At 34.9% G+C, this 113,769-nt stretch overlaps 1 protein-coding gene across 1 annotated transcript; it reads left to right on the forward strand.

Annotated features, from left to right (window-relative positions):
* Positions 1–33,863: 33,863 nt before the first annotated feature.
* LOC108674957 (disintegrin and metalloproteinase domain-containing protein 22-like) lies at positions 33,864–104,798 on the forward strand. The gene is made up of 22 exons (XM_047879781.1): positions 33,864–33,941; positions 39,512–39,588; positions 40,368–40,437; positions 59,515–59,658; positions 64,508–64,735; positions 70,688–70,759; positions 74,778–74,950; positions 76,247–76,413; positions 77,086–77,264; positions 77,889–77,969; positions 78,567–78,734; positions 79,528–79,723; positions 80,501–80,609; positions 81,003–81,122; positions 82,139–82,310; positions 83,178–83,361; positions 85,661–85,760; positions 92,064–92,228; positions 93,076–93,203; positions 94,103–94,700; positions 98,694–98,930; positions 104,515–104,798. The coding sequence occupies exons 1-22, from the start codon at positions 33,864–33,866 to the stop codon at positions 104,786–104,788; spliced, it is 3,720 nt and encodes a 1,239-aa protein (XP_047735737.1). The 3' UTR covers positions 104,789–104,798.
* The last annotated feature ends 8,971 nt before the right edge of the window (positions 104,799–113,769 follow it).

Here is a 113,769-nt window from a genome sequence, read left to right on the forward strand (position 1 = left end):
TATTGACGCGTTTTTGCATCATATTTATTAGAAAAATTTTATTATAAATATTTAATGATATTAATTCAATATTATTATAAATATTCTAGTTATTACTGTAACTATTGACATTACAATTCATGAGAGATAAAGAAGTATATGTGCTTCATGCAATTACCACAGGTATATCATCAGTTGGAAGGTTCAACAGGGCACGATGAAATTGATTTCCCCTACAGAGTTCCACATAAATAACAATCAATTAATTACAATTCAAATTATAATAACAGAATAAAACAAAATTTCAATGCTCACAAAGTCAAATCACAGATTTTTACCTCCGATTTAACTCATTTTATATTCACTTATTATATATATTCACGCGCTGCATTGTGTCGCTGAATCTCAAGAGTCATTCCTGCCAAACCGTTCCATGGTATTGGGGTTCAATTCGTCTTTAGGTCTTATAGAATCCTGCATGCTATATCCAATAGCAGCTTTATTTGACTAAATTCCATGCGATGAAATTATTTCTCTGTGTTTAGTATTCAATTTAGAAGATAAATTGAATTAACTAGTATTTTTGTTTTACAGAGCAAATGATTAAATTAGTTATCATTAGTACGGTTCAGTTCGCATGGCTTTTCCAGCGAATGTTTTCTCCGAATACTCATTTTTCCGAAAGTTGAAAAAAATTTTCAAGCTCGGATAACGAAAATTTTATAGTTTCATTAACGTATATTTTTTCTGAAATGAAAAGAATTTGAAAAGTATTTAGGATCTTAAACAGGAACTTCTAAATTACTAGGCTATGATTTCCTTCGAATTAAAAAAAAATCTTGCCGGCCGCCTCCTGTAATTGAAACCGTCTCGCCGTTTTTTCGAATGTTGTACGGGTTTCTAGTGTTAAATTTGAAAAATATTTCAACAGTTTTTTTCACGTATCGGCCGGCCACTGAAATACTAGAATTTCATACTGAAATTTTTCGAACGATGTATGCCCCCAAAAGCGTCGTCAATAATGTGTCCCAGATATTTAACTGGGCGCTGTAGAGTGAATACGTCGCTGAATGAAGGCGGTTTCTTTTCACCCAGCGCGCCTGAAAACAAGTCGTTGGAATTGAGGCGGTAGAGAAAGCCTCGAGTTTCTGAGGCTCGGCGATGCGGTTTCTTTCCAAACAAACAGTGAACTAATTACGCTTAAGTTTGTTCTCATCTGAGATCTCAAAACAGCCCCGTAGTTGTGGGGATAAACTTGTTTTGCACAAGTCTGGCTCAGTGAGACGTGTACGGTAGAACAAAAATACACTACGAGGTGCAAATCTCAATTGCGTAGTTTTAGCTCCCCATTGTCTTGATACTGGATATCAAAAAACATTCAAGATTGCTATAATTTAGAAGTATATTTATAAGATCATCGAGGCCATAAGATTAGTAATATGCTAAAGTGTAGTAATTAGCTGCTTTTTTTAGTTTAACCTTCAGTGCAATAAGTATTAAGTTTCGAATAAAATCTGAATTGCACTTCACTTGAAGAAAATTTTACGAGTTCGGGGGCCATAAATATTTTAGTAATTTACTTAGTTGCCCAATAATGCGCTCAACAAACGCTTTGCTGATGCTGTGTCATAGAGGTGTTTACTGCATTTATATCGGCAATTTCATTATTGAAAATTAGGAAATATTCTCCTCATAGCAGTCACAGACTCACTTTTTCACTTGTGTTTCATTAATTATTTTCTATGATGATGAGTTGATTATCGTTATGGGACTTGTAACTTCGTTCATAGCTTGCACGTGATTTTAAATTCATGACTCATGCTTCACCAAATGAATGACTCTTAATTAATTAAGAACGTATTTAGTTGACCAAAAAATCTTCGCAAGAGGGCTAGAATAAAAAAGTTACCTCGCAATGAAAATACGAGTACCATGTTATTTTCTTTGTGGTCCGCAGCGCATCTAATTTTTCACTTTAATTCCATCGGTTTCCAGACAATCAAGTAGCATGGAATTCTGAGGCAATACGATTATTAAATTTATATTTACCCCAGCGGCATGGCAATCAAACCCACCAACAAATGAAAACTGGGCAGCCAGCGGCCTTAACGAGCCTCCTCTCTACCCACCGTTGATTTTAATAAATGTCCTCTTGCGTTTCTTTCACACGTGCAGCGCCATGTGTAAAGATTTCAAACATTTTTGAAATTTTAAATTTTAAGGTTCTAGACGATTTTTGCCCAAATTTTTCATAAGCAAGAATTCAAAAGGTATTTTCACACATGTTAAATCAATAAATAATAATTAAAATTAAAAGCACAAATGAATTTCTACTGTTATTTTCGACAAATTTTATTCTAAAGTGGCCGTATTCCAACAAGGGGGTCGGCAGCCCAAGCGGCGTATCTCGTATACGACGCAGTTAGGGGAGGTGGAGGTGGGGAGAAAAAGTGTAGGCTATACCCCACAAAATATTCCAGGAGCATTTTGAATAAGTCTGGTGGGTGACCTGGCTGTGTTTTCACAGAAACTTGAGCAAACTCCATCAGCCTGGGAAAACAATGCCTTGTCCCATGCCGTCAACGCGTTCAAGAAATGTCAGGACGCTAGGCACAAGCGGTGCTTCAGCTTCAATATGCAAGGTGTTTTTAGCGCATTTTCTCGTTTATGGAAAAAATGCACTATTGTGCTCGCCATGTCCGTCTGTCTGTCTGTCCGTCCGTCCGTGACCTCAAGTTTTCGTTGACGAGAAAATGCGCTCTCTGTCACTCACTGCAGTGAGTACTGAGTTATATTTTTTTTGTTTGTGGAATTGAAGATACAGTACCTATATAAAATAAAAGTATTCATGAAAATTATTAAAATTTTAGGAAGATTTATGGCATGATTTATGCATGGATATCATACACAATTATTAGAGTTATTTAGTAAGTTATAATCATGAGAAATGCAAAACTTTATGAGGAAACTAAATCTGTGATATAAAGTTTTATAAGCACACCAAATTTCAGAGGAAGGAAAATTCTTTTATATATATTTAAACATTACATAATAAAAAATATTAAATTAATAAATTAAATTTCGAAATTTTGGTTAATGAATTGTGATTGAATTTTCGATCACCATCGTTCTTTATTGATGAGATTAGTGATGATTTTCAACGAATAAGTGGTTATTTTTGATGCTCATTTTACGATGAACATTGCAAATTCAGATTCAAATCGCCAGTGTAGCGCATATTCCAGACTTGTGCCGATACATTAAGATATATGAACAGAAATATTTTAAAATCTGCAGAATTTTATGATATAAGTGACAAATTTTTTTCTACTGCAGCGAATAATCAACCATCAGCAAAGAAGTTAGCCTTTTTGAGTCGTTATTTCATCACAATTAAATGCAGTTCCCATCTCAAATTTTACTTCTTGGCTTTTCGCACACTCCTTCTGCAATGCTACTGAAATCATTATTTTCGAGTAGTACTAACCTTTCGGATTATTCAACTTTAGATCTCATTAGCATTCCTTTTCGATCTTGTCTTCTACGGAAACTAGTAGTCATAAATAAAAATTCAATTTCAGCCCTTAAGAAATAAACTTTCATCAACAAAAATACAGGCCATGTATCATCCAGCTAATAAACTATTACAGAAGCTTATCTATAACTGCTTATCTATTTCATTTCATTCCCAAATCGATGGCCACCGACTGGCCGCCAATGGACCGCCAGTAATTTTGCCACAGTATCAAGAGGCTGCATGAGTTGTCACAAGCACCCGTTGCATCAGCAGCTGCACTGATTACACCGTATCAAAGTTACGACTGAACTGCGCTGCGTATAAATGGCCCACACGTTTCAGGGAAGGAGGGTAGCCTGCGCACGCACTATTGCGCCGCGCTCACCCATGATAGCCTTACTACAGGGTTGGTAGTTAGCCTTACTGCAGGGTTTGGTAGTTAGCCTTACTGCTGGGTTTGGTAGTTAGCCTTACTAAAGGTTTGGTAGTTAGCCTTACTGCAGGGTTTTGTATTTAGCCTTACTGCTGGGCTTGGTGGTTAGCCTTACTGCAGGGTTTGGTAGTTAGCCTTACTGCAGGGTTTGGTAGTTAGCCTTACTGCAGGGTTTTGTATTTAGCCTTACTGCAGGGTTTGGTGGTTAGCCTTACTGCAGGGTTTGGTAGTTAGCCTTACTGCAGGGTTTGGTGGTTAGCCTTGCTACTGGGTTAGGTAGTTGGCCTTATTGCTGCGGTTTGACGGTTATCCTTGCTGCTGGGTTTGGTGTTTGGTGCTACTACTGAAAATAGAACCTTTTCCAACTACTGGGGTTGAGAATGTAAATAAAGAACCTCCAAATGCTGCAATAATCATCCGAATAGCTGAAGCAGACCATGGTTCCTACTGGATTATTCCCTTGCTTTAGATAACGAATACGTAAATGATAGTCATAATATGCAACTGCTTGACCCATCAGTTATTTGTGACCACGGAGTAGACGGAAGTTGTCAAATGCAATGGCCGCGGGCGTCAGTGTTAGGAAACTATTTGGAATTTGTGGCAGTTTTCGAATGCAACTGCTGCAGCCGTCACTGTTAGGTGGCTACGGAGTAGGTAGAAGTCACCGTATTCTATTGCTGCAGGCTACAGTCACTGTTAGGTGGCTACGGAGTAGGTAGAAGTCACCGTATTCTACTGCTGCAGGCTACAGTCACTGTTAGGTGGCTATGGAGTAGGTAGAAGTCACCGTATTCTACTGCTGCAGGCTTGCAGGCTACAGTTTTAGACAGCAGCTGCTGCTGCAGCTGACCGACATCAGGGCCAGCTGAGTCTTCTTATCTGCTGTGTATTGCCACAAGGGCTCCGTTATGGGCCAATTAAGACGCCAGTTAGCGTCTAACAAACAATAAGATTAACCCGTGACCCGTTTATTCAACACATTGCACCTATTTACCGAAGAAGACCGTCGTGTGATGGTCGTGTAGCGTACAAGGAAGGAATCCCTGTCTCGGTTGCTCGGCTATAAGCACTTTATTGCTGCGCAACGCTCTCTGATGGAACATTTTCGGTTTCTCTTTTGTATTTTACTTCCTTTTTGGATAACGGAATGGAAATGATTGGTTTTTGCTGTTGATTTCATTGTTCTTCCGGCTATCAGTAAGGATAATGATCGATTTCTGTTGTGGATTACGTTTTGTTCTGGCTTCTGTTACGGAGAATTAACCAGTTTTTCATATACATTGGAGCTTCTATACGGACTTCGGTGCTTACATATATAATGCTGTTGGTTGCAATTTGAATTACTTCAGGTCACTAATCTTTTGCAGAAGTAGAAACTCACAAATTTTCGGATAAATTTTTCTCATGAGCTGCTATTTTTCATTCTTGTGGGGTTTAAAGAAAAAATTTTTGTTAACAATTCGACATTAAAGATTTCCCTTTTTAATACGTGGTGAGAAAAGTTTCGTTTTTGGGATCTAATTTAAAATGTTTTGATGTTTGGAAAAATAAAATGTTGAATGTTGTTGAATGTTTTCATTTCCAATTTTTTCAATTTTTCCTAATAAGTTTGAAGTTGCGATAATGTGGTTGGGGAAAGTATTTTAATATAAATACAATTATTTATTAATAACAAAAGATATTGGAACATGTGTTAAAATTAACACTAGAAATGGAGGGAAAATATTTTCAACGTTAATCAGTTAAATGTGAAGGAAAAATATTTTTAGTGAAGCAGTGTTCCGTTAATCGAATAAGCTACATATAATATCTGCATACGGATAAAGGATCATGCGTCAAGGCTTCGTGATGGAAAATGAAATATAATGAATAAGAATAACTCTTAGTTTCCTGGAAAATGTTTTGTGATTTGCCACGTTACACCAGATAAATAACATATGTAGAAAATCTGTGAACAGAAGATTTATAGTAAAATGTATTTCTGCTTGGTGAAGATTTTACGCAAGTTAGCCACAATTTTTCGTTACTCGGTTAATACTACATACCCGAAAGCATGGCAAAACTTAGTATAAATAAACAAACAATGGTTTTTGTGCAATTAAAAAAAAATACCGGTCGCAATTGGCTTGCTCAGGAAGCCAAAATATAAGTCTAGGTTCCTAGAATTTACCGTATCGCTGCAGGCTGCGTGGCTTAATGTAAAATCTGCAGTGCGCCAACGCAAGTCATTTTGGTGAGAAAATGAAGCTTCGTCTAGGGAAGGCGACCAGTAGCATTCCTGTCCCAGAGGAGTGTCCTGTGATGACGAAGGCGCCCGGGATTATGACTAGAATTTCGAAGGAGATTTTAGCTGGAAATTGCATTGAAGATTATGACTAAAATATTTAGGGGAGATTTTAGCTGAAAATTCCTTTGAAGATTATGACTAATATATTTAGGGGAGATTTTAGCTGGAAATTGCATTGAAGATTATGACTAATATATTTAGGAGATTTGAGCTGGAAATTGCATTGAAGATTATGACTAAAATATTTAGTGGAGATTTTAGGTGGAAATTGCATTGAAGATTATGACTGAATATTTAGGGGATATTTTAGCTGGAAATTGCATTGAAGATTATGACTAAAATATTTAGGGGAGATTTTAGCTGGAAATTGCATTGAAGATTATGACTAAAATATTTAAGGGAGATTTTAGCTGGAAATTAATTGAAGATTATGACTAGAATTTGGGAGGAGATTTCAACTGGAAATTGCATTGAAGATTATGACTAAAATATTTATGGGAGATTTTAGCAGGAAATTGCATTGAAGATTATGACTAAAATATTTAAGGGAGATTTTAGCTGGAAATTGCATTAAAAATTATAACTAAAATATTTAGGGGGATTTTAGCTGGAAATTGCATTGAAGATTATGACTAAATATTTAGAGGAGACTTTAGCTTGAAATTGCATTGAAGATTATGACTAAAATATTTAGGGGAGATTTTAGCAGCAAATTGCACTGAAGATTATGACTAAATATTTAGGGGAGATTTTTAGCTGGAAATTGCATTGAAGAGTACACCTAAAATATTTAGGGGAGATTCCAGATGGAAATTGCCTTGAAGATTATGACTAAAATATTTAGGGGAGATTTTAGCTGGAAATTGCATTGAAGATTACGACAAAAATATTTAGGGGAGATTTTAGCTGAAAACTGTATTGAAGATTATGACGAAAATATTCAGGGGATATTTTAGCTGTAAAGTGCATTGAAGATTATGACTAGAATTTTGGAGGAGATTTTAGCTGGAAATTGCATTGAAGATTATAACTAATATATTTAGAAGATTTCAGCTGGAAATTGCATTGAAGATTATGACAAAAATATTTAGGGGAAATTTTATATGGAAATTGCATTGAAGATTATGACTAAAATATTTAATGGAGATTTTTAGCTGGAAATTGCATTGAAGATTATGACTAAAATACTTAGGGGAGATTTGAGCTGGAAATTTCACTGAAGAATATGACTAAAATATTAAGGTGAGATTTTAGCTGGAAATTGCATTCAAGATAATGACTAAAATATTTAGGGGAGATTTTAGCTGGAAATTGCATTGAAGTTTCTTAATACAATATTTAGGGGATATTTTAGCAGGAAATTACATTGGAGTTTATGACCAAAATATTTAGGCAAAATTTTAGCAGGAAATTGCATTGAAAATTGTGCTTAGTTTTAACTGTGAAAATTAAAATAATATCATCTTCATAGATAATCTTCTAATATAAAATTGCTTTGCTAATCTTCTATGTGTTGAGAACTTTACTGCAAAATATTTGAAAATTATGATAAGGATTTCGGTTAAAGTAGGAAATCTTGTAGGAAACATCAGGGAAGATCAGAGAAGAATTTGCAAATAAATATTCAACTATGACAAGATTAGCGACATATATGATTACAAATCAGCGGAAGATTATGCCTGAATATTCGTGTAGAGATTTCGACTGTAGTTGACAAGAGCTTAGGATTATAAATTTGTAAAATAAAGGGCGATTTTAAATTTTATCGAAGATTATGACAGAAAATGGGTTTAGAGATTATGAAATTGATTTAAGATGAGAAATTGCTTGAATTGGTACGGTGAAAATGACAGAAGTTGCGGATAAATTAACAAAAACTATCACTGCAGATTATGACAGAAAAAAGATGTAATATCTTAATCTTTTATAATGTATCATAAAAATCTAATTTCTGGTTTCTTCTCAATACTGAATCCATATTTTGAATGAAAAACAAACAGTACAATATATTTGAAAGCATTTCTATTTATTATAGGTACCTTTGATAAAAGAATATATACGCTCGACTGTTAATCTTACATAAATATGAATTTCAAGTTGGATATTTAATTATTACTCTAATTATGGTAAACGAATATCACCAAGTTCCTTACACTGTAAAAATGAGTGGTATTTTGCAATTCATTATGGTAATGAAGCTACAAATACAATTTTGAAGCCCCCATTAGGCCCTTGCTTTAGCAAAATATTTGATGGCCTATAGAAGCTTCTTTCTTATAAATATTTGGACACCATTACGTGGTCTGGTTTGTTCTGGTCAATATTTAAAATAAGCTTAGAAGACTTAGGAACTCACAAACATTAAAATGAGAAAATTCGAGCATCTGAGAAATATAAATGAGAAAATTCGAGCATCTGAGAAATATAAATGAGAAAATTCGAGCATCTGAGAAATATAAATGAGAAAATTCGAGCATTTGAGAAATATAACTATAAAGAACTGTTCATGACGACTTTTGAAGACTTTTAGCACGAAATTCCTTATGTAAATGAAAAAGGGTTGACATTGAGCGTCAGGTAAAATTTACGAGTGGCTGAAATTCATCTCCTATGTATATAATTTTAGAAATTGAAATCGGAAAATTGATTCAATACATCGAAGACAAATTAAAAAAAAATTAATGTGAAATTGTTTTTATTTTTTGTAATGACTTGGCTTTCATGAAAATGTAAGCAAATTCCTTCATTTATTCTGAAATAAACTGATAAATTTTGCGCATTCTAAGTAACCAACAAAAAATTCGCAACATGACAATCATTCATGATGATCTCAGCAAGGTATGGCTCTCGCCTCACGCTGCGACGATACATTATATCTCCATTACTTGGCCTTAATAAGTCGCTAAACAAGAAGAATTCTCGCTACGGTGAGCAACCGTGTCGCAAACTTGTGATACCTACCAGCGCTTCTTTGTATAGCTTTTCTTCTACCTACAATAACTATTTTCTAACTACAATATGTAGTTAAAATATTGGATACACGTTCACGTTTGGCTGCACCAGACTGAAACCGGGTTGACTCACCAAAAAGGGTAAAATGTGCATCGATATGCGGACAAAGTATTGCTCTTTTTTATGAGAATACGTTTCGCAAAGTTTGTTATGTTGTTAATTAAACAATGGCTCGTTTTTTTAGATTAACTTGAAGACTTGTTTAAAGGCCAAGTTTAGGCAATGAAAAACTTTCAGTTATTAGCGTTTCTTTGCTCATGGCATAATACATATAGCTTAAAGTTACGAAACCTAATATATTGGTTTCATATTCAGACATAACGAATGGCATATAAAATATTCATTTTGAAAATTAAAATTATTATTTCTTTGTAAACAATGAATGTTCGAATACAAAATTTAATTGCCAGAAAGACATCAGTATTGAATTTATATTTAGTATTATCTGCCTAAAATATCAAAAGCTTACGAGTAATCATTCTCACAAATAAAATATAATTTCCAACTGAACACCTAAATTATTGGTGTTCAATTTATCATAAAAATCTCTCGAAATGTTAGAGGATATTTGGAAGTGATGAAAGTGTAGTTACACAGAACATGAATAACAAATTTTTTAAAATAGTAATAAAATATTATGACCATCATAAACCTTTTCAAATGATCGCAGAGATTTTGTGCTCACTAATGAAGTGCAATTGTCATGCGGAACTCTCATTGATATTGAATAGCGATCAATATTTGCCTCAATAACGAGTACGGCTTTAATGAGTATCGCATCTATGAGTACGGCTTTAATGAGTACTGCATTACCGAGTAAGGCTTTAATGAGTTCCACAGTTACGAGTACGGCTTTAATGAGTACAGCATTAATGAGTTCCGCATTAACGAGTACGGCTTTAATGAGTACTGCATTAACGAGTAAGGCTCTAATCAGAACCGCATTAACGTGTACGGCTTTAATGAGTACTGCATTAATGAGTACGGCTTTAATGAGTCCCGCATTAACGAGTACAGCTTTAATGAGTTCCACATTAATTAGTACGGCTTTAATGAGTACAACATTAAGGAGCGAGGCTTTAATGACCACCGCATTAACGAGTACGGCTTCAATGAGTACCGCATTAATGAGTACGGCTTTAATGAGTCCCGCATTAACGAGTACAGCTTTAACGAGTTCCACATTAATTAGTACGGCTTTAATGAGTACAACATTAAGGAGCGAGGCTTTAATGAGTACCGCATTAACGAGTACGGCTTCAATTAGTACCGCATTAATGAGTACGGCTTTGATAAGAACTTTTGCTTAAACTGAATTCAAATCAAATTATTTTACGTACTGTAAACTATAAACCGTAATTCATCACTGTAATGAACACCAGGATTTAACCAAACTATTTTTACGTACAATTTATCAAAGAAATTTTCGCTAAATAGCCGATGTTTATTTTTGATTTAAATGAAACCGAAATATTTCCGAGCGCAGCCTAAATCGAATGCATTGAGAACGGACCATCGGCGCCCGCGGCCTGATTCAAATTTTCAGGCAGGGTCGTTATCAGGAACGAATAGAGATTGCCAAGCATTGGTCGAAGAGTTACCGTTAAAGTCGTAACGTTAATGAATTTTCGATAGACCATGGCCAATGGAAACTGTTTATGGCCGAACCGTCGGCGCAAGAACGCAGTCAACGAAACTGCGCCCTGGCGATGTATGCATATATGAATATAACTCAGTAACAACTTTACGTGAACGATCATTTAAATTTCAAGTCGTGTCCTGCTACTGGATACGAAAAAAATTTCATAATTAAATCAACAAGAAATTTAGTACATGTGACATATGTACGTATGACATGTAGTTTTATATGATCGAATCAAATTCTTGTACTAGCTATTCCATTACATTCCGAACATTCGTTTAAAAATCAAGGAATCTCTCTCGTTTAAGTTTGGTAATAGTCAGAGCTATTTTGAAACAAAATTTTTGGTCAATAGGTTTTTCGTTCATCATTTCAAATAAATTTTCACGCCCTAATAATAAATAATAATAAATAATTGTATTGGCAAATTTCTGCTTAATTGAAGCTTATTCGGCATAAACAGAGTGAGAGTAATTTTATCCCATTAATTCCTAGTCAACTCAGCACAGACAAACATTAATTGTCAGTAATAGATGGCCGCACCGATAATTGCTGTAAATAATATATCACTTTTGATAATAAATTAACTACCAGTTAATTCAAGGTTATTGAGATGCTTTATGGGAGAATAGAGTATTGAATACAACATGCTAATCAGAATCCTGTCCTCATGGTCATTAATACCTATTAAAAGCACTCTTATTAACCAAGGCTCACAAACTTTTACACAGGGCACTAAAATACGAAAATGATTCTAACAAAATTGAAATGTGTTGAGTTACAAAGGGTATATAATAAAAATTCACCTACCGACTGATATTTATAATTTATAAATAATCGCTTGAATGCGGAATTAACATAATTTTAGCCCCCAAATTGATTAGACAACAAGGCTCTTAGCCCAAAACTTATAAGATATTTATTACCCAAGAAGAAATTTGATTCTACGATATAATATTCAGTAAAGTTTTACGTTCCCGGTCTTGAACTGCCAAACACAAGAAATTCTTCAGAGCGTAGAGTCCAGAATAAGAATCCTCTTCCGCGCGGCCGCCATAAATCTACGGAAAAGATCTTCATATGTCGCGGCTGTCTCAAAGGTCAGGAAAGAAATGACGAGTCGTATACATCATAAATATTTCGAGGCTTAAGAAAAACAGATGGACTTTCAGCTAACAATAATTTAGCTTCAAATCATATATGAACCGTTACATTTCCCAGATTATAATTAATACACTACACTCAAATAAATAGATCGATTATGAAGCGAAAATAAACAGATCAATTCAACCATTAATATCCAAACGCCATTTTAATGCCGGGTGTAGATATGCTTTAGACGCAGATAGTCTAGCATCCCGTAACGTGATCATGAAATTATTGAAAAATTATAAAAAAATGTGAAGGCACATTGACATCCTGTCAGTATTTTCGTTGTTATGAATTTTCGCCTTGAGAAGGTCATTTGGTCCGTTCGTAACTCAGTCACGGAATTTATTTCAACGAATGAGAATATATATTTATGATGACTTCAGTTGGATAAACCCAATAAACTAAGGCGTGAAAGTGACTGTCACGACAGAATAACCGTATTGAGCTTTAATTTATATAGCATTCAATAATGTAAAAATAAATTTGCATATTATAGTGAATTAGACAATTAAGAAATATGCAGACAAAGAAAAATATTTGGTAGGAAAAAGAACAATAAAGGTGAGAAGAACTTGAGGATCTTCAAAAAGTTGGCGTTGCTCAGGCGACAAAAAGCGCTGTATAAGGAAGTGCCCAGAGTTCTAGGGAGGTTGGGATCCTGCCAACTTTGGATGAGTCTGGCAGAAGGATAGGAGTAAAAATGAATACGGAAGGAAAAGTTGAGGGTCGTTCAGCCGATTTGGAGACGGCCGGCCACTGATTGAGAGGTCTCCATCATGACGCCAGGACCTCGGGATTCCAACAAATGCTGAATTTAAGGAGCTTTGCAGGCGTAGCCTCTTCCTGATTGACCTGCATCGACCCCTTAAATCTCCAGCCTGCACTTGCCGCAGAATATACTAAATTTTCAGTCGTCGGTTTAGGCCCCTTGCGGCTATGCCAAAGTTTTTCCTATGAATTTTAAACCGGAAAAATCACTACAGCACGAGAAATAAATGGCTAAAACGCAACCAACAAAGTTTATACGACACATGTGTAAATCAGAAATAATATTATTTGAAAAACATTTGCTTTAAATTTAATTTAAGTTATACTTTTAGTTTATCGAAGCTATTGTTTGTTGGTTAAATGAACTTGAAATATTTCGTGCATACCGAAATATGTGTGATGATATTTTTAAGAAAAAAAACTAATATTGAAATTTCATAACGTTATGGAAAAATTTCGGATATGGTTCATTAGCTGTGATATATGTAAATATGAACATAATTCGCTATTCGCCGAGAGTAAGTTGTCAAAATTATCGTCATAAACCCTGTACATAATTAAGGATAACAGAAGAAAACGTGTCGACTTAAAGTCCACTGTATATTTAAGCTCGTCATTATACTTTGCAACATTTAGACTGAGTATTCCACTAGATTTGGGAGACAATTTCTAATATTCAGTAATATTTCCAGCACATGCCCCCCAAAAGTCTCGGCAGAGACACTCGCCTGCCATATCCCAAAGACAGCCATCACGAATATTGTGCTCGCAGCGAGGGCAAAAATGCTGGCATGGCCACCACAAATTTTTTCTACTCATTGTAACGTCTGTTTGTTATCGCTCAAGAGCTGCATTGCTGAGTGGCTGTAGGAAATGCAGTGAGCCAATGAGCGAAATATTCAGAATGTGAATACATAGATTTATTCTTATTTATTCTAGGTTATTTTTTGTACCGTTTCTCAATTTTGAACCTTATACGAGCTCTGTTTTTATATCTTAAACAGTAATGCAAAATTTACACGGTGAACTCTGTGAATATACAGCAACAAAAACAGGAGTGCAAAATATTTAAGATGAGATGCTTCAAAGTTCTTAATTAAAATACCAAACAACATCACTCGTTATTGTCTGACAACGTGTGTGCTTCAAAAATTATATAATCAGCGTAGTAATTGCATAAGAAAAGTTCGATAAATTACACCACAATAGGTAGAAATGGATTGGTCAACGAAGGCCTTCGCATTCATAAGAGGCCTGTCGGCTGGCAAGGCAGAGGGAACATCGCACTGAGAAGAACAGAAGCTCGCGTCAAAATCTGTCAAAGTGAAGTTAGTTAATTAAGACCAGTTGTAGAGCAAGGTCCAGTTTGCTCAGTTCAAATACGACGACTGCAAGTGATGCCACCGCACTCCGGCTTATGCTAACATCGAGCTGTGCTTCATGTGCCAGTCTCAATGCAGAATATGGAGTATAACAATAGAGTCTCAATGGATTATAACAGCAGAAAGTGACTTCGTAAGTGGCTGCAGCAATGAAAACGTTATGAAACATGTGCAGGTTGTGCCTTGGATCAAGACTTTAAAGTAGTATGAAATTAGGACTTGTAGCATTATTGAGCTGGAAAGAAAATGCACGTTTATTGAAACAGCCATGGAATGCATTTGCGATGGGAAAAAAAACCGTCAAACATTTTGCATTAATATTTAAAAGAACTGAACCAAGATTTCATTCATCAATTTAATTTTTATCGAGAGATATTTTATGATTCTAAGACCATGCTCGATATTTTGAGAATACCTGCTGGCTGTGATGACTTCAAACTATTCACAGGTCATTCACAATTCATGATCATTCATACAAAGCAAATAAAACGCTCTATTCCTCCAGGCAAATTACGTTTGAACCATGTTAAGTATAAATTGATCTCGTTGAAGGAAAGTTTATTTAACGTCCACTCACTAAATTCAAAAGCAATTTAGAAAGAACGAAATCTTGAGTTATATTTAATAGAAATCGTTTCTTTAGTATCTCATAAAAGGGTGTCTTCTTTGGAAACAGAAATATTAATTTTCATATCCAACACAAATTTTATTTCGAGTTTGATGTTATATTAATGAGAATAATAACGTATTCGCTTTATATCACATGAAAATACATGAAAGCAGACGCATGTTTAACATGTCTCGAGGAGCCAAGGATATATTTTAGTGAGGCATTAAGCGCTACTCACATTAGACTCTATGAGCAAAGAGACTCGTTCAGACGATAATGGAGTGTGTCTTATGCATGCTCTTTTGATGTGAACCTTCACATTTTATACGAACCCGCGACGCTGCCCTGCAAGTTCTTCGAATATTACGAGTATTTACGATCGTAAACATTTTTTCGAAAGGCAGTGGAATATTTACACGAACGGTATTGGAATATTTCTACGATCGGCTTTAGAATATTTGTACGAATTGTATCGGAATATTTATACCAACGGTATTGGATTATTTCTATGAACGGTTTGGAATATTTATACGAACGATCTTGGAATATTTTTATGAACGGTTGGAATATTTGTACGAATGACATAGTAATATTTATACAAGCGGAACTGGAATATTTTTACAAACGGAATTGGAAAATTTCTCGAAGGACATTGGAATATCTGTACGTACGGCTTTGGAATACTCATACGAATGGTATTGAAATATTTCTACGAACGGAATTGAAATATTCATAAGAACAACATTTAGAATATTTCTAGGAACGGCATTGGAATGTCGCGAAAAGGCATACGGTATTTTAGACTGCGACATGCAAGGCTCTATGAAGCAGAGGTATTTCGGGGACCTGATTTTCCGTTCATCTCTAAGCAAGATTGGATCCGTGGTGCCGAGAGCCTCTTCCGTTCGCCTCACGAATCTTCTGAACAGCGCTCAAGATGTTGCCGATCCAATAAAATGATAATGGGCTTCGATACGCACACTGCATAGCACTCTATGACGACTCCACGCAACGCTGCGAACCACGGCGGATAGCAGAATATGCTGTGCCGCTCATGTATTGCATTGATTCCTTGTATTTGAATGATTCGTTGCATTGGATTGATACGCCGCATTGGATTGATTCGTTGCATTGGATTGATTCTTTGTATTGTAGTGATTCGCTGCAAGCCTGCGACATGAGCAGATGCTCACGAGTTATTGGCATTGTCCTTGGAATAGAAACTGAGAGCGAAATTCCTTAACCATATCCATCGATTGGCATGATGTACGTCTATGATTTTGCCAATTTAGAGGATTGGAAACCACAAAATCGACGTCCTGACGTGCAATGACCAAACACTTTGTATTTGAAGAACTTTAGTGCTATTTGTATAGGAGGGGGTTTGTTGAACACTTTATGTTGGAGGGGTTTGTTGAAAACTACTTTGTGCTATCGGGGTTTCTTCAACACCACTTTGTGATGGAAGGGTTTGTTCAACACCACTTTGTGCTGGAGGGGTATGTTCAACCCCACTTTGAGCTGGAGGGGTTTGTTAAGCACCACTTTGTGCTGGAGGGTTTTTTCAACAAAACTTTGTGTTGAAGGGGTTTGTTCAACACCATTTTGTGTTGGAGGGGTTTGTTCAACAACACTTTGTACTGGAGGGGTTTGTTCAGCACCACTTTGTGTTGAAGGGGTTTGTTCAACACCACTTAGTTTCATGGTAAGACCATACATATTTATTCAAAATATCAAATATTGAATAAATAAAAAGGTTGAGTCTTATAGAAGAGGAGTGGCTATAGGTTAATTTATTTAAAAAGGGTAAGTAATTTGGTGAGGAATTGTTCAATGCCGCTGCTAAATGACGACTCAAATGAACAAATAAATTATAATTCAGCATAAAATCTTTTGAATGAATGAGCAAGTGATTCAAATTTTTAGATTTGACTCGATTTTTTCATATAAATAGCATGGATCGTTTATATGGTTGATCGTTTATATATTAACCACGCTGAATGGGGGACGAAGTCATATTTTAATTATCAAATTGCAAAATGTGCAAAAAATCTTGCCTTATTTCCATGAATTAAGAGTCACGACCGCTATGGAATTAATCTTTCAATTAGCACCACACAAACCGCATCATTAAGTAGACACATTCGATATTTTGTTTTCTAAAAGAGAATTACTGTCGGACAATAGCTCGTGCCAAGTATAGTGTGCATAAAAAGTGTCATTAAAGAACCGATCATTAGTGAAGACGACATTTAATTCCCGCACTGCCGTGTCAGCAACTTGGTTTTCGAGTTCAGGCCTTCCTGCATGGTGAAGGAGCTGGTCCAAGATCTCCTTTTCTTCGAGGTGCTGAAGCTCAACCCCGTTTAATTTTTTCTTATTTTTAGTTCCATTTGAACTAGGTACTTTTTTGCAGAGATCCTCGGAACTTCACACGCACGAAAGTGTTTTTTCCCGCTTCCACGTTGTTCTCTAGGCCGACCAGTTGCAATGGGTAACTTTAATCATTTATTAGAAGAAGTGCGCAAGTTTTTTCATTGTTGCAACTGGCTATGCATTGCGATTAGCCTCAGACGCAACAACAGAACCTTCATAATAGCTCAACGCGCGTAACTCGTGAAACTTTGCTTACATCTCATCTCAGCGAGCCGGCCAAATGCATGCGAATAAGTCCAGACATTCTCGCGCTTTCTAACACATCCTAACGGGATTAAAAACTTCCCAAATATCTCGGAAAATTTCGAGCGAGGCTTTTGCTTGAGCTTCCGCAGTAGCACTTATAATTATTTCCAGTGGTGATGAATGATTATTGTTGTAAAGAACTTTAACATTCATTGCTGTACACATCTTATATTTCTTTGCAATCGTCAGAGTGCAAAATTTCAGAAATAGAAATAATTATTAAGTATATTTCAGTAATTGAATGTATAGGGAGAAGATGACGTGTTAAACTTGACGATTACAGCAAAACTGTGCAAAGTAATAGGGAAATTTTTCTAGGAAACTTCATTGTGGATAAAAGTTGAAAAAATTTCCCAATCCAAATTTGTGATGCGAAAATATTAGGACCAGAACCAAAATGATATTCGGCAATTCAACAAGTGAAAAGAAGCTACAAAAGGCCCTTATTACGAGTGTAAATATTCACATAAATTCGGAAAAACTGGTGTCACCTTCATGTTAAACGTACACTTACGAAATTCGCTTGCCACTGAAGAATGAATTGCTGACTAATGATAACAAGTATAAAATAAACTACAAGATTAAATGAACAATTAGTCGCAATTAAATATATGTCCAGAAAATAGAACAATTAATGAGTCACTGAATTGATGCCCTAAAATTAATAGTAAAGGCTCGAAAGTTAGTTTATAAAACTGCAAAGTTGGACTATACCGGCATAAATTTAGGTAGCACGGGAGAACTCTCAACATAAGGATGATTCGACGCCAGTCGCCCTAACCTCATTAGAAGAACAGGCGATCTGAGCAGCGCAGTCGTTACCGAGCATGTCCAGTGCAAAACTTTGCTCTATAAAGTTACGACAGCGTTTCCTTTACGGTTCATTTGCAAGCGGGGGATAGGAGATAAAATCTTAAACTATTATAGGAACGGGTTACAGTACCTTTTTCTTTTCCTTTAGCTATTGACATGGAACAAACGGAGCGAGTGATGTGCAAACGGGTGTGGCAACGACATTTAATCGATATAACTTATTCTTTTATGTCAACTGATTTACCGCCAACCTAACTGATCCACTGCGAGGCCTGTTAATCCACTAGCGCAGGAGTCCCCAAACTTTTTTCACCTTGGGCATAGTCTTTCTGAAGCATAGTCAAAGTCTTTCATAGTCTTTCTGAAGCATATTCATAGTCTTTCATAGTCTTTCTGAAGCCTTCGATGGCCGCTCATGCCTATTTACTGTTTTTAGTTCATGAGCAACCAGAAATAAATGCCACGCTTGATTTTTGTGCACATTATGTTGAACTCCGAGACATTGTCGGCGGGCCGAATGGTACATAGCCGCGGGCCGTACTTTGGACTCTGGTTTGCCACTATGCTTTGGAGACCACTGCACTAGCGGACCAACTGATCCACTGATCCATTCTTCCACTGATCCATTCTTGTTCCACCACAAGATCATCTGATTACTGCCCGATCACTTGATCCAGCACAATATCACCTATGATCCACTACCAATTCACGTGATCAACCACAATAACACTTGATCCACCAAAAAAATACTTGATACACCAAAGTAACACTTGATCCACCACAATAACACTTGATCAACCAAAATAACACTCGATCCACTAAAGTAACACTTGATCCACCACCATAACACTTGATCCACCACAATAACACTTGATCCACCACAATAACACTTGATCCACTACCGGATCAACTGCTGTATATATCCATCCGCCTCGAGAGCTGAGGAGCTACTTTGCCATCGGTTGAGTTCCATCGGCTATAAGGAGCCCAGCCATAGACTCAACTTTTTCAATAACACTTCAATTAGTTCAAAGGCCATCCAAGTTAGGAACTTGGAAAATTCCCCAAGTTCATTTTACAAGATAAACTCCGGGCGATGTTGGGAACCTCGCAGAATCGCCTTTCACTTACAAACTGACGCCTAAAAAGTGAGGGTTAATGATAACAGCTTCATGAGAGACTGTAATCCAAGGCAGGCCTTTTAAGTAATAGGCGACTTAATTATAACTGCCCTTACGAAACTGTGTTCCGTGCGTGGTATTTAAAGTAATAGGCGGGTTAATTATAACAGCTTTTTGAGAGACAGTGTTTCAAGCGAAGTCTTTTAAGTAATAGGCGGGTTATTTATAACAGCTTTTTGAGAGACAGTGTTCCGTGCGAAGTCTGTTAAGTAATGGGCCAGTTAATGATAACAGCTTTGTTAGAGACCTTGTTTCTTGCGAAGCTTTTCAATTCAAGGGATAGACCGGTAATAATAACAGCTTTTGAGAGATGTGCTCCGTGCGAAGCCCTTTAAATAATAAACGGAAAATATCAACTGACTTCCAAGGGACTGTATTACGTACGGTTATGGGCTGGTGCAAGCTCCAAGCTTGTTTTGATTCCATATGAAGCAATGGATTGTGTACTGCAAAAGAAGAGTAACATTTTTCACGATAATATAATGTTTAAGATTCTGTACGAGACTTTGTTTGTCAAAAAACCTTGTTTGTCCTCAAGGGAAGAATCTCTTTTGTCTCGGGCATGAGGCGTGAGCGCCTTTACTGTGCCAAAAAATTGTTTGTCGAAGAAAAGAACGAAAACTTGTTTAACGAAGAAAAGTACATTTTAAAAACCACGATAGTTTTCAGTAAGAATTTCATCTATTTTTACATTTTACAGGTATTGCACCGTGAGTTCAGAAATTCATGGCTATTCCATAGACAGCCCCCGCCAGAACAACAAGAAAGATGTTGTTCTCACAAAAGCCCCCATCGGTGAAGCCCGCAAATATTTTGGGTATTTGCGGTGTACCGCTAAAGCCCAGAAATACCCAGCGCCATACATCAGCTGCAGCCGTTGGCTCCCACGCTCAGCCTGTTTTTCTTCATCATCTTCTCATTGTTTGCCTTGGTAATTTAAAGACTCTTGTGAGTGATTGATTACCGGCAGCCTTGATTGTCCTATTGTGGCAGCGCTGGACTGATAGCCTAAGCTTAAAATTTCGCCCCCGGAGCATGGGTTATTGGCTGCATTCAACGAGCAGGCGCCACGGGTTGGCTGAAATTTAAACTCCCTTCTGTAATTAATTTATATTTAAAATGTTCAAATTCTCTAAAAAATATAGAATTTTAGCGTACAAGGGATTTATCAAAGTTATGGAGTTCGAGTTACGCTAAATTTCAGACTTTACTGATGCTGACGTTAAGCTGACGACACAATTTTAAATTACATAGGATATATGAATAATTTGGAATACCTTCAAGGATTATGTCACGTATCCAATTATAAAAAACAGAAAAATCTTATTGCCTTCACATTTTAGGAATTTATGCGACCTAATTTGTGCATGGTGCCAAGTTTAGAATTACTGAAACGTACATGGTTGGAGCAAGTTTAGAGATAAACAATTTCCAGCCAGGGTTACGAAAATTAAATTAAATAGTAAAATTCAAAAACAGTTGAAACTAGTTTTTCTTGCAATATTTGGATATATATAAAACTGTAAAATGCAGACGCAATTTAACTAAAAGGAGCTGAAGGTAAGAGAGCCGTGGCTGTAGAATCCCTTCAGGGAGTGAAGATTTAGATTGGCCAATTCTCGGCTTAAGAGCTGAGATAAAGTTTAAGGTTTGGCGCCCCAAGCATTATACGTAAGATCGGACGGCACCATGCACTGCTTTCTCTTGCAGTGACATGGCACAATGCACTGCTTTCTCTTGCAGTGACATGGCACCACGCACTGCTTTCCCTTGCAGTGACATGGCATCATGCACTGCTTTCTCTTGCAGTGACACGGTACCACGCACTGCTTTCTCTTGCAGTGACACGGCATCACGCACGGCTTTCTCTTGCAGTGACATGGCATCACGCACGGCTTTCTCTTGCAGTGACATGGCATCACGCACGGCTTTCTCTTGAAGTGACATGGCATCACGCACTGCTTTCTCTTGCAGTGACATGGCATCACGCACGGCTTTCTCTTGAAGTGACATGGCATCACGCACGGCTTTCTCTTGCAGTGACATGGCATCACGCATTGCTTTCTCTTGCAGTGACACGGCATCACGCACGGCTTTCTCTTGCAGTGACATGGCATCACGCACTGCTTTCTCTTGCAGTGACATGGCATCACGCACGGCTTTCTCTTGCAGTGACATGGCATCACGCATTGCTTTCTCTTGCAGTGACACGGCATCACGCACGGCTTTCTCTTGCAGTGACATGGCATCACGCACTGCTTTCTCTTGCAGTGACATGGCATCACGCACGGCTTTCTCTTGCAGTGACATGGCATTACGCACTGCTTTCTCTTGCAGTGACATGGCACCACGCACTGCTTTCTCTTGCAGTGACATGGCATTACGCACTGCTTTCTCTTGCAGTGACATGGCATTACGCACTGCTTTCTCTTGCAGTGACTTATACCAATGCCGTGAACGATCAAATTTCCTTGAACACCAGAAATATATTAAATATAATTCATAAATTAAATATTTATTCATATATAAAGTAACCGCTTACAGAAGAAACTTAATGAGAAAGTCGAAATTGTTTTCAAAACACCTAACAGCCAAAGCCAAATAATTATATAATTCCTGACAAAGAAGAACAATTATAATGGATATATATAATGATATTTATAATGCAAAGGCACAAAAAAATATCGTGAAAATTTTATCTAGCTTTTTAATCGCGCAAACCTTGTGGTATGGAAAAAACATTAAAAAAGTCCATATTTATCAGTGATCCAATAGAAAAACTCATAAAATCTTAATACGGGCATTTTTCCAGTAATACGCCTTCGAGACTTGTTCGCTGGAATGAATTTCCTAATTATCAAATTAACTGAATATTAATCAATATATTATAATTTAAATAATATAATTCAGTGAAGTTAGAGTCAATCGTGGAAATTAACATATGGGTGAAATCTCCCAAAAAGTAATAGTACGAGGAACATACGTCAATACCATGAAGAAATATTGCGGGTATATAGGAAAAATAAGATATTATAAGTGAATAACATAGATAACATGTATGGCCATAACGAACGAGTGAATAGTTTAAGTGAAAAGGACAATGGCATGGACAACTAGACTGCATGGTTATAATGGGAAATATTATCATGGTTTGCGTGGGTAAGTATCAAGTGTGAATAACATACGTTAATACAGCATGAATTGCGAGCGCGTTGAAAATGCATTGTGGTAAAAGAGGGAAATTATTTCATACGATTTGCATGATGAAAGTTTGAAGTAAGAAAATGAATTAAAACAAGAAAAATTAATAAATTCCAACGCGTGAATAAACTCGAGCTAGTAAGCAGGGATGATCAAATATAAAATTCGGTGCCCACGTATTGCAGGCCTCCATTATCGCACATACTTTGATTATAGTGAAATCAAGCCAGCAAAAAATACATTACTTTTCCGATTTTATGAAGACACCGTCAACGTACTGCTTATTAAAAAAATTCAAAGTAATTAGGGGAATTATGTAGTTCAATCATATCAATTTATTAAGAATTTATGATTGTTTTAACTTGGATTTCTTTAATAAAATACAGTTAATTATACTATTCATTTAAATAATATTCAGTCTTGAACGACATTATTTTTCGTGATGTGGAAAAATGAAAAACTGTACTCACCATCCCCTTAGTAGCCGACGTCCGAAGTTTATAGCATGAAGAACACCGACGAACTGGAACAGCTTCTGAAAGTTCACTTCAATCATTTCAAATCAAATATTTTAAATAAAATATTTCAAATCCAAAGACAAACACAATAGAAAATTTCTATGCCTTCGATGGAAACTTTTTCGGAATAAAACAGAAAAATTGTTTTCGAGAAATATTTCGTTCGCCTGCACATGCTTTCATTGAATATTCATTGTTTTCACCAACACACATTTGTGATTTCCAATAAAACTTTTTTCCTGTCAAATTCATTTTTTCACCACCTCAACTTTTGCATTAATTTTTGCTTTTTCAAATCTCCTCCACTTGTATTATTTCATTCATTTATTTCAAGCTAATAGCTGGAGTAAAATCACAAAAAAATCGACCAATGGCAACCGCATACGTACTTTACTCAATTTATTTTCAGCCAATAGGAGGGAGAGAAAACTGTCGACCAATGGCTGAGCTCGTTGCATCCAGCCTAGCTATTGCGTTGGTAATTGGGATCACTTGAATGAAGCTCCACGAATAAAACATCTCTTCCGTTGATTGGCAATGAATGGGAGCGTATTGACACATATATAAAAGAATTGTGAATATTTTAAGCAATTTTCAACAGATGACGGCAGATCTTCAATGGCTAAATATACATATTCGTTACATATAGGACGAATGAGACCTGAGCGGTGCTCAAAATATTGCTGATTAGTATAAAAATATTAGAGGAATAAATTCAATGCTGGGATAATGAAGAACTAATTAAGAAGGTAATATTGAGTACAGTGATACAGACAAATAAAGTTGAAAAGGAATTATTATTGCATCGATTATAATTTTTAATGCTGGTAAAGCAAACGTTTTCTGTTACCGCTTATTTCTACGTCGAGACTTCCTGAACGTTTTCCGTCGTACCAATCCCGCTACTAAAAAATCTTCTTATTCAAACCATAAATAATTTTCTAAATAACCCTCGACACATAAGAAATATATTTCATTTTCACACAAAATTTTTATTTTCACTCAAAACTTTTTCACGTACTGTAACATGAAGAATATTTAACGTTTCCTATACTATAGGAAGACATTTTCGTGTAACACATCACCACTTCATCGTAACCCGCGAATGACTGACGTTTGAGTATTCGAATTACTGAAAAGCCGAAAGCAAGTTCAATAGTTGAATATTTCCAACATTTATATATTGCTAAGATTTGTATACCGCATGAATACTAATTTATAACTATCGATATTCACAGGAAGAATGAGCTAATACAAGAATAGAAATGGCAAAATCCTGTTATTGAGTTAAATTTCAAGATGTCGGAAGTTAAGAAGATATTTCCTAAATAACACTATTATGGTGGATGTATGTCATTTGATAGTATTTATCATTAAATACACATATTATAGTACGTTTCTTCTTAAAAAATTGTCCAGTTTCTGGCATCAACTTCAATCGAAAATGAATATAAAACTCATAAGGCAATGAAATTGTTACTGTAGTCCACTGGTGAACTTTGGCAAGGGGAAATTTATAGTAAATATTATTACATTTTATCGCAAATATTATAAATAGGTGTTATAATATTTCATTTCATACAACTCATTGCTTTAGAACTCGTAACAACTTCAAATTATATAATAATCTATAGTAATAGAAACGTATTTAAATGTTCACGTTATTATGCATTTATGACTTCATAAAATTTAAATATTAAAAAAATTCATAAAAGTCAAATAGACAACAAATTATCGATATAAAAACGCATTAACTAAAATGCGTCCATCTTTTACTATAAATAAAAACTCCAAAATTTTATGTTCATTGGAGAAGTATTAAAAGGAAATACATTGTTTGATAATTATTGAATTTCTTTCACACTTAACTCGAACAACATAAAAAATTCTCTATTTGCCAGTCACGTTTATAGAAGACGGAATTATTTAACCCCATTATTATTATACATTATTATTATTCAATCACACAGAGACATCTTCAAAATGTCCTGAAATTAAAAGAATTTAGTTGAAGAGACTTGCGGTCTGACTTGCAGATCCGTAATCTCAGATCAACATTAATTTTCATAAAAAGGATAAAACATTTACGAATTCCTGAAATTTTGTCTTACATCATTTAATGACATGTAAACTTGCATAAAGTTTAAATAAATGAAGCAATTATTAAATTATTGATCTTCATTAATGAGATGCACGTTTGAAAATTTTGTTAATATTGAACTTAAGTTCAACTCCCGCTCCTAAAGTTGAAGGGAATCGAACTTTTCTAGACTTTAAATTAATTTTGAATCTACAATAGTGCTGAAATTCATACGTCGATTACCTTGCAATACATCATTATTACTGAATTGTTAGCAAAATTTCAAGTCGAGGTCGTAATGTCCCGGTATTATATGATTGTCAACAATGCGAAGATTACAATTCAAATATTACCGCACATTCGAAGCCCTTGACATAAAATAAAAGAAAAAACATACCCCCTAAAATATTTAATAAATGTATCATGCAAATCTGCTGTAGAATTACCAAGTACGAGACTCGCGGTGAGGCAAAACTGCATTCATATAATAAACATTCTATTGGAAATACACGCGATGCCAGACCATTAGCAGATTAACTTCTTGAGCCTTGGAAAAAATCGCGGCTGTTGGCTCAACAACGTAGACTTTTACCCAAATCCTGCGTCATCATCAACATGTGCAGGAATAGATATGGTATATGGTATATGGTATATGGTATATGGTATATGGTATATGGTAAATGGTATATGGTATATGGTATATGGTATATGGTATATGGTATATGGTATATGGTATATGGTATATGTTATATGGTATATGGTATATGGTATATGGTATATGGTATATGGTATATGATATATGGTATATGGTATGCGGTATATGGAGTAAACAAACAAGAACCAGAAACTCCGATTCCCGATCACCGTACGTGTGCCATTTCCCAACTAGGAAGCTTTACCTTCTAAGTCTGGCATTGACAGCAAATGCCATAAAAATCTTCACAGGAAAATCACGGTAAAATGACGTGGAAAATCACCGTAAAACGGTGGCGCTGAGCGCTTGCCGCCGTTAATGACGCGTGCTTTCTGAGAGACGTGTTTGGTTGAACGTTATTACTTATAAGTTTTGGTGTCCGGATGAAGTGTAAAAATATTATGGTTTGTCATTTGAGAGATTAAAAGACGTCATTATCGTTCGATGTTTTTGTTGCTGTCGTGTGAATTAGGTTTGATCGAACTAGGCTATAACGATAAGTAATTGTTCCTTGAGATAATTAAGAAGATTAGAATACAGAGTTAATTACGAATTAGTTAAATAAGATACAGAAATTTTCGATACCATTCATAATTCAAAAAATAAATCATTCATGTAACCTGGGTCGATTTAAAAATGTTAGTAGCTGGCCTGTATAATCATTCTCGAAAATTATCTCATTATTGTGAAAATTGGTATATTTTTACTATCATTCCACGACTCCAGATATTTAAATTTCGAAACGAACCGAATTCTATGTAAATTATGCTGATGAATAAATAATGATACATTATTTGTTTAGCTGAACTACGCGGCATGAACATTGGACAGTTTGATAATTTATTCCATCTCGATAGACTGCAGATTATTCCTAGTAATGAACCTAATTATACCAAAACTATACATATTACCATCAACATAATAAATATTATTATGATAAGTAATAATAATTGAGTAATAATAATTCAATCTTCAATAATTATTAAGTAATTATTGAAGACTGCATGCAGATTCTAACAATATAATAATTCAATCTTCAATAATTATTAAGTAATTATTGAAGACCGCATGCAGATTCTCTCCTCCTCCTTGCGACGGAAGAACCTCGTAATTTCTTCACCTCGAAACACTTTATTTTTATATTTACGAGGTGATGCCATGGAAGATCAGCGCGCATAATTGATGATGAATATGGAACAGCTTCTTGAACGCCCAAAAAATTGAGAAAGCTTCAACCCGAATAAAAAATGGCCATCGATTAAGATTAAGGAATAATATTTTTTTGCATTAATTTGGCGAGCTTGAATTTTCCTCCAGGCTGTCTCAAGGAACTTGAGCGGAGATTTTGTTTTCGAATTTTTTGCAGACGGAAATATTTCGTAAATTATGTTCCTCTTGAACGGTCGTAAGATATTACGACCGAGATATTACGATATCTAAACAAATTCCTGGTTTCTTTTGTAAAGCAACCTTCAATGTTGAATTTTTACAGTTGCATTATTAAAATAACCAAAGATGCATGAGTGGTAATTGCAATAATGTATGATGACCCAAAAAATTGATTCGCTAAACATGTTTCGTACTTTTTCTAAGCGCTTAAAAAGAATTTCTTGGTGTTGTTTTTGGTTTATTTTTATGAACTAAAAATGTTTCCGAAGGGCAAGGAAAATATTTACATGCCTAATTCATCAAACGATAAGGAAATGACCAGTAAAATACTTTAATTTCTATTGTTATTTAATGATAGCATCAATTAACGATAAACCCGGTATAAAGGGCCAGGTTTTCGTTCGGCAATGTGACAGTGCTAAGCGACACATTTTTCCACGACACCCAGCTATTAATCGTGGCCATTTAAATGGTCTTGAATGTACGTTCCTTAGCACTTTAAAGAGAATAATAGCGCCCACGAAATGCCACCATGTGAATAAATGTTGGAATTAATTTCAGAATTACCATAGTAAGGAATACTCATTATAGAATAACTCAACTGCCCCAGGCATTTAAAGAAGTATGTTAAATTTAAATTTTGAAAAATATATTTACTTAACATTAATTGAATACGATCGTTATGCAACTTCAGTTCTAACACATGTTACGTGCAAATAAATTTCGTAATCGGACATTCAAAGAGAAAAACTGGAACACGTTTGCGCCTCTGCAGAACGGTTTATGTCAAGGAAACAATAAAATATTACAATTAAGAAAGCAACACATATGCAATTATACAATAAAATTGTGGGAAAAATTAGCTAGATTTGTAACTACATTGAATTTATCTGTTTTTTAAGAAAGAATTGACTGCATGAAAAGTAGGGGATGGTTTTGTGACTGGCTAAGTAAGCTACTTATACGGATAAACAACTTAAGATGGAAGAAAGGATATGTCTAAAAAGTGCCTTATAGTAAAGTCACTTGAATGCTTTGATTTCCAATTCACTTAGAAGTAAAACAAAAAAAATAGCCAGCAAATTCACCATTTCTTTATATGTCACAAAAATTTTATGTCTAAGGATGTCCTGCAACCTCTTCCGGAAGGCAGCAAAGACATCCTTCCCTATCAAAACTTGGATGCCTGTCAGCCGCTGGCTCAGGGTCGCCCCAAATTCTTTTTGCGGTGTAAATTAGAAGCTCTATGTCCGCTTTAGGTTCCGGTTGCCGGAGCGAAATAAGCGCCGAAAGAGAATCTTGCGAAATACCCGTCGAGCTTGGGGCTGTCTCTTATACACATCTAGATGTGTATAAGAGACAGACTCTCGTGTGAGCAACACGCACTCGATGCAAGCGGGTTGTAGATAACGCAACGCAAGCATGTCTACGTACACGCAATGCAAGAGTGTTGAAACGCTAGCGTGTTGATAAGTTCGTACCCATGCACAATGCGCACGCAGCGCCACAACTAAAAGGCAGGGGCTAGTCGCGCTCGCGCTATAAGAACTCAGGCCAGCTACTGAGCAGGGTAAGCCAATGGTGACCTGGCCAGCCGCTGATTTCGTCTGTCATTTGACCCTTATATTTTTTCGCATGAAACTACCCTAAATAGCTCCTACTGAGCGGCTAATTATGAGATGCGGCCATTTCACATCTGAATCATCTCTAATCCGAGACTGACAACCGAAACCAGACCGTCTGCCGCGGCTAAATTTTGACAGGGTTAGGCATAAACTTTTTAGTGACATAAAAAATAATGAATTTGCTGGCTATTTTCGTTGCTTTCAAGTTCTAAGTGAAAAGTGCCTGCCATGAGCACATAAAAAACTTCATTTTTTCACTAATAAAAATACCTTGATAATATGACAGACAGTTTGAATTCATAATCAAATGAGCTCTAAGCAATTTTCATAGACGGTTCATGCATGAACGAAGTAACAGAATTTCTAAAATGATAATTTGGACCAAAATGAGTTGGGTCATACGGCATTTTTTGGGTCCATATTTGATGTATGAAGGCTTGATGATCTGTAAGTAATTGAAGGCCTGCCACTATTTGTAAATTGCTCGATTCTATTGAAACTCGACTATTTGAATATAAAAGTAAATACAGAAAATAAAGTTACGACAAAATAAGACTCTCCAAAACAAAGCGCTTTAAGGATATGCAGAAATATATCTTTTAGAGAATTCATTTGAACGCGAAATTAAATTTATTCATTGTAAACTAGCAACTAAAACTTTACAGACAATCACAGATACAGAGAGAGATTATATAAAATAATATTAATTAAAAAAAAATACAGTAAGCAGCCTAAGATTTCAGAATTCACTGAATTCTCTGCATTTCAAGCCTGGCAAAAATATCTTAGGCAACATTGCTGAAGAAAACTCACTGTAAATGTAACACAGCCTCGGCAAGTTCAGCAGAAAAACGCAAATCTCTTCCGTAAAAAGCGCGAAGTAATCAAGGAACTCAATCGTCGAGAGAGCGCACTTATGCAGACCGCGGCTGTTGTTTGGAATGGTTCGCGGACACTTAGGATGGAAAAAAGTATACAGTTGGTTAATTAGCTTCGCTTAGGATACAGTTTGTTAATTAGCTCCGCTTATACGAATGTGTTGATACCAACTCACGGGAAAGTTTACCGCGCTGAGTTATGTGCTACGCTTTCAACTGTTTTGAAAATTTAACTAATTTTCTAGCTAACTTTTGAAGTAACTTTTTTTCAAAAGGTTGAGTGCACAATAAAGACAAGAGAAACTTCAATCTAAATTAGAGAATGTGATTACGCTAATTTAGGAAAAATGAGACAAATTAGACATTTTAAATAGTAAATAAAAAAGTTAACTTGATGCAATGTCTTAAAACATAAAAAGACTGTCGATATCCGAGGTTCTCTCCATCAAAGATGAGCGTCTCCATCAGGATTTCAAAATTATTTTCAGATAAATTTTAAGTAATAATTTACGATTGAACTCAAATTTTCGCGATGAAACTCTCAAAATCAGTTCGTGCAAACGGTCGACCCATCCGGTGTCATCCAGCAATTTCAAATCAAATAGTTTGGTTAACAAATGTTTTTGAACCTTCCATGAATCTCTCTTCACTGATTTTGATGTGAGGATAGATAAATCGCCCAAACTTAGGTGCAGTTTAAATAAAACGATTGTTAAGTCTGTTATTTTATTTATTACCTCAAAAATTGTAATTTGATCAGTAGTTAGCATCAAAATGATGTACATGAATTGAACCTTAGGACCTCTAAGATTCAATCGTGAATCTAAATCGTAATTTTCGTGAATCTCGCAACAAAATAATTTTACAGACCTGAAACTGTTAGCTAACCTCAATAGACATGGCGAATATCTTGATCAAAACCGTCAATATTGCTGCGAATGGCCGGACATCCAAACTGACTGAGATCACCGAAGCCATGGATGTCCACGCATCTTGCAAGCCACCGTTAAACTTAGCTCGGCAAACCGACAACTTGAGAACTTTGAGGTATCAAGTTGACGACTGTCGCCATCATATCCGAAGACGATAGTTGCCAGTCAATGGTGTGAACTGCGAGCGATACGAGCAACAGCTGCCGTCGAATATCTTCGCAAGTCTGAAGCATCCAAGTAAGTTGCATCGCACAGAAACTAAGTCGCGGCCCAGTGCTTCTGTCGTAGCTTGTTTGTAAAAATATTTATAGTATTTCTGTGTGATTGGGACACTTCGAAACTATAAAAAGGATTACCCGGTGTAAGTGGCAAAAATATTCATATTATTTCTGGGTAATTGGAACAAATTGAATTTAACTAAAAGGATTGTCCGGTTTAAGTGGCAAAAATATTCATAGTATTTCTGGTGATTAGGACACATTGAATTTAACTAAAAGGATTACCTGGTGTAAGTGGAAAAAATATTTATAGTATTTCTGGGTGATTAGGACACAGTGAATTTATCTATAAGGATTACCCGGTGTAAGTGGCAAAAATATTCATAGTATTTCTGGTGATTGGAAGACATTGAATTTAAAATGATTACCCGGTATAAGTGGCAAAAATATTTATAGTATTTCTGGGTGATTAGGACACAGTGAATTTAAAAGGATTATCCGGTGTAAGTGGCAAAAATATTTATAGTATTTCTGGGTGATTAGAGCAAATTGAATTTACCTAAAAGGTTACCTGGTGTAGGTGGCAAAAATATTTACACTATTTCTGGGTGATTGGGATACATTAAATTCGGGTGATTGGGTTACATTGATTTAAGGATTTCAAATGCCTAAATCTTATTCGAAATTTAATGTGATATAAATATTTTATTATATTTAGGAACTCAATAGATTGCACATAATGCAGTTCAAGGTTCCACAGTCCGATTACATGAAAAATTGGCACAAGGGACAAGATTGGAACAAATTATTACTTGTAAACAGTGCCTAATTCAGTTTAATTATTTGGATTTTCTGGATACTAAGACTTAATGCTTTCAACTGCAGTCCCGGAAATTAAAAATCAAACATTAAATAGGCTGGAGTTCATCTTTAAACACATCGTAAAATATGGTGCTAAGCATACCATCAAATCATGTACAAAAATTTGACGTACTAGCGAATCACTATTGATTGTTTTTGCAGTATTCGAGATCGCTCACTTAAGTCTCTCCGCAGAGCAACAATATCTTTAAAGTTCACCATCCGCGTTTATACTTCCGTAAATGTTAAACAAAAATATACAATGCAAAATTCGAATAATGGACGAATTCCGAACAAATTATATTCAGTGGGACCCGTTACGATTTATAGCATATACAACACGTAAAATAAATAATGACTGAGATGTTTCCATGTGCGATTTAACCTTCGTAAGCTTGCAGCTCTTATATCATGTCAATTTCCAGAAGAAAAATTACAGGAACAATTCGAAGTATTTGGAAAAATCTTATAGTTTCGTCATCGAAACTCATTTTGAGGTTGTAACGTAGAGAAAAATTACGAGTTTTAATAATGTAACTATACTTTGAATAAATTATTTTGTGACTAATGTTGGTGAACATCTTCGGCTGCCATTAAAAAATTTAAATTTAGTTTGGAATTGAGCAATGAGATCGTTTTCAGTAATGAATATTACATTAATATTATCTATTACCTGAATCAATTGATAGTCATTGAATTAATGCTAGCGAAACTGCGAAGTGCTTGTTGATAACGAAAAAATATTCGAAATATTCCAATTAAATAAATTACCATTAAACCAGTATATTATGTAGTTATTTCCTAGGCGAAAGTTTCATTCGGTAATTTAGAATATATTTAGATAAGATGTACAGGAGTTATCCGGCCTAAACAATCCAATAACGTAAATCTTTATAGATAATTCAATGAGTTAAATCTGTGATGATATTCTAAGCTTACCTTCCCCAAGCAAAACTATTTCGGAAATTTTAAATATATATTTTTTTCAAATTGGTCAGAAATTTCTTAACATTGCATGAATTATTCTTCCAGCAGCCCCGAATTCAATATCTGTTCGCAATTCCAGCATTCAAATTTCCTTTTTATTTTAATTCATCTGCCTCGTGCACAATTCTAAGTTGTGCTTGCTTAGAGCTCCAAAACAATATTCACAAAGCCAACCAAAATATGCTTATTGTTTCTCTCATATATATGAAAAACCATTTTTAAAATGCATAAAAGCTTGCTTCGAGACTCAAAATTTCACATAGAAGCATTCAACTGAACGTACCTTACTGCAAAACGCGGCGGTAGGTTTGCCGTAAGACTTCAGTCCTCCAGATAACGGAATGACTGGTAATGTTCTAGAGCTCTTAGCTCGCTCGTTCAACCATGCGACCTAAGACGCAATTCAATTGCCAAGACTTTCTGCCAGCTACCGAAGTTAAAGCACCGGCACACGAAACCGGATCGCAGCGCGCTTGCCTCCATGCAGTCCGGAACTCAGGTTGCGTTCGCGGTGAAACGGTGCGTGCGAAACGTGCGCAAATTAATGGCGACAAGAAATCTGGGACAGTCAAATATAGGAAAAAATGTGAAAAAAATCTCGGGAAAAAAAGAAAGGATTACCTGGCGTTGTGTCAGAGTCAGAAAATGGTCAGAGTTGTGCAAAGTAGTGTGTCATGCAAACCAGAAAAGTTTGGAGCATCGTGCTATTTGTTTTTGTTGTTATAACAAAGAAATTAACAGTTAATCATAAATTGTGGAATGAGGAGATCAGGCAAAAAAAAAGTCTCCCAAGAATATTAATAAATTAAAATGTAGATTTATACAAGATAGAACCGAATCAGGGCATGAATAGAGAGAAAGAACTGCGATGTTACTTTTCCATTATCGATTCAAGTTTTTCCTTTTATTGGTAATGAAAATTAAAGAGAAATTTAAATTTAAGTGAAATTAAAATGTATTGAAGTGAGTTGGACTGAAGTGAGTGAACTGAAGCAAATGAGGCTTCATATACTGAACTAATGGTGGCTCACGAAGATGAAATAGCAGAGCTCTTAACTTGTCAAGACGCACAGGTCGACATCTTGACAATCCCCAAAGTGGGCACGACGGAGTAGAAGAGTTTCTGGAGGCTTCTTTTGGTGTACAGTTTCAGATTGCCATCTGTGCACACTTTACTCGCAGACCTCAGTCTGTAAACAAAATATAAAGTTATTCGGCACTAGATAGAGGCTCTGGTAATAAGTTAGCTTCGGCAGCTTGAATTTAAAACATATGTGACAATATTTAATGTTACTCTAAATCACTCTAACTCAAAATGTACTTTTAAAGTTTTCTTCACCAGTTTGAAGAAAAAATTAATCGGAGTGATAATTTGGTTAAATATTAACTTTATTTGTAATGTAAGTCCTTTGAGAAACTTCTTTGTGCTTTCCGGTTATTATATATGTTACTCACAGGACTACGGACAGTTTTTGTATTCGGAGCTTTACGTTTCTGCAGCAGCGGATGCCCCAACCTGAGAACTTCTTGCATTCAAACCTGACTTCGAGAATTCAAGGATTACTAGCGTTGATTCGAGGAATATTCAGGAGATTATTTTTCTATTCGGGGAAAACTGAGGCTGTTTTCAGGCAAAGTCCCTGATTATAACAAATGCCGGTCGTTATCGCGTTCGTATCTAAATTGCAGGAGGCTCTGCAGCGAACACTGCATTCAGCTTCCCTGTTAGTCTTCACTTCAATTCTTTAGCTTGTTTTGTTTCCACTGTCATACTGTCTCTCCAGAATTTTTAAAAGTTAAATTTCAACTCTTGTGATTTATGTTATTGATCCGTTGTATGGTTTTCGTACATCTGTAGGGTTTTTGGTAATCTATGAAAATTTTGAGAAACTATGATTTGGAAGCAGAAGTTTAAATATATGTAATATTGTTACATTTCTGTAATATTGTAATCACTTTAATGTTGCTAGGCGTTAATGACAGAAATGGAGAATTATTCTATAAGATACGAAGACATATAACGCTTAGATAAATCTCCGAATGCAACATAAAATTTTTCATTCAGATGTTTATAAAATAGTTTTTTGGAATTAACACAAATTTTTAAGCGTTTATTGCTACTATTTTACAATTTTTACTTGTGTGCTGATGATGAATCTTGAATAGAAGTCTACAAAGCGAGAAAATTCACATTACATTGCAGTAGCCGCAAGATTAGATTGACCAGTCCCATCAAAGATCAAAATTTAAAACACTTTCACATCACAAAAACCTTAATTACGGCACTGGAATATTGACGCACGCGACGTCTCTCATCGTTACATGTGGACACGATTACGGATGCAGTTTTAGAGAATGAGATTGAAGTGATGAATTAGACGGTGAATTCGAACCACGATTGTGACAGTATTAGATCTTTCCAAAGCTTGTTGTCTATTCGTGTTAAAAAAATTTAAAACTGAATTAATTTTTTTTCGACATGTGATTACGAAAACATCTAATTACATAAAGATCGTCGATGAATCGTTTGATTTTTTATGAGAAATTTTTAACACAGTAATAAAATAATACCTATAATACAAGTTTTAATTATATTTATTATTAATTATATTTTATATATTGATAAAAATCCATGTGAGCCTAATATTCTTTCGTCTCTCGAGGAGGCCCTGAAACTCTAATGAATCCGGGAAATTATTATTTATTCATAAAAAGACTATTGAACATCATAGGGATATGTTTGTCATCGTTCAAATTTTTATTTCTCTTGAACTTTCCGCAAGAAATTTCACAATTGCGTTTTTCAAATGCCTTGATTATTTTACACCAACTTTCATGCAATGACCTAACAGGCATCAAATAATTCTTTGGAACAGCATTCCATAACTTTATGATCTAAGACATTAATTTCTTTTTAACACTGAAGCGGACGGTACCTCGAAGCAAAAAAAAACATTAAATTCATCATCACTTTCCATGTAAACACTTTTCCCGACATTAAAAATTCATTAATAAATAATCTTTCGCACTTTTCTTACTTCGGATTCAACAGTTGTTAATTTAGCGGTTGAGCTGGGGCCATACTTTCAAAAAAAAGTTGAGTGATCGTAATTTCATCAGCCAATAATCGACGGTATTTGAAGCAAAATCCACCAATCATAGACAAGAAAATAGAGCGTAATTACTTACGTTAACTTAGCGAGTTTTGAAAGTATGGCCCCTGGTCAGCTGCAATGACATTGTCGGCACTTCTTCCCGCGATGTAGTCGGCACTTGCGGTGATGTCGCGCATCGTAAAGGTCTTTGCATAACGCACCCCGAACTGCCAACGGCTTCAAGCGATAGGCGTCGTGAATATAAGTGACGTCGTGTGGTTATGCGCCTTTTCTCTATCGATAGGCGTCGTGAATATATGTGACGTCGTGTGGATATGCGCCTTTTCTCTATCGATAGGCGTCGTGAATATATGTGACCTGTCTCTTATACACATCTAGATGTGTATAAGAGACAGAGCCACGACACTTTGGCTCACCGGAAGTATATCCAGCCACGACACTTTGGCTCACCGGAAGTATATCCAGCAACGACACTTTAGCTCACCGGAAGTATATCCAGCAACAACTTTTTAACTCGCCGAAAGTATCCCTCGCGAAACCTCTTGTGTTTGCCAAACTTAGTTGACATTATTCTGCCCTGCCCATAAGAGTTGTTGTCTCTCGCAGTGACGAGTGCCGTTGAGGGACGCCTGAGGGCCTGTAATGAGAGGGTCTGAGGGAACTCATAAGTTGTCACGAGTGCCCTCTGAGTGTCACACTATTCCATGCTGCTACATACCCTCAGTGCAGGTCTACCCTCATCCTTGTATTGGTTAGCAAACCGAAAACTCGAAAAATCTAAATTACTGATGATGAAATATTCATAAGTAAGTTTAGTCTCCGCGTTTCTCTAAAATAACAGTATAAATCGATTTTGAAAACAATAATCTTTTAGTGCAGCAAAAAATATTTGATAAGAAGCAACCTAATAAAAACATGATGATTTTGAGACGACTCATTTAGATTCGAGTTCGGAATCTATTTTCTCACTCTTGGCTTGAGTTCTAGCTCACATTTTCAACTTTCGACTCGAGTTCTTGCTCAATTTTCTCATTTCCGGCTCGAATTCCGACAAATTTTTCTCATTTCAGGCTAAAGATCAGACTCATTATTTTACTTGCGGTTCGATTGCTAACTCATTTACCCCACTTTCGTATAAGCACATCTACGGCTCAAAAATATGTAATTTATTTCTTACGTGATATTATTATCATAGCGGATAAATTTTAAGCTTATTAGCCCCAAAACTCAGTTTTGAATAATTGCTCAAAAATTTTGCAAACATTTTAATGAATAAATTTCGGTTTGATATGATTACATAATTTCTAATTTGAATAGTTTATTAGCCATGACACTCATGTTGAAATAATCGTACCGAATATTTTGCAAACAGTGTAATGAATAATTTTAAGTGTGATATGATAACATAATTTCTAATTTGAATATTTTGACCTCTTCAAAACGTATTAATGCAAATAAAATGTTTACTTCATCGGCATTCCAGCATCCCTGCTTTGATGCCATAAAAAACATATTTTCCTTTCATATAAAACGCCGTCTGAAAATTCTTGTGAAGGAAAAAAGACTTTCTGGCCATCAAAGCTTGACTTAATGAGAATTCAACTCCTTATTATATATCAAACGTGTAAATAAAATCGATTGAAAGGTCAAGGTCACACGTTTGCAAGATGAGAATATGGTTGAACTAGAATTATATATCGTTCAATTAATATCAAAATACTATGGTTACATTATAATTATATACGGCTGAATTATTATTTTAGTGGATAAATCAAAATTATAATATGGTTGAATTGTAATTAAAATATTTTAAAATTATAATTATAATATGGTTGATATAAAATTTTAATGTTCTTGAATGATTATAATAAAAATGTATTTAAATTTTAATTATAATTCCTGTTTCATGCACGAATCATCTAGCCGTATTCTCGTGATAGCAAGCATAATATTTACCACTTAATTTAATTTACTATGCAATTACTGTAGAATTGGTCGATCAATTAACATCTGTGCAGTACTACAATCATAGGCTTACAGAAGACGCCGCTCCGTACCTTAATTTTAAACTCCATATGAAATTTAGAGCCGCGACGGAAATAAGCTTTTCCGTTGGGAAATATATTAAGAAAAATCAGCAAAAAATGTTTCGTTACATTCAAATAACTTTTATACATGATATTTTGCGGAAATTGTAAATATTTTTAATTGCAAAGAAATTACCAGAGTTTGACTATGCTCGGGGACAAACAATAGCGAAGTTTAACTACACAAAAATAAGAATTTCTAACCTGTACTGAAATCGCTGTTGTTCGCTCATTAGAGTTGAGTGTCTAACGATCATCATTACTGACTGCCGTGATTAGGGCAATTATTGGGTGTTATTGCAATGTTCGGTATAATAATGATTACAGCTGTGGCGACAATCATGATTACTGACTTTTATCATTACGACGATTATTTATTGTGACGAAGATGATTAAAAAATGCAATCTTACTTCTTACTTACTGCAATAATTATTAACACCTGTTGCTGCGATGATCATATTCGTCTGTTACATCGACTATGATGATAGCATTAAAATAATGATACTCATTGACTGCGTCAAAATGTTCACTAAGGACCGGAAGCCTGACTCCATATTGTCTTTGCTGTGTAATGAATCTCAGTGATTATAGTAATGTTCTTTCAAACTATTAATGAAATCTATAAGCTGTTAATGTGACTTCCGTTAATATTCTTTGCTCGAATGTTGCCGTAGCAATATGGGCACGAATAGCATTAAGATAAATAAGAATATATTTTGATATTTTCTTAGGAAGCCACGTATATAAGGTCAAAAAATACCGCTCAGAACAGCGTTCTATAACCAGGAACACGTCGAAAATCTGGTGGCAATGTCACTAGGAAAAAAAAATTTGTATTAAGGATTAGGATTTATCCATCTACGGGTACTACTCGATCCCACCGTTGCTATTACACTTCAAAAACAGGAAAAAATATTTTAGGACGGCTGGACGAAACTGATTGTAATACGAGTGCAGTGTTATGTCACGAGCCATGCAGCTGCATGGACATCGGGCAGGACAAGAGGCAAAGAATAATTTTCTATTCGTGATGACTTGAATATTCAACAAGGAGATATCAGTTGAACTGAGTAGCATTCTGGCGTCCGCGTTACGTGATATTAAATTAATGTGCAGGATTTAAGGTTGAAATTTTTGTCCTACACCAAAAATCTAGTAAATGGCAGAATCAATCAAAAATAAAACTGAATTTACAACTGAAACTTTCAGTTGCTAAGAAGAAAAAATTAGTTTGCTAATCAAACTACAATAAAAAGAACTTTAAAAGGCTTAATGAATAGCCAAAAGCACTATATGATTTAACATAAAAATATTTGATCTTGTTTTATTGTGAAATGGTAGTTTTGGCTTACTCACTCACCGAAAATATAAATAAATTCTAGAATTCTAAATTTTTAACGATTCAATCATCCATATATGTTTTGTATGCAGAAATTAATGGACATTCTAATTACTTTGTGCAGTCAAACCACATGCACCGGACGAGCTACCGCATCAAGGCATTCAACTACGTCTTCAACGTTGAACTCGAGTTGAATCAGTAAGTAGAACAAATAATTTTAACGAATATTAGGTCATAATAATTTCTTAATTGAATTATCAATTCATGTCGTCTTCAACGTTGAACTCGAGTTGAATCAGTAAGTAGACCTGGGACCATACTTTCAAAATTCGCTAAGTGACCGTAAGTACTTACGCTCTATTTTCTTATCTATGATTGGTGAACTTTGCTTGAAAGGCCGTCAATGATTGGCTGATGAACTTACGATCTCTTAACTTTTTTGAAAGTATAGGTCCTGATAAAATGAACGGATATTACTGCATCGTATTTTCTTAATTGAATAATTAATTCATGAAAACTAATGAAATCATAAATAATGAATTCAAGACATCCAATTCGAGCTGAGTCCATAATTATAAGCCTTGTATTTTTGAACATATATTCGTGCACTGGGATTTTTTCGTTGAATACGAAATATATTTTTGATATACTTTTTTTAATTTATGTCTTCATCGACATCGAACTCGATCTAAATCAGTGGATAAGTTTAGAAATTCTGAACGGTTGTTTCTCTGGAGATGTCGAATTGATAATAGAATTTTCCTTTGAAGAATTTTCAAATAAAAAAGGGAATGTGCACTTTGGTAATAACTCATAATAAGGTTAGGTATTAATAACTTGTACCAAGAAAATACCTTAATTTTCACAATCATTACAAGCAAATATATTATTTAAATGAAAATAATTAAACATATTTATGGCTTTAATGATGTACGTGCTTGTAACTCACGATTCAAACCGCCTCGTGTCCACGTCAGGTTTCTTTTGGCGGACCGCATGCGGGCGGTGCATCGTGGACGCGACGGCAGCACTCACATCGACGATCAGGTATGAAAAAAATTGTTTACTATACAAAAATACTATACAATAAAAAATATACTGCACAACTTAATATGCTATAAAAAATACAATACCATACAAAAATATTATACCATACAAAAATACTTATTCTATATAAAATACTATACAAAAATAATGAGATAATACACAATTTTTCTAAGCAAGCAAACAACATACAAGCTTTTTTAAAGGGAAATTGCTTCGAGCGATATATGTGTCTTCCCATAACAGTGACTTTCTCATTAATAGAATGATTTCTTCGACGCCATTTTTTTTCTTTAACAAATGAGGAAACATTACAAGAAGATTTCATACATAACAAATTTTCAATAAAACTGAAAGTTCCATTTCAATTATCATAACATTTTCTAACGCGTATTTCTATACTTACTCTAATTCGCTGAACAGCAACAGCAATATTTAACGCAATAATCAGACTCAATAAAAGTGGTACTATAATCGACTGTAGATTATTTTAACACCTAATTTACGACATGGCTGTGTGAGATATGATTATTAATGCGTCTCACTTCATAATACAAGGAACGGATTATTTTTTAGTAGCCCGCTATTTGTTCTCAAGAAAATACTTAAGATAATTTCTCATCGTGATTTCAAATACATGAACTTGATAATAAATACAAGAATTGTTCCTGTGATCTGATTATCCAAATCATTATTTATATTAAATGTTTATCATAAATCGTTGTTTATGATGAATAATAAAATAATAATAATTAGAATTAGGGTTTTACATATATTTTATCCAAGTCCAAGGAACATCGTTGTAACAAAACTCATACAGTCACATTGAAAAGTACATCGCCAAGTGGACTGAAACACCGCAACTTCATTATTGTGTACATCACCATATGTGGACTGATACACCGCAACTTCATTATTGTGTACATCGCCAAGTGGACTGAAACACCGCAACTTCATTATTGTGTACATCACCAAGTGGACTGATACACCGCAACTTCATTATTGTTTACATCGCCAAGTGGACTGATACACCGCAACTTCATTATTGTGTACATCACCAAGTGGACTGATACACCGCAGCTTCATTATTGTTTAATTTTCATGTATACAGTCACAAGCACGCGAGGAATTTTCATAGCCAGCACAAAAATAAATTAAATACTATCTAATATTTGTATTTCCTGTTGTCCTTGTATTTATGTGTAAGTGCCATTCAGCACGGACAGTTTTTATTGCTATATGTGCTTGATTATATAACGGTTACAGTTCATATATGTAGTCCTATCTAAATCTAGTTAATATAGAAAAGTCCTATGTGAATAAAGAAGATAGGATTATTATTATTTAATTATTATTAATTTAAAATTATTAATAATTTTATTAATCGCATTAAATTATTATTAATTTTTTAAAATCGCATATTTTTGAGGGCAAAGTTCAAGGTGCTTGTCCATGTTTGCTTCCAATGATAGAATTGAAATATATTGTCTTGTCTAAAAATTTATAAACTCATTCGCTTTGTTAAACATTAAAGAGGGTACATATTTTTTTATTTTGCTCGAATTTTGATCTTGTTCGCTCATTCAGTTGAGCATTGACTTCATTTTTATACCAGTATTCGGTAGTCAATAATAAAATGTGTCCATTTGTGGAAAAAAATGTTTCAAAAAGTCGTCTCTGGGTTAGAATTGATGACGGTTTTGATAGAAACTGCGCTTTTAGAAGTTTAAACAACACATACGGTGATGCACGAAGTAAATGATCAATATGTCCATGGGAAATGTTCAATACAATGAAACAAAATGGTTGCGTCAACAAGCACCAAATACATTTTCGGACAACCAAAAAAACTAAAATGCTCTTCAAATTTCCTTCCGAATGATACTAATTATTATTTCTTTGCATTATCTATCACTTGCACGGACGACTCTTATCTAATACTTCGACATTTTCATGAAAGATCAAAGAATTATTTTCGATTGATTCAAATGTCCGCCAGCGCATCCGCTTGCTAACTGACAATGCTCGGCAATGTATCGAGTCCCTTCATACATCCGATGGTTCGTATTGAGAAGTTCTACGATCCGCTTTCATTTCGAATATCACGAGAGATTGCAATCTACCGTCAAAAATTCTGGACGTCACGGTCGGAATTTTGTTTGGTCCGGCGCAGTCACTTTGGCGTATTGAATATCACGGCGAGCTCGCGAAAAAACCATCGCCTTTTGGGATATGTTCTCAAATTACAAGATTTTTATATTCATGTACAAGTTCACGGAAGGTTGCGCCACGCGAGAATCCTGGATCGCTGAATTTTTACTCAATTTTGAATGACAAATATAAAATATTTTGATACAAATTTTTTAGATTCATAATTCTGGTGCAGTAAAAATTTCCAATTAAATGTTTACTCTATTATTTCGAGCACATATTATTGACTGCATCAGTCTTTTGTGACTGTTTATCAATAGAGGAGTATATTTCTAGGGAGAAATTCTCTGCATTCTATTGAAAAATTTTACTCCTGGATATATTTCTGTTCTCTCAACGTTTCAATATTATTCGAATTTAATCGTCAACAATTCGTGATTGAACAACTGAATATAATCGACCATTTTTCCCATCGACATAAACTTTCTTGAGCCATAAAAGCTTCATAATTGCGGTGAACGATGGCAATAATTCTAGACTAGCATCTCAATTTAGGCAATTCTGTATCGCTTGCTCGGAGAGTCTTTTATAAGGCTGCGTTGAAGCCTCGCGGACCGAGAAATATGATTGGCCTGTTAAAGAATTCCCCGCAGACCTTGGGCTTGACAGTCCGTGAAATTCCGGCCTCTTGGGCCCAGTCGAACGCTTAAGTTGCGGCCGCTACCGGAGCATGGCGACGACCGGTCCAGTTGAACGCATTTACGCAATGGTCGGAAATTATTGGGAAAGGATCTATACATTCGGTGAAATGAATGAGACATTGTCAAAATAACAAAATGAGTGACTCATTGTCAAAATAGCAAAATGACTGTAATAGACTTTTTCCAAATTAGCCTTCGTCATTCTGACCCATGTCTGGCCCGGTAGGAGGGAGTGTATATAACAGAGCTGTGTTATAAAGTGAAATAAAGTATGTTTCGGGATAAAAAATATAAGAATTTGAAATTTGAATTTGGGTAGAAAGTAAACTGAAACAAACAATTTTGATTGGGGGATTAAAATTTTATTCAAAACAGGAATGTTTCTTCCTGGTAAATTCATGAAAATAAAAAATAATTGTTAAAAAAGAAACTTATTTATAATTTAATCAGCGTAATCATTATCCTTAACAAGTAAATTGCTTTTGAATCAGATTAAAGATAGTATTAAAATGTTAGGACTGCTATATTTATCATTTAGAAGTCTCTCTGATTGAGGTCACTTATTTTAGAAATTAAAAGAAATGTCGACTTTATTTACAACGGGTATCTCCTATTTATCTCTCTTCACTACTTATGTTGATCTATCTTCATACTTTGTTGTAATCCCTCATTATATACAGTAATTCACTTTAATCTCCCATTATCACTTAATATAAGCACTTATAATCATTTACATTTTATCACTATTTTCACTTGCAACACCAAATCATTTTCACTTACATTAATCACTAATTGTCATTTACAATAAGCTTTAATTATAACTTACCTTAATCAGAGATCACTACTTACTTTAAGCTCTTAATTTCCCGTCCTTAATATCATATTATCATATTACTTATATTTCCGAGAAATTTTTCATTCTCAATGCGTCAATTAAAGTCTCAATGTGAACACCTCAATGAACTGAATGAATTCTGTACAAGAATTTAATGAAATTTCAAACTTTTGATTTGGTGGGCACATATACTTGCTAAATATGTACAATATATAATATTTACGACGTATATACTTGATACAAACCGCTTGCCGGGAGCAGGTTGGAACTTCAACTTTGGTGCATTACGTAATGAAGCCACAACAAACTACTAACATCAACTTTTCGTAGTCCGGGATGCGTTCTATACTAATGAAATGTGCGCTATCAAGCGACATTTTTGCATGTCTTCGCTCCAACTAAAACTTGCCGCAACTGAAAGCCTTGATGTAATGAGAATACCTTGTACATAAATTACAACTTATGCATTCTGAGATTTTTGTCCCGTTCACTACGTATAATACGATATCTTTTTTTAATTTAAAATTAATTAATTAATTTTTAATTTATATTTAAATTAATTACCTAATTACTATTGAAGTGTATCATCTTGAAAAACATTCGTATCCTAAGTCATTGTCGCTTTCTAATGAAAAAATTTTTCGAAATTATAAATATATAAAAGATTCAAGGTTATTTTAACTATTCGATGCTAACGAAAAAGTTAAACGAACAATATTTATTTAAAATCAGCCAAAATAATAGTAATTATAGACATTGAATTGTTCACTGCGTAGGTACATCTCGGCAAAAAAGCCTGAGACGCCAAGACCAAGAATTTTCTACCAGAAATTATATTACTAAAAACGGGCAACTGCAGGGTTATTCATAAATATCTTCCATGCATCTTCCATACATCGGTGAATGATTTCAGAAAGGTTTATTGTCAATTCGCAACTATTGTTTCACAATCATTTGTGAATAAAGGATAAAGAATAATTGAAGAACAATGTTTTACTTCTGAGGTAATTTATTTTAAATCACGTTAAAATTATTATAACTTCTGGTGAAAATAATTACAGGCCAAAATATACTACACAGCTCAGTCATTTAGTTATATTGCTCCTCGAAAAGCTCAGCAAAAGACTTTAATATTTTCAATAAATAATATTTCAATGTTTAATAAAATTTCAATAAATTTTAATAGACGTTTCTAAAGATTTAAAGATACGTACTTCGCAAAATGGAGTTCTATTTTAAAAAATTCCCAAATTTGTTTGGAATATTATTGTCATCATCAAGCGCTCTAATTAACAGAACACTGTAATCAGCAATGATTTGCATTTGGAAAAAATCATTTCGTCTCGTTCAATTTATTTACAAAGCTCGAGTGCCTTCAGCGCAAGAGAATAGAAAATGAATAACCATGTGCTTTAGACGCTTACTGACTTACTAATACTATTAAATAACTAGTAAAAATCTATTTTCTTAGAAATATTTATAGGAACTAGATTTTCCAGACAATTAGACAATTACTTACATTCCAATACTAGAAAGTTTCTAGTAAAATCTATTTACATACGAACTAGACGAAAACTTTCTGAAAATGTTTATTACCTAGTAAAATCGATGTACTTAGAAATTATAGGTGTTCCAGACGCTTACGTACTTACGAACTATATTTTGACTAGTACAATCTATTTACTTTTGAACTCGGCGTTCCAGACGTTTTCTTTCTTACTAAAACTATTAAGTAATATTAGTATTAGTGAAACTGGAACTAGATGTTCCAGACGCTTAATTACTTACTAAAACTAGTAATTGATTAGTAAAATCTGTTACTAATAAATTCTATTGAACTAGACGTTCCAGACGCGTGCAATTCATCGAAAACACCGAAACATCTAAATGACAAATTATTCCGGATGCGTGCTAGAAACTTGTGCCGAATTAGACACATGTTTGCGAGGAGCATTGAAGTGTTCTTGAAATGCGATTAGAACTTCGGCAGCTTCACTAATTGATGCTACTCAACACAGCTTAGAATTACTCGCTCTAAAAGGTGGCTACCGCATCGAGAGAACTGCGAGGTCTTGCACAGTTGCCATTAGATGGCGCTAAAAAATTTAGAATTACTCGCTCTAAAAGGTGGCTACCGCATCGAGAGAACTGCGAGGTCTTGCACAGTTGCCATTAGATGGCGCTAAAAAATTGCACTGGCCTGAGGGGAAGGACTAGGTCTTATGGGTAAAGTTTTGAATTTATCGGCCTAATCTAAGCTTAGCAGTGTCCTCCACTTTTAAAACAGGCTTTGTTTTTTTAAAACTGTCCCTAAGTTTGAATTTATCACTGCACTTGGCCTGTCAAATTTCGATTAACTCTTCGTACAGTGAATAATGAAATGATTTAATTTAATAGTGAGTATCATTAATTATTCAATTTTAATCACTTTTTCACTCGATTTTACTCATGCTTTGTTGATAATTTGCACAATCCCGCGACTGACTCCAAAAACAATCATTTTTATAGTAAATGTAATTATTCTTACTCAATTACTCATAAATCTCTCCATGTATTCAACTCCATCCTCATAGATCTCCCTTATCGGTAATTCCCGAATTTTGCGCATTAGAAAAGAATCAAACAATATGTAAACCAAATAAATATAAAGTAAATTTGTGCATTTTTAACTTTTACAATAAACAAAATTCGATAATCACTATATTAATATAAATCAATAAGTAATTATCAAAATAATTAAAGCCTCATTATAAATAAACCTTTTTTATTCAGTCAAACGAAATATTCCGAAAATTATTGCATTAAACTATGTCACAGAATTTGCAGCGTCGGTAGAAGCTGCCCTGCAAACCGGCAGCTCTGATCGGAATTCCGTCGGTTGCGTGCACGCTGAAGTTCGGGCGATATCACGCCGTGTGAAATTATTTCCTGATCGAGAATTATTGCGAGCAATTTATAGGAGCCTTCAGGCTATGCCAGAGGTAAACAAATTCCGGATGGAACCCCGCGTGATGAAACTGCAGGTGCTTGAGCGGCGGCAACGGAGTTGCAGGGTAGTGGCTAGTGGAAGTTTGGATATTGGAGGGGATAAATAGTGATAAATAAGATATAAATCGGAGAGAAATAAGCATTACAGACTAAGGAACTATGATCATGAAGATTAGAGCTGTCAGAGATGAATTTTTGTAGATATTTATTTACCTTCTTGGATGATTTTTCCCTACGGTCGGAATATTTTTAGTAAAGATAATTATATTCAAGTTCCAATCAAGGAACCACATCCTTAAGAATTGAGGCTTGTACTTATAGGGTTCATATTGTGGAGTTTGTGAATTTTTCGATTGATTTTACAAAGTCCGTCAATTTGAAGAGTTGCGCACAGAAAAGCAAATTTCTTCAATCGCTCGAAATTCAGAATGCAAAACCAGAAGATTTATTTATAATATTCCGGGAAGTTGTGTGTTCTATTTCGAAGTATTATTAATTTGATTAAAATTAGAATAAGCTGAATCTATTAATATAGCTAGAATTTAATCAAAATAAGCTGACTAAGTTAGTATTATTTTATTCGCCCATGGATCGCACGCTTATATTAAGCCCTCTTATGCAGCCAGATGTTGCACTCTTTTAGTGCAGAACAGGCGATCAATCTTATCTGATCTCTTATCTATCTGAAAAAAAAAATAAGTAAGATCTATAAATCATAACTGATGAAATAAGTACTCAAAATTGAAATAAATGTGATGAACAGTGTCAATTAATCAGTTAGGAAACATTTATTCAATTTTTTGCAGTATGGATCTAGGGGCGCCATTCGAATCTCGAAAGGATGAGAAATTGGCCACTTAAACTGTAAATAAATTATAAGATAGTACGTAAAATACATTACTATGTATTTTGCGACGATCTCCTTTTAAAAATTTATGATATATATTAGAAAAGTCTACTGCATGCACTAAACACGGGACATAAGAAGCTAGGATTGCAACAATTTATTTTGTGCAACCTTTTTCACGAGTCAAACTCCTGAAAAGGGCTGATTCAAATTGTTGTCATCCGCAAAATCCACACAAAATATTACGAGTCTGAACTTAGAAGTTTCATAAAAACGAATGGTTGACGCAAAAAATCAACGGACACACGTTTGAGTAAATTTTGTATGTTGTAAATTTTGTTTTTAAATTTTTGTTGTAACTTGTAACCGAAAAAGTTGATTTTATTAAAATTTGTTAAATGTAAATTTCAAACTATTCCGCTCACCTCTTGGCTGCTGCGATGGGCTAGAAAATAACGTTACCTTCCCCCCTCTCCATGAAACTTATAGAAAACTTATTTAGTGGAAACAAAAAGTGGTCGCCGGAGTGAAGTGCCCGACAGTCGAATACTCTTCATCTTTTATTCAAGAAGGACTGCAAACACACTCAAAATTGCTTCTAGATCAAAGCTTGATCGATCGAGATTGACGTCTTCATCATCGTCTACATAAAAAACAAGTTACGTATTCATATGGAAATTTCCTCAAAGTTTTGAACACGGCAAGAGGAAAGTCGTATCGGTCCGTGTTTTTCATCACAAACTTGCTGGTTTTCTGCAAATGTACACTTATAACTTCGGCTATACGACACGGCGGGCAGTTGTCGTATTTGACGTGTATCTTGATGACTCGTCGTTATCCAGATGACGATGAATAAGTTTTTTGATGAATTCCAGCTTCCCGATTCCCGACTCGTCTCGTTTGGTTTGAAAATATGAGTCTGGGAATGATTGTGAAGAACCATATTATTCGTGGTCAAAGCATTGAATTTGAAATTGTGTCGAGAAATTTTGTTGAATTTACTCCACTGAATTTCAGAACTTTACGGCTTTAATAACCATAATCAAACATTCGGAAAGAAAATTGTAAAATCAAAGTCTTGTATTAGAATATAAAGAAAATAAAATATAATTATTGTGAGGTCTAAATCTTAAAGATGTTAGGACTTCATAATCCTTTTGCCTCTCTTTGTGAAAAAAGCTCTACGGTGATTTTGTGAAAAAATAAACCGACATATTTCCTATTAAATGTTTACTCTAAATGCACAATACTAAATTCGAATTCGAATAAGGTATGAAAAGAATGTTTAAAGTGCATCGTTAATTCTAATTGAAAACGATTTTTTTCTGTATTTGATAAATATGATTGCCAAGCATCTCGTACATTATAAGTTTTTGTGACTTTTTGATATTTCATTATAGTTTAATTCTTCTATATGTAATTGAGCTCATTTTGTCGTGTAATTTTTTATCAAATTGAATATATTAGAACAACCCGAATTCAGATGCCAGTTTCGAATATTTATTTTATATGCAACTCATCGCGTCTCAATCACACCGAAATTGCCATCTCTATATAGTGAAAAAAATGTGTACGTAAAATCGGTGAAGCGCAATATGAGGGGGCAGCGCGGTTTTTAAATAAGTTATCCCTCCTAATTAGTCCCCAAAGGACTCATTATTTTGAAAGAGCCAAAATTTATCCCGGTTTGGAATGCATAATTTAATTATAGGGAGAGATTATGCCTCATTTTTGTGGGTGATGCGTAGCTGGCTGTTTGGTCCATAATAATAATTATCCCTCTGCAAATATTTTATTCGTTTATCAATTTGTCTATTTTGATGAGCATGTAATGTAAGGAATGTTTGTAACTTCTAATTTTCTGTACGTTAGAGAAAATTGCAGACTATGTTTTCATACATCACACTTGAGTAACATATTCAGTTTTGTAAGCAACTAGCACATTTACTTTTTCATTTTGCGGGACTTTAAGAACGCATGTTTCAACTTGGCGTCGGTATATTTCATGTCATGTTTCAACATTCCATGTAGTTGCTCTGTATATTTACCAGAATATTCATATGAATGTAACGAAAATCTATACAAATCGATTCAAAAAGAATTCCAAGGAAAGCCCTGTGAAAAACAATAACAGAGAATTTCAATTTTACATTATATTAAATTGGCAGATGTTAAGTATAGTCTTCAGTGTTCATCTCATAAAAGCTAGATGCTATGATTATACATTTCCATTCCCTGCTTACGGAAATGAGTTTTCCTCATTGCGATATGAACTCTCGTTGGTGGGATTGGATTGCAGAGATAATTTCACCTTCCCATAGCCGCGTCGTCTTATGCTCCAATTTCTTTCTATTTTGAAATAAGGATTAGGTCAGAGTAATAAAGTTCGCCTTGCCAGCACGGGAATCATTGGAAGGAGCCCATCTTCTTTAATTAAAGATTGGATCAGGCGTGGGAGATTCGTGGAAAAGTTTTTGCTTAAAAAGCCTTGATTTTTTCTAAAGTCTTTGCAAGGCCTCTACCAATTAACATGTCTTCTTTTTATTCGTTGGCAGGGCGGTAAATTCTTCCAAATTCCTCGAGAAATTTCTTAGTTTATTCGTCATTCACTTGTTTGATGAGGAAAAGAAATCTTGGTAGTAAAAGAAATCTTGGTAGTCCGGAGAATGTAAAATGATGAGACTTGTCATATTCTGGTATTTACAGACACTATATGTATTTTTCAGCCGAATTTAAGAACGGAGGGAAATTACAATTTTTCAATTATTTCTTAGAAAATTTAAACCATATCTTTTAAAACAATTAATGTGTAATACTGTTTGCTCTTGCCATGACATGAATTTTAAGGGATTTTTCCATGAAAAATTACCAATTAAATCGTCTGAACACCATTATAAACCATTTATAAAAAATCCACGGATTTTAACAGTAAAATTTAATTTACTATCCTGTCCCTCAACATTATTTACATAGTGACTAATGTGAACAATCTCGGCTGGACTTTTTTGTTACGCATTGAATTGCTTAAAATTTTTATGTGTGCCTATTAATTTTATGTACAGAAATAATTGCCGAACTTTCAAAACCTACATCAAGTGTTTCCTATTAGTGTCAAACACCATTAAATTAGGATACTATCTAAGACTGTCCTTAAATTCCTTTCGAAATTTTTGTGAAAGCCTAGCAAAGCGCAAACAAGGCCACACGAGATATTTTAGACAGCGAATTTCAGTAGAGCAATACCATTTTTCTGTCAATTGGACGTCCGATAGCGCTAATTACAAACTGCTAATAAGACGAAGAGCGCGATCGTTCTGAGCGATCCTTTATTGAAGGCTTCAATCTGCCCAGTTCATTCGCTGACGTCGGCAGCAAAAAGAACCTCTCAGTCAACAACGAAATTGGCACTGACCATCCATTTATGTTTTAGGAAATACGTACTTAGGAAACTTATTAAGAAATACGTACTTAGGAAACTAATTTGTAAATACGTACTTAGGAAACTAATTTGGAAATATGTACTTAGGAAACTAATTTGGAAATACGTACTAAGGAAACTTAATAAGAAATACGTACTTAGGAAACTAATTTGGAAATACGTACTTACGAAACTGATCCAGAAATAATTAGGAAACTAATTAGGAAATACTTATTTAGGAAACTAATTAGGACCTACGTAGCTAGGAAATTAATTAGGAAACTAATTAGAAAATACGTAGTTAGGAAACTTAATCTGATGCAAAAACTGGAAGAACGTATGCATATTGCATACGTTTGTGGTGACTCGAAATATAATGGGTTACATAAATTTTGATGTAATATAGAAACCTTTATTTAGATTATGTTCAATCAATTTTTTCTCTTTAAAGCATAAATAAATTCTATTAGAATATTTTTGGGAATTATTATTATCAATTATTTGTAACTAATTATTTTCTCGCGTTTTTGTTTGTTACCAATTTTACCTGCGGTAATTCAATAAGAACTAGTATACCAATGCAATCAATACTACGGCTATTCCTTTATGTTCAAATGCTCCTATTTTGCGCTGCTGATGGTATCCTGCTGATAGTATCCTGCTGATAGTATCCTGCTGATGGTATCCTGCTGATAGTATCCTGCTGATAGTATCCTGCTGATAGTATCCTGCTGACCTGCTGATGGTATCCTACTGATAGTATCCTACTGATAGTATCCTGCTGGTAGTATCCTGCTGATGGTATCCTGCTGATGGTATCCTGCTGATGGCATCCTGCTGATAGTATCCTGCTGATAGTATCCTGCTGGTAGTATCCTGCTGGATAAAATTTTTATCTTCCATACTGCTGATAGTATCATTTGGTTTAAATTTTTATCATCGAGAGTGCTGATAGAATCCTGCTTGATCAAGATTTTACCTTCTTTCGTGCTAAAAATATAATGTGGGTTCAAATTTTCACCTTCCATACTCCTGATAACATCCTGTGGGATCAAATTCTTTTTCTACTGTGCTGATAGAATCCAGTAGAGATAGAGCAGAGTAGAAATAGATAGAATCCAGTAGAACTGATAGAATCCAGTACAGAATCTTCTACTCTGCTGATAATATCTTCAATGGAAGAATTTCATCGTTTACGCTGATGATAACTTTCTCTATACTAAAACTATCTTCTACACTAATGAATTGTATTGTATTGTGATGTTAACCTCTGTATTCATATTATCATCTTCATTGTTACTGATAGCGTTCCCTGTGATAAAATTTGCGTCACGTTTTCGGACATCATTCTTTGTACTCTGATATTAGCAAATAAAATGTTAGAGAATTTATCAGTTAAAATCGATCCTTGATAGTGTTTTGTAATGAATATTATTCCCCTAGAATTTCAGATTTCAGGACAGTACAGACAGATTATTTCAGATTTCATGATAGTAGTAAAGTACTAAATAAACGTGATAGTACTAAATAGATTTTAAATGCGAGTGTCACAGACATACAAAGTCCTTCACTAATATGGTTTTATTAATTTATTAAAAAGAAGAATAAAGGTAAGAAATTAGATTTCTTGCCTTCATTCTTCTAAGGGCAAACTTCTCTTTTCTTCAAACCATTGCCCAAGCCACATCTTGAGGCTTTAAAACAAATGGGGTTCCTTGCATGCAAGCTTCGAATTTTCGCGTGAAATCTCAGCCAGTAAAGTACGGGACCAATGTAGGTGAAGAGAAGCAAAATACCCTCGTCTGTGTTATTTGGCCAACTGCCGCCTATTCCAATGCACATCGCCTTGTTCGCGGTAGCCATCACGAGCCTGGCAGAGCACTAAGCGTTTAGCAACAGGCCTTTTGTGCGATGAATTTCAATTACCTTGTTTTCAGCTGAGAAAAATTGAATGTTGTAGTAAATGATTTTTTGGTGAATGATATATTCATGAATATTCACATAGATATGTATTGAATTCACAGTTTTTGAAGTATTAGATGCTATGAGTTCTTCTAAAGAATTCTGCAGTGAAGGCGAAAGTTTTCACACGTTCAAAATTATAGAATAATTACACGTATAAATGAAATTAAGGCATAGTATTTCGGGTAAAAAACTTCGACTCGTAAAATTTCTGCATTGTATCGAAAATTAAATAAATAATTAAGCTGTAAATTGAAGTATCGTGTACAGATTATAAATTTCAATTCAAATCGGTTCTTGAAAATGATCATTAAGAACCTCCTTCGACGAAAAATTAATGATTGCTGTATAATGAGTTAGTTAAATATTAAATATTATTAGCTGTATTAAAGTTAGTGTTCGGTGACAATATGCACCACCTACGTGAATTAAAATATTAAAATTCACAGAAAGTCACAACTGAAAGTAATGATCAACTGCGTTTTAAATTAATAAGGTTCGTTGTTAGACGCATGCTTCACTAACGCAGATACGAGCGCGTATTTGCGTTATCAATTGCGTACTCTTTACTTACAATACGTACGTAAATATCATAAACAAGATTGCAGATACGAGAGCAGTCGTAAGTAACTAGTATAAAGTAGATAGCAGATACGAGAGCAGTCGTAAGTAACTAGTATAAAGTAGATTGGCAGAGTGTGAAGGGCCTGAGGGACATGAAGCATCGCATGAACCATGCACGGAAATTAACTATGCAGAGAGGGAGGACCAGGCTACGTTGACACAGCCATAGCGCCTCTCATAGAGCTTCGTAATATTGCCTGTGTAACCGCGAGGTATCCTACAATGGCAGAATTATGGCTCGGGAACTGGTCTTAAACCTGATCTTAACGTTTATTACTTGCGCTTGGCCGGCAATCCTGCTCACACATCCTGTCTTCTGTTTTTCCTTTGAAAACCAAGGTTTTCTTTTTACATAATACAGGATTTTGTTTGTTATATGCAGCGAGTTATAGCTGTCTGGATTAAGCACCGCTACATGCCAGGTCAAGCGCGGGGGGATTTAGACTGAAATTAATAAAGTAAGACGCCTGTTAGGAAAGTGTATTTGAGTACTTGTGGAAATTGCATACGTAAGTTGCACTTGTACACTGAATGAAGTACTATAATACTAATTGTACAATACCAATAGAAATATTGTCGATATTAGGTACAATATAGAAAGAAATATTACACATTAGAGGAAAGGTTCATGAGCTATTTAATGTCTTACCCCAAACATTGGCAGTCAAGGCTGAAGTAAAGTTACAGTTCACTGAAGTAAAGAAGAAAGAAAAAAGTATGTTTAAAAGTATTTCGGATGGTTTAAAAAAGGTTCGATATTTTAGACAAATTGAAGAAAATTTTGTTTGTTTTGCTACGGATAACAACGTTGAAGTTTAAAAGTCCCTACAGAGCCTTTTCTTAATGTGCTTTATAAAATATTTTGGGATTTTTATACTAATTTGCATTGTGATATTTTACGTTTGATGATTGGTCATATTTCCATTCTTCTGATCTTCCTTTCAAAATCAAGGTTTACTTTATTAGATGATACTGGATTTAATTTACTGCATCGATGCAGCGAGTTCATTGTTAATATACTTTCTGTAATAATTTTGATGAATGGTTATATTTTTCGGTGAACTAAAATAATGAAATAAAATTCCTTTCACGTCCTCCACCATTAATATTATTCATTAACGAAGTACCATCTAATTCTATAACAAAAATTACAACAATTTTTCACACAGAACATTATGACACTAGCGCGATACCTATTTGTGAACTATGTATGAAATAAATTGTATTTTAAAATTTATTGTGAGAGGATGTAGTCATAAACGGAAAATTGCATGCTATAGTAAAAAGTTCCTAAACTTTAAATAAAAATTTAGTCGCTCTGCTCAATTCTGAAAACTCAATCTAAGATTCCAAACAAACTTGGACTTGAAACGCTCGTTCTTTTATGTAATTATTCTCATTTCAAAGTGAAAAAAAAACTTTTAAAACGCGCGTAGTTTGCTCACAAACAAATAAGCTTGCAAGTCAGTATATTTTTTAAGTTCGTATTAATTTATTGAGATGATACCCATAAGTGTTGGATTAATGTAAATGCACTAAAATGTATAAAATAATTCAAAATTACTTTTATGTTGACATAAAAAATAAGTCTGGATCGCAAGCTTGAGTATTTTTTGGGTTCAGTAGCAAAAATCTCATTTCAGCTTTTCCAAAAATAATTCAAAAATTACTTTTATGTTCACATAAAAAAAAGGCTGGATCGTAAGCTTGCGTATTTCCAAGTTCGGCGCTCGAGAAGGATTTTCCAAGTCTCATTTCATGTGTCATTGTAACCTGGTAGCAATGGCATGCCATTACAAGCTATGATCAAGATTCGAGATGCAACCTCTGAGTTTACAGCTAATGCGAACAATGGAAAAGCAATCTCTGGAACCACAGGCTATGACAGAACGGTTCACCAGGCCGCATAATGTACTGCTCGCTTGGGTTGAGCTTCAAATTAGAGTACATATTGAACGTTACATTCGTTCATGTTCTCTACAGACATTACCACATAACATGCACAGTTTTGCACACGCGATGGTTGACGTCGAATTAGGTTTTATATTGAGCATCACAATCATCCTGAAGGAAGCTTGCATCACATCGAACCCGATGGAAGTCTAGTAGCTATTTCAAACTATCGTCAGTTCGGAAATGATCCGGTCGAAGGACTGTTTTTAGATCTCCTGTGGATAAGTCACGAAAAGTACAAGAATCTGCGACAGGTTACATCAGGCCTATTCTTCAGCGCAACATCACTATGCTATGATATCTCTACATAAGACGGAAAACAAAGCTTTTTTCATGTATGAGATGTAAATAATCTTACCGCAGACTGGAGTACGTAACCGCTAATATCTAATAATTTATAATAATTAACCGCTAATAATTAAAAATAATAATAATTGCGCATAACATCCAACTTATGACATGGCAGTGGTTGGTTCCAGTTCGAGTTAATAGTCGCGATTCAAATGATTTTTTTATATAATAATACGTTGGTTTTTAACAGCCTTGATTGTGAAGGTTCACTATATGTGTGCCATGCCAGAGGTTGTTGAATATTGTGATCGTAAGATTACTTTGACTCACAAGGACCAGAACGAGCTTCGTATAATATGTCTATTCACTGTGTTTCCAATTTTTTTCTGTTAATTTTCATAAAAATCCTCGTGTTATACAGTTGAATCCGTTTGTTCCCACTTATTCGACGGTAATATCATACTAAAATATTTAACTCAATTCAAGTTCGTCCACTAACAGGAAACTTGAGTACAGGAGTCTAATTTTCATCATCAAATTCCACGTTATCTTCATTGTTAGCACCGAAAATTCCTCGCCAGCCAAAATTTTTGCAAAAGAACATTACCGGGCGAGCGTGGGTCGAGCGTCTGAGGCCAGAGACCTCGTGGATCTGTCCTCTTTAACACGGCCATCACACGGCAGCCACGGCCATCACACGGCAGCCACGGCCATCACACGGCAGCCACGGCCATCACACGACAGCCACGGCCATCACACGGCAGCCACGGCCATCACACGGCAGCCACGGCCATCACACGGCAGCCAGGGCCATCACACGGCAGCCACGGCCATCACACGGCAGCCACGGCCATCACACGGCAGCCACGGCCATCACACGGCAGCCAAAACCATCACACGGCAGCCACGGCCATCACACGGCAGCAACCGCCACCTCTTAGAACACCGCCACCTCTTAGAACACCACCACCTCTTAGAACACCGCCACCTCTTAGAACATGTAAGCTACACGAAATCTCATCGCTGCCGCTACATAAAATATATATTAGTTATAATATGTTAAAGTTAATCTCAAACTTTGAAGAGACCTTTAGGCAAATTGAACCTACTGTACAAAATTAACTTGTAAGCTGCAGGAGGCACTTGTGTCGCAAAGCAAGAATTAATTAAAATTAATGTTTCAGATTATTCTGCTTAACGTAATTTTAATATTCGAGACTGCTGTTTCATTTAAGCACTAGTTGCTATTTTTGAACTGATTATTTTTACCCTATGTGAAATTAGTTTGAGGTGACACAATGTTATTTGCACTAGTGTAATATGCTTTTTGATTTCAGAAAGAACATTTTTAATTATTAAAAAAGTTATAAAATTTATATCTATCTGTTCAATCAAAATTATATGGGTTGTGGGACTGCAGCATGATTACCACCTTTTCAGTCCTCTACTCCTAAAAAAATTATTATTTTTACCATTATATTATTTTACTTTCCATTATGATTCAATACAGTTTATTTGAATATATGAGTGTAATATTAATAAACCCGAGCCATGATCGCTTTCGCCTCTCGTGGGACACTTAATAATAATAATAATAATAATAATCACTAATATTATAATAATTATAAATATTATAATAATATTATTATTAATAATAATAATAACCCTCGTGAGGCTGATTTTTAATCACCATAATCACCAGCACGGCTAAAAATTTATGCACAGCAAACAATTATTCGCACAACTATATTATTATTTAATCAATCATTATTACTTATTGTAATGATAATCAAGTCATGATATGAACAAGGAAAATATTATTTCATCTTTTTATCTTTTTGTTGTGGACTAGATTTCCTGTCATCAGATATTTCTCGGTTTTATTCAAATTAAATACTTTTTCATAAAACGAATTAAATTTACAATATTATTCTGATAATATGATTATTTTTCTCATATCTTCATCTAACCTTCATCAATAAATTTTTTATTTCTCTTCATCACCAGATTTTTCCCTCCCGGCATTTTACAACAAAGAAAAAACTGCTAATTACTTTTACCAACCACTCTTTTCATGTCATTACGAGGTCACTGTAATTAATACAGTTGTCCGCAGTTACAAGCACACTCGAGTTATATATTTTATAAATAAATAAACAATAATATACATAAGTTTAATAAGTTTAATATACATAAGTTTGCAGGCTTCTAGGAAGTTGTTAGCAGAACTGGTATTATTTGTCGCTACAGGTGCTCGTGTCAGTTACGTAGACTAATTACTTCTGAGAGGAACAACCAATTTGCTGAATTGTGCTTCCTTTGAATCCTTTATGCAATACTCGCGCGACTAAAATGCGAATATTGCTTACTTGCTATATTGATGTTACTTATTTAATGTTACACGTACTTTCGAGAGGGATGGACAATTTCTTAGACTCACGATGACATTTATAACCACATTAATAGAAAAAAATTTCCATGTAATACAAAATTGTTAAAGTAAAAATAGACTACACAGGTACCATGTTATAAAAATGCTTAAAAATTAAAATTTAATACAAATTTCTTTGAATGAGTCATTACCACTACCGTTTTAGCTGCATAAACTATCGAATAAATTTTTATTGAAGAACTCATGTTGAATTTGTAGGACTGTAGGATTATCTATATATTAGCCCTGTTTTTCACCAATAACTCATTTGAAACACCGGTTGCAGATTAAATGAAAGGAATGACTAAAAACCACGGGTTATTTTACAATGATAAATTTTTGATCAGTAAACTGTGAACTTATTAATAAATCTTGTTTTTAGATTTATTAATATTAGATCTTTATTACTGCCGCTTTCTAAAACTTTAACCTCTTTTCTGAAGCCATAAATTACAAAATCATTCATTTTACGGCTGCATAAGGATGAGCCTTTAATTTGATTTAATTTATAATATTTACAGGTCGAGAACGAATAACATAATCCGATTTCAAAAATTATTTCCTTACATCAAATTATTCTTGGACATTCAAAAGAATAATGATTAAGATCAACTACAACACTTGTTTCCAAATTATCCTTGGTCATTAAAGAGAAGAGAGGAATGATAAAGATCAACTGATATTCACGAAGATTATTTAAATCTATACTATTTGCCAACTACTACTACTACTACTAACTACTACTATACTACTTTAACTCTATACTATTTGCCTACTACTACTATTAGACTTTCAACTCTATACTATTTGCTTACTCCTACTACTTACTACTACTACTACTACTACTACTTTTAACTCTAAACCATTTGTCTATCGCAGATCGAGCACTGCTACTACCACGGCACAGTGAAGGATTACTCAGGGGCCATCGCAGCGTTCAGGACGTGCAACGGCCTGGCTGGCATCATACAGCTCGGCAACGAGACGCTCATCGTGGCACCTATAGCGGGCGGGGAGAACCTGGTGAGTGGTGTACAGTAGGTACAGTAAATAGTGATGTACAGCAGGTACAGTAGTTATGTACAGCAGGTACAGTAAATAGTGATGTACAGCAGGTACAGTAAATAGTGATGTACAGCAGGTACAGTAAATAGTGATGTACAGCAGGTACAGTAGATAGTGATGTACAGCAGGTATAGTAGTTATGTACAGCAGATACAGTAGTGATGTACAGCAGGTACATTAGTGATGTACAGCAGGTACAGTAGTTATGTACAGCAGATACAATAGTGATGTACAGCAGGTACAGTAAATAGTGATGTACAGCGGGTGTAGTAACCTTCAGCAGGTCCAATAAATAGTTACGTACTGCAGCAGGTATACAGTAAATAGTCAAGTCAAGTTGAATATATAGTGAATAGTCACGCTTCAACGTTTGAGGCTGAGTTAATAAACCATGTTTTATTATGTTCAATGTCATAGGTGACAGACATTATCAATAGCCCCAACGCTTCGTCAGATGATTCACTATCTTCCAAATAATTGCATGAAAATTAAGTGCACCGGAGAATTCCGAAATTATTACAAGCTGAAGATATTCTTGAGTCACTTGACAACGTTCTTGTACAATAAATATTTCAAAAATACATAAGCTTAACATGCGAAATACATTTGAAGGCTTGTAAAAATAACTGCCAATACACATCAACCCTGTTTTTATGGCTGACTAAAAGAAGTTGCGCTAGCCTGACATGAAGTTAGTTTTCTGGAGCGACTCTATTGAACAGCACCGCGTTGCAACGGCTCCCAGGACGACACTTGTAGCGTTTCAGCTGGTCCTTCGGAAGTGAGAGTTTCGTGGTTGCTGTGTCATGAAACTATCACTGTTGTGTCATGAAACTATCACAGTTGTGTCATGAAACTATCACTGTTGTGTCGTGAAACTGTCACTGTTGTGTCATGAAACTATCCCTGTTGTGTCATGAAACTATCGTTGTGTCATGAAACTATTACTGTTGTGTCAAGAAACTATCACAGTTGTGTCATGAAACTATCACTGCCGTGTCATGAAACTATCACTGCCGTGTCATGAAACTATCGTTGTGTCAAAACTGTCACTGTTGTGTCATGAAACTATCCCTGTTGTGTCATGAAACTATCGTTGTGTCATGAAACTATTACTGTTGTGTCATGAAACTATCACAGTTGTGTCATGAAACTATCGTTGTATCATGANGGCTTGTGGAACGACCGTGTGTAAAAATACGTGGTCCAAAAAAACATTATCCAATCGAAAATGAGATAAATAAGTGCGACGAATCCAATAATTGCATCCCTACTCATAAATACAATCGCGAGAAATCAATGGAAAAATTGGAATTATTGACCCAAAAACACTGCATAAATCGAAAATTTGCTATATTAATAACATTTTTATAACCTGAAATCCCCCCCAAAAATGAGTATTATTAGCAAAATTTTACGAACACAAAATTTAAACAAGTTTATTTCATTGTAACAAATTTCTTGGCATGGTTTTAAATATAGAAATACTAATTATATCCATTTCTATACGCCACCATCTAAGTTCCTTGAGTCAATTCACTTAATTGGTTTTCGTCGATATCGAGCGAAGGCATTGTGAGACCTGACAGTTTTTTTCACCAGTAACAGGGTTCTTTTTCCTGGGTTTGCATACACATCAGCCTGAGTCATCTTCAAATTCAAACTTTCATTTCTAGCAGTTGGCAATGATGGCATCTCAATGCCAAAGTTGGGACCAGACTTTCATTTCAAAATGGGCTTAGCTCATCGCTCGTTCTACAGGATGGTCGCATATTCAGGTCTTTCATTTGTGATTGTCTATTGGGGATAAAATAATGCTACATTTATTGCTCAATGTGTCCAAAAGCACAACAATTGTTTAGCGTCGAAAGCGTTTACTTACTTGATGCTTATCAATTACTGTTGTGAAATAATTAACGGCCTTAAATGTGGAATGTGTTTTGGATGAAATAAAACATCTTGACGACAAATCGAGCTTCATACAGCCCAATTTCATGATTTACTTTACTGCTAGTTACTGTGTTGACACACTATATTACAATAACAGCTAACATTGAACCGAAGAAGAGCCATTGGACCTGCTAACAATTAAATAAAGTGTGACACAAGGTCTGATAAATGACAAGTGGCAATTAACACAACTTTCATAAATAACTCATAACCAAGCAATATTTGATGTACATACAGGCAAAAATTACAGTAGCTACAAATGAAAATTTAATTACCACTCAGCCAAAATTGAACTTCCGTATTTACTTTCCCCCGTTACAAGTAAATAGATCTCAAATTAAACAATATTAAACCTAAACAAAAATTAAATTCATGACCCACTGGGAACTTTTCTCGAAGTGCATTCACGTGTCGCAGCTATTCAATGCCGAAGTTCACATTCAACGTCGACTCCGCTTCCTACATTCAACCAACAACGTATTCACGACAACGATCCGCGGTCGAAGCCTAATTCAAGTGAAGCCTTTGAAAGAGCGACCGTTGCCTGTAGATGATTATAGAACATCACCTGTTGTATCGAAATAGATGCTATATAGCACCACCTGATGTCTCGCTTTAAATGCTATATAACATCACCTGATGTCCCGCTATATAGATGCTATATAACATCACCTGTTGTATCGCTATAGATGCTATAGAAAATCACTCGCTGTCTCGCTATAGATGGTACATAACATTACTCGTTGTTTCTCTATAGATCCTACATAACATCACCTGTTGTCCCGCCATATAAATGCTAAAGAACATCACTCGTCCTGCTATAGATGCTATATAACATCACCTGATGTCCCGCTATATAGATGCTATAGAACATCACTCGTTGTCTCGCTATAGATGGTACATAACATCATCAGTTATCTCGCTATAGATACTATAAAACATCGCCTGTTGTTCGTAATAAATGCTACAGAACATCCTCAGTTGTCTCGCTATAGATGCTATATAGCATCCCCTGTTGTCCCGCTATAGATGTTAGATAAAACTTCTCCTGTTCTTCTGCTATAGATTCGTCAAACGATGTTCCATTACCATCGAGAAAGTCTATCAAATTTTACCCCGAAAACATGCACCCAACGAGACGCCATAATATCAAAATGAATATCAATGAATTTTCTTATCTAAAGCTTCAATCTCTGCATGTTGTGAGACTATTTAAAGCGGTCTATAGTATGAAGAGATGAACGTTATATTGCATTCTTTACAATTTGAAGGTTTTACCATGAATTGGGATGCTAATAGTTACATTTTGGCTTTCCAAGCTTTTTATGAGTTTGCCATTAAGACGATTGGTCTGTATGAACTTGTAGTTGTTTCAATCATGATGATGATCTGGTGATTAGGTGTAATTTCATTAATGATGTGCGTAAGCCTACGAGAAAAAAATTTTTGCATAGAAATTACGCTATAGTTTCACAATAACAACAACAATATCCGTCCACCGTGACTTCAATAATACCGTCCACCGTCACTACAACAATACCGTCCACCGTCACTACAACAATACCGTCCACCGTCACTACAACAATACTGTCCACCGTCACTACAACAATACTGTCCACCGTCACTACAACAATACTGTCCACCGTCACTACAACAATACCGTCCACTGTCACTCCAAGAATACCCATCCACCGTCACTACAACAATACCGTCCACCGTCACTACAACAATACCGTCCACCGTCACTACAACAATACCGTCCACCATCACAACAATACCGTCCACCATCACTACAATACCGTCCACCATCACTACAATACCGTCCACCATCACTACAATACCGTCCACCATCACTACAATACCGTCCACCATCACTACAATACCGTCCACCGTCACTACAATACCGTCCACCGTCACTACTACAATAGGTTCTGTTGTAGATCCTCATCACTTGAGCGGATCTCGCCTCTTTGTATGCTCTGATCTCAGAAGATTTGCAAAGATCTCGAATCGATAACGGAAGAACGGCGTTGCAATATCAGGATCTTTAGAGGATCTTCCTGCGAGTACAATTAGATTGATGACTCTTTTATACAATACAGTACCAGTATCAGTATTGTTGTATTAGTAATTGCAGTATTTGTATTTAAAGTTGTACCAGCACCAGCGATACTCGTATTGTTGTACATGTGCATCCCAGTAAAAGTGTGGGGAAATAAAATTATAGAACAATTGTTCTCTGGCATGTAATATAGTCGACAATAGATAATTACTTTTAATCCGTACATTATTATTTATAGGGTATTTAGGTAAATAGACCTAACAATTTAACAGTTCGGATGTTGTATTAGTTTCTTCTGCAGTCACGTCCATTTGCGCATATGTCACCGGCTTACTGGATTTGGTAGCGTCGTCTCAGAATTCCTATCAAACAATATACGTTTTGAATCTGTTCAACAGTCAAATTATCATATCTTGTGGGAATAGGATATCATCAGACGGTTACAAAGAAATATTTCGACGAGACAGAGAAATGTTTCGAGCATCTACACCACAGGATGGATTCATAAACAATAACTTTTCCATGTATTTTAACCCTTCTTCAATTCAATTTACTCGAAAAAATCCGTCCTAGAGATGTAACCCTCATGTTTTTTTTAACTGTACAACAAACACAAGAAAACTTTTAAGTGAAAATCTATGTGCAAAGAAAATGCCATATATTGTGAATTTTTATGGTGCTTTCTTTTAAATTCTTGGTGAACTAGAAATTTAAGCAGACCTACGGTATGACTTTAACAGTTATGTACAATTTTTTCAACGAGTATCATGACTACATTTATTATCGTTTCCGCAGTCACGGCACCCGCACTACGTCACGGAGACATCGAAGTCGACAACCCACCAACCTCAGAAGTGTGGGGTGACTGACGACGACTGGCCCAACGGACCGGGCTTCGACCATTCAAGCTACGGCCGAATCTCCCACGGCCGTAAGCGCAAGCAGGCGCGCCATCGGTACGCCAGGGACATCCAAACCGCGACGAAATACGTCGAAACTGCGCTCTTCCTCGACGATAGATTCGTGAGTATCGCTGAACTATATCGAGATTCTTGGTGTTTTGAATTCCAGTTAGCCGTAAAATTAGGTTCAATAATTGATTTGGAGGTATCACTGAACTATATCGAAATTCCACCGTCACTACAACAATGTTTTGAATTCCAGTTAGCCGTATAAGTGGGGTCAATAATTGATTTGGGGGTATCGCTGAACAATATCGAGGTTCTTGATGTTTTAAATTCCAGTTAGCCGTAGAAATGGATTCAATAATTAATTTGGAGGGTATCACTGGACTATATCGAGGTTCTTGATGTTTTGAATGCCAGTTGGCCGTAAAATTGGATTCAATAATTGATTTGGAGGGTATCACTGAAGAATATCAAGCTTCTTGATGTTCTTAATTCCATTTAGCTGTAAAAGGGGTATTAATAATTGATTTGGAGGGTATCACTGGACTATATCGATGTTCTTGATGTTTTGAATTCCAGTTAGCCGTAAAATTGGATTCAACAATTGATTTGGAGGTATCGCTGAACTATATCGAGGTTCTTGATGTTTTGAATTCCAGTTAGCCGTAAAATTGGGTTCAATAATTAATTTGGAGGGTATCGCTGAACTATATCGAAGTTCTTGATGTTTTGAATTCCAGTTAACCCGGAAAGTGGGTTCAATAACTGATTCGTGAGTATCGCTGGAAAATATCGAGGTTCTTGATGTTTTGAATTCCAGTTAGACGTAAAATTGGGTTCAATAATTGATTTGGAGGGTATCGCTGAACTATATCAAGGTTATTTATCTTTTAATTTCCAATTGGCCGTGAAAATAACTTCAATAACAGATTCTTGAGTATCGCTGATTAATATCTTGATTTCTCCTAAACTATCGAAGTTATTTTATCCCAAAAAAAGATTTGGTAATAGATTGAAGAATATATGGACGCTAAATAATATGGACGTTTTTGCATAAAGTGTTAATTCTAGGCAACGCTAAAAAATATTTATAAGGACGGACTCGTGAGTAACAAAGAAGACCATTAAATATTCACCGAACACAACTAAACTGAGACAATCATAATAATTTTTTTATAATGATAGATTGATTGTCATGTTAGTTTTCAGCGAAGATTATCGAAAAATACTATAATAAAAATAACTTTTATATTTTTTAGCTTCATAATTCTTGGAGTATTTAGTCATACATGTATTTTTCGAAGGATGGTATCCGCATTCAACAACATTGGGCATTAATGAATAATTTCATTTTCTATTTTTTGTTGGTTCCAAATATGTTCATTGCTTCCTTGGCAGAACTTATAGATACCCGACAAGTTTTGAAGATGTTGATCTAAACTTTCGACTGCCGAGGCAGTGCAGAAAACTCTTTTTCAAAACGAGTCGATACTAATGCTGATAATTTATTTGTTTATCTATTTTTGCGGGTATTATGCAGGTAATTAGTAACAAATCAACTGTCATAGAAGCGAACTTATTCTCAAAGAAAACATGATTATGAAACAGTTGCTATAATATCACTAAGTTATCACATCACTGCATTATGGCAGCAATAAGTTACAGCATCAATGAATTATAACTTCAATAATTTATAACATCAATGAATTATACAATCATTAAGTTATAACTTCAGTTAATTATAACATCAATGAATTATAACGTAAAAGAATTATAACATCAATGAATTATGACAACAACGAATAATAACATCAATAAGTTATAGCTTTAATGAATTTTAATTGCAATAAATTATCATTAGATTATTCTGAATTTTATTGACATGGCGTTCGTTGTGAGCGGTTTGTGTTCATGGTTGAATTAATACAGTATTAATTCAACCATGATTTGTGTTGCTCTAGCCGTTCTCGGCACAGATGTTGTTGAACAAGGAAGCTCTCACGCAAGTCTTCACGGTAGACAATGAGGACAAGTTTGAAGCGACTTCACACTCTAGTGAGAGCCCTGCAGGCCTCAGGTTTCTTTCCAGAACTTTGTTATTAGTTCCAGAAAGTTCTTTAATAAACTCATCAATGGACGAGCCTCCTTGAGTCTCAATCGCAGAACCTATCTCCTCCTAAATGCTTGGAGGAGAGCTTGCCAGGCTAGGAGCATACTTCTATCTTCGGTTGCTTCTTGCAACTTCGCAATCATTGTTGTTGATGTTCTAAATAATTTGCTCTGGAAATAGCTGGGGATTTCGATTCTATTGCTAGAGGTTCATTGAATTCATGGGTCGCTGATTTTTTTTCATATTTATTAGTCACACCAGCATGCTTCTGTGTCGCCTATCTTTAATGAAGGTTTAGGTTATTCAAGTACCGGATTTTTACAGCATTGGATTTTGGTTTTTAACATCCTTGACTTGAATGAAAAAGTTAATGTCACCTTATTCAATAAAATAATGCAGAAAGCACAAAAATTATTCTCTTGCATGTTCTTTAAGAAAATTATTCAAAATAACTCGGAGGCCAAATAACCTACTTTCTGGAAATAACCTACTTTATTTGGCAGAAACGGATAAATGTATTTAAGAAATAAAATTCACTTCAAATCGAAAGGTCCTTCATAGTGGTAATATTCCTCTCAACTTTTAAAGTCCTTCACATCGATAAAATTCCTCAACTTTAAAGTCCTTGACAGTGATAATATTCCTCAACTTTAAAGTCCTTCACAGTGATGATATTCCTCAACTTTAAAGTCCTTCACAGTGATAATATTCCTCAACTTAAAAGTCCTTCTCAGTGATAATTTTCCTCAACTTTAAAGTCCTTCGCAGTGATGATATTCCTCAACTTTAAAGTCCTTCACAGTGATAACATTCCTCAACTTAAAAGTCCTTCTCAGTGATAATTTTCCTCAACTTTAAAGTCCTTTGCAGTGATAATGTTCCTCAACTTTAAGTCCTTCACAGTGATAATTTTCCTCAACTTTAAAGTCCTTTGCAGTGATGATATTCCTCAACTTTAAAGTCCTTCACGGTGATTATATTTCTCAACTTTAAAGTCCTTCACAGTGGTGTCTTTAAAGTCCTTCAACTTTAAACGCAGATTTTAAGCAAATTTCTATGACCGGGAGAGGTCCGCAAGACAATGATCGGATGGAAACTCTCAAATTTGATGTCGAATCAATGCAAAACTTTTTTCAATTTCAAAAAACTTTGCCCTGGAAATTATTTTTCTTCATTGTAGAGTGCTGGGATTTGGATTATCGTCACTTTATTTTCTCCATAATTTAATCTTTACTTTTGAAAGCTTCCGCGATGAATAAAATAATTATTTGTATTTTAGTACTTTTATAGCTACGAGTTTTTTTTTCTTAGAAAAAAAATTTCAATCTCTTTATAGTTTATATGAGCCTATACGTGAATAATAACCGTAATCAATTGTCCCTATCTATATCTTGATGCATTCTTTTAGGAATTTTGGGGATTGAAACTGAAGTAAACCTAATAAATAGTTTTATAATTTTACTCATATTTTGAAAAAAAAAATTCGAATCATGGATCATTTTGTCAATTGTCGATATTAAAGGGCATTCTAAAAACGTTGCGCGCAGAATTAATACAAATATCAATATATGTACTTCCTTAAAGTTTTACCCTAAAAATAAGCCAATAGTTTAATTTTTAAATTTGAATTTACAGTAGACCAATAACAGCAGAGTTTTTTTATCGCTAATCAGTCATTTCAAAAAATCTTAACCAAACTCCAACCTTTTCTGAAGTATTGAAGCTTATTCGAAAATATTTTTACTATAATTTTCTGCTAGATTACTGATTTTTCTCTACAAATTTTTCACTCGGTCGCCAATATTCATAAACCAATTTTTCACTTGGTAAAATATTCCTACACCAATTTTCCACTTGGTAAAATATTCTTACACCAATTTTCCACTTGGTAAAATATTCCTATACCTATTTTCCACTTGGTCCAATATTCCAACACCAATTTTACTTTTGGTCCAATATTCCTACACTAATTTTCCACCTGGTAAAATATTCCTACACCAATTTTCCACTTGGTCCAATATTCCAATACCAATTTTCCACTTGATCCGATATTGTTCCACCAATTTTTATACATGGTCCAATATTCCGACACCAATTTTCCACTTGGTCCAATATTCCGACACCACTTTTCCACCAAATGCAATATCAAAACAATAATTTATAACCGGTTGTGATAAACGATCCCACGAGACCGATTTTTGCACATATGCTCGTCAACGACCAGCTTCTGGCCCATTTCCGATTAGTCGACGCTCACTTTTTGTGAATTTGCGACTGAGGTATCCCTATTCATTGCAAATTATTCATGTTATATACGCAACTTTTTTATTTGACGCACTAATTCTAAAGGTTTCAGCGTGGAAAAATCTGTATTTACCCGAAAAATTTCCTTCCCAAATTATTCCATTTTCGTGATGAATAGAATTTCTATGACATTTGGCTTGTCATGTATAAATACAAATAAAAGATATTGAAATTTAATCTTACCTAAATTTTTTAATTTCGCCGTTTAAAATTTCAGTCACACTGTGTTTTATATTAACAATAGAGTTTGTTTAATTCTCTAGATGTCGACTTATCCCTATGTCTTATGGCAGGTCTTTATGCTAACGCTTTCGAAACTTAAGCTGGCACTAAAAACTTTCGATGATCCCTTTACATGGGTACTTTAAAATTAGGAGCGGCACAAATCTTAAAGTGATTTGAATTTTGAATAACTTTTGCTTCAAAAGAATGGAAACATTTCAATAGCATTACATTGTGTTGAGATGCATGTAAAGAAAAATGGCTAATAAAAGATAATAATCAAGCTAAATCAGAAGATTTTTCATAAATGAAGGAAAATAACATTTTTCACAAACAATAATCCGAAAGTGATCGTAATTTCATCCAGGTACCAGACCCAAAATTCGAGTGAACAAACAGATCAGGACAAAAAAAATCTGTCCGCAACAATATTCTTACCGGGAAAGATTTCTTCCATTAACGGCACAATTCTGTCTCTGCAGATACGCTGGTACAATTCTGTCTCTGTAGATACGCTGGCACAATTCTGTCTCTGTAGATACGCTGGCACAATTCTGATGCCTCTGTAGAAACGCTGGTACAATTCTGTCTCTGCAGATACGCTGGCACAATAATTCTGTCTCTGTAGATACGCTGGCACAATTCTGTCTCTGCAGATACGCGGGCACAATTCTTTATATATATCCCTGCAGATACGCTGGTAAAATTATATCTCTGCAGATACACTACTGCAATTAAATCTTTGCAGATACAGTAGCGCAATTTCATTTCGGCATATATGCTGGCGCAATTCTATCTCTGCAGAGACACAGAAATCGACTGCTGACGCCTTCAGAATTTGCCGCATCCCAAATCTCTGGTCAGCGATATTAAGCTTTCGAGACAGCGCCTCAAAGGCTCCAATGAAATCGGGTTACATGAAATCAGTCATGAATTCGAATAAATAAATTAATAACAACGTTCTGCGCAGTCCCCTGATTCTTGTACATTCTAACCTTAAATACTAAAATTCTACCCATAGTCATGATACCGTACCGTGACGTAAAATAACGTTGAGCGTTAATAAGTTTATAATTTCCTGGTAAACCTTAGCTTCAATAATAAGAAACATTTCACTGATTTACTTGTTTCATGTCTTACACGTTGTTTGCGAGTGCGCTAAAATATTTTTAGCGCATTTTCTCATTTATGGAAAAAATTCACTATTGTGCTCGCCTTGTCCGCCCGTCCGTCTGTCTGTCTTTCCGTCCGTCTGTCCGTCCGTCTGTCCGTGACCTCAAGTTTTCGTCGACGAGAAAATGCTCTCTCTGTCACTCACTGCAGTGAGTACTGAGTTATATTTTTTACACGTGATTATACACATTTTTTACACGTTTTACATGATTTACACGTTGTTTGTGAGTGCGCTAAAAATATTTTTTTCTATTTCAGATGGAGCTTCGAGAATATGATCGTCTTCGTGCGATGTACGACGCACTGCAAATCGCCAACATTGCAGATCTGGTAAGTAAATAGATATATAAAAATTTTACACGTTGTCAAATTAGTTCATAACCGTATTAAATTTATTTTATTCCCTTTCATTAAAAAAATATATCCAATGGTAACTAGATTTACATATGTTGAATTTTTAATATTTTCATACGTATGTTTAGGCATTAATTTCATTATTTCGTTTAATTCATTTGAAAAAGATCTGCAGTTTCTTTGCTTAAGATCCTACATTCAATTTTATTTCCATGATCGATCAAATTTACGCTGTTTCGTACTTGCATCGCTTCGAATAAATGTTGGCGTCCGCAAAATGCAATTTATGCAGGTTTTGTTCCAATTAAAAACAAATTTCATATTAATTTGTTGTCCACGGCTATATAAGAAATTGCTTGGCTGTCAAATTAACAACTCAAGAGATTGGCTGTCAAGAAGACAAGAAGAAATTAACAAGAAGAAATTGCTTGGCTGTCAAATTAACAACTCAATATAAATTTCTACGCAATCGAACATCAAATACTGTAAATAGTGACTTGGAAGAGCTCCGAGATAATCAAGGAGCCAATGCAGCCAGCGAGTTAATGTATGTATTTAAGTACAAATATCAGGGTATAGTTAGGAGGGCTTTGTGAGGGCCGCCTGCTAATTGTTAGCTGCCCTTAAGGCTTCTAATGAAGTCATTTGCATGTACATGAGGGCCTCAAGGACTCCATGTTTCTTGCACTTAATATCATCAATGCAATATACTCAAGCATTTAATGTAAGCGATGTCCAGACATTACTGTCAATAACATCGAATAATTACTCTTAATAATATCGAACGCTTACTGTCAGATGAATCTATCAATTACTATCCGAAATTTCCAACAATTATCTTCTGCAATATTCAGCAATTACTTTTCGTAATATCTATAAATTACTGTAATTAATATCCAGCAAGCACTGTCTGTAATATCTATCAACTACTGTCTGCAATAGCCGACAATTGCGGTATGCATGCAAATATCCAGCACATAATGTCCGCCAAATAGAGCAACTACTGTCTGAAATATCCAACGTCTGCAATATCCATTAATTGCGGACATCAATATCAAGCAAATACTTTTTTAAATACTCAACAACTACTGTGTGCAATATCCAGCAATTTTTTTCTCAGAAAATTTTGCACATCTGACATTCGCAAAAATGAAATCCCAGCGTGCAAATTCCTGCATGTCTTGTTGCCAGTAGTTCAATCTTGTGAGCCAGTGCATTACCTAAATAAAGTAACGTCATGCATTTCCTTCCGAATTCTTGTCATTTTAAAACCAGTAATTTTCTGCAGACACTGTATTTCTTCAGCAACTTGCTTCAGACTTTATCTAGTATCAGAAACTTCATTTTATCGCTTTGATTTAGCTAAGTTGGAATCAACAGATATAATTTTCATCATTTCTGCGTTGTTTAATGAAAAAACGTATTATTGTTTTCATCATCGAATTCTAACTAAACTTGAAAAAAAATCTCGAAGATGATTGCAAATTTTCGCTGTAATTTACCTCGTTAGTAATTAAAAGGAATAAGTTACTAATTGAAAGGAAGGAGATCCAAAATGAATAAACTCAATATTTGCAGAAATATAACGTTTGAAAATCCCATCCATTCAAAAAGATTAGTCTGAATATTTGCTCGAGTTTGCTTCTAAATACCATCGATCTTTGAGCGAATGACGGAACATTGATACCGAGTCAGCCTGGCAAGCTTTATCGATCAAAGGCGCTGGGCCAGTGAAAAAAAATAGCGCCCCACATGAGCTATAGCTGTACTGCAAGCTAAGTGTTTTCCAATATGGCTGCTCTACGTCGGGGGAAAAAAAGAGTCTTTGGCAAGAAAACGACGTGTTAACGCTTGCTCCAGAGATCGCTTCCGACCTCGGGCATCGGCGTCACCATCAAACTGAAATCGATAGCCGCAAAACATGATGACAGCAAATAAATTTTATTTTAGGAGAGGATCGTGGACGAAAAAAAGGGGGATCACGAAAATATCTGATCAGATTTTATTCTGTCAGAAACGAATAATTCAATATAAGTATTTTTCTTCATTTAGTGTATTTATTTTTGGAATGCATCAGACCGTGTACCTAGTTTTGGTGTAGCATTATTTTCTTTCGTGATTAGGTGCTAAAACAAATTTTTAGATCTGATTACATCAAACTTTATTTGCTTAAACTAAAATATACAATCATACAAAAGAATCTTGTGTAGAAATCATTGTGATGAGAAGATTCAGCCACCAGGGGTCATACTTTCAAAACTCGCTAAGTGAACGTAAGTACTTACGCTCTATTTCTTGTCTATGATTGGTGGATTTTGCTTGAAAGGCCGTCAATGATTGGCTAATGAACTTACGATCACTTAACTTTTTTTGAAAGTATGGGCCCAGGTTTACTTAATCGCTTGCATTTGCAATCGTTTTAATCAGTACAAGAAGTTCTGAAACTAACACTCAGCAAAATTGAGAGGTTTTGTCAACATAGTAATGCATTTTTGCCCTTATTTGGGCTGTCCTTACACATCTTTGCCCGGCTGAAGTACGTATCAGGGCCCATACTTTCAAAAAAGTTAAGAGATCGTAAGTTCATCAGCCAATCATTGTCGTCCTTTCAAGCAAAATCCACCAATCATAAACAATAAATTAGAACGTAAGTACTTACGTTTACTTAGCAAGTTTTGAAAGCATGGCTCCAGTGCTACAAGCCGAAAGCGTGTCACTAATTGGACAATTTGATCTATTCATTTTTTCCGAGTGAGAGGTAGGCAGTAAATCTATTCAATGTGTGAGCAATTCAGCACTGAAATTAAACTTTTCTCTTCAGCGAAATTAATTATCAAGGTTCTTGAGGAAACAATAAAGCGCCATCTTATGACTGGCACTACGCTAATTAATTTACGGAGAAATTTTATTTGGAACAATAGCCCAGTGCTTACGCAGAGGTTAAATTTCTATTCGTTTTATTTTACTCTCTGCGATTGTTTTCATTGGAAATAATGTGGAAAATGGAAGTGTGGTGTAGTTTGTACTTAATAGGTTCAAGATATAATATCAATAATGTGAATAATATATGAAAATAATTTTTTTTATTTCATTTTATGGGTTAAATTCACTCCAGTTAAATTTGATTTAATTTATCAAAATTACACCGCTTCATTTCCTGCAAGGAATTTTCAAATTATATAATTCTCATTTAAACTTTTGCTGTGCCTCAATGGGTCAAGAATACAAACACTAATAACAAAATAAAATATATAAAATAACAAAAAAAAAAACATGCTCATTTGTACAACGCCTCATTCATATCCCTTGGTCATCCAGTGTATCGAAACCACAACCCTTAAGTTGTCTCAGTGTAAAAAATTGTTCTGATCGCAAATTCATTTAATTTTGATCATTTAATTCTGAATAAAATAATTTATTTAATTCTTATTAAAATAAGTTATTTATTTCTGATTAAAAATTTTTATTCAATTCTGATTAAAAGAATTCATTTAATTCTGAATAAAAAAATTATTTAATTCTGATTGAAAGGATTGTTCTGATCACAAATTCATTTAATTCCGTTTGGACAGTTAAGATGAAATTTGAAGATGAATTATGCTACTTGGGAACACCATTAAATTTTTAGGAAATGATGTATTGTTGTATTTTGATTGTAGCAAATTGATGTACGTTGACAACTCAGATGTTGGTACCCCACTTAAGAAAGCTCCTAATCTCTAATTATGTAATTCTGCAATATTCTTAATAACAATCGATTTTCTTAGTTTCGTATAAGGATTAGGAACGATGCGTTAAATTCCATTTCAATTGTAATTGTGTTCATCAATTCATAGTTTCATCACAACAAAAAGGTATTTCATAATCAGGTATGGTTGCTTTAATGTACAATTTGGACTTTGCACTTTTAGCACATTAAACACAAAATCGCATAATCGACTGTTCTAATATGTTATTACTCTTTAATTAGAAGTAATTTATTCTAATATTTCAGTACCTGAAGACAATCAATACCCGCCTGACAATCACATACCTGGAGACATGGGGCGGCCGCAATCTCTTCATGATTGACAAGCGCCAGCCAATCTCCAACAGCCTGAAGCTCTTCTCAGACCACATCCAGCAGCACCACCTCAACGACCCTAAGGATACATCCCACATCATCACGTTAGTAATATCAAATATCAAACTCAACGTAAATTTTTAACATCAACCTTTAATTGATCAAAGAAAAATTAATGGTCTGACTTTTTAAATACCTCCCACATCATCACGTTAGTAATATCAAACGCAACGTAAATTTTAAACATCAACCTTTAATCGGTCAAAAAAAATTAATGGTCTGACTTTTTAAATACCTCCCACATCATCACGTTAGTAATATCAAATTGAACCCAATTTTTTAATATCAACCTTAAATCGGTCAAAGAAAAATTAATTGTCTGACTTTTTAAATACCTCCTACATCATCACGTTAGTATATCAAATGGAACGCAATTTTAAACATCAACCTTTAATTGGTCAAAGAAAAATTAATGGTCTGACTTTGAAAATAGTCTTGTTTACGAAGACAACTGACTTTTTAGCGCATTTTCTCATTTATGGAAAAAATACACTATTGTGTTCGCCATGTCCGTCTGTCTGTCTGTCTGTCTGTCTGTCTGTCTGTCTGTCTGTCTGTCTGTCCGTCCGTGACTTCACGTTTTCGTCGACGAGAAAATGCTCTCTCTGCAGTGAGAGAGAGCATTATAACTCAGTACTGCAGTGAGTACTGAGTTATATTTTTTTAAACATGAGTACTTATGATATAATCTCATTGATTATGATTAAATTGTGCAGTTTAAAAGTTTAATTAGAAAATTATTCCCGCTATCAATTTTCGCTGTTTAAGAACTTTGCATTTGTAGTTAAAATTACGGAGGAAAGTCGCCCACTTAGCACGTGATAACGCGATTTAATGCAATCTGTATTTTATTCCATCTGGACGCTTTCATAAGAATTGAAATTGTGCGGAATATATTCCTATAAATTATACTAAGTTGATTGAAGATGGGTTGCTTAAAAGAATTTCCCAGAATGGAGTGAAAGAAATTTTTGTAGGTGATTTTTACATTGTTGGTCTTCAAACGTTTAGGATCTTTTATCATTACCCGCGACTGTAGACATCAATAATATCAAGAAGAAAATAATATCAGAAGAGAATATTGTTACGTTTTTTCTATGAACCTTGCCTCACAATGCTGATGAAATCTTTTTAATTGATACTGAGATTTTCAATGTTATCACATGGACATTATATATTATATTAAATATATTACATTTAATATATATAATATGTAATATCCATAATACTACATTGATATTACATAGTGTAAACTTATCTATTAATTAGGTCAACTTGCCTAATTTATTTGTTGTCAAGTGATCAAAATTTCACGATTCAAATTATAATTTTATATGCAGGGGTGAAAAATTCGAAAGTGGCGAGTCAGGAATGGGGATCATGAACTCCATCTGCACGACCAAGAGCGCCGGCATCAGCGTCGACCTGAACATGTATGAGCCTCATCTTGTGGCCTCTACCATGACGCACATGATAGGGCACAATCTCCACATGAATCATGATGAAGGTGAGTTGAGAATGTGTAGCATGACGCACATGAGAGGGCACAATCTCCACATGAATCATGATGAAGGTGAGTGGAGAATGTGTAGCATGACACACATGATAGGGCACAATCTCCACATGTGAGGTGAAAATTTCTACAATGAAAAACAATATTTACCACAGTTACCTCATGTGCAGAGGAAGTGTAGAGGATAGAGTACATCATCTTTTCCTTCTCCTCAAATGAATTATAAAATAAATTAACGAGATTTGTCAAATTTGGAAATTTTTATGACTTAACTTTGAACAAACAACTTTTAATTTTTTCCTCAAACCTAGTCGGATTGCATAGGTACAATTATACATGAACTCGGTGCGCTGTAAACTAATGTTAATATTACTAAAATTATTGTTAAGCTTTAAAAAACTAATTTTGTTTGACAACACAGGTTGATGAATAAATGTATAATTTGTCAATGGTTTTGTCAATGTCAATAATAATTTGTCAATGGATAATTTTAATGTTGTCAATGGTTCTCAGGTCGAGAGTGTACATGTCAGGACTGGTACGGATGCCTCATGTCTCGGAACGATAATTTTAATGTTATCAATGGTTAATTAATGTCAATGGTTAATTTAATGTTTTCAATGGGTAATTTGATTTAATAATTTTAATGTTTTCAATGGTTTTCAGGTCGAGAGTGCACATGTCAAGACTGGTACGGATGCCTCATGTCCCGGAACGTGGTAGGCAAGGACCACGTCCAGCCGTCCAAGTTCTCTAAATGTTCTCAAGATGATTACTACAAAGCGCTGCTTGAGAACCCCACCCTCAACTGCATACTCAAGAACCATAAAATACACTCTACTGGCGTAAGATTTATTGTTCTTATTGCATTTGTTTTTATTGTCAAAGGTAATTCTTACGAGCTGTGGTAATTCTTTCTTTTCTTAAATTTAAATTTCTTTCAAATTCTTACGAGCTATGGTAATTCTTTCTTTTTGTGGTGAACTAAGGTAATTTTTACGAGCCAAGCTAGGGGATGAATTCGTTTTATTCTTCGTTAAATTAGTTGTTCTTAGTTCGTTATTTCGAAAATTCATCGGCCATAGTTCAGGATAAGAAATACCGACCTGGGTCTCGAATGCGACATTTTATTCTTGCAAGAAAAAATCATTGCAAATCTTTATCCAAATTAAATTTCATGATTTTTATATTTGGGTTCGAAATGTGGTATAGCGTAAAATGATGAAAACGTCTCCAATGTGATTGGCTATTTTACGTGAATTATATCCAAAACTAACGCATTCTGACATTTGTCCCCATTTCCACACTTAAAAATGACAATATTACTAGAAGTTAATTTTTATTTAGTGTTATAAGTAAGTTAGGTTAAAAGTTAATTTTTATACGTTTACATATATTACTACAGGTTAATTTTTACTCTATGTTATATGTACTTTAGGTTATAAGTTAATTTTTATAAAAATTTTCAGTACAAGGCCCCGCCAAGCAACGCCATAGGAGGGCGCAGCTCGCTGTGGTCGCAACCTCACAACCCGCCCTCGGGAAGCAGGGTGATTATTGCACTATTGAAATCATAATTACATTCTAAATAATCATTATTGATGATAATAATTAGTCATCAATCCAATATTACAATCAATCATAGATTGGTATTATATTTAACATCGAAGTATTTATATTCGATTATAGAAATAAATTATGGATCATATTGTAGTGCTAATGTAGAAGTCAAGCCCGAAGGAAATTTTGTATGAATTTTTATAAATAATTATATATTTTTGATGATCATAAATGTCTGAATATGCACATGAGTCTTGGCGTCGCTACAAATATTTGTTTTGGTATTGGAAATCGGAACATTTTCTTATCAGTCGGCTTAAAGTGTTAATGTTGCCAAATTGGGGATTTTGACGGGAATTTTGCATGCCTTATCTCTAATCGTATGTTTAGCTTTCCTGTTAGAACTTTAGGCGAGTTGGAAGACAGAATCGATAGCTAAAATTAGGTTAAATATATATTAGGTTAAATAATAGAGATAGAAACGAATAGAACGAGATAGAAAATAGAGACAGAAATCCGAATAATTGATAGATTTAAAAGATAAATAGAAAGATAAATCCAGATGAACTAAAATTGTTTTCTTTCAGAGAGGCTACGCCAAGTGCGGAAACGGACGTGTAGAAGGGGACGAGCAATGTGATTGTGGAGAGCCTCAGCGCTGTGCAGAAGTTGACCCTTGCTGCGATCCTGGGACTTGCAAACTGGTGCTGGACGCTGAGTGTGCCAAGGGACCGTGCTGTGATAGCAACTGCCGGGTACTTGACATACTTTAAATTGACATACGTGACATTTAAAGTACTTGACATACTTTAAAGTGATGTAACATTGGTGAATTTCTGGTAAATTAACATAACATAACATAGTGATCTCGGCGCTGAATTGTAGGTCTGACGTGGCCTGTCGCCAATTCTTTTCATTTTCGTGCCTTGTTTTGAGACCGTTTTAACTGTTGAATTGAATTGATCAGTATCTGGAGACAAATACTCTCATGACATTCCAGAAGGCATGAAATAACTCCGATAACGAAGTCACTGTTGTGAAAGATTTCCTCAAACGATACGAAATGTAAACTGCCGGGTAAAGCTACTTGATATACTTTAAAGTGATGTAACATTGGTGAATTTTTGGTAAATTAACGTAACATAACATAGTGGTCTCGACGCTGAATTGTAGGCCTGATGTAGCCTGCCGCCGATTCTTTTCCTTTTTGAGGCCGTTTTAACTGTTAAATTGAATTGATCAGTATCTAGAGACAAATACTCTCATGAAATAACTCCGATGAACGTAATTAATGTTGTGAAAGATTTCTTCAAACGATACTAAATGTATCGCGCTAATTAAAAACCACATAAAACTACTACAATAATTAAACCCCATAAAACTACCACAAGAATTAAAACCACACGAAACTTTCACAAGAATTAAACCCACACGAAACTTTCACAAGAATTAAAACCACACGAAACTGCCACACGAATTAAAACCACACGAAACTATCGCTAGCATTATGTAATTTCATTATCTTCAATGCATTTTTCTCCTTCGAAGCTGCGATCTAAAGGCACTCCGTGCCGCAAGAGCATGTCGGAGTGCGACATCCCCGAGGTGTGCGACGGTCTGCACGGTACTTGCCCCATCGACATCTACAAGAAGACAGGCTCCAAGTGCGAGGGCGACAAGGGGTACTGCTTTAAAGGGAGATGCCCTACCAGGGACACCCAGTGCAACCACATATGGGGGGCTGGTGGGTGTTGAGAGAGACAAATCACACACTTGGGACTTTTTGTCCCTAAGGTGACTTATTGTTCCAAACGGGACTTTTTGTCCACAATGTGACTTTTTGTCCCAAATGTGACTTTGTCCCAAATGGGATTTGTTGTCCCAATTGGGATTTGTTGTCTCAAATGGGAATTTTTGTCCCAAATAGGACTTATTTGTTAAAAATGGGACTTTTTGTCCAAAATGTGACTTTTTCCCAAATTGGATTTGTTGTCCCAATTGGGATTTGTTGTCTCAAATGGGACTTTTTGTCCCAAATGAGACGTTTTGTCCCAAATGGGATTTTTTGTCCCAGGAGTGCGACGCACTTTTTGTTCTTGCGAGGCCCATACTATGCCAGTTTGGCTAATGCAAAAGGGCATATTAATGATACTTGCAAAAAGCGTTTCGCTATTTTGATGTTGACCCAATCATTTTAAAAATACATCATTAATGGTAAATTCTATTAGATGGCAAATATTGTTGTTATTCATGGTATTAATCATTAATAACAAATAATATTTCCACTGATGATTGTCACAAGTAACTGAAAATGTTGTTTCATTGAACACAATTGTGTTATTAATGATAACTGAAAATTATTGTGCAATGTCTTGATAAGCTTTTATGAAAATACTGCCTTGTAATTATTGTTCGTTGACTATGATCGATTCTTTCAACTCTTGATGTCAAAAATAAAATGATTTTCCGTCAGTAATTCTGCTTTAACATGTGAATATCTATCAATATTTATGTTTTTCAGACGGGAAGTCATCTAATGAGTCTTGCTACAACAAGCTGAACACTCAAGGCGTATTCACGGGTAACTGCGGCAGATATCGCAACGGAAGCTACATCAAGTGTGCTCTGGAGTAAGTCACACGAAATTGTACCAATTATTACAATTTTCTTATTTCATTCACAAAGATAGTCATCAACTCAGAGAAATGAGTAAGTCTAAGTCTAAATAACGATGCGCTGTTGCTCTTAGAGTGAGTCATTCTTATCCAATTTGGCCGTCAGAAATATGTATAAGTTTTGTTTCAGCGAGCGATCTGTTTGGGCTGTGGGTAAGAAAGTGAATCGAAATTTGCATGGACATATGCCCAATTAATTTTTCTGCATTAAAAACTCAAAGACTTTATAAACGAAATTTGCAAATCGGCAATTTAATATCCAATGAACAGACATTTTTATTGGATAACTATAAAATTTAAAAAAAAAACTTCATAACCTTCTTACTAATACATTATTTTCTTCATCAGGAACGCGAAGTGCGGGAAACTGTTTTGCCAGAACGGTCGACAAGCTCCCATCGTGTCCAGCCCTAACACCAGCTACTTCAAGGCGGCCTTCAACGTCAACGGCAGAGAACTCGAGTGCAAGTGAGCCATCCTCATGAGCAAATTTTTTGCTGAACGCGTGCATTTATCGGAATTTGACTTAAAAATGTATTTATTACGAATAATTTCAATTGTTCATATTTTTTTGCAGTAATTTTTTCCAACGTTTCGTCATCTTCGTTTCGTTTTCATTGTCACTCTAACCGTCATGATTTGACGATTAACCAAATTATATAATTAGTTATTATCACTTTCATAAGTTATAAATGGCGATGACAGCCATACGCAAATGGTTAAAAATCGATAGTTAATCTGAGGTTTAAGATTGATATTAATGATAAAGGCTCCACCATTCTTCAATGGTGCATCGTTTAATATTGTTATAACGACATGGTACACCGACTTTGATAGTTGCCGTTCAATGCTAGCTCATTAAAGATGGTCTTCCTTCTATAGTGTTCCAATAATGTTAGTTGTGCTTCAATGATATACTACCGCTTATATTAGTTGCTTATTAGACAATTATTATTATGTTAGTTCTTCAATGGTTCTACCGCTAATGATAGTTGTTTTTCAATTATACCACCGATAAAGATACAGTTCCTTCAATAGTACTCAGATAACGGTATTATTATGGTAGTTTTCCAATGGTACTACTGTTAATGATATTTGTGTTTCAATGATACCACCGGTAATGATACAGTTCCTTCACTAGTACTCCGTTAACGGTATTATTATGGTAGTTCTTCAATGGTACTACCGATAATGATAGTTGTGTTTCAATGATACCATCGATAATGATACAGTTACTTCAATAGTACACCGTTAACAGTATTATTATGGTAGTTCTTCAATGGTGTTACCGTTAATGATAGTCGTGTTTCAATGCTACCATCAATAATGATCAGTTCTTTCGATCACTAGTACCTACTCCGTTAGTAGTACTAACTACTTAGTACTCTGGTAGTACACCGTTAACGATAGTTATGTTTCAATGATACCATCGATCATGATACAGTTCCTTCAATAGTACTCCGTTAACGGTACTCTTTCTACAGGGTCCTGAACTATGACGACAGCGGCCATAATGACGACTGGTCTCTTACTCACGACGGCACCGCATGCGGGGAGAATCTGGTGTGCATTAACCAGACCTGCACTAGCATCTACGTGTTCATTGAGCCTGGTCGCTGTATGTCTAACAACAGCTACGACTGTACTGGAAATGGGGTGAGTTGTAGAAAATAAGTTGCTGGTGCACGATCAGTATTATGTTGCGCTAAGAAATGGGAAACAACTACGACTGCACTGAAAATGGGGTGAGTGCGGTAGAAAATGTGTTGCTGGTGCATCAACAGTATTATGTTGCGCTAAAAAATCGTCAACAGCTACGACAGCACTGGAAATGGGGTGAGTGTGTAGAAAGTGTGTCTTGCTAGTGCACGAACAGTATTATATTTTACAAAGGAATCAACGAGCGTTGATAGTAAAGTATCCCTGGATAACGAGAAAACGAGGTGAGTTAACGAAAAGTTTGTGGATAGTTAAGAATCTAATAGGGGGATTTGCAATCGGGAAACTCATATTTAATCTAGTAGGGACATGATGCTGAGTATTTGCAAGAAAAAGGTGGTAGGAAATGTAAAAATGGCGTAATTATGCCATTGTAAGTTTTAAGTTTACGAGAAAAATATAGTTAGTTGATAAATCAATGGTTGTGATTTCGCAACATAATGCTGAGGGCCTGCGAGAAGCATGTGAAAGCTGACTAGAAACTAGAGTGACTGTATTAAATGATATTTTAATAAAACGTAATGATAATATTTAACAATATAATAATAATTATATTATAAGAGAGGTCATTGGCTAAACCGATAAGGGATTTTGTGTCTAAACGCTACGTTAGGACAATAAATTTTTGGACAATACTAAAGAATATAATTTATGAAGGTGCGAAGAGTGCTTCGAAACCAAACGACATACCACCTGATTTTATGGAGAACAATAGATACCTTGCCTTTAAATGAGACCAAAACAACATTATGTGATGCCTATTAAGTTTATGCTTGAAGCCACAAGGGAATATTTTGGTTCTAGGTGTGTTCGAACATCAACACGTGCTACTGTAACCCGGGCTGGACAGGAGAAGATTGTTCTACATATAACAAGTCTCTTCAATACATCTCGACTCCTCCTCCACATTATGGACATACCACCGTCAGTTCTGCGCACACCGACGATGAGAAGAAGAATACGACATTGGACCGCAATATCCATATTGGTAATGTACTCTTTTTCTAGTAGGAAAGCATGGGCGGGTGTAGTAATAAGTTTTATGACTAATATTCAGAGATAATGTATGAGCATTCAAAATGTGTAGGAGAAATAATAATGCAGTTAATTTTCAGATTAGATCAGCTTGATCAAATTTAATCAGCTTTTCAATTTGGATTTGGAATTGATACTATCCATCTCTGATTTTGTCTTGCGTTTTTATTGTTATTAATTATAAATCCTACTTTTCATTGCAGATGGTAAATTAATGTTTGTATATGAGATAAATATTATACTATTGAATACAAATCCGCATTGAAAGATGCACTCTTGGTAACTACTACTAATCATACTTGTATCTTTCTTTTCCTATCTTTCTCTCCGCGATGGATGCTTTGAATCAACTACAACATATGCACTACTCGAACATACTTTTAAATGGTTCGTGAGCCGGAAGTTCAACAAGAAAAAACCCAAAACTCATACAATTCAATGAACATCTCTACTGGAATACTCACAACCAAAACAATTCCTCATCAACCATTCATTCTTTTCATGGCGGCCCCCGATCCTCATCCTGGGCACCATCGGGCATCAAATCGCCGGCGTTAACATCAAATTAATAATCGGGGCATCAATTCGCCGGCATTAACATCAAATTAATCATCGGGCATCAAATCGCCGGCGTTAACATCAAATTAATCATCGGGCATCAAATCGCCGGCGTTAACATCAAATTAATCATCGGGGCATCAAATCTCCGGTGTTTACATCAAATTACGTCACACGAACTTCATTCGATGCATGAACATCAAACGCGATGCATGAAAAACATCGGGGCCTTCTATCATCAACGCTAAGGTCAAATTCAGTCTTGACGCTGGGATCATCAAACGCTGGTGGCCATCAAATCAAATGGTGTCATGGTGGTCATCAAATCAAATGGTGTCATGGTGACCATCAAATCAAATGGTGTCATGGTGACCATCAAATCAAATGGTGTCATGGTGGCCATCAAATCAAATGGTGTCATGGTGGCCATCAAATCAAATGGTGTCATGGTGGCCATCAAATCAAATGCTGTCATGGTGCCCATCAAATCAAATGGTGTCATGGTGGCCATCGAATCAAATGGTGCCATGGTGCCCATCAAATCAAATGGTGTCATGGTGGCCATCAAATCAAATGGTATCATGGTGGCCATCAAATCAAATGGTGTTCATCAACACGCGGACCTGCAATCATCATTCCCATAACTTTGACTATTGCACAAATACCATCACTTGCCACAAAGCTTGCCTTGAATATATAACCTACGAAAAATACCGGAATTACTCCTTTTGAATAAGTTGAATATTTTTCGATGCTATCAATTCGAATTTAATTCATTTCGAAATTTACAATGAAATAATGGAAACACGATTATCATTATTCGTTTTCGATAAATTGTCGTTTATTTCTTTTTAATTTGTTTTCTGTAAACTTGCATTACAATTTGTTGTTTATATTTTCGGATCTGTTTTTCAATATTTGAAATAAATTTTCTATCATTTGTACTCAATCGTTTATGTCACTGATATTTTTATCTGTAACACCTAAAATCATTCCCACAACGCCAAATCAATTCATTCATCCTAGAAATTTTTTTCGATATACTCCATTACAAATCATAAGAAACGAAAATGTATAAACCAAATGAAATGATAAATTACAAAATAATCTGCGTCTGCTTTATAAATATACTAGGAATATTAATATTTATTTATCCTATTTTCATTCGTTTCATTTACGGTTAATTTGATTATATAAAACTCGACACGACACGGCGCATAAATAATTAAGTCTCCCTATTAATCTTTGACGGTTATGTTTCTGCATTCACGAATGCAACGAACACCGATTATATATTTTTCCTACCAATTTACATTTTTTAATCCTCACCTTAACTAATTTTTTTATTTAACTATTCTCAAAGCGGAGTTTAAATATAAATATTTGAAGGTTGGCATTTTGATTTGTTACCCAAATTTCAAATTTCTTTTTTCTGCTATGGTTTGTCTTCGAAATTTTTATTTTTTTTTTTTCATTACCATTAACTTCATGCGATGGAAAAAATAACTAAATAACATAAATTCGTTATTTTGTCAAAAAATTCATCTCTTCCAAAGCAAATTATTACAACCACGTAAATTTGAACGTTGAAATCAAACTTTCAAATACCGTGTAACCAAAAACATTCGTATTGCCATTCAAATCTTCCGAAACCCGAATTTTTCCCCAATTCGAATCAAAATTCTAACGCACAGTTGGCCAACAAGGGAGCGATACAGTGTTTCTCGTAGTAGTTCTCGTGTCTGGAGTTGGCTCCGTATTTTTCGTGTTTGCATTCATGGCGCTTTGTTACAGGTCAGTGGTAGTGCATAATCAATGTTTTTACTTCGCAAGGTTAGAGCTCATAAATATACATGAATATTTGTCCCTCACTTCTTTCATGGTCTTGTGACTGAGTGTTTCTTATCCACCTCCTTATCACTACTATATCCACTCGCTTACTCACTCCAAAAGTTTTATTGCTTTGTGTTGCATCGTAATTTTTGTTTAATTAACTTGATTAAGTTACACAGCTGGGTTACGGTCATTCCACATTCGCTTTCACCTAAAGCATTGAAGCTTCTTCTTTTAATCAAATTTTTGCTGGCTGCTAACTATCACCTTAATTGTCGTATGATTGCGCCCTTAAATCCGTAATTAGTTAATTTTGCTTACTTATTTTCTTCTAATGGTTTTGCGTTATATTTCTTTTATTTATTACATTTATGACGATAATGATAATATAATTGGAAATTACTTAGTATATAAAGAATATTATTGTACCTATTTTTGTTTTAAGTCTAAAGCTTGGCATTTTTTATCGATTCTGATAAGTTTTATTCCCGTAACTGTACAGGAACAATGAATTTAGGTAAAAAAATTGCTTTCCTATTTCAAAATCTGGAACTTATAAAATAAAACATATCAGGTCTGAAAGTCAATTTTAGGTATTAACCTAGAAAAAATATATAATAAAATTTCCTTTAATTAGGACTGAATAATAGATGCACCTTACCAACAAAACATACTGTGTAGCTTTCTCTAGCGCGGACAGATAATATCACCTTCAATTTTCCGTTTGCATCACTGAATATTTATTCAGAGACAGCACATTTTCTATTTTTATGTAAAGTTCAGCTATCTATCCGTCACTAAAACAACCTCATCATATCTACCTCGAACAATATCTGACTTCGAAATCAACATATAGCACTTTAACCTATACGCCACGACTGATCGTGAATATCATTATATAAATCAACATATAATGATATTTACTGGTCGTATATATCATTATATGTTCCAGACGTAGGAGCGCTTGTTTGGTTCATAGCCAACGACGTTTCATTTCTTCAGTTAGCTTTCTGTTCCCATTCAACAACTCATACATTTCTATTTTCTTAATTTAGCCTGACAAAATTACCGGCTCCTTATTTTTATTTATTCCTATTTTTATGTTGTTTAATATGTTTAGTTTTAGATATCATGGATTTATTGTGTATGTCATAGCGATTTCATTTTCCACTGTTACTCCACCGAACCAAAAATTATTCCGGCATTTAATCTTGTAGACAGAACAAATTTACTCAGATTAAAACTCAATTGCAACAAATTCAATAAAAATATTTCGAAAAAAAATTGGAAACTGTTGTAGGAAGTCTCCTTGCAGGTTCTGATAAAAATTGACCTTGTCAGGCTTAATCATTGCCAAAAAAACGAAACTTTTATAAAAAAATAAGGAGTACTGTACTGAGGTTGTGCTTGAACTATATTCATTCAAATACTTCAAATAAAAGGCTATAAAATACAAAAAAGCATTTAAATCTAGCTGAAAAAGCAGGAAACAAAAAAAAACGAGTTTCAAATCTGTTTCAAAACTTTATTGATCACTTCTGGTTATACGCTTGCCATAATTAGCTATATGATATTACAGACTGTTAATCGCATCTGTTGTAATTAGCTAAATAGAATAATTTAGCTACAGGACATGACAGACTGTGTTTTGTTCTATTTTTCAGAACGGATTTATCGTACCTGTCAGCACGATTCACAAGATATTTGCGATACAAACATTAGATTTACCGAGCTTTAATTCTGAATTTGAATATGAATTCTAAATACAAGACACAAGCATAGTTCTATTTATATTGTGATTTCTTTTTCTTCTTAATTACATTATCCTAAGTTCACCATTAGCATCTATTAGATTGAATTTCATTGCATATTTAACTATTTTCTTTTTATCAACTAAGTTCAATCAGTTTACTTATGCTAATTTGCTACTTACACCATAAATAATATCAAATGAAACTACTCTACTGATTACATATGCACTAAATGTAATTTTCAGCACAGAAATGCATCAACAGTTAAATGAAAAATTTTCAGAGGCCGTCGTGCTTATATAAGGACAATTTTTTTATTCAAATTACTTATTTTGTGTAAAATATGATCATTTTCGCCGCAATTATGTCCATGCTTTGATATTTGAGCAATTTTTGTACATTATCATCAGACATTTACACTCTTTCATGTATCATGTTTCAGTAGTAGTTCTTTTTAATGTAATAACATTGAGATGAGAAATTCAATCCATTGATATTGACTGGATATAAATATTTCTAATCATTACTTATAGATGAGTATTATTTTTGAGTAGTATGCGTCATTATGAGAATAAAAATTCGCCGCTTAATATTTTTACTAAAAGTCGGAGAAAGTAATTCCCTCCTAAGTTTATTGATTGAGTTTATTTATATAACTTAATGAGCCAGAGTTTAGCGATATGAAGTTTCAAACGCCAGGATGACATTTTTTTATTTTGAAGCATAAGCCGACACATAAATTGAATCCTATCGCATCACTGCACTCTTTTTAGTTTTTTTGTGGAAATAACTTGCATCAAAACATAGTGCAATTTATTTGTTAAATATGAATGGAAATCATAGAATAGTAATAGATTAAACCCGGCTCAAACTTAGAACTAGATGAAAAGCGCTTCTAGATTATTACTGTTGTAGGAATAAGGCCGTAGATGAAAAGATTCTTAACCTAAAATTTCATCATTGATAATTCACCTAAACTGAACCTGTTGAATTTCGATCAATTGAAAACTGCTACGAATTAGATCCACATAGAATGGTCAAATGTAACGAAAATCGGACGTAAATTTAGCCCCACACACCAATCAATAAAATACGTTCAAATTTTAATTTCTCCCATACAAAGTAGTATCAAGCAATTAACTCATAAACATATTTATATGAATGCCATGCGTTGAACGGTCGTATTTAGCCCGACATTTATTTCGGGCACGAAAGTTGACTGTAGGTTTCATTCGTATCCCAGTCATATATATAGTAATAAGCGCTAAGATAACATAAATTGACCACCATGATATGATATCAGTTTATCATCAAATATTCTGACGGATTTCTCTTTGAGAAACAGGGGATGACGTAATACACCGGTAATTTTTTACGCTGCGGTAATTTTGATGTTTGTTGTTTGGTTTTAGTTTTGAGTTTTAGGTTAAAGAAGTATACCACATTTATTCCGCAGAGCCCTTGTATTCAGACTCGAAATTAAATATCATGTTTTAAATGCAAGCTTCTTAGTAGTAGTTACGGAAGATTTTCTTACAAAACATGAAAAATATATAACTCATATTGCACTATTGGGTCATTCTAATCTGGCATCTCTATTCCCGGCGTAATAAATAAATATATATACTGCCTTAGGAAGTTAAAACAACGTATAAAATATTAATTATTATAGGTTAAAAGTTTTAAGTTTTTTTTCAATTGATAAATTAACTTCTAGCTCTGATCTGAGATTCAAGTCGCTTCATTACAAGTTATTACAGTCCCATCAAATTTATTATCATGGTTCATATTCATTTCAAATTCTGCCGTTTTTTCATGTACCCTCAGCACCAAATTATTAGAAAACGCATGACTTTCGATTTTATTGTTCAGTGTTTGTTTCTTTCCGTTTCATTTTAAGACATCTCTGAACATTTTTATTTTGCTGGTTATACTGTGCTATCTTGTATTTGTAAAATAAATTTGAGGGTGCATAGTTAAAGTTATTATGGTGAGACTTCCGATTTTCATCTTACACTTGACACCTTCCAATCTACTTGCAAGCTTTTAACACTTCAATTCAAATCCTACCCATACACATCAATCCATCGCCGCGTGAGTTTGGGACTTCGCTCGATCAACTTGTTCACGAAAAACATTTTCGTAATTTCAAAGGTACTTAGCATTCTGTTCAGCTAGAGCTTCCTTTTAGCACGAATTCGAGGATTCGTTAGAAATTTAAAACTAAAATCTTACTTCATCAGAGTACGAAAAATTTCATAGATTAACATATTTAATCTACCATAAGTTCAACGATTATTATTATTTGTAGTTTCTGAGTTGATTCTGAACTTGTGTTGGTAGAATAAATACTTTTCTATTTTGTTGCATACGAGTCACATTTTGTACAATAATCGCTCATCTAATATTCAGATCATAATGAACGTCCCTTAGTTTTATTTTCATTTTATATGACATTAACCGTCTTGTATAAGCGTCACGTTTGACTTGAAATTTATATTCATTTTAGGACTGATACTACATCGCGTCTGAGATAGTCGTGCTACTGTATTTTGCACAACCTTATTTATTTTCGTTGTGCTTGACAAAAACTTTATGACAAAATTTTTATTGATAACATGAGTCACTGCTGTTCGTTAAAATTTTCAAACTTTTTCAAAAAAAAAATTTTCAAGTACGCTAATTCCCTTACGGTACGCTGAATCACTTCCACGTGATTCACCTTTTAACAGCTATAATTCGAATCATTATTGTATAAAATATGTCAAAATCTCTTAATGCGGTCATTTGTAAGAATATCGATTTTTTATGTACATATTTGATCAAAAACAAAGTTACTAGCGTTTAAGGTAACCCTTGGAAAAACTCTATCCCAACTTTTTAATTGATTTAATATTATTTAATTTAATATCAACAGCTTCCATATTGAGGAATATGTCCAGTTTGGCTTCAATTGAAGTACAAAAAAACAATTCTCCATTTAAATCACAACCTTCATTTTATTCCGAGTTTTGAAGACAACCAATGGAGATTTATTTCATAAAAATATTCATTTTGGTGTAATTAATATGTTATTATTTGTAAAAATCTCAGCTACGCAAATGACAAACATTGTCCATGCGTGGTTTGTTGTCTATCAGAACCAAAATGATTACTTCTCACGAAAATCATAATTATATCTGTTCAAAATTAATTATTTTTTTATCATTATCGTCATAAATTTTCGACTACCGCTTATTCTAATTATAAAATATATAGTTACTGTAAAATTTTATTCTGCATGTACCTAAAGTCCCGTAACTACATCGATTAATTTACTCAGAAAGATAGTTATTGGTTTATGGCCAAATAAAACACATTGTGTTATAAATTATCGTAGACATATCGCCTAATTATAGGCGATAAATTATCAAATTTATTTGTCATAACAAAAGGTTCCAACAATTTATCACCGACCTATACGAACTTATTCTAGAAAGCTTGTTTTATTATATTAAATTGAGATTTTTGTTTTATTCAGCGATACAAGAATTTATTATCAGTTCCAATTATTAGAGATAAAATTCGTTCCAAATTCTTTTAATGCTGTAAAATTTAACCCTGTATAGCGTATGAGTTATTTTTCATTTCGTGCATGTCTTGGCATGCTGTGTTGAATTCCCTGAAATAAGCGTATTAGTTCTATACCTTGAAATTTCAGGATATAAATTTATAGTGTTAAATTTTTCACAATGAATCATTCATAATTTAAAATAGTGAATATTTTCATGTATCGTGGATTTATATGATAATTTTTTCATGCTGCTTTGTACATTTCCGTTTTATCAATAAATGTCGTATGATTTTAATTTATATAGGATAAATTTAACGTGTAAATCGTTATTAACAATATTTTTCCATCTTCTCTTCTTCGATGGCCTTCGTCTTCATTTTCACCACATGAACATCGTTCGACTTTCATCGCTTCTATGTTCTTTTATCGTCGTAAACAATCTTCGTGTGGCTATGGAAAAATCTTTAAATTCAATCTTCTTGGGATTACTGGAAGTTACCACTGCATTCGCCATTGGCTCTGGAAAAAATACCCGTTCAATCGTCTCGGGGTTGGTGAAAAAACGTGAAATCGTCATGGCTTTGTGAAAATTTTGAATATTACAACGGCCTGCGTCTCATCCACAACTCCTAAACATCAAAATGAAATTAAACATATCACAAGAAAATAAAATAAATAATTTTCATTTCAATGCCTATTATTAAATGTTTACAACGAGCTTGTAACCGTAAACGGGAATCAATGCATTATGGATTTTCACAATCACAAATACCTTCACTTGGAAGTACACATTCACTCACTTAAAAACAATGGAAAAACACTTGAAATAAATTGGCTTAAATTACATGATTGGTACTATCATATTCACACTTTTAACCAACATGAAAATTTTATCGCCGGATAACACAAACAATTTCATCAATGGGAGACTCCATCACTTTATTTCTATGGAAACAAAAGGAGGAAGAGTACCCTGCCCAAATACGACCCCCCGTACGTGAAGCGTCCCATCGTCAAAAAGCCTCCCCAGCAACACCTGACGCCAGTCAACAGCAAGAGTACTGAAGAGACCAACTTGGATCAGAGCAGCCGTATTATATCGTTCGGGCCCATGCCTTCATACAGGTATTTATTTAATTGATAATATATTAAATAAAATTTAAAGAGTACAGAGAATTATTTGATTGATAATATTTAAAATAAAATTTTAAGAGCAACGAGACTAACTTGCATCAGAACAGCCGTATTATTTCTTTTGGGCCGATGCCTTCATACAGGTATCTATTTATTTAATAATATTTTATATATTATTTTAAGAGCAAAGGCAAGACCAACTTAGATCTGAGCAGCCGTATTATTTGGTTTGGGCCGATGCCTTCATACAGGTAATCATTTAATTGTTAATATATTAAATAATATTGTAAATGTAAAGAGAAGATTAACTTAGATCAGGGCAGCCGTATTATATCGTTCGGGCCGATGCAGGTAAGCATTTCCCTGAAAATATTTTGCTGAAAATGTGTCTGAAAATGTCTGGCCGAGTGGTGAGGATCAGCAAGACTGTACAAGTGGGTTGGGGGTTTGAAATCTGCAGGAAATGCGAAATTCGGGTCAAAGTTGGCATGGTGACAGAATGCTTCAAGAATCGGTTACAAACCAACATGGCCAGATAAAAGCAGATGCCGTTATATGAAATTGTTGTATCCTTAAATAAGTTAAGTCATTTTTGCGCAGCTCAAGTGCTAGCATTTAGAATGATTAATTAAAAACGAAAATGAGTTGTCTTTTCGCTGTGTCAGCATACATCGATTCACATCACGATATAGGAAATTAAACTGATATTAAATTTTATAACTTAAGAAATACCATCAATATGTTCCTATTAAAGCAGCATTATAACTCTTATACCCTCCAATCACAATAAATATATAAGGTGGTGAGTGAATTTCTCTAAAAACTTTCAATTCGTCAGTTCGCGGTCGAGTATCGCTGGCCCTCCTCCCCCGCCCCCCGGGCTGGACATGTGCAGGGAGCACAAGATCCCCACCATGAAGCGCGGGCCTTCGGGCTGCCCTGGAGACGAAGAGGCGCTTCAGGCCGGTAAGTTGACCTCATAAAACAATAGACTTAATTCTTATGGATAAATATTTATTCGTATTCATAAAAATATTATGTTTATTATGTATTACCGAATAGTAGCGCTTCAAGCCGGTAAGTTGACCTCATAACACATATAATTCTTATGACAAATTTTTAATTCATATGCACAAAAATAGCATATTATATGTTCATTATTTATTACCGAATAGCAGCGCTTCAAGGGTAAGTTGACCTCATAAGACTTAATTTTTATGGCGAATTCTTATGAAAAAATATTAATTCATATTCATAAAAATATTATGTTTATTATCTGTTACCGAATGGTAGCGCTTCAAGCCGGTAAGTTGACCTCATGAGACACATAATTCTTATGGCAAATTCTTATGAAAAAAAAATAATTTATATAAATAAAAATATTATGTTCATTATCTATTACCGAATAGTAGTACATGGATTTTTTCTTGATTTTTAGTGATTATCCCTTGAGAATTTCTTCATTATGGATGGAAAGACGCAGTGATATGATAAAATAATCCATTTTCATGGATATTTTACGTGGTATCTTCTTCTCTCAATATCTACCATTAATAAAAGTCAGATGTACCGATCCCGCACATCAGATAAAAATAGGTTCTGTCTGAAGTTTATGGTTTTTATGGCTAATAATGAATTTAAGGCATAATTTTATCATCAACGAATGTATTTACTCTATTTCGCAATCCTGTTTTTTCTCCGTATTTCATAACCGAGTTTATCCTTGTATTTCTGCTTCGCGGAAGAACTTTGTCACAAATTTTCCGAGATGAATTTTGTTTTCAAAAATAAATATTCACTGTATGGAAAACGGTATGTCTACGCTGAGGGGTATGTCTACGGTATGTCTACGTCTTCCCTTGCAGTGGAAGACGACATGTTGTCATTCCTGGACGTATCCGGCAACAGCATCGGCAAAATTCCAGAAAAAGGAATTCTGAAAAAGTCGTACGGACTTCTAACTCCAGGCGAGAAGGAGAAATGGTCAGAAGAAAGTCAAAGTGACAACAACGACGTGCTGAGCCAGTGTGACCAGAATCAAGGGGATGCAGAATGCCAAGTCACCGAAGTAGAACGGACTTTGAAATCTCTAAATGGTTACCACGAAGATATTATTGATGCTCTAAAGAGAGCTGCATCCCACCGCTCCATGACAGGAGCCGCAAGTTTATCCTCCGACGAGATCTCGACCGCCCAACATGTCCCCTATCCAAGATTCGCTACCCCGGATTTGACTCGCTTGAAGAGCTCGCATGAAAAACTCGTGGTCGACTCGGGTGGAGAAGAAGACGATCATCCGCCTCATCCAATCCGCATCCGCAACCTCGAGGACCTCATCCGGCAGCTGGAACATCATCCATCCAGGCACATGAGTCCTTCAGGATCAGAGGAAATCAGGATGAGCGAGCCGGAGGCTGATCGACATTACAGGCTAGAACATTCTTCGTGCACGGAGTCCCAAGGGTTCGTTTGCATCGATTTTGTGTAGTCTTCGCCCGCTCGATACTCTGCGTCCGTTTGCATCCCTGCGTATTGCATCCCTTGTATCTTTACCGTTTCATGTGTGTTACTTTCCATTTGCATCCAACTTTATTTTTACTTAAGAATTTTCTTAACAATTTTATGTCCGTTTTCATTGAAGCGTTAATGGCTCCTATTTTAAAGATTATAAAGTGTATCGTATTTTTTGTCAGTAAACTAATAAAAAAACCTTTTTGTTGTCCAGAAAAATTCTCCATTTTAGGCATGTTTTGTCAAACATAGGACATTACCACCTTCATAATTAGTATGTAATTTATTGAAGAACTATTGATTTAATTTATTACTTTGATTAACAAATAATTATTCAAAATGCAAATGATTTTGTGCAAGAGCGTAGTCGTAGCATGACGTTATTACCCTGGTTGATGTTGATGTATTCATATGTTAATTTTCATAAGCATGGAACTTAGAAAATGTTATTAGCATGCAATTGGATGTTTATCCCCTTGATTAAATTATATTTTTCCGTCTACCAAAATTTTCGACGTAAAATCTTTCACGGGAAATCATTCAAAGTCTTCATACCGATAATTGACTATTCCATGGCAGCTGCAAAGATTCCTCATTTTATTTATAATACTTTCATGTTCAAGTGTTTTGAGTACAAAATTGCAAAGAATACTTCTTAAAATGGCGCCCTTTAACAGTTGAATTTTAGTTTGCCGAAATTCTAGATGTGACGCGTTCATATTAAACGAGTTTTTATGAAGGTGTACGTAATTAAATTTTACGCTCAAATTACACTCGAAAATTATTCAACAGGATAAAAAACTTACATTGTGCCTTGAACTGCGTCTTTCAAATATTATTATATTCGCAACTCTGTTTGCAGATTCAATTTGTTCTATTTTGCTTGATTTTTCGATTTGTTTGTGCTATCGTCTCCCAGTTCACAAGTTCGATGTTTGCTAGATACTCTGATCCAAAGTAGAGATATTATAACTTACTTCGTTTCCTAGTAAATCCTTATATTTATCTATTGCTTATTCGTTGTTTCTAGTTTGATTAACGTTGCTTTCGTCTCTATCCTTTGCCCATGTGGACATGTTGCAGTAGCTTACGCTAGAAGAATAGGACGAGCTATAATTTTTGCAAGGTAAGTGCCTTTCTTCAATATTAGTGAAGCTCTGATGTTCTCTACACTTTTTAAGCTCTTATTTAACCGTATCATTAGATAGTTCAAAATTCTTGAATAAAATCAAAGTAAATATTGTTGCTAAAGCTAAAAGTGTCATTCACATATAGGATCCTATATCCTGGCCTAAAATAAATTAAAACGTAAAAATTATTAATGAACTATAATACGAGTTTATCAACAACTAAACTAGTATTTTAATCAACATTTATGGCTAAATGGTTAGAAACAGTAATTGTTGTTCACTAAATTTAATTTCCTCATGAAATTTATATTTAAATTTATTTTAAATATAAATGTAAATTATATTCATTATATTATATATAAATGTTTAATTTCCAAATCGAAATAAAACATTTATGACAGAGAACTGGGGCTTCATTTATTCAATTAGCTTATACTTATAAGCTTTTTACCATCAGTCGTACGCACAACGAACCCTACATTTGCATTGCATCTTGAATTATCACTAAATTTAATATAAGGTTTAATATAATGAATATAAAATTCGGAATATCAAATGCGTGCTTCATTTTGTCATCGATGTATCAAAAATTAACTTTTCAATTCACAAATAATATTATTATTCGCATCTCAGATAAATTCTTGGCGTCTTTCTGTACATGAGAATTAAGTAATTTTTACTTTCTATTGAGAAATATCTACTCTTTATTAACTGGTTTGTACTCTCTACTAGCAAATTTCTACTCTCTATTAATTAATTTCTACTCTCTACTAACTATTTTCTACTCTCTACAAACAAATTTCTACTCTCTACAAACACATTTTTACTCTCTATTAACTAATTTTGTAACAATAATACAGCGCCGATGACCAAATAATTACACTAAAACCATTCAAGTTCAGTATTTTATTTTATATTCCAATTGTTGGAGTGAGATTTTGTATTGAAATATATTTATGATAACAAATATTTTTTTCGATACCAAAAATCGTTATCAATGACTGCTCAGGTACTGAATTAATTATTCTCGACGAAGACCTATTTTGAAATTAATCATGCTTATCCAGACCCAATTTATCTCTCAATGAACATATGGTCATTTTAATTCAAGTCCAATATATTTATCAATGATAATAATTATGTAGCGATTACTTAACACAATGCAGCACCATGACGCACCATTCTGTAACTGTAGCAGATATGCAGAGATTTATTAACATCGATTATGATCATTTATTTTAAAATATATAGATATTTTAATTTTTTATATTATATTGTTAAAAATATCACTTTTAATAAAAATAGTTAACAAATTTTCCTTATAATGCTTAAACTGCTTCTCCGCATTCATTTTTGATTGTATCACGACCTCACTCATTAAAATTCATCCACCCCACTCGCATCTTTAATTTATAACATCATGAATTAGTTGTTGCTTTCGTACCGAAACTTGGAGCAAAATAAGATTTAAAGTTCATGCTTTCACACTTCTCTAGAATTCATAGATAATTATTTTTTCACTGACTTTATTTTCCATACAGTAATTCTTTTTGATGTTTTAGCCCTTCTTTTTAAAATAACGTTCCTGAATTAATTATTTAATCAATTTGCAGAATAATTCTGGACCACTTGCGGTCAACGGGACTTGAAAACTTCTCTCTTTTTTTCCTAGTGCATTTTTCACTATTCATGGTGTTTTAATAACCTGAATATTGGCACGTATTTCCGTGCCGCACGTATTCCATGGAATTGCTTTCATGGCTGCAGATTCTTCTGAGATTATTTTCAGAAAAACTATCATGCTTACACTGTTTTAACGCAAATGCTCCATCCAGCTGCCATCGATTACAGCAATGAAAAATATTGCCTTTGGTATAGCATGTTGTCAGGCATTCATAAGCCCGACAATAGAAACACGGCATAAATTTAGCACAATAACCATTAACAATTAATGATTATCACGTCCATCGTATCAATAACCATCATCAATAACCAGCTACTTGTCTCATAACTACCGGATTTTCTGAACTTTGAGATTGTTTCGGAATTATTTTCGCGGTTCCAAATTTTCGTGTTGTATCATATTTACGTGTATCATGTACTTATTTCCGCCAAAATTTCAGTATTCAATGCTTCCTGTAACTTGAAAATGAATGATGTCACATTCGAAACGTCGTTAATAAATTAAATTACTTCCTTGAACCAGAATTTTTATCAACCAACGTTCACTGAAGAATATTGTTCGATCCTGAAAATTTAAATCAATGATTTCTCTGGTCATTAACCACTCGTGTTTAAATAAGCTTATTCTGCTATCTTATACTAATAACCATCATCATGCACTAATGGTCACATCTCAGGGATAAAACAAAGGACTTGACCTTCCATTACAATCCTTGTAACATTGTATAAACCAAACACGCTAACTATTACCAATTAATGAGTTTATCGAATTAATAACCATTACCTTGCATTAATGGTGACATCTAAAGTATAAAACAACGGCCGGGACCGTCCATTACAATACTCAAAACACGGCATTAACCTAGCACGATAATCATTAATAATTAATGAGTTCATCGTATTAATAACCATTATCCTACACTAGAATTCACATCTCAAGGATTAAAAATGGACCTGAGTGTCCATTGCAATCCTCGTAACACGATATAAACCTAACACGGTAACCATTAACAATTAACGAGTTCATCGTATTAATAACAATTATCCTGCACTAACGGTGACATCTCAATAATAAAACTACGGCTGGGACCGTCCTTGGTGGCGGTAAAGCCTGACTTTGTTGACCGTGCAGACGTAGCAGAGGTGACAGTACGGGCAGCCTTGGATTCGTGTACGGTCGGTACCGTCAACCTACCAGCAGCAGTGGAGCTAGTGGTTCTACCAGTGGTGGTAGGGGCTCAGAGACCCGACTAGTGGCTAGTAACGCGGGGGTACTAGAGTACTCTGATGGCGCTGAGAGCCAGGGAGCGTACACTGAGGAGGATGACCTGGACAGACCTGATGCTGGGGAGCAGGCCGACTCTGAGAGGTGGGTGATGTGTGATGTGGTGGGTGATGTGTGATGTGGTGGGTGATGTGTGGGTGATGTGTGACGAGGTGGGTGATGTGTGATGTGATGAGTGATGTGTGATGTGGTGAGCGATGTGTGGATAATGTGTGATGTGTGGGTGATGTGTGGGTGATGTGTGGTGTGATATGGTGGGTGATGTGATGTGTGATGTGGTGAGTGATGTGTGGGTGATGTGCGATGTGGTGAGTGATGTGTGATGGGGTGAGTGATGTGTGATGTGGTGAGTGATGTGGTGGGTGATGTGTGATGTGGTGAGTGATGTGTGATGTGGTGGGTGATGTGTGATGTGGTGAGTGATGTGTGATGTGGTGAGTGATGTGTGATGTGGTGAGTGATGTGTGATGTGGTGGGTGATGTGTGATGAGGTTAGTGATGTGTGATGTGGTGAGTTATGTGTGATGTGGTGAGTTATGTGTGATGTGATGAGTGATGTGTGATGTGGCGAGTGATGTGTGATGTGATGAATCTGTCTAATTCGACACTGAAATAAATGAATGACTTTGTACAAATAGCGATGCACTTTCTGCTTATGTGGGTAGTCCTTACCTAGTTTTGCCCCCGCATGACTGGGGATTTAAATTATAAAATAATTTAAGATTTAAGTTATAAAATATCTGAAAGTAAGTCACTATTTGCACAAGATGACCCATTCTTTTGTCTGAGTATGCGTAATCTATATTCCTGTGAATAATAATAATTGATGTAAATTAAATCATTATATTATCAAGTAAATGTGGTGAACTAAAATACTTGAATAGAATTGCAATTTATTTTAAAACATCGCTGTACTTTTCTCTCGCTGCAACTCAATAAATGTTTCTGCTATGTCTTAAAAACTGGTGTAGGCACTTTATCTACGTTATTATATATTGGTTGTAATAAGCAGTATTCATAACATTCTTCAACAGTTGCACAGCTTTCTTTCATAATAATTCTTAATTGTCAAGTTACAAATATTTCACATGATGCTCGTATGAAAAATTATACTTTTTCGACTTGTTTAAACCTCGAAATTTCATTTCAATCAATCGTATCTGATTATAGAGGATAGAATTTGGGCGTAGTTTTTAATTTATTAATTTACTATTCACTTTATTATTCCTATTGATTTTTAATTGTTCTTAATTCAACTATTTCATGTATAACTGCTAACAATTTCTCTAGACGTTTGAATGCTCAATGTTTGAAATATAGCAATTTAATAGCCACGTACCTGAAACCCTAAAAATTTGGCAATAATAAAATCTGTTACCAGTCGTAAAGAATTTATTATAATGGAATTTAATTTGGCTGCAAATCGCAAGTAAGATGAAATTAAATCGACAGCTAAACAATTGGCAACGTCAAACGGGGGGCTTCTAAAAGTTCGTGGAAAATGAACATAACTTATAACTCTGTGAAAAGAATTTGATGCCTATGCACCTGAACGATCCTGTATCAATTTTTTATAACTTTTTCTTACAAACAATCTTAAATTAATGTTACAAACGCGGGGCGCTGCATTAAAAAGCAGCAATAATGTTCATGCAACATGGCATGTGCCGAAATAAAAAATAAATACCGTGTTCTCACATGAAAGAAAAAGTAAAATAAATACAGTGTTCTCACATGAACCTTTAATTAATGGTACAAACTCGGGGCGCTGCATTAAAAATCAACAACCGTCCATGCAACATGGCATCTGCCGAAATCGAGGTCAGGTCAAACGACAAATTCATGATGAAGCTTGGGTGGAAGAACAGCCAAATCATTGACTCTCTGGAACATGTTTACGGTGACTGTTCCTCAAATAAATCAGTATCCTACAAATGGATTAGTCGTCCCAGAAGCGAAAGAAAGAAGACCAAAGATGACTCCTGAAGAGGCAGGCAACGCATATCAGGTTGTGGGGAAGATATTGATGCTGCTCTTGAGTGATGGGCATAAACCTAGAACTATCCTCAAGTCGGACAAGCATATATAATATTATAGATGGGGTTTGTTACCCATCATCGAATAACCACCAAATCAGTAGCAGACACACTCTACAACTACGAGGGCTCCGCACCCAGAATCCTGGTGGGTAGTTTGGAACAGAGCCAGCCCTCTACTCAGAGGGTTCCTAAACTGTTGCACCCAGATTAGAAGGAATCAAGGGTAGATCTTTCTGTGAAAATTTTGAAAAAATGGGTTTCGAACCCCAACTTTTTCTTACGCAAATTGTGACCGGGGATGAATCGTGTTTCTACCAGTACAATTACGAGAACAAAACTCGATCAAAGCCGCCGCTGTTGTGAAAAAAAACTCAATCAAAGAAAAATCTGTGCGTTCAAGAGGTTAGGTTTTCTGGGATGCACAGGGGATTTTGTTAGTTGATTTCATTGAGAACAAGAAAAATTGCAGCTATTTATTATGAAGAGATTTTTACATAATTTTACTAGAAAATTTGTCGAAAAACGTCTTGGGAAGCAGCATCGGCACGGACTCTCCCACCACCACAAGGTACTCGCACATGGCGCCAGGAAGACAGAGGCTGTGCTACGCGAATTTAGATAGGATATCATTCGGCATCCACCTTATGGGAACGACCTAGTCCCATCTGACTGCTTTTTATTTTCAAATCCAATTAAAGAATTGTTTTGCTCTACCTAAACTCCAATACGTCCTCCGTGCATCTCCTGCATATACGCGGGTAGGTGATTTGGAGCGGTTCGATGAGGTGTTGGTTTCTGCCCTCTCGACCATCACCAATGTCAGCTTCGAGCGCGAATCACTTGAACAAGCTGTGTTGAAGAGAGACTTTATGGTTGGAGCAAAGGTTGGGTTTGGCAGTGCAAAGAGGCAATGCAGCCAGCATCCTAACAGCAGTTAGAGAAAAGTTCGACGTGGGCCCGCTCCTCACTCGCGTCACAGCTCAGTGACTCTCGGAGTCGGTGTAGGCCACCATCAGAGGCGTTAAGGTCAGGGCCCTGATCATTGACATGAAACCATTCCCTGTTTTTAATTAATAAAATTAATTCCTTTTTGTTGGAATGGTGAGTGTGGGAGGCCTTATTTAAAAAAAAAAAATTTCCAAATCTGAAGAAATCATTAAAAGATACCCAGGTTCCATCAATTTAAGCAGCAAAAATAACTGTCAAAACAGTGTTCGAATCGCATGACTCTTAGTTGTACACAGAAGGACTAAATGGATGGTGTCACTATACGTATACAGAAATGTATTAACCATATAAAGCAAATGTGCGAAAATAAACCTCATTGACTTTGATCTTTTTTTTAAACTGTTATTTTTCCACGAACTTTTTGAAGCCCCATCGTATAACCAAGAGGTAGATTACAGGGAGAATTTTTTCTAGCACTTGTTTTGAGCAAATAAGCTTCTTTTGGAATTTTTTTCATTGAGAAAAGTGAGCTGAATGTGTATTGAATACATTTTGAAAGTTAAAAAATTGGATGCTACATTCCTCAGTAAAATTTGATTATTAGTAAAAATATCTGCTAAATTCTATAAATCATATATTCATCCAATTTACTAATTTTTCTATGTTAACAAGAAAATTTACTATGAAAACTGTACATTTAAATTTTAACCGTATCTTATTTACTCGGCAATAATCTTTTTAGTTAGCACATCTCTTAATTACTGAATTCCCCTCATTATGAATATGAAGGAAAGTGAAACATTCACTTATATATTTTCACTTAAATATTTTATTGTGTTTTGGTTATCCCTGCAGCGACGAGTTCGTAGTTCTGCCGTCTGGAGTCTCCGGACATCCCAACGATACATATTTCTGGACTTCATCAAAATGAAGTAGAGCTACCGGGGCTCGAGCGTCAACCACCACCACCACCACCACAATGCCCACCACCTACCACACCACCACCACACCCAACCGAGGGGAAGCTACAGCAATAACACGTCCTTCTGTATCTTTCCCTCGAGACGAGGCCTCCTCAGCTGCCCTCGTTCCCTCATCGTCAGCTAAGACGACGCAAAAAATTCAAAAGAATTGGCGTAATTTTATTGGCAGAGCCGGTACCGTCATCAAGCATGCTCGGGATGGACAGTTCCGACTTTTCGTAACTCCGCATATCATTCTCTACCTCCGGCATCACCACCACCACCATCATCATCATCATCACCATCATTATCATCACTTCAGACCACACCATCACCATCAGAGATCAGAGATTATTCAGAGTCAGCAACCTTTAGAGTTTAGCAACGAGCTTTATAACGTGAGAGAAGATCCTCCTTATGAGAACATTTTTGATGACGTAGAGAACCATGAGGATCATTGTATCTTAACAAAAGATAGCTTGAGAAACTGTAACTCCGATAAATGTCGCATTGTCCAGTCAATCAAGAGCAAGAAAATGGTTAAAAGATTATATACCAATTCTAATAACCGGTCTATCCGAAGATCGCGATACCCAAATACATTAAACGATAGAATAAAAAGAATTTACTGATTAAATGGAGTTTAGTAAAAAGATAATAATTGTTTATACGTCTTGAATTGCAAATTGATATCCGAAATAATTGGAAATATTTAATTAATTTTTTTTAGCGTAGATGCCGCTATGGCTCAATGCAAGGGTGTATATGTCTATAAGAGCTTACTAATAATAATAATTGTAACGATGAACATAGTTGCCCAAATACACGCGGTTCGTTATCGAATTAATGAATTTTCAAATATATCGTGAATCTAACACTGCCAATTTCAATAGCGATTCATGAAGACGGAAAATAGGCTATTTTGAAAATCTATTGATTATTTTATTCCACTGTAGGTGATGAATACCTGCTAGGAGAAAACTGAATCAAAATGATCTACATTATCGTAATTCATCCAATTTAAGTAGAATATAGGAACCGTTCCCCTGAATATTGATTGAGAAAATTAATAGAGGTGGTGGTCGTGATGGTGGTGGTGGTGGTGGTGGTTGACGTCATGCATGATGATCAGCGACATCAGCATGATGACGCTGATTATAATCAGCATGATGAGACATGTCGATCTAAGACGAGCTTGACTTGACAGCATGTAGCCTTATATGCATTCATCATGCAGAGAAGCTCCGGTGTAATAAATCTTTGTATGCGAAGAATTGAGCCTTTCTTCATTGTCTGTTTAGTCGTTGCACCGATAAATGTGTAATGCTAAAAATTTTTCTGTTCAAATCTCGAGCATCCTTGCAAAATGACTATTGGACCGCGCATGTCCGAAATCTATTCATTCCAAAGAAGAGAATTCACAAATTAGCCTTGGTATGTGACGGACTACGACGTGGTAATTTGTGAGCACGAAACCTTGAATTATTTTATACATTCCAAGCAGCTAATCAATCCTTAATTGTCTCAGTATTCGATTATTGAATATTTGCATCTTCGAATAGATTTTCCATCTATGTTGCAGTGATTGGCGCTGCGTCCAGTAAACATATTTCATGCTGCCTATCGAATTTTTAAAATATTTTGCCCTCCCTTCGGATACATTCTTTGGCCTCTCTCTAGTAAGTAAATTCCACTTGGCCGAAAATTACGATATTCCAGTGATGATTACCTCGGAGGCCACGGAGGTGGCGGCAGTAGCAGCAACACTCTTCTGCGATCAGCCAGCGAAGAGGTGATCCCAAGCCGACGGTTCCAGCACGTGACTTCGTCACAGCCGCGTCTGTACTCCCCTCCTTCGGACACAGCGTCCTTTCCTGGGGATACTCCGGTCCACCAACAGCCGGCTGGTGGAACGGTACCACGATCCGGTCCCCCTCGCGGTCCAATGCCCCCGATCCCTCCTCCTCAGAGGTACCCGGAATATAAGCACTGACGTACGGCCCCCGGTCCACGGTACGTCCCCTCGTTCCCTGTGGAACATTTTCCCTTCAGGCAAGTCCAAGGGGCAGGACCTCCAAAACCACCTCGTCTACCACCGGGTGGCTGGGGTCAGCAGTCACAACAGGGAGGAGGTCACAGGAGTGGTACGGGGGGTCGGGGGCATTGGGTTTACCGAGGCTATGATTACTGATGATGGTCTCACGAGTCGAGAGCCGAAGACTTTCGATCAAATATCACGAAGATGGAGTTGCTTTGAGTTGAACAAACCTGAAGTCACGTGGAATAGTAGTGTTGAAACCGATGTCATTTGCCCTCCACTATCTTTCCTTTCTGCAGAGGAACGGTTCATTGCTCAAGAACGATTCATAGACGTTCAGTCAAATAACTTAGCTGCTGCCTGTGATTTTCTTGCGAGCCTGCAAGCTGGCCGTTCGTATGATCCCCGATCTTGTGTTGGAGGAGAACAAAGAAACAATACGAGCTGTCGAAACCAAACTATACCGAGTCAAACTCAACAGTCCCAAATACCACAGGAAACGACAATCAAACAGTGTTTTTCCTTTGATACTATTCAGTTGCCCGATAATGACAACAGCGCTGCTTATCAAGATTATTTTTCGCTAAATAATTCCCTCGAAAAATGTTCAAACTCTGTTGGAGATGAGCATACGTGGAATGAGAGTGGAATGGAAACTGATGCCTCAGCTACGATGGTGAAAACCTCGAACGGAAACGACACATCCGCTACATCGCCGTCTTCTTCGTCTCCAGAAACTCAAATCGAAGTTTCCAAAGCCACGACCTCACTAAGTGCACCACAGTCGCATCATCCGCGAACGATATCACGAACGAGCATGGATGCGGTCATGACTTCTCGTGCATCAAGAGAATCTTTGATCCTCCCGTGCGAGGGTTTGTTTGAAAATGAATTTTTATCCGCACCAAATGAAGATGGCTTTGCTGAAATTATTGGTCTATCATCAACGAGAAAAAGTGAACCAAAAATTCGTGTTCAAGGTGAGATAACGAATGACCGAAGCTCTCTCGAGAAAAGTGAATCCCGTTCCGTAGATGCGAATAATTTTGACATGGAACACATGCAAAACTCGTACGTTACAAACGCACAGGATTCTCCCGCATTGCATGAACAACCGTGCTCCAAAGGACCACTAATTGGCGAAATATCGTCCAGCTTTTCCATGGGTAGAACCGATAATACGAGTAATTCAGTCCAATGCCCAGTTCATCATTTGGATGAAGCCACGTTGTTGGGAACAACACTTGGTCCCGGTCCAGCAACCGGTGCTGTGCCGAAAACACGACAGAGACATTCAACAATGATTGATGATTGCGGAAATGATTCTATTCCAACTTCATCTGTTAACGAGGAAGAATATTTTGTGTTGTGTTTTGATGTAGAAAAATTTGACCCTTTCGGTGAATTTCACAGTTGATTATGAGATTTTTTATTTGTTTTTTTTTTTCAGTACTGTTCACGTTTTGCTTCATCGGTGAAAATTATTCTCCTGTTTTTCTTTGGCATATATGTACAGTTTCCCCGGCCATAATATTGAACTCCTATTGGCCATAATATTTGACTTCTAATATGAACTTTTGTCTAATGTCATGTTGATGGTTAAGTCATGTTCATTTTTGAATGTATGATCCGAACATATCGGTATAAAATCAGGCTCAGAGTTTAATTATTTGGATTCCGTTACTGAACGTAAATCCAGACTTTGTTACTTCTTTATGGATGCAAGCAAACTTGAGCATTCCAGTAATTCGCGTGAAACGATTACCAGTGAATCAAAGACCTCGACGTATATGCCTTGTCAAGAAGATAGAGATTCCGGAGACTTAGAATGGCATGTTCCTGAAATTCAGATCAACATTTATAATTGATCTAAATGCATTCAAAGAAGTCAAGCTATGATCCGGAATGGATCTATATTAGTTCGGGAATTGCGAATCTAAATCCAGATTTGATTTATGAGCATTCGAGCCGTGCAGAGCGAATTAGAGAATTTATTTATATGAGTACGACCAATGCTGATGGAAGTCCATGAAGAATTTACCTGAGCTTCAGCAATGCAGATCGAAATTCGCGAATTCTAGCAATTCAAATCTGAATCAAGAAATGATCTGTGTGAAATGAAGCAACTCAAATCGAAACCTAGCATTAATCTAAGTGAGTTCGAGCAATGCAGATTAATTTCCAGCATTGATTTATGTGAATTCATGTTATGCAAATTAAGATCAAGAATATATTTGCGTGAATTTGAGAAATGCAATTAAAAATGATCTACCGGAAATAATTCCAGGCAGTTTGAGATTTAATTACTAATTAATTTAATTGGTTAGTATGAAGGAAGAAGATATAAGATGGAATAAAAAGCTAATAAATTTCAAGAAAACCGAACGCATAACACCTATTGGAAAACGCTCTTCAATCATCACCTCTACTCAACAAGCTTAAGTCTCGACGCCCCGGAGCGCTACTGACAATATATTTATTGTGAACTCAAATATTATTAAGGATTAGGCAGTATTTTTGTGAGCATAATATTCTTTAATATTGTGATTAGATGATATTGTTTGTGGCCATTTAGCGCTTCTATGTAGGGACTTAATATTCGATCGTTGTTTCTTAACATAGCGCCCTCGGTAATGGGGTGCACATTAAACTGTGGCTTGATTTTCGAATGATGTGACGCCCAAACTTAGAATGAGCCACTTAATTTCATGTGTGTATGTGTGTGTTTTTGTCCATAATTTGTAGACGAATTTATAATCAATACTGCCAAAAATTCTGTTGTTTGTGCGTTAATTGTCTTAGGATCAACCCAAGTGTTTTTTAAAATGCATATGAACTTATAAAGTTCATATGCAAAGTACGTCAAGTTTTACTCACCAGAATTTCCACTGATGAATTTACGTCAATGATACATTTCAGTCGGGTTAGTTAAATGGCGAGAGAATATTTATAAACATTAGGATGATTTATTTCCACAGAGAATTTTCATGCCAATACAGTGAATTTGTTTCAATATTTATATAGAAATTCTACTTCTATCTTCAGAACGCATCTGTTGATTTTTACCAGAATTTCTAGACCTCAATAAAGTTTATCAATTGTTCTCAGTCCAGTCGTTGTTGAAAATTTAGACAGAAAACTTGATTATAGTTAAAAATAATTAAGAGTCAATGTTCGAACATAAAATATTTGGGGAGTTTATTTACTGAACTTGTTTTTCGTTCAAAATGCTCATTGGAATGAAAGATTTATTGTGAAAAAAATTATTGCAATCAATAATCCTCTGAGAATCTCCCAAATTACAGAATTAATTCTTAATAAAGAGGGAGTTCACAATAATTTTAACACTTATTCCCAAAGTAATTATACAGAATAGGGTATATAAAACATACCTTTGTAAAACTCCTCCCAAAAGCTCATTATTAAAATAATGTTATTTCGAAAAATATTTTATATCTGCGCATCCTGTGTCCAACGCTCATACAAAAAGTAATAACAATATAGTATATTAAAAGTCAAAGGCGAGTAATACATCATTGCGAAAAAAATAATACATCATTGCCTGTTATAATTAAATATCATTGCCAGATAAAATAATACATCATTGCCTGGTAAAATAATGCATCATTTCCTGGTAAAATAATACATCATTGCCAGATAAAATAATGCATCATTTCCTGGTAAAATAATGCATCAACTCCTGGTAAACTAATGCATCATTTCCTGGTAAATAATACATCATTGCCTGGTAAAATAATGCATCATTTCCTGGTAAAATAATACATCATTGCCAGATAAAATAATGCATCATTTCCTGGTAAAATGATGCATCATTTCCTGGTAAAATAATGCATAAACTCCTGGTAAAATAATGCATCATTGCCTGGTAAAATAATACATCATTGCCTGGTAAAATAATACATCATTGCCAGATCAAATACGGCATCATTTCTTGGTAAAATAATGCATCATTTCCTGGTAAATAATACATCATTGCCAGATAAAATAGTGCATCATTACCAGATAAAATAATGCATCATTTCCTGGTAAAATAATGCATCATTTCCTGGTAAAATAATGCATCATTTCCTGGTAAAATAATGCATCATTTCCTAGTAAAATAATGCATCATTTCCTGGTAAAATAATGCATCATTGCCAGATAAAATAATGCATCATTTCCTGGTAAATAATACATCATTGCCTGGTAAAATAATACATCATTGCCTGGTAAAATAATGCATCATTTCCTGGTAAAATAATGCATCATTTCCTGGTAAAATAATGCATCATTGCCAGATAAAATAATGCATCATTTCCTGGTAAATAATACATCATTGCCTGGTAAAATAATACATCATTGCCTGGTAAAATAATGCATCATTTCCTGGTAAAATAATGCATCATTTCCTGGTAAAATAATGCATCATTGCAAGATAAAATAATGCATCATTTCCTGGTAAAATAATACATCATTGCCTGATAATTGCAAGAAAGTGTTTGGTGAGGCAAACAATCAGAGCCTTTGATGGGAACTATTTCATACAGCAATTTATACATGTGTGTTATACATTATACATACAGCTATTTATACATGTGTCTTTAGGCAGCAAATGATATGGAGAATAAAAACGAATATGTCCTGTCTCTGACTTAATGAAAACTAACCCTAAGGTACTTTGTACATAGTAGCGTTTGATACGTCTAAAGACTATATTATGGTGGATGGTGACAAGCCACATGTTGGTGTGATGGGTGATTATGTTCATTTAAATCAAAATTTGTCATGATGGTGACATCCTGACAAAGATGCGTGAAGACACTTGGTGCTCGATGTAATTAGGTGCAATTTGTGTTCATGTGTTGGTATGTCGTTAATGATGAATTGCAATTGTAATTTATATAAAAGAAAATTTGTGGAATGTGTTTTTTTTTATTTTTTGCAAGATGACTTGGACCGATAACGGAGTTCTGGGAATTTACATTTTTTTCAAATAACAGGCTGGTGATTTACGCCATAAAACGAAGAACTGGCAACAATTTAAATGATTAAAAAATGCATTGGCGTTTGAATTAACAATGATAGCGGTTTTGGAAACTTTAAAATCTGAGAACATTAACTAGCACATGATTTAGTTTTTCAAAATATGAAGTCGTTTGTGTGCCGGCGTTTAGTAAATTAGAAAAATCAAGTAAAAATTTAAAGTGCGATCGGTAAAAGATCTAAAAATGTGGAAATCGTTGATCGATATAGGGATGAAATTACTCCTGAAATCATAATGAAGAACCAGTGGCGAATGTGTGTTCAATTTTTCAAAATTACAACAATTAAAAACCGTATTTTTCTGCCCAAAAAAACTGTTTCCAAATGATATTGATGTTAAATTTTGTCCAAAGATTTTGACTGGATTTTAAAGTTGTACCAAAATATCCCAACGAATTCTCGGCTGAATTTGCGAATGTTTCCTGTTCATTATTGAAAACTATATTTTATACTACTTTAAAACTTGGATATAGGTGCTGTTGCCATGCAGCACTTTTAATAAATATTATAATTTTTGTTGTTCTAGAACCTAATTGTTTGTTTCTTAGCCATATTACAGGTATTAACGGGATCAAATAATAATTTAGATTAATTTCCAAAAGCAAATGAATCGTTATCGGATGAAAGATTTTATTTAATTAAACTCCTTATTATGAGCATTAATTAATGGGTAATTAATGCTCTGGCAATTACGAGGAATGAGAAAACGACGAAGCTAGCGCTCTGTGTGGCTGAAAAATGTTCTGCCAAATTTTTGGAAAGTATTTTTTAGGACGTTTTCATTGTAATATTATAAATTATTATTTAGATGCTACAATTACTTTATCATAGAGTGTAAATGACATCATTAGTTGTAAATGTTCGTAAATTAAAAACCTATAATTATCATTATTATTGTTACAGCGATATTCACCTTCTTGCTCAATGATACTCATACATTCATCAACACTGACAACTTACATGATCATTGTTACTACACTGACTCCACGCTTACAAATTTGCTACAAATGTTACACTTCTTATCGCGCTCTTTAATTAATGATAGGCCCAAATTTCACACGATAACTGATATTCTTCACACATTCATTCGCATCTCAAAAAATATTTTTTTTATTGACCATTCAGTCAAATTCAGCTTTTCCCATTTGCTCTCTGAGCGTTATTTTTTTCTGCAAACCGAATATTTATAAGTATTTTTGTAATCCCATATGTCAGTAGGGAACAAATACTTTTTTTTTAATTCGGGGTTCTCTAAGTAAATATCGAGTCCCTCTCACAACCCTCAATTTAAAGGCTGGATTCAAGTAAATATTTTTTAATTTGTTATATATGTATAAAATATGCATTTCCCTCTAGAGGACACCAAAATAGCCATAATGGCTAACTCAAGCATTAAAAATTAAAATTAAGAATTTAAAAGGGCATTTGTCTTTCCATATAAATTTTGAGATTCAATTCGATTTATAATTGTCAAAGTGGAAATTTACGACGATGTCTGAAGAAAGAATTACAGTTTGTTTGTGAGTCGCCGTTCAAAGAGGCAAAACTTTCGTTGTAAATTCTTAAGGCTGATTTCCATTATTTTTTGTTAATAGAATAATAATCTGTAAATTTTCAGAAAATCAGAATCGGCGAATGGGCGATAAAAATTTTTTAGCTGATAATAATTTTACAATACATCAGTCGAGTTTTTCACACGCTATTGTTTTCATGTTGTCATTTTGTAAACTAAATCCCTCTTTACATTTCACTATAAATCAGCCCTAGAAGTTCACATCCCTGATTTGCAATGATTGATGATTCTTATTGCACTCAAGTTGCCTCTGATTATCCGATTATTAATTTTTATTTTCATGTATGGTAAAGAGACTAAGTTGAAATTTTTATTATAATCATTTATCGCATAAACCAGTTTTAGTCTTTCGTTGCGTTATATTTGTTCATTTCATAATTTTTATTTTTTATTTTATCAATTACTTCATAATTTGCAATGGACAGTTCGTATTCTTGTCACTTCTCGAGCTCCATCAAACGACCTCCGTCTCCCCCTTTGGTGGATGCTTGACTGGGTGACAATCGATTTATTGTCTAATTATGGTTGCACAAAACAATTATTTTTTTTTTAATATAACTTATCGACCAATTTATCAGCACTAAACATTGTTTTAATCAATTTTAAAATATATAAGAAAAAATTATGATTTTATCCCATACTTTTTCGTTCGCAATTCGCTCAAAAAACTTCCAAAAAATTTAAAACAAACACTTCGAAAATACTTGAGTAAAATACCTTAAGTTTATTACTCTACATTTATTTTAAGAGAATTTTGTTGCGGTCAGTATTTTAAACATGAAATATTCGCCATTATTGTTTATTTAGTATTTTATTGGAGAGTTGTTGGAATTTTTGTTGTTTCTGTTGTTAAAATTGTTATAATTTCATTTTAACTTGAAATATATTTTCGGACTAACGCGTAAGCGTCGCAGCGAACAAATATTCGTTCATTACAAAATTTCACCATAAGAAGAATTTTACATCAGTCTATCAAAAATTGTCACGTCTGACCAATTTATGTACAGTGAATGATGGAACTGAATTATTTCTGTTTAATTAACGGACCTGAACCACTTACGCGAAAAACGTACTCGTTTCAGAATAAATGCGATACATTGAAGTAAATTACACCTGTATTTTATTTAAGCTATTTTGTCCCTGTATTCCTTCAACACACTGAAATTTCGTAACATACTGTAATACTAGTGAAACATAGCAAAATTAAAAAAAAATTTTAAGTATTTCAATACTGAGGGATTTATTTCAGTATTGAGTTACAACCGATAACATTTACTGCCGTTGCCCACGAAAAGTTTTTTGAACTGTTTGCTTCCCAAAAATCTTCACAAGTCTTCAGCTGGATTCATTTTTTCATGACTTCAATCATGACATCCTACGACTTCATAACATCATCATTATCATGAAATCTTCTAATCTTCTCTAATCTTCTGTGTCACTTCAACGCTTCTAATCATTCTAATTGCTGAAACTGAACTGTTTGCTTCACAAAAATCTTCGCAAATCTTCATCTGGATTCATTTTTTCATAACTTCAATCATGGCATTCGACGACTTTGATCATTATCATGAAATCTTCTACTACTCTTTGTCATTTCAATGCTTCTAATCATTCTAATTGCTAACAACACAATAATATAGAAAAACAATACACTTGAACTTGCCAATTACACTATTGACTGCTCAGATCCCACAACTCTATCATCTTGTTTAAAACAACCTTGCATAAAATACTCAGCAAAATAACAAGACTGTTTAGCCATTAATGGCTACGAGCTTTGCCGGTATCAAATTGTAGTGCAAGAAACTGTTTGTACAGGTAACCATAAACTATTGTACAGTAATATTGTTGTTTCTTTTTCCTGTAACACGTACACTTAGTCCTAGGTCGTAAACTGATCCTGCTTATTTCGAAAAAAAATTGAGCTTGCAAAGACGTGTTCATGATTTGGTTAATTATATAAATTGTTTACTGCTGTAATTTGATGTCATTGAATAACTTCAGTGAAATGAATCATAAATGTGATATATTTCAGTCATTCATGTTCCTTATTGCACTTTTTCAAATAGGAAAATGATGGAACGATAATGATTATATATTTAATGCTAAGGAAGCATAAAACTCGTGCACGCACACTGCAATTATGCTATTTGGAGTTGCTCACGGTCGAGCAATGGATAAAATTTTATATGACGTTTATTTGAATCATGAACGTCAATTATGAAAAAAAACTACGGTCTATATTAGCGTATAATACTAGCGTATAAATTCAGGCTAGATATTTAGCAAGGGAAATCAATGATGAGTAAAAGTCACGAGG

This window comes from Hyalella azteca, unplaced genomic scaffold (genome assembly GCF_000764305.2).
Source record: "Hyalella azteca isolate HAZT.00-mixed unplaced genomic scaffold, Hazt_2.0.2 contig3814, whole genome shotgun sequence".
Taxonomy (NCBI): Eukaryota; Metazoa; Arthropoda; class Malacostraca; order Amphipoda; family Hyalellidae; genus Hyalella; species Hyalella azteca.

Bases quoted from the DNA above. Each gene is read 5' to 3' on its own strand.
- LOC108674957 (XM_047879781.1), top strand. From the start codon at position 33,864: ATGGTGGCTCACGAAGATGAAATAGCAGAGCTCTTAACTTGTCAAGAC. The intron at 76,414-77,085 runs GTGAGTTGAGAA...AATGGTTTTCAG, and splicing joins CCACATGAATCATGATGAAG to GTCGAGAGTGCACATGTCAA. The intron at 77,265-77,888 runs GTAAGATTTATT...AAAAATTTTCAG, and splicing joins ATAAAATACACTCTACTGGC to TACAAGGCCCCGCCAAGCAA.